Consider the following 144,179-nt stretch of genomic DNA (forward strand, 5'->3'; position numbering starts at 1 on the left):
ACTTTATATACAAATTTAAAATATTTATCAAATATTAAAAGATATAACATCTAATGACAAGATACAGTATGCAGTATCTAAAAGCATCTTGGTGCAATAGATCACACATTTTTATGAGACTTATGTGTATGGAATGATGTTTTACTTTATTTTTTTTTTAATTTTTAATTTGATGTTTTACTTTATTTATTTATTTACTTATTTGTCAGAGAGAAAGAGAGAGACAGCACACAAGCAGGAAGAGTGGCAGGCGGAGGCGGAGAGAGAAGCAGGCTTCCTGCTGAGCAAGGAGCCCAATGTGGGACTCAATCCCAAGACCCTGGGATCATGACCTGAGTCAAAGGCAGTGGCTTAACCAATTGAGCCACCCAGGTGTCCCTGGAACGATGTTTTAAACCAACAAAAAAACTTAACAAAGCTGTATATTAAAAAACCTATGACTATACATAAAGTTACATGCTTAATAGAATGCCTACCCCTTGCTTATAACAAATGAGAAAATTCCTTTTAAAACATATTTGATGAATGTAAAACTTTAATAAGAGATATGAATATACTTCCTCAATTTGAAAATAAATGAAAAAGAAAATTAAGAAGTAAAAAGTTTACAAATTACTGCAGAAGAGTATCAATTATTATGAAAAAAAAATGCACACCAAACAAAACCTATGGAGAGTATAAGGATCCTAATTTCCACACTTGAGGTACAGATATGAAAAATTAAATAAAGCATGTTCAGATTTAAAATTTTTAACTAGAAAACTGTTATTTCTCTATGATTGCATCTGATTTACAAAAATCAGCCACTGATTTGGCTGTTAAATATTATGACAACTTAAGTCCTATAGAAATTTCTTCTGAAATAGTTTTAAGCAATATATAATATCAATAACTTGAAATGTAAAATCGGTATTGAGTTTGGATTTTCTAAAACTGACTGACCAACTTTACTAAGAGAAATCTCCTCCAAACTTGGAAATGATCTTTTTTTTTTTTTTTTAAGATTTTATTTTCAAGTAATCTCTACATCCAGCATGGGACTCGAATTCACAACCCTGAGATCAAGAGTTGTATTCTCCACAGACTGAGCTAGCCAGGTGCCCCTGGAAGGTGATCTTGAGATTTTTTTTTTAACAAGGCTAATCTTAGTGCAATAATCTTCTGTGAAAGAAAATGAGATAAGCAAAGAAGTAGATTTTGAAAATACTAATGATGAGTTTGCTTCCGTTAAAGCCAGGAAAGTAAAATGACAATAAATTGTGCTTTGGTATAAATAAAACTTTTATACTTTTTTGTTTTTGTTTGTTTTCTTTAAAGATTTTATTTATTATTTATTTGTCAGAAAGAGCAAGAGCACAAGCAGGGAGAACTGCAGGCAGAGGGAGACGCAGGCTGCCCAGTGAATAAGGAGCCCGAGGCAAGACTCGATCCCACAACCCCAGGATCATGACCTGAGCAAAAGGCAGATGCTTAACCAACTGAGCCACCAAGGCGTCCCAAACTTTTATATGTACTGTGAATTTTAATATACCTATTTTTAAAATTTTCAATATTTTTCAGCTACTTAAAAGTTCTAGAAAGAAAATACCCATAAAATACATAAATACATGTATGTAGGGGGGCCTGGTTTTCCTTTTGCTGTAGGCTCCAATATAGCTCCTTGCGGCACTGCAATGGGAATTGTGCTCAGTAACAGAAAGGAACAAACTCCTGACACAGGCCACAGCACTGCGGAATCTCTAAAGTATCCTGCAAAGTTGGGAAGCCAACTCAGAAGGACCTAAATGACGTTTGGGAATAGAAAAAACTAGAGGCATGGAAGGCAGATCACTGGTTGCCAAGGGCTGGGATCATGGAAAAAAGACTGGCTGTATAGGGACAGGGAAGGATTTGGGGGATGAGAGAAGTGTTCAAGATCTTTTTTGGTTAAGATTTATTTATTTATTTATATGAGAGAGAAAGAGAGGAAGAGCGAGAGCATGAGCAGCAGGAGGGGCAGAGGGGGAGGGGCTCCCTGCTGCTCCCCTCAGCAGGGAGCCTGATAGGACGCAGGGACTCCATCCCAGAACTCTGGGATCATGACCTCAGCCAAAGGCAGACGCTTAACTGACTGAACCATCCAGGTGTCCTGGTAGTGTTCAATATCTTGACTGTGGTTGTGCTTACACAACTGCACGCTTTTGTGAAAACCTATAGAGTTGTGCGCATTTCTTTTTCTCTAAAAAAGAGTGAGCATTTGTTTTTCTGTGTGAACCTTCACAACAGAACAGCATGTAAAAAATTCTCCTCAGGGAGGATGGCTTTGGCTATGGTAAGCACATAAATTGTTGTTAACAGTAGAATAGATTATAGATCTAGAATAGATTAGTAGATAATAGAACAGATATAGAATAGAATAGATTAATAACCCTGTAGAAAGGGTTCACTCTGAATTCCTTTTTGTCCTTCTTGATTATTGTGGTTCTCCACTTTGCCCTACTTCTTTTGTGGCCTATTATCCAAGTAATGTCTTATGTGTTTATGGGGTCTACATGTTCCTTGCAAGTAATAGACTTAAGATGCGAGTGGAGTCCTCCAAAATTGCCTAACTCCACTTGAGGCTGAGAGAGTTCAAGAGGCTCTTGAGAGCACATGGTTTTTCAAGGTTGGGCTTAATTACCTTTTAGTAAAATCTTGGCATAGGGACAACCATATTCAGGGTGCATGTCAGAGCAAAGACTTTTAGTCTTTGGAGGTTTTCGCCCACATCTCAATTATGTTTTTCATTATACTCTTGGCAAGCTAGCTAGATTGCTAAATCACATGGAGTTCCCACAAGACTTTGTGTATTAGGAGCTGTAGGATGTCCTCCCAAGCGACTAAGAGTAGTAAACTCTTATAACTCTATATTTTGCAGCTTGTTTCATAGATTATTTAATAAAGGATTATAAATCCCTTTATAGAGCATGAAAACTTGGGGTTGGAAGAAGCTGTGGGAGGGCATTGCTATTCAAAATGTGGTCCTCTAGTTAGCATCGGCGTCACCTGGAACTTTGGGAAAAATGCAGAATCGAGAGCCCAGCTGCAGGCCTGCTACATCAGAATGCATATTTTAACAACTTCTGCCTCTCCACTTGCGTGCACATTAAAAACAGAGGAGTGCTGCTGTGGCTGTCCCCTACCCTCATCACTTCCGTGGGGCTCAGCTCTCCCATGGCAACCCTGCAGAGAGCTCACGCAGGGTGAACATGCTGCATTTTTGTACCTTACAATACTCTTTGTATTCTACTCGTGTGGTATCTTTCCTGTACAACTTAATACAGATATTGAACAAGATGACACATCAGATACCTTGGTTATTGTTTATCATGGGGATCAGTGTGTCACAGTAGGAGTTTGATGATCACTCAGAGCATTCACAGGGAGTTACTAGGTTTCATTTGTATGGCAACAGGGGTTTCTGCTTTGATATTTTCAGGCAGAGGATCATCTCAGAGTAGCAAACAAGAGCAAAGATTTCTTATGCAGTTACTTTAGCTTTTACACTAGACATCTTGTGGTGATACGGGGGGCCAGGGGGGTGCAAATATTAACATTAAGTTGTTCTACTCAGTGACATTTCTGGACTAGTCCTAGGACTGGTTTAGCATTCAAGTGCATGTAGTGTTTAAAATTGAGAAATAATTCTTTCTTTTTTTAAAAAAAGATCTTATTTAGTTATTTGAGAGAGAGGGAGAATAAAAGCACAGACAGGGGGCAGGGAGGGGCAGAGGTAGAGGGAGAACCAGACTCCCCACTGAGCAGGGACCTCCCCCCACAATGCAGGGCTGGATCCCAGGACCCTGGGACCATGACCTGAGCCAAAGGTGGATCCTTAACCAGCTGAGCCACCCAGGCACCCTTAAAATTTAGAAATAATTCTTGATGCCTTCATCATAAGTGACTACAGTAATGGTTTAAGTTCCTTAATTCTAAGCAGCATCCTAATTTGACCTTTTTCTAGGTTCTCAAAATTTCAGGATTTCTTTCTTTCTTTCCTTCTTTTAATTATAGTTACTTACGCCAGTCACAATCCCACGCTTTTTGCTAAACTATGTATTTACATTGAATTTATCTTTATTTTTTTTTTAAATATTTTATTTATTTGAGATAGAGAAAGAGAGAGAGAACATGAGAGGGGGAGAAGGTCAGAGGGAAAAGCAGACTCCCTACGGGGCCGGAACTCCATGCAGGACTCATTCCGGGACTCCAGGGTCATGACCTGAACCAAAGGCAGTCGCTTAAGCAACTGAACCACTCGGGGGCACAAAGTTATCTTTTTAAATGTGGTTCCACAATCCCCTATTCAAACCATTGAATAGAAGTATTTAGGAATTCAGAAGTTTTAAATTTAGATGATACTGTTTATTATGTCCTATTCCAACCAGAGTCTGGGGCAACACTCCTTAAACATTAATATTTCTTTAACATATGAAATAAATGTTCACACTAATTCATATGAATGAAGACTCTAAATATCTTTTTCTCGGGTCAGATTGAGTTTTTGCCACAAAATTGGTTGCAACATTTTTTTTTGTTTTCATAGTTTTTGTCTGCCTCACTTTTACATTTTGCAGTTGTGGATAAAGAAAGACGGACCGGTTTGTCACAATAAAATGAGATTTTCGGAGTGCTTTAGTTCACTTTTTGGCTACAAGTAGGATGGACTAAGCAAAAATGAATGGGAAAACGTGTTTATCAAAACTAAGATGTATTGGAATAGTCCCTAACTTTCCCAGTGTCTCATCATCAACAGAATCATAGTATCATGTGAGGCCAGGGGTAACCTCTGTATCAGCAGATACCAATATTCATCCCCTCTCTCTTTCTAAGAGACCCTAATTTTGTCCACAGTGCCGAATTAAAACTATTTGCTTCATCAGACTGTCTCACAGCCAGAGGGGTTACGTGACCCTGAGGTGTTGCTCAAGATCCCTGTGGAGCGTTTCTGTGGAAGCTTTGGTTTTCCTGACACAGATGGAGCCTTCCTCTCCCTGCCGGGTTACAGATGTAGTGCGTGGGTGTGCAGCAGCTCTCTTGTAGCTAAGAGGTGACAAAAAGCCTCATGCTCAGGATAGTGGAAGTGATAAAACAGGAAAAGCTTGGTGAGCCTGCGGAACAATGTTGGACTTCCCCAAATTTCTTGTTGCACCAGGAAAGCATAGAATTTAAGCTACTGTTATTGAGTTTCTGTTATTTATAGCTAAACACATTCCTAAATGCTACACAACAGCACTACTTTTTCCCCCCTTATTTATTTTTATAAGCAATAAATTGGCTGTACCCGCCCAGACTCCATGGGAGGATAATGATAACTCTGTACCGTGTCCATATCCTTTATTACTTACCTTACCTATTGGAAATGCCTTTAACTTGTGTTGGTTTTCAAGGTTACCTCCAATCCGTGAAGAATTACAACCCAAAGATTCTCTACTTAGTAGCTTTTGGCCACTCTTTACCTGCAACATGTGTTTACTCAGGTAAAATGATGCCCCTTTCCTCCCCATAAAAATTGCTATCAAACAAGGACTGCAGAAGTTGAGACAAAACATATAGAATGATTCTTTTAATTTTCTTAAATAACTTTAGAATAGTCAAATCATTTGAATTGTCAAATTCGTATTTGTTTCCTTCATTTTTTTCTCTATTCTGAGGCAAAATTTACAACAAAGTTTACTTAATAATTGGTCAGCTTAATGCTCAGTTAATGCTCAGAATAGTAGATCATAACTAGAGCCATACTATTTAACTCTCTTTCAAATCTGCATGCCCTTTTCTTAAAATGTTCTTTTCTTGCCTTACAGATTCTCTTCCTTCCTCTATCTCTTTGACATTTGAAAGGTTTATTTTAAAGTTCCTTTCAGATGGCTCTGTTGCATGTGGTTCATCGAGTGTGGTTCCTTGTACATGCCGTCTGCTGACTCTCTCCCTCCCTGGTGTGCAAGCATACCTTCAAAGGTAATCAAGACCTCTGTTTAGGTCCAATTTAATCACAGGGCTGTAGAGAATCTTCATGGGTTGGTTTCTTGTTACAGAAATGTGCCCCAACACAAAAATTTAGAATATCATAAAAATGGCATTTCAAATCATTAGGGAAAAGGCAGTCGTTTAATAAATGGTGTTTGTAAACTTGAGCGATCATCTGGAAAAAGATGGAAGTTATATCCGCAGCTAACATCTTATACCCAAGTAAATTCCACGTGATTCAGACATTTCAACAGACAAACAAACAAAAACTATTAAAACACCAAAAGAATTCATGGGAGAATCTCCTCTTATAATCTTTGAATGGAAAGGTCAGAAGCCACACAATAAAATCCAACTGCATAAAAAACAATCTATATGGCAAGTGCTAATATAGGAAAGACAAGAGAGAAACAAGAACTTGGGGGGAAATGTTTGCAAGACGTTTCATGATTAAAAGCTAGATTTCTGAGTATGTAAGAAGTATTTTCAAAAAAATAAACCAACAATCAAACAAGAGCATGAAGAAATGGTATGAAAAGAGAGTGCACAGAAAAGGACCTACAAATGGTCCTTATATCCATGAAAATATGCTCAGCCACACTCACAATAGGAGAAATGCAAATTAAATCTACAAAGAGGAAATTTTTTTTTCTTACCAGATTGACAAAGATCCAAAAGTTTAATAACAGGCTGCGTTGGTAAATGTGTGAGGAAACAGGCCTGTGGAGCTTAAACTGGAAAACTATGTCACTGGAGTAACTTTATAAATCTATAAAAATTGCAAATACATATGTCCTTTGACCTAACAGTTCTGCTCTTAAGAATGTTTTCCTACAGATTTCCTTTCCTATGGGTAGAATAACATTATCTAAAAGTCTATCATAGCAAAAAAATAGGCAATAAATAAATATGTATCAGTAGGGGATTGGTTCATGAAAGGAATACTCTGCAGCAGAATAAATATCAGGAAAAGTCTTGAATAGGAACAATATCTGTGATATCTGTGTGTGTGTGTGTGTGTGTGTATAAAATGCGAGGTAAAGGACACTGCGTAGTGCATTCTGTAGACTTGTGTGAGGAGGAAAACTATGTGTACGCATGTGCATTGGCATGTATATGAATAAATATTTCTGTAGAGATGCACATGAAACTGGTATCATTGATAGTCTTGGGTAGAGGTGTTGAGTGACTGAGGTCGGAGCTGAGAGAGAAATACCTTTCAAATGTATTGCATTTTTAAAAATTGGATAAAATTAAACTATGTATCTAATAGATTCAAATTGTATCGGGCTCAAGAACAGACAAAAGAGACTGTGGTGATAGAGGTCAGAACAGCTTCATGTTTGTTACCCTCGTCCTGGTAGATACTGGAGCAAGGAGGGAAGTTATGGGCCCATGTGTAGTGTTTTCTTATTTCTGATGAAAAGTCACCCTGTGTTGACCTTCCTTCCAGGTCCAGCTACTGTTCCATTTTTTTAGAGTCATGCTCTGTGTGGATGGGCAGCTGTGTACCTAGACTCATGAATAAATACATACCCAGCTATGAATAGACCAAGTCACATGCTTCTAAGAATTTGATATTGGACTTTGCTTCCATAGTGAATGGATTTCTAAACATTAGCTCAGTGAAGCTTTGAATATTGTACAATGCGTCAACAAAAGCTCCCATCTAAGAGTGTGAACCAACAACAAATTCCTTTTGAAAAAGAACTTTGATCTGCACTGAATCACTGCCCACTTCTGCCATGCAATCTCTCTTTTTTTCGTGTAACAAATACATTCTTCCGGCACCAAATATATATTTTCTAGCAATATTGGTGAGGTTTGATAGAGCAACATGTGGGTCATAATGTAATAGTAATAGGTACCGATGCCAAAGAAGTCCGATGGTGCTGAGTCACTGTGATTTGGTAATTCTCTAGTGAGAAGGATATACCGAGAGCTTGACTTTCATTTCCTTTCTTTGGCTGAAGTAAGCTGGAGGCACGGTTACACGATTACTTTTCACCCACTAAAGCTCACGTTGCAGGTGCATCTCCCTCACAGAATGAAACAGCGAAGCTCTCAGATAACCCTGTCCCCAGGGGAAATGGGTCTGCCTGCCCCAAAGACTCAATTAGATTTGCCTGGGAATTCTGGGTAGGGGGTAGGGGGTAGAGGAGTTGGGACTGATGTCCAAGCACCAGAACACTGAAATTTAGATTAATGAGCAAAGGAATGTGTGTGTGTGTGTGTGTGTGTGTGTGTGTTTCTTAACCTCACTACTAGGTGTTTAAAAACTTATTCACTGTTGAACAGAGTAGAGGTATTTCAAGTTGCTATACAGAGAAGATGACCAAAAAAAATTATCTTCAGGAGCCAGACAACTTTTTGGAATATAGTAGGAGAGCTCTAACTGAGGTGAGATGAAGCCCTTCTTGGTAATAACAGTAAGATCCACCTGGCAAGATTGGTTGTGACAAGTGTTGACAATGGGGATAGAATAATAACTGATATCATCCTTCCTTGGGTGTGTGTGTGTGTGTGTGCATGTGTGTGTGCGTGCGTGTGCTCGCACCATGGCATCGTAGTAGAGTCAAGTCTTAGAGCAAGACAATACTGTAAGACTTACAGTAAGTCTTAGAGTAAGAATGCCAAAAAGTATCATGGAGATCCAGGATCCTCTTGGGATAAAAGAGGAACTGGAGGTCTGGGGGCTTCTGGGAGTCTACTGAGTGGAACCCCATGTGTCACTAAAACAAATTTTCATTAGTTTGATGTTTTTTATCCTTATTCTTGGTAGCTACCAGAGCAATGGACTGTAATTATCTGCCAGTTCCATTGCATTAGGGGACTCCTTGACCAAAGGGGCCATATTGAATTTATCTCTATACCCCTAATGTTTAGCAAATGTTTTTACCAAATTGATCAATAAATCCATTGTCTACTTTTTTCCCCCAAAACCCTGAGATGTGATGAAAAAATTAGTGTCTCAGTAGGACTTTTGCTTTTACACAGAGTGAGCACTACACAAGTGTTAATTATGTCTGCCGTGATTACTATTATTTCTAAGTTTGCCTTGAACCTTCATATATAAAACTTTAACTGACTTTGGTATTTTTATATGATCACATTTCTCTGGTTTCTTCCTTTTACTTTTTATTTTTTTGGTGGGTTATTTTTAAATTTTTATTTTAAGTGGGCTCTGCACCCAATGTAGGGCTTGAACTCACAACCCTGAGATTAAGAGCTGCATGCTTTACCAGCCGAGCCAGACATCCCTCTGCTTCCTTCCTTTAAATTTAACGTATATGCAGTATGGTCATATGCACATAAGTTTGAAGTTTTATTTCTAGAATCCCCACAATTTTCTGCACAAATGTATATATTTCTCATATTTCCTGTTTCTTCTGAACATCTTCCCAATTACTGGAGTCATGAAAGCTCTCCTCAGGAGTAGATATTTTTTTAAAGATTTATTTATTTATTTGAGATTGAGAAAGAGAAATAGACCACACACACACACACACACACACACACACACACACGGAAACGTAGATTACCTGCTGAGTAGAGAGCCCGATGAGGAACTCGATCCCAGACCCTGGGAGCGTGTCCTGAGCCAAAGGCAGATGCCTAATTGACTGAGCCACCCAGGCACCCAGGAGTTGATTTTATATCTATGGCCCTGGTTAGACATGGAATTTGTAACCAGTGTATAATGTTCTCTCTTTACTTAAAAAGCATCCCTCCCTTGACCTCATTACAGTGTCCAATTACCATTGCATTTTTCACAAATATCTGCGACGAGATGCATAGTGTGGGGAAATCAACATTTCTATCCTACTCACCTTCACCTCAGCTAGGGGTTGCCTGACTTCAGCTTCACTGCCCATCCAAATACATCATTTTCTATAAAGCTTCAGTGCTTTTCTTCTGACCATGAGCCAGGAGGCTGTTTTCGTACTCCCTTTCAAGCTTAGTTGGTTTCCCATTATTAAAAAAACAAAATGAAACAAAAATCTGTCTTCAACCAAAAGTCCTTTCTCCTTTGAGATAGTCTCTTCTTCCTGACAATTATGACCCTGAGTTCATTTTTTTTTTTCCAACCCATCTGGTGAACAGGTGGGGTTAATGCTGATCACACTTGGTGTTCGCATCCTTTAGCTTCCTGAAGTGAGCCCTAGGCTGTCCTCCCTCTGGTGATTTTGGTCCCCTGTGTGTGGTTCCCTCAGAGATGTACATCTTTACTCTGTTTTGGATACTCTTAACCCCACTTAGCCCCTTGGTTTTCTTTCTTTCTTTCTTTTTGTTTTTTTTTTTTTAAGATTTTATTTATTTATTTGACAGACAAAGATCACAAATAGGCAGAGAGGCAGGCAGAGATGGGGGAAGCAGGCTCCCTGCTGAGCAGAGATTCCCAATGTGGGGCCCAGGACCCTGAGATCATGACCTGAACTGAAAGCAGAAGCTTAACCCACTGAGCCACCCAGGCACCCCAGCCCCTTGGTTTTCTAAACCTGTTTTAAAACTCATACATTCAAGGAAAATCTTATCTTCTTAAACTTTCCCTACTCTAACAACTCTCTTGGGTTTTGTGGGAACAGTGTTTTTTTAATGTAGTACTAATATATCAACACGCGTGCTTCTTAGTCAAGATTCTTAAGCTCTCATCTTTTCCTAAATGGGTATTGCTCCCTGAGACCCTTTTTTCTATTTGGGTTCTTGCCAAAATGCATATGATCTTCCAGATGCAGTGGGTATGACCTACCTTTTGGTGAAAGTGGGTAACAATTAAAAATGTGCTATTTACCCCTGACAGCTAAGTCAATATTTAACTTACTTAAAATGACTCAGTGATAATTTGTTCAGATACTGCTATTTCCTGCTTTCAGGGAACTGCTGTCTGTTGCTAACTTCATTGCCTCTCTTTTACCGCTTAGATCAGATGGAGAATATGGGGCTTATGAATTAGACCAGAACGTTGTTCTTATGCATTTTACTACCCGAATCACATGCCAACCTATCCTAAAGGCCAGATATTCCTTTCCCAGCCTGAATGTTTATAATAGTGGTGAGGAGATTTATTTGTGAGAGAAAGGACCCATAGAAGCTTCTCATGCCAGATTGCTGGGGTTGAAGTTCAGGTTTTGCCACACTCTAGCTGTGCAATTTTGTCCAGTTGCTTAGCTGCTTTGTGCCTCAGTTTCCTGTTATAAAAAGGTATAAAAGTAATTGTATTACTCTCCTGGAGTTATCATCAGGAGCCAATGAGTAAATACATGAAACAGAGAGAGCTACCACCGCCCCAACTACTATTTTTAGGTTTGCTTAGAGTCCTTGTATGTGTATGTGGATTCAGACGCTACAAATAAAAGCTCCTGAAAATCAATTGTTCGGTTTATTCACCCTCAAGGAATAGATTCTAGAAGGTTAGAAGAGCAGACACTGGGACACTTGGGTGGCTCAGTCAGTTAAGCATCTGCCTTCTGCTCAGGTCATGATCCCAGGGTCCTGGGATTGAGTCCTGCATCGGGCTCCTTGTTCTGTGGGGAGCCTGCTTCCCCCCCATCCCCCGCTCCCCCAGGTTGTGCTTTCTCTCTCTCTCTCCTGCATACACACACAGACACACACACACACGGATAAATAAAATATTTTTTTAAATATTTTTTTTAAATACCTTCCTCTGTGAAGGTAAAGCCAACACCAGAAGGGATTGAGAAATTATAAATTATAGTGCTCCTGTTCTAGGGACTGTCTGCACTCTTCACAACCATCACTGTCAGACAAAGAAAGGCTGAGGAACTTTTCCAGATGAAAGGAAATGAAAGAGGCACGGCAGCTAAATGCAACTCAGAATCCTGGGTTGGATCCTAGGTTGCCAGAGAGGACATGATTGGGGAAATTGGAAGAATTTGAATATAGACTGAATGATAGATAGTGATTATGGTATTAATGTTAAATTTATAATTGCAACGTGGTTATGTGAGAGGATGTTCTTGTTCTGGGTGTGCGTGTGTGTGTATACATTGAGAGAAAAGAGAGTGAGATGAAGAGAAAGTGTACTAAAACATTAATATTTGATGAATTTGGGTTATACAGGATTCTTTTTCCTGTTTTTGCAACTTTTCTATAACTTTGAAGTTATTTCATTTCCTTTTCTTAAAAGTGAAAAAAAAAATTCGTCCTGTGATTTGGAGACCCAGTTTTCCAACTCGAAAGATGGAGGAGTTTTAATTTATGGTCTTTAAGAGTGATGATAATATTTTCTGAGCTGCAGATTGGACTATTTTGTCTGAAGAGTCTGTTAAAATGTTTCAAATATAAAAATTCTCCAAAGATGATATATTAAGACACACATTGAAGATAGTTCTGTTGAAAAGAATAAAAATATATAAGAAAAAATAACTTAATAAGATTACGTTTATTGGTTAATAAAGAGTTGTCATATATCCATTTCAAAGTCAATAGTATATTCATCCTCTTGCTGCTATTGATACATACTCCGTGGGATGCTTTACTACCTGAAAAAGACACGATAAAAGAAAATAGATAATATTTCACTCTTTAGGCCCTGAAATGTCAGGGATATGAATGTGTATTTGCTTATACTTGAAGTCATAACAAAAGGGTATAAAAAAAAATTGGTTACCTACATTGGGAATAGGATGAAGGAAACACATTACAAACTACACTTTGGATTATACCTTGTTTGGGGAATTTGATTTTAGAAACATGTAAAGATTTTATGTAATGATAAAAATCAAATTAAATTTCAAAAATAATTCCTAAAAACAAAGTAAACTAAAAATTACTATGTTGAGTTAGTAGCTTAACTATACAGAGAAAAATTATTTCCAGTGGCTTAATAAACAGTAATTTAACATATAAACAAATCTATTGGGCTATATCTAGGAATGAAAAGAATTGCAAGTACACCTTTATATGATATATATTAAGTATAGTACATAGTTTATATACAATAAAATATATATTATACACACACCTACCTACATATATATATATATATATATATATATATATATATATATATATTTTTTTTTTTTTTTTTTGGTCAGAATGCTGGAATTTCTAGGATATTCTGATGATTCAGTAGGACAGAATATGGGACAGAGTCCTGGAAAGTAGGACTTAGAAAATCTAAGATCAGAAATTGTGAACCCATCTAAGGGTTATGTGTTACTGAAATTTGCAAGGTGACTGACTTCCTTTGCTGGCCCCAAACCTGATAAAACTAAAACTTTATTGGAAAAATCTTTTAAGTAAAAGACTGGTTTATTAAGTAGAGGTATAGGGTGTATGCAAAGTCTTCAAAGCTTGGAAATAGAAAGTTACAAGCAATTCCTACATAATTTTTTTTGTCTTAAATATATGTATAAATGTAAATGTATCTCTCTGTTTAGTTCCTGAAAACAATCTTTTCACCTCCCAGGAGTTCACGCTATTGCTGAGATTTGCTTTTTTTCTTTCTTTCTTTTTTTTTTTTTAACCATAAGAGACTTTTTTTTTAAAAGATATTTATTTATTTATTTATTTGACAGAGAGAGCACAAGTAGGCAGAGAGGCAAGCAGAGAGAGAGAGGAGGAAGCAGGCTCCCGGCAGAGCAGAAAGCCGGACGTGGGGCTCGATCCCAGGACCCTGAGATCATGACCTGAGCCGAAGGCAGCGGCTTAACCCACTGAGCCACCCAGGCGCCCTGAGATTTGCTTTCTTGCAAGATTTTCCAATGATATAATAGTCCTTATTTTTGAACTGTCAAGTAGAAAAAAATCATTTAATTTGACAATAAGATAAAATTTTGATTCTAAGATGACTTAGTAGAAGATTCTGAGATGTGCACTGGAATATTTTTGAAATGTTCTTCAAATAGGTAAAATTTAAACTAGAAAGAGTAAAAAGTTAAACATTTTCTATTTATAAAAAGTCAAACAATTTTTTCCTCACTTGGTTAAAAAGTTGGTACTGAAGTCACTAAATAGCTTCATATAGTAAACAATTAATCTTTTGTTGGATTCATTCCTAGTTCTATTTCAGGAAATTACCTTTGTTTTCCCCTTTGGTTTCCACCTCTGTAATTTATGTTATCAAGCTATCTTTTATAAAATCTTCTAAGTGGCCTTTTAGTCTTTATGGAATATGGTGAGGGAATAACTAACTCACTAGTTAAATTTAAAAACTACTACCAACTAGGGGCATCTGGGTGGCTCAGTTGGTTAAGCCTCTGCTTTGGACTCAGGTCATGATCCCCAAGTCTTGAGATGAGCTTCTGCAGTGGGGTCCTTGCTCCCCTGGGAGTCTGCTTCTCCCTCTCTCTCTGCCTTTGTCGTGCTCCACATCCCCCGACCCCGTCTCATGCCCACTTGCGCTCTCTCTTGCTCTCAAATAAATAACATCTTAAAACAAACAAATAAAAAAAACTGTAACCAACTAAAGATTGACACAATGATGTGACTTGCATTACTGTCTTCACATGAACAACCATAGACTTTATTTTCTAAGATACTTCAGAGAATGAAATGCCCAGCCACACTCTCAGCTACGTTCTCTCGAACTCATTATCTGGATTTGGTGTTTCACCTGCATGGTCAAAGCTTTGAATCTGAAAGGTAAAAATTTCTTGGAATCAAAAGTTACTGAATGAACAAAAATTATTTCAGGAAGAGATAGATTTAAAGTCTTTGCCAACAAAGAGTCAAAGAGATTTATTAAGGCTCTAAAATGAATAATTTAAATATTTTAACATGTTAAGGGACATTTTGTTTCCCCCAAAGGACTCTGAATTGGCTAAGCATTTAACAATGACTTTAATCGTTTTTTTTTTTTCCATCTCAGTATATAAACTCAGTTACTTTCATGTCATCACATTGTCATTCCCAAGTAACCTCTTTCACAATAAAATTTTATCTGCCCAATTCTGTTTTTGATCTTTATGCAGCATTGTACTGAGTTCTACTGCTCAGTGTCCTGAGGTTTTCATCTGAGACCATAGTAGGTATTTGGAAGCATATTCCCCCCATGAGGACCCAGAAGCCCCCTGGAACAGAAAGGCCTCCATCCTCTGCCCTTTGCCTCGTAAACTTGTCCTTCAACTCCACGCACTTTCGGACCTACACTTACAGTGGCTCTAAGGAGGCAAGTACTTTGTTATCTGAGAAGAGAAGGCCAGGACTCCCCCCTCACCCCCAGGAAAGTGTGGAGAGGCTTGCAGGAGGTGCCTGCCCTCAGCCTGGAGATGTGCATCCCATCTGGTCAGCAAGAGAGAGAGAACTCACCATCAAGAGAGAAGAAATCTCCATTTTTAAAAATGTTAAATTCCAGTAGATGTACCACACAGTGTTGCATTAGTTTCAGGTGTACGACATAGTGATCCAGCACTTCCGTGTATCACCCGGTGTTCCCCATGACAAGTACCCTCCTTCATCCCCATAGCCTGTTTCACCCATCCCCTGCCAACTCCTCTCTGGTAGCCATCAGCTTGCTCCCTGCAGTTGGGAGTCTGTGTTTTGGTTTGCATCTCTCTCTTTTCCCCTGCCTTTGCTTGCTTGCTTTTTTGTTTGTTTCTTAAATGCCACATATGAATGGATTCATATGGTATTTGTCTTTCTCAGATTCCACTGAGCATTAGAGTCTCTAACTCCGTCCATATCATTACAAATGAGAAGATTTCATCCTTTCTGATGACTGAGTAATATTCCATTGTGTGTGCGTGTGTGTGTGTGTATATGTGTATATATATATATACACACACACATATATATATACACCACATCTTCTTCATCCATTCGTCAATCAGTGGACACTTGGGCTGCTTCCATAATTTGGCTATTGTAAATAAGCTGCCATGAACATTGAGGTGCATGTATCCCTTTGAGTCACTGTTTTTGTGTTTTGGGGGTAAAAGCACTAGTAGTGTGATTATTGCATCATGGGGTTGTCCTATTTTTACCTTATTGAGGAATCTCCACACTGTTTTCCACAGTGGCTGCACCAGTTTGCATTTCCACCAACAGTGCACGTGGGTTCCCTTTGCTCCACATCCTCGCTAACATTATGGTCAAAGAAATCTCCATCTTACACACTAGGAAACTGAGCCCAGGGAAGGCATGGGACTACACAGTTGTGCCTGTCAACCTGGCTAATCCAAAGACTTTTGTCCGCACTACTACTTCCTATGTGAACTGGTACCACCCACGGTCACAAGGCAGAAGGCAGAGCCTTGAGGAAATGACCACTGACTGATATGTGTTGACCAGGCCATGGGCAAGAGGGAAATCAGGAGGTTGTGGGTAGATGGGGTGGAAGACAGGAAGTTAGCATAATAACGTGGGAGGTGGGGCTCTGCAAGAAGCTGGGGAAATAAAAATTTTCAAACTTTGCATTTCCCCATTAAGGCCAGACCAAGTTGGATCTTGTTTTATAGCAGGAATGAAGCAGTAGGGCAAAACCTCTTTGTAGAAAAGCCCAGTAAGTAACCTTCTCATGAAACAGTCTTTTTCTAAATCTAAGGTCTTTTCTTTTATGTGCTCTGTAGAATGGAGTGTGTGCATGTTTGGGTGGGAATATATTGGCCATAAGTCTCCATCTTTTATTTTTCTTGTCCATGTAGTTCAGCGTCCATTTTCCTCTTGGTCTGTCAAAAGATACTGGTCAAGGGAGGGCACCTGGGTGGCTCAGTGAGTTAAACCTCTGCCTTCGGCTCAGGTCATGACTGAGGTCTAGTCCCGCATTGGGTTCTCTCCTTGGTGGGGAGCCTGCTTCCCCCTCTCTCTCAGCCTGCTGCTCTGCCTACTTATGATCTCTCTCACTCTGTCCAATAAATAAATAAATCTTAAAAAAAAAAAAAGATACTGGCCAAGGGAGCCAAGCAAAATGCCTCCTTCTATCCAGAGTTAAACACTCATATATGGGTAGATCGATGGCTGTGTTATGTAGGAGAGCACAGATCTGGTCATAGCAAAACTGGGCAGCACATCTGTAGCTCCAGATGCTGAGGCAATCTTTCTGTTTCCCTTCTGCTCCCCACAAGGCACTGCGCTCTGATGGCTGAAGGGAGGTGGGGCATGGGTCTGTCAAAGATTTTTTATTGGTCTCCATGTGTCCTTTTTTTACGTGCCATTTCAGCATCACTTGTTTGTAAGGATTGAAAACACCTGAAAGCAGCTCAAGCAAAAGAGGGTTCACTGGAAGGATCTGAGCTTATGCCCTGGAGTCATTTGCAGAAAGGGTGTTGGGATCTCCTGGGAACTCTTTCTGGCTTGCACTATCTCCCTGATTGAGGTTCCAATGGCTCCGGCTGTTTCCTAGGACTGTTGCAGCAAGGCTCACCTCATGACGTGACTACAGGGTTGTAACAGCTACACAATTGGCTTAATTTTATTTTAAAAAGCAGTGTTCGTTCCACTTAGCCAACATGTTCCAAGTTGTTGTAAAGGATGCCGCAAAATGCTTGCAATTAAAGTCTTGTTCATTCACATTTAAAAACATTGAATGAATTGCGTTTCATTTTCATGCATGTGCAGGATGGGACCAACCTGCACATGGGACCAACCTGATGGGAGGCTATCATATCAAGACTGGACAGTCAAGTAGATAATGATAGAGTGCCAAGATTCCTAAAAGGTTGGGAATCATGTTGGGGGAGGGCAAAGAATTTGTTTCCCCCACAAGCATGTGGCTTCGAGCCAGTGTACCTCCTAGTTGGTTTCCCTCCATTCCCTTCTGTTTTCCACCCCCTTCTTGTAGTCAGTTTAATCAGGGGAATGAGGAGCGTGAGGTACCTCTGTTAGTCTTTTTTTTTTTTTTTAATTTATTTATTTGACAGATAGGGATCACAAGCAGGCAGAGAGGCAGGCAGAGAGAGAAGGGGGGAAGCAGGTTCTCTGCTCAGCACGTGGGGCTCGATCCCAAGACCCTGGGATCATGACCCGAGCCAAAGGCAGAGGCCCCAACCTACTGATTCACCCAGGCGCCCAGTCTTTTAACATCTGAATAGTTGTTACTTCTGAGAGACATGGAGACTTGTCGGGGTTGGGTGTGTTGTTCTGGTTCTTATCCCTTGGAAGTTTGAAAGTCTTTATTTTTTGTATCAGATATTTGACCAGAGGTCCAAGTCCAGAAGGTCAGACTCAGATGGTGAACCAGTGGGTTGTTAAGAGCTACGTAGAGGTCATTGAATCTACGCTGATCTAGAGTGAGGGACTAAGATTAAGGAATGTACAAGAAACTTAGATTCATTTAAAGAAATAACATAAAATGGAGTAATCAGGAGGATAAAGAAGGGAAAGAACTTCTGTGGTCTTTGTTCTTGGGAAAGGGGCAGGTTGGTCACCTCGCTATGGCTGTGAGCCTATTGTAACCTCCAGAATATGGGATTTGATGAGTCATGCACACTTGCAGAGGGCTTGGTCAGGACAACACTGAACTACTGGAATGGTCAATGCTGTCAGCAGTAGAAGATCAAGAGATGCTCTTTGGTCAGATTTGATAAAGAAATGACTTTCAGAGACACAGAGATATGGCACCAATTTTCTGCCGTCCTAGGAGAGGATATGCACTAGATTACAGCAAGCATTTGGGTGAATCCCTCCATCTAGGCTTGGGTAGAGTTCAGGCCCCCTGGCAGATGGGTGGGAGAAATTTCATTATCCTCTGTATTCTTCCAGTATCGCACATCCCGAGCTTTTTAGTTTTAAGGCAAGGGTGGGACAATATATTCCCAGTCCATTTGTGAATGACCTCAGAGAATGAGGTAGGGGAGAGGAAGATACCACTTTTAATCCACCCTGGAGGAGTCTCTAAATCCTCATGAGTATCTCAACTGTTTGGTTGAATTGAAGGGTGTAAATATAGTGTTCTTTTTTAATCTAAACGTGATTGATTGATTGATTGATTGATGAATTAATTGATTGATCAGTATGCATTGGGGACATAAACATGAAAATCATATGATCAAAACCCTTAAGGAGCTCAAATTTTAAATGGGGGATATAAACATTTATGATATTTGTGATAAGGACAACAATAAAGCAGATAAAGATATAAGGAATCTTCTGGTCTTTGCATGGAACATAATGTCCCTGGGAGGTCCTTTGCCCCCAAGCCAGTATGGGTCCCACTCCAGCTCCAGCTGTTCTAAATGAGTCTAAAGATAATGTATGATCTCACACCTGGAGCCATGCCCGCAGTCTGAAATTTCCCAGTGGCTACCCAGTTATTGGTCTGGTCCCTACAGGCCCATTAATTATTATCCATCCCACAGTGTTACTTCTGGAACAGACACCAGACGGGTAGTATCAGGAATAGTACTGCATGGGTTTGGCCCCCACAATCTTTGAAATAGGCCTGTTTCCATTCTGGCTCTTGCTGGGGAACCAGCATCTTCACTTCCTGATTTCTATCCTAGAGCCCTGTCCCAAGGCCAGAGGGTAGAAGAGTTCAAAGGGCAAGAAACCAGACATGGAGGGACCTGAAGCTCAAGAAGTGAGCAGCAAACCCTCAGCACATCATTATCATGGATAATTTAGCAAGGCATGAAAATAGATGCCCCTAGTGGAGTCACACTGGGCTAACAAAAGGCCTCTTGTTCTTAGTGGTTCCTTCCGGGCTAGTATTTTCTTGCTGCACATGAAAGCATAAAAGACATTCTGTTAGGAAGATGAAAAAAAAATGCTTGTTTTAGACAAAGCTGGTGAGGGTTTAAGGATCACCTATTTATTGGCCATACTGAGTTTCAGTGGATTAAAAATAAAATAAGAAAAATAAACTCAGGCAGTCTTTCCTTCTTCAAAGGCAAATTTTCCAAGCCTTTCTTTTCCACCTGAAAACAGGAATTGAGAAACAGTAAAATGAGATACTGGAGAAGGCTAGAGTTCCAGCATCCAATACTGTTCTTAGAAATAAATGCTTGATTCCAAAAGTTCTCTGAATACCACGTAGCCCTGAAGAAACTACAATTGCTGGCTCAGACCTTGATAAAATAACATATATTAGATGCTTTTCATTGCCAGGCACACTTCTAAGTGATATACATCCCCCCACACACACTGTTTATATATATACTATATACACTAATATACTGTATATATAGCCTATAGTATATAATGTAAATATATATTATAATACACACACACACACATTAATTTCTTTATTTTCTTAGAGCATAAAGGATAAGCAGAACTTTCAAGTTCTGGTATGTTCTAAGACAAGTTAACCCAGAAACTGTTATGGAAAAACAGATTCAGCAAAAAGGGACCAGCCAATATGTTACGTGGAAGTCCCCATGGCTTAGTGGCAGGGATTGGATGTGGTGCCCTTAGGGGAAAAACGATGAGGTCAGAGCAGACAGGGAGAGATCAGGTCTGGCACTTCTGCAGCAGGCCTGGATTCAAAGATGAGCTGATGGGAAGCCAGGCAGACAGTTCGACCGAGGCATTCATCCATAGGGGCTGGCCAGAGAGGCACAGTTTGGACTGAGAATGTGGGTGCCCTAGATCAAAGCGAGAGGCCTGTGGACGGGGTACAGGGCCCTGGAGGGCAGTCTCAGCCATGGGATAAAGCAGCAGTGACTTTTTATAGAGCGCTGGTGTGTGGGGTACTCTTTGGGAACCCTGAGAGGGGCATGGGGTGTCTAGCACCATATGGGTATACCCTCCCACAGTCTGGATCCAGGCAAAGGAAGGGACAAAGTATAAGAATCACGAGAGCAGGGAGAAGCTGTGCCAGATTTCATCCCAACACCAAAAAATAGTTGCAAAAATAGAAGAAGAGGATTTTTATTCCCTACTGGACTGGGATTCAGTCTTCTTTTCCATCAGGTCTGGGATTCTAATTGTTCATGATACTGACTTTGGCATGGGGATGATTATGATTACTCAGGGTTTTCGTAGTTTAAATCCTACTTGGCTCATTCCAGTAGGCACTAATGCCAAACTTCTACCACTGAATCCAAAGGCTTGTTAAAGACATGGCAATGCCATGCCGAGAGATTTGCCGCAAGTCATTACTTGTAACCCGTTCTTGCTTGCTGTCTTGTGGTATTCTTCAGCTCCTAATCCCCTAAATCTAAGTAAAGGGTTGGCAAAGTGTTTCTGGTAAGGGCCAGATGGTAAATGCTTTAGGCTTTGCTGGCAACATTCCGGTCCGCCATTGTGGTGGGAATCTGTGATAGACTGTAAGATCGACAGATACGCTGTGTCCCAGGACAACTCTATCCACAAAACAGGCAGCAGTCAGGTTTGGCACGTGGGCCACCGTGGCTGAACCAGGATAGAAATACATAGACAGATAAACACCCTTTCTACCTCCCCATGAGCAACTGTCGTATTCTAATTGTCTTTTCCTAAAGGACAAGGGGAAGGAGGAATCATTTTGTCTGCATGGAACTAGAAGACACTGTCATTTACCTTCTCTCTTACATTTGTAACCTCGGAAGCTAATAGCCTTAAACCAAACTTCTTGCCTGCTTTTAAAAGATACAGAAGGGGCTGGAATATATTCTGGTGGGTTTTTTAATTTTAAAGAAGGGGACCCCATTTGCTATTTTTTCCTCCTATCTAGTTAATAGTCTTCCCACACAGACAGCCTCTGGTAAGAGTTGAGTAGCGTCCCTTAGGCAGCCTCTACTCTTTCTTTTTCTGAGTTTCACTGACAACAGTGACCATGTAAATAGCCTTTGTAATTTTACTCTCTTTGGAGTGGCTTATCCAAGTAAAGAGTTAACAGATTTAAAGATGAAGCAAATGTGATTCCTCCTAAAATGCAGAAAATTACCAGAGAGCTTGAGTGAGAAACTACTAGACAAGAGATATCCTGGCCAAAATCAAGTCCAAAGGTTAAACACGTTTGCCCTCCTTATCTAAGGAATGAAAATGCTCAGATGACAAGATAGCACTAGGTTGACTCTAGATTCTCTTCAGTGAATAGCAGATTTACCACCTGTTATTGGTTGGACTCTGTCTTCCCAAAAGATCCAGTGAAATGCTGACCTCTGGGACCTGTGAACGTCACCTTATTTGAAAATAAGGTCTTTGCAGATGTAATCGAGTTAAGTTCAAGTCATTAGGGTAGATCCTTATCCAGTATGACCAGTGTTCTTGTGAGGAGGGGGAGATCCGGACACAGACCCACACACAGAGGAGAGTGAGCAGGGAGAAGATGGCCACTTGACAACAGAAGCAGAGATTGAAAGGAGGTAGCCACGAGCCAGGAAATATCCGGGAGGACTGGTAACTTCCGGAAGCGAGGGAAGAGCGTGGAACAGGCTCACTGTCAGAGGCCTCCAGAAGGAGCCAACCTTTTTGGCACCTCAGTTGTGGACTTCCAGCCTTCAGAACTGTGAAAGCACACGCTTCTATTGTTTGAAGCTGCTGTTTGTGGTAATTTGTTATGGCCGTCCTAGAAAACGAATTTGCCAACTGTAGGTTGATGTCAGATAGCTCACATCGATTTTGTAGTGTGCTCCCCACTGCTCATGTTCATTAAATGTCCTCCTCCTCCTCAAGATCTGGATACCTCGGTAGTGGGGTAAGCTTAGTGTTCTATCATCATAGGCAAAGGCTACATTCTGATTTTATTTTAAGGTATCTTGCAGATAACCTGGGACTTTCAAAGTCTAGTGGAAGTGATAATTTTAATACTTTCCCTCTTTTTGTGATGTGAATTCAGAGCCAGGCCAAAGGCAGTTTGGCAAATGGTCAGCAACTGATAGTATGACTGAAAAACCTGATAAGTCAGCTATTGTTCTACTGTACGAGCTTCTTTGGGTCCTCTGAACTCATGAAATATAACAAAGCACTGTATTGTCCAAACTTTTCTGAATATATGGCCAGTGGTCACGTACTCCTTTTGCTTTGGCTGTGCCGGTCTAACAGAAATTCTCTGGTGTCTTTGTTTCCCTTTAGCACTTTCCCTCTAATGTGACCTGTCCTTGATGACATGGTTATAGAGAAGGCCAGGTACCTAGTAGAGCAGAATGGCATGGAAGCATGGCAGAAGTCAGGCTGTGATGCAGGAAGGAACATTCCCACACCGAAGAAGTCTGAGAGCTGACATTTCTTGAGTGAGTCCCATGTGCCAAACACTCCCCTAGATGCTTGACAGCAGATAATGGTTTTATTCTTTAAGGACCCTAAGGGGCAGGTGCTATTGTTTTCCCCCTCTTTATAGCTAAGGAACCAATTTATGGCAACGATAAGTAAAACTTACCCAAGGTCACAGGGCTGGGTGGGTCAGGACTAAGATGATGAACCCAGGTGTTCCAGTGGCAAAGTCTTTTCTTTGACCATTACTCTGTTTCTTTTCTACCTGGGAAATACTCCCATCCTGGATGTGGACATTGTCATGTGTTCCTCACTGAAAATCAGTGTTTTTATGTCCTTTTCAGCTAACCAAACTTTGGATCTGTGTACTTGCCTGAGGAGGCAGGGTTGTCTTTGCAGGAAGGGGACTGAATGGGAGCCTCTGGATTTCAGCTCTAGAGCCTTGGTGATTGGACAATGTTTCAGAGGTCTCTTGACTTTGAATGACCTAGGCCACATGGGCACCATTTTTAAGCAGTCATATCTTCTTGAACTAGACCCACTAACTGGAAATATCACAACGTTTGCAAAATTAAATGCTTTATTTTTGTATCATGTTATTATACACTAAAATTAATGGTAGTGATTATGCGTGATTGACTGCAAGTCTACTTACCTCTGTACATAACACATTATCTGGGACGAGGTATCAGAAACCCACGAAAGAGAGGGCCAGAGTCCAATGCCTCCCCTGAGGGACCTCCTGCAGGCCTGTGGCTCCTAATGTTGAAGCGGTCAAGAGGAGAAAGGATTAGGGAATGGAGGAGTCATAGTTGCTTCTAGGACCTGGATTTAATCCCATTGGTCCCAATACAGCCTATTCATAACAATTTTTTAATTAAAATCCTTTTATCCTAAAATGACTTTCATAGATAACATAAGCTACTTCTATAATAATTAAAAGTCAGTGTAATGCCCCAGCTTAATCATAAAGAAAAAAACCAAAGGAAAAGAAGTAGAAATTACATAGTGTGATATTTATTGCTCAGGACCAACTGTAGGAAAATCATAATGATGTAGGCAGATGCTTGCAGCCGAATGTGCAAATGCAAGTATGCAGGATACAAGGTGTGGTGTGACTTACACCCCGAGAGTGGCCTTACCTCTGAGGTGAGTCTCCTAGTGGTGAGTAATCTACGTAAAATTATTAGTAAAACAGCATGTAATCTTCCCCTGATTAAAACAACGACAACAGGGGCGCTTGGGTGGCTCAGTGGGTTAAAGCCTCTGCCTTCGGCGCAGGTCATGATCTCAGGGTCCTGGAATCGAGCCCCATATCAGGCACTCAGCTCAGCAGGGAGCTTGCTTCCTCTTCTCTCTCTCTGCCTACTTGTGGTCTTTCTCTGTCAAATAAATAAATAAAATCTTAAAAAAAAAAACCATAAAATAAAACAGCAACAACAGGGACACCTAGATGCGTCAGTGGGTTAAGCCTTTGCCTTGGCTCAGGTCATGGTCTCAGGGTCTTGGGATCAAGTCCCGCTTCGGGCTCTCTGCTCAGCAGGGAGCCTGCTTCCTCTTTCTCTGCCTACTTGTGATCTCTCTCTGTCAAATAAATAAATAAAATATTTAAAAAAAACAACAGCAAAAAAGTTGTCAATAAAACAACATACAATTTTCCCTCAAATTTTTTTCCCAAGAATTTGCATTTTTTTGAGAGATTTTATTTATTTGTCAAAGAGAGAAATCTCAGGCAGGGGGAGTGGCAGGCAGAGAGAGAAGCAGGCTTGCAGCTGACCAAAGAGCCTGATGTGGGACTCGATCCCAGGATTCCGGGATCATGACCTGAGCTGAAGGCAGACACTTAACTGACAGTGTGGCCCAGGCGTCCCTCCCCTCAAATTTAGTGGCATTGCTGAGATATTCAGCCTATATCAAAACCAAGAAAAAACACTGCATTATTGTGGGAAATAGACCTGGGAGTCCTGAATTTGTCACCTACTTGAATTAATATGACAGTTAAGTAGGATGTGGGACTACTTAGTTGTGGGGCCATCTCACGCATTCTATGGTATCTACCACACCAGAACTTCTGTTGTTAGAACAAACAACCATCCCCGGAAATGTCCGCACCTCTAGGGGTTGTTTAACTCCAACTCATGGCCATGAGGTTCGGCCTTTTTTATTTATAAATCTCGTCTCCTTGTCCTCTCCTGTCTCTGTCTCTTCTCCCTTCTCCTCTTTCCCTCTGCCGCCACTCCTGTTCACCTTACTTGTTCCCTGACTTTCTCCCCTCCTTGCTCTGCTCTCCCCCATCTCCTCCTCCTTCTCCCCTTCATCAGGGAGGAGGTGGTAGCCCTCTTCCAATTGCAGAGTTGGGGGCTTCTTGTCTCTCGAGGAGAGTACATCTCATACGACTGCCTTCCAGCTCTGAGCATTCTCACATTGCATTTTCTCTCTTTCTCTCTCTCCCCCTCCTAATTTTGATCTGTGATTTCAGCTGTACAGGTCAGAAAATACGGTCTGAGAAACATGGTGACATCAGAGCCTTAACTCTTTAATATAATTTAGACTCTTAAACACCAAATAATGGCTAAGATATAGATATGCATTATTGCCTTTAATTTTCATCTTCTCCCCATTTTGCAGAGGAGGGGCTGAGACACAGAAATTAAATGACAGGCTAAGCCCACAGAGCTCATAAATGGCAGAGCTGGGATGTTCTCTTCTGACCTAGGCAAGGGGTGCTCTGAATCGGTTCCTATCTCCACAGAACTGGCTACCTGGGTGCAGATGAAAAACCTGTAAAGGAACAGATGAGAATTGGACAGCGAATATTTATTGGATATTGCCATGTGTCATTAATGCTCTACATGCCTTACCATTATTATTATGTTTTTTTGAGAGAGGGAGTGTGTGTGTGCACATGCAGTGGAGCAGGGGTGAGGGCAGGGAGGGACAGTGGGAGAGGGGGAGAAAATCTTAAGCGAGTTCCACCCCCAGTGCAGAGCCCAACAGCTCAACATGGGGCTCATTCTCACAAACCCGAGATCATGACCCAAACTGAAGTCAAGAGTCAAGATGCTTAACCAATTGCGCCATGCAGATGCTCCTTAACGTTTTCAATAACCCTGTAATGACCATGCTTTTTGTTGTTCTTTTTTAGTGTTGCCACCAATGTCTCACTGACAGATAAGGGACCAGAGGAAGACAGCTGCTGGGATTCGGATGCAGATAGACGGCCTTGGGAGCCTGGGTTCTCACCCACTAGTCTAAGCCCAGGGATTTCGAGAGAGGGGGATGTTTTTGGCAGCTGGAATCGGGGAATGAACAGCACTGCAGCTGAGCTTAGGGCTGGGGAGTTTCCCCCTGGAGATGGAGGAAGTGTCTTCTGTGCCTTGAATGGGTGAAGCCTGGTGGACAAGGAGGAGAGGGAGTCAGGTAGGGATTTCTCCTTTTAAAATTTAAAGGCATTATTATTTATTTATTAAATATTCCAGTTGAATTTTGAAGAGAACTTTACAGCTGAGCATCTGTAATTGGAATAGATATATCTTTATCTGTTCTGGGCGACTTGAAATAATTTTTTAAAAATATTATTTGTTGAAATTTATTTTTTTTAAGATTTTATTTATTTGACAGGGAGAGCGAGCAAGAGACAGAATACAAGCAGGGGGAGGGGGAGAGGGAGAAACAGGCTCTCCACTGAGCAGGGAGCTCTGTGTGAGCTGTGATCCCAGGACCCTGAGATATGACCCCAGCCCAAAGCAGATGCTTAACGACTGAGCCACCCAGGCTCCCTCTATTGAAATAATTTGTGAGAAGACACCACGGTCATGCCTGTCTCTTCCTCTGCGTGCTGCATGTACCAGGAAATGGTCCGAAGGCGAGACCTAGGGCTCAAATCTTGATTCTGCCTGTGGATCTGGGGCCTCCTACTTCATCTTCCCCATTCTTCTGCAGTGGAGTAATGACGCAGGCCGCAGCTCATCCTGGCAAGATAGTAGAAGGCCTAAGGAGGGAACAGAGCTGCCAAGCTTCAGAGGAGAGGTGCTATGAAACTCTAAGGCATCAAACATTTTTGTTACTTTGGTTACTGTCTCTTTTAATACATAGTAGTAATTAACATTGGTCACCAGCAACTCAGAATAGAAATGGTGTGACCTTGATAAATTTTAGAGTGACTTGATGTTTTCATATACATGGTCTAATTCAATCTTTATAATTGCCCTATGATGTAAGCAGGATGGTTATGATCAATTGCAATTTTTACAAAAACTGAGACCCAAACCATTTGTTTAGTACATGCTGGGTCTAGGGATAAAAATCCTGTCTTCCAACTCTCAGTTTAGACTACTTTCCAGAGACAATAGAAGAGGCATTTTGGGGTCAACCCTTGCTAAATTTCTTGGCAAAATTCAAGACAGACTAGCGCACACATAGACTTGATAAGGTCTTTGAACAGAGTATGTAATCCACAGTGACACTGAATTCCAAAATCTTCTTAAAATTCAGCTCCAAGCTTGCCTTTTTTACTTTGACCCTTCTGGATAAGAATCTGTTACCCTTGTAGCAATCCCATAAGGCTGCATTCTTACCCCTGTAATTACACATATCTTGTCACACAGCAATAGTTCATGTGCATGTCTGCCTCTCCAGACTCCTCCTCCTGGTCCCCCGACCCCCACCCCAGGGGAAAGTAAGACAAGGGCAAGCCATCTTGGGTCTCCAGCACCTAGCAGGTTTCTAGACATAGGAGATGTTCGAGAAGGATCTTTATTTTTTTCCTAAAAGGAAAATTTATTTTGACTGCTAAAATTCAGAAACATTTAAAAATAGTAAGGAGGTCATGATCCCAGGGTCCTGGTATGGAGCCCCTCGTCTGGCTCTCTGCTCAGCAGGGAGCCTACTTCCCTTCCTCTCTCTCTGCCTGCCTCTCTGCCTACTTGTGATCTCTCTGTGTCAAATAAGTAAATAAAACCTTAAAAAAAATAAACAGTAAGGAAGATTAAAAATGAAATAAAATTCAAAAGAAATAGAAAAATAAGAAACAAATGGTTGCAAAATGACAAATCCCCTAACCTATGAATTAATAATAAAAACATTACTAAGTTTAGCTGGGGATGGTACTGCCATTTGGGGTTGTGTGTATGTGTTATTTTAAAACCAGTCAAACCAATTTGAGGTAATATTAAGTTACTTTTATTTTAAAAAAAAAAATACACTATTTATTTGTCAGAGAGACAGAGAGAGCACAAACAGAGGGGAGAGGCAGGCAGAGGGAGAGTCAGGCTCCCAGCTCAGCAAGGAGCCTGATGCAGGACTCAATCCCAGGACCCTGGGATCATGACCTGAGCTGAAGGCAGATGCTTCACTGACTGAGCCACCCAGGTTGCCCAACGTCTACTGATTTCTAATAGCAGCTCAGAGGGTAAAGAAATGGTTGTTATTCTTCTGAATGTCTCCATTTGGTCGTGTCAAAGTTCAATGATCATTTAAGTAATAATGGACATTTTTCTTTGAGCAAAATACAATTCATTGTATATAGTCTACAGGGCCCGCAGAAGAATGATAGAACAACATCTGTATCTGAAAAACACTACCTTATGGGTCATTATTCTGTCAGCCCTCACTAACAGTAAATGTAGCATCAATCAAATAATAGTAGTTAAATGAAAAAGAGGTCCATCAAAATGACTTTTTTTTTTTTTTAAGATTTTATTTAACTGACAGTGAAAGAGAGAGCAAGAGGGAACACAAGCACAGGGAATAGGAGAGGGAGAAGCAGGCTTCCTGCAGAGTAGGGAGCCCGATGTGGGGGCTCGATCCCAGGACCCAGCGATCACGACCTGATCATGATAAAGCAGACACTTAACAACTGAGCCACCCAGGCGCCCCCTCAAAATGACTTTTAAAGAGGGGGAACACAGGCATATCACCATTGGCTGTGGACACTCAGGGGTCAGGTGCTTTGAAAGTTGAATCAAACCTGCATGTGACCCAGTTTTCCGGAGTCCTCCCAGCTTAACTCTGCTCTTCCCCTAGGGACCTGCTGATCCGGGGATGTCCCGATTCTCTTGGGCCTGTGCCAGGGCTGCTCATTGAACAGCAGAGACTTTAGTTTTCTTCTGTTGCTGAACACATCACCCTTCCAACTGAGTGCCTTAAAGCAACACACATTTATTGCCTTTTGAGTTCTGCAGGTTGGAGAGGGGTTAACTTGGCCGGTTTCTCTGCTCCAGATTTCACCAGCCTCTGATGCAGAGCTCCAGCTCAGGATCCTGAGATCATGACTGAGATGAAATCAAGAGCCTTTAAGACATTTCTGATGTGAGTTTTGAAGGACTGGGGGGATTTTGATTCATTTGCAAGTGGCCACACGTCTGTCCTTGAAGGCAGGCACGATGATTGCAACACTGAGGAATCACCCTGGCTAGAGGTGACTCGGGTCCTTCCAGGTCTTGTAAGGAGTCCAGGTGTCACCGACTTCACCATATTCTTCCACCCGGCACAGAAAAGCTTTTGCCTAGCTCTTTTCCTCCTCTTTAAAGTACACGGGCTCTTTATTATAGAAAGCAGATACCAGAATCACCAGGAGACCCAGAGAGAACTGTGCATTGTTTCCAGCTTCCCGACAGCCCTGGCTGATCCCAGCACAGCTGCTCCGGACTGCTGGAAGGTCATAGTTGTGCCAGCCGGCAGGCCCTCCATCCCTCCAAAGGGTACCGCAGCGCCACCTCTTGTTGGCTGGTGCCCTTAGCCACTACTGGCACAGAACCCTGCAGACTGTTCCACATCTGACTCTTAAACCCTCACCTCCATCCAGGACAGACCACTAGTGGGACAGGGAGAGGGGGAAGCCAGGTTTTGTACAACAGGGCTAACTTTGCCCTGCCCAGGGAAAGAGAAAGTGTATAAGGAAACCGTTTGTATGGCGCAAGGAGTGGGGGTGGGGCAGCAAAGGGACTGGGTGCAGAACGGAAAGGGCTGATGCAGCCAGAGAAGACCAGCCTGTGAGCACTGGCCTCTCTCAGCTCTCCCTGCAAACCTGCAGCAAAACCCCAGCAGCAAACCTGGGAGGCATCAAAGCAGTGCTGCTCCAGACCCCAGTCCCTGCATGTCAGGGCTTAATGGTGGCACACCCTGCAGTAAAGGGCTCCCTGCCACCGCCCCCCCCACCCCAGGGGAGCCTCACTCTTCTGGTTTCAAGTTTCCTTCTGCAGCCCAGGACTCTGGTCTGCCCACAGTGATCCCAGGGCCCTCCCAGCCCTGCAGTCTCCCTCTCTCTTTTCGGTTTGGTCAGTGGAGGCAAGGGCAGAGGTCTTCACCAAAGGTACTCACTTGCTGAGCTGGATTTCAACTGGGAAAATTCAGGAGAAATCAAGGGGGAGCTGATGTGTCTTCATATTTCATGGTTTTTTATGGAGCCGGTCTGTCTCCATTCAATGCAAGCATTCCTGGGAGACTCTCTTCCAGTGGCCCTGTCACCCTCAGAGCGCAGCTCCCAAGTGTGCGTGGGGCTGGTCTGTGGTCCACCACATCGCCTTCAGAAGTGTGCCTCCGTGTTGTGTCTCTGAAGAACAACAAGCAGATCCCCCTTACAGCTGCATTTACCACCTTTTTTTTTTTTAAAAAGATTTATTTATTTATTTATTTATTTGTCAGAGAGAGAGAGCACACAAGCAGGCAGAGTGGCAGGCAGAGGCGGAGAGAGAAGCAGGCTCCCTACTGAGGAAGGATCCCGATGCGGGAGTCAATCCCAGGACCCTGGGATCCTGACCTGAGCCGAAGGCAGTGGCTTAACCGACTGAGCCACCCAGCATCCCTGCATTTGCCACTTTTTGTCTTTGTAATACAACATCTCATTCTCCTACTATCTCTGGTCGCCTCAGGCCCAGAGCCTTACTGTCTATCACCCAGGACTCTCCCTTGTCCTCAGTATCGTTAACTTTGAAAGAAATGAGAGAACCACAGATGGAGGCAGGTGTGGAGGTTCTGAAGGGGGCCAGGGTTTGGGCTGCGAGTGCCCTGCGCAGTCCCTCCTTCTAACTCTTATTCCTGAATTGGAAGAAGTCCTCTGGGTGTTAATGGGTAGGCTCTTGACTTTTCAGGTTTCTCCATGTGGCCAGGAATGTGGCCGCCCTCAAGAAATATTTAAAGAAATGGGGAACCCTGGGGTGCTCAGTTGATTAAGCATCTGTCTGGGCTCATTTCATGATCCCAGGGCCCTGGGACAGGGAGACCCAAGGAGGGAGGAGGGGGTGATTCTGATATTGGACAGATTTCCTTGATGGTTTGTGGGAACCAGATTTATACCAACAGTCAAGGCTTACTGAATACAGTAATGCATGATCCCAGGGTTCTGGGATCGAGCCCCTCATTGGGCTCTCTGCTCGGCAGGGGGCCTGCTTCCCCCTCTCTCTGCCTGCTGCTCTGCCTACTTGTGATTTCTGTCTGTCAAATAAATACAGTCTTTAAAAAAAAAAAAAAGCAATAACGCAAGGCACCTGGCTGACTCAGTCAGAAGAATGTGTGACTTAATCTCTGGGTTCTGGGTTCGAGCCCCACATCAAGGATAGAGATTACTTAAACAAACTTAGAAAAGCATTAAGTAAACTGAAGTTTGTGTAGACCTGTGGGGGCCCTGAATTGAAAAAAGGCCGCAAGAGTTGTTCGGGCTTGGCCTTCAGAAGGGAAAAGGCAAGACACACTAGAGGACTTCAGAACAAGTCTTATGAGCCAGGAAAAGGAAAGAGGAGAACGTGGATCCAGAGATTAAGGGGAGGCAGTTGGCCTGGGAAGCTCTTTGCTCCGTGGGCAAATGAGGAAGGAAGCTGGGAGCAGTGGTTTCCAAAATGTAATCATTCAATGTGCAGAGATGATGCTATATGAAATCCTTTCTTCTTCCTCTTGGGCTCCCCTGAAGTCTTCTCCAGCTCCCTTGCTTCTAGGTATGGCCAGATGCCTACTTCTGTGATGTAGTGATGGAGGCAGAATTGACCTAAGTCACTTCATACCTGGCTCACCAAAAATAGATCCCGCTCAGTTTCCCCCTCTAATTGATGGTAGTGATGTCTCCAAGACGGAAAAAGAATTTCTGAATGGAGAGCCTACAGGGATAACCTAAATGTGAGCACAAAGCAAAACCAGCCAGTCCTCCATGATATGAATGGAGGACACAAGTGGGGCACTTCCCTCTTGTGGGTACGGATTGAGATGGTGGCGGCGGGGTACAGAGACATGTTTGTTATGAAATTACGGCCTTTTTTCTTCCATTTTGACATATCACCCCATCTGAATGAGAGAAATAGTCATTTTCAAAGCCTTTTTTGGTGACGCCTGAGTGGTTCAGTTGGTTACATGTCTGCCTTTAGTTCAGGTCATGATCCCAAGGTCCTCGGAGTGAGCCCCGATCAGGCTCTCTGCTCAGCAGGGAACCTGCTTCTCCCTCTGCCTACAGCTCCCCCTGCTTGTGCTCTCTCTCTCTCTCTAACAAATAAATGAATACAGTCTTAAAAAAATAAAAGGTCTTTCTTGAACATTGCTTCTATAGTTACAACTGAATATTGAGGCAAAACCTGAATGGTCATTTCTCCAAGATGAGTCAGGCTGACTTTTAAAGGTGCTTCCCTGAAAGGGATAAGAAAAGAAGCAATATAGGATCTTGGGCTGGCTAACCAGAAGCTACTGCATTTGTCCAAAGGTTAGGGAAAAGTGCCTCCCTTCCTCACCACTCTTTAAGGAGCAAGTCTGGCCTGAAACAGGGTGGAAGACTGGCATTGGCTAAGGAATAATTTATCACACACCTATGTTCATAGCCCAACTTGTGAATGTGGCTGGAAAGGAAAACAAGAGGGGCTGAGGGGCGCCTGGGTGGCTCAGTGGATTAAGCCGCTGCCTTCGGCTCGGGTCGTGATCTCAGGGTCCTGGGATCAAGCCACGTATCGGGCTCTCTGCTCAGCGGGGAGCCTGCTTCCCCCTCTGTCTCTGTCTGCCTCTCTGCCTACTTGTGATCTCTCTCTCTGTCAAATAAAATAGATAAAATCTTAACAAAAAAAAAAGAGGGGCTGAGCAGAGTATTTCTAGGGAGCATGGGTTGGGTTTCCTCTCTCCATCCAGGCCTGTCCCCTTTCCTGAACTGGACTTCCTAATGCAATTTTTTATCACCCAGATGAGGAAAAAGCATAGAGGTGGGTTTGGATATCTTTTTGTCTCTGGTCTTTCTATCAAATTTGCCAAACACAGTAGGTGCAAAATGGTTATTCCTTTGCTACATCCTAGAGTACCTTAGATGTCCTTCGTGTCATTAAATAATTTCACACGTGCTGTGAACTGGACAGACAGACTAGTATGTGAACGTGGGAGGGAGTGCAGACCCGTGGGGAAGCTTGGAGTTCTAGATGTGGGAGTTCAAAGAGAACTCAAGGAAACTCTGGGGCTCCTGCAGGTATGCTCAAAACTGGGAATGTGGCACCAGCTTGTTTCTGTGTGGGGGCTTTCTAGTCTCTTTTCATGATAACAGAGCTTGGAGAAGTTTAAGAAAAAGTAATTGCTGCCATTTTGAATTTTCTGGAAAGGACCACCTCAACTGAGTGTTACTCTTTAACTGCTAGATCAGATCGAAGATTGAGCATCTTATGAGCTTCCTTTGCTCATCTGGAAGGCAAGGTGGAAGAGTAAGGCGGTGAGAGTTTGCCGGGACACCAGCACGATTTCATTTCCGAAAATGTAGCTTCATCGCAATGATGACGAACCGAGTCCGTGACCGGGCAGCTGTGGTCAGGGCGGGAATAAGGCTAGAAACCACCACACTTTATCTGTGATTTCTAAATGGTCAGGGCTGAGAGAGACCAAACGTAGGCTTTTGTCTGAGCCACAAGCAAGTCATTACTGACGTTTTATACATTTTTCTTTTACTAGTCTGCAAGCTGTTGGAACAACCCTTCAATTATTTGTCATCTCTTTTGTTGTTGTTGTGTTTTGCTGAGGTGAATCATCATGAAAACTAACTGGAGGAGAAAACCAAACACCCCAACCATCACACAAAGGACACTTCAAAACCACCCACATCTGATATTGACTAAGTTCTCACTGAATACAGCTTTATTGATAGTGGTAAGGATACAGATACACATACATTTTAGTTTGTTGTTCCTTATATAATACCAGAATGTTTTAAAGAAAGAATTTGTTTTGTTTCGCCAGGATTTGCTGAATAAATACAAAGGTTTTTTGTTTGTTTGTTTTTTAAAGGAGTGTCCAAGACAAGTATTTTTATCCCAAATTCTCTGGGAGGGAAATTTAGGTGGTCTTTACCCTCTGAATGTGCTGGAGGGTAAATCTTTAATATTTTAGAATCTTTAGTTCTTATAATTACCACAGAGGAGTGTTGAGGTAATTATGCTGTAGTTTTTACTGGTATGAAGAGACATACTGAAAAATAATTCCTTGTAATGCTATCTTGTGCTAGAAATCGTATTCATCAGTGGCTCGGATGAGGACGGAGCTCATTCAGAGAACATTCGTTCAAAAGAGAATGCAGAAGAGTCCTTTAAAGAAGATTACATAAACATGTTTCTTTGTAACTCGGGGGAAAAAATGAAGTGATTCCAGTTTGTCTAGTATCTTGGATCAATTTCTGAAGATATTTGGCCAAGATAACCAGCAAAAAATTGGCCTTTTAACACTCACGTATTTCCAGGGAAGCCTCTAGTTACATGCATGTTTGTAAAATATATTTACTATAATTACTGCTCTGGCTTAAATAGGAACCATTTAGTACATTTTCACTTCCTTCTTTCCCCAGTTACACCTCTTCGTTCCTAAAACCCCACTATCGTCGAATCACTGATTTGAATTATATTAATCTGCACCATCACCGACTTTCTATACTTAACCAGTCTTACACCAGAAGAAGTAAACATGAAACTCATTCAAAGTCACTTAAAGCAACTAGTGCACCAGGGACAAGAGCGAAGCACCAAGAGTCTAACTCAAAGCGGACAGACTACATTAAAGTCTTGCTTCCTCGACACTAGCACGTCAGGAATCTGGCCCATTCAGAAAAAGACAGCTTATCCCTTCAGCAGCTGGGGAACTTGCTCCTGCTCTGATGGATTGAGTTGATGCTTTTATTTAATCGCAGGACTTGGCGATTACAAAATACACATTACAAAAATTAGATGTCCTTTTCTTTCAGAAAAATAAAAGGAGGTCCGGAGTTGGATCCTGAGGCTGGAAGTGTAACTAAATGTAAGCTCAAAACACATTAGAAATGACATCGTTTTCCAGCTGGGAAACATGGACAAACCTGTCACATTTCTAGGAACAATGGCTCCAGCACACGAACCAGGACACACGTTATTTTGATTCTCTAGACCTCCATGTCTTTCAGTTGTCCGTGAGAGATGTTCCAGGATAGGACCCCACCCATTTCTCCCACCCTAATGTTCCACCCTCCTTATCAATTTGCCATGCCAGAAATCCCAGGATTCTAAATTCATACCGTCTTTATTTATTGACCTAACTGTTGAGGCATAAGATAGAACAGCGACGCATCCGGGTACCTGGTAAGCCTCGACGGGTGTGTTTTCAGAATCTTCAGATAAACAATATGGAAAATATGTTACATGGTCATTTTAAATGATTTATCCGGCGCTAACATGTCTTCACTCTCATGTCTAGAAAGCCACTGCCAAGTCTGTGGACAACCTCTTACCAAGCTCTGAAGGCTGAAGAACCCTCTCGTTTCAATCTCTCCTCATTCTTCCAAGATAAAATGTTACAACTGATTGATTCCTATTTCATTCCAAGCCTTAGGTCCTCCACTTCACAAAACCTCTAGAATCTCAATGGGAGACACATCTACTATTGTACATCAGGAATTATGCCTATTTGCCCCACTTGTGACCTGTGATCCACAATAAATCACCTTTCTTCCTTTCAAAATTTATAAGATACTATAGGCTGCTCAAGTGTACAAGAATATATTATATTTATACCAAACTAAAAGATGTCATAGCCACCCTCACATAGGTTTTGTTAGTTGTGGCCAAACTAATTTATTAAAAATGAAGTTTATTTTATCAAAGATCCTGCAAGGACAAAAATTATCTATAGTTAGTATGCTGATAGCTTAAGGGGCTCAGTGGTTTAACTTGTTCCATAAACTTATTTCTTGTACAGCTTTATTCTCCAGTGTGGCTGGAGAATGAGTCAAGGGAGCAGGTGCCTTTAGACCTACTCCCTACTTGGAGAAGCTCCGAATGTTCTGTGTGGGGTGAGGAGACAGCCCAGTGTTTTTACATTAATAATGCCTTGTTCTTAGTTTACAGTGTTGTACGCTTTACCAAGTGTTACTGTTAAATACACATAGACTGAACTTTTCATAAGGGGAGATGATATAAAATTGTTCCACAAAGTGTACTATATGAACCACTTTTCACAGTTCAAATAAAATATTTTAAATATAAATATTGTAACTCTAGCAACAACCTAGCTACATAGGGTAGGAGAAATGGGACTAATGAAAACCCAGTTCGATTTCCATACATCTCATGGTTAACCATTTAAATAGTTTTATTTTTCAAAAACCAATTGCACATAACCCATAATTGATAGGCCACATCTCCAAAACAAATAAGCCACCAGAGTAGAGTGATTAATTGTAAGAAAGGAAAATATATATCATTTACTACAATCATTCCCTTGCTCTAAAACTTGGCAAATATGTAAGAGAAATGATATCCAGTGGATACATTTTAATTTGCAAAGCTAATTTGGAGCAGATGAAGTTAAAATATATAGAACAGAAGGGCATTATTATGTCCATGTGAAATGAATGTATTAGAGTTTTAATTAGGAAATCAGGAGAATTACTATGAAATGGGAAATGGTGACATTTACCAACAGGAGAAGCCATTCATCCTGTTACTGCCAAACCCAAGAATTCCAAATGTTCCCTTCATTCTCATCCATATAAAAAATGAGGGAAATCAAATTATTGCTATCAGTCGTATAATCTACGGGCTATATAAGCTTTAAGTTAATAGTCCTTACGGCCATAGTTTTATCTGGTGTTCTTCTTGGGGCTTATATTAGGGTCAAGGTTGCATCTTTTTAGGGTCAAAGTAAGACTGCCATGATACTGGCAATTCCTTTAATAGGGGACAAAGGTTAAAGTGCCAATACTTCCAGGAGAAACAACAAAATGACTGAAATTTACAAAATTTACACCATAAACTAAATGACTAGTAGCTTCTTTGAAAGCAAGTATTTTTCAATAGCAAATACCCTGGGGACTAAGGCACAGAATTAGAGGAGAATTAAGGGATAAACCAAAGGGATCAGTGTGACAGTCCAGGGAGGAGTCCCTGTTACTCTCCGGTCAAACCTTGTTTTAAGTTTTAGAACGTTATCATGGGACGCCTTTCAATATTCTTTACTCAGTCGCGTATGGAAAAAGAAACTGTATTTAAACGTAGAATTTAACCTTTATGGATATAGATGGCCTTCCATTTTAAAATAAAAGCGGTAACTGAACACTTTTAATTTCCTAAAGAAAAAGACGAGAGAAGATCAACTTTCGTACCCGAAATTGCTTACTCACATAAGCTTCATGTGTACTAAAGGGTAGAGGAAAAATCTCAAATGTGGGTGTAACCGCTATCCACGAAGGGGCCATGCCCCGGCGGGAAGAGTGCCTACGACAAATTCCGTCTGCCACCCAGTGGCCGCTGAAATAACTGGTTTCTTTTCTTTGTTGGCCAGGGCCCTGTATTTTGCCTTTTTTTTTTTTTTTTTTTTTTTAAAGAGGTAGATTACGCCCGCCCTACCAGGAATTCAAAACTACCAAGACAGACGCCTCGATACGGCGTAAGATACAATCATTGTAGTAAATGTTACGTATTTTCCTGTTTGCCCTTCCTGCGTCCCCGCAGCTACCTGGGTTCAGATACTGACTGGCACCGAGGACACCGAGCTGGCTCGGGACTCCCGGGTCACGCTGTTGGGCATCGAGAGGGTGCAGCAGGACACGCCCACGGTGGCCTCGGGCAGCTCGTCGTCCTCCGTCCACTCGTTGAGCTCCGGGCTGAAGCACTGGATGCACTTCTTGTACTTCTTCTCGCCCTCGTTCCAGCCCCCCAGCAGGTAGGCGCGGCCGTGCAGCGCCGAGGCGCCCGCCGTGCTCACGCCCACCAGCAGCGGCGCCGCGTAGCTCCACTGGCCGCTGGCCGGGCTGTAGCACTCCACGGTCAGCACGTCCACGCGCTCCCCGCGCGGCCCCAGCTGGCTGCCCCCCATCACGTACACCCGGTCGGCCAGCGTGACCGCGCAGTGCCAGCCTCGCGGCGTGCTGAGGCCCGGCAGCTCCTGCCACGAGTCGCCGGTGGGGTCGTACGCGCACACGGAGCGCGAGTACGCGCTGCCGATGTAGCCGCCGGTCACCAGCACGCGGCCGTCGGCGACCGCGCTGGCGTGGCAGCAGCGCGCCACCTCCAGGGGCGTCTTGGGCTGCCACTGATTGGTGGCGGGCACGTAGCACTCGAGCGAGGCCAGGCTGCCTTCGGGATTGCGGCCGCCCACGGCGTACAGGAGCCCGTTGAACACGCTCAGGCTGAAGTGCGTGCGCTTCTGGGTCATGTTGGCCAGGTGGATCCAGGTGTTGAAGCGGGGATCGTATCTGAAAATGGCAGAACAAGTGTGACAGCCAGGTTGGCGGCGGCCAGGGACCCGCGTGACGCCACAACCCACGGCGTGGCCACTGTGACACTCTTCAGGCAGGGAGGCTAAGCTAGGCACAGAACGCACTTCCTTGCCCGCAGGCTGGGGTTTGTTTCTCAGCCAGTGAAGTGCGACGAGTTTGCGACTCCCCCTCCTCCCGTTTATAAAACCGCTGCCTTTATCGGGCCTCTGGGAGAAGTCCCCACAGACGCCACTGGTCAGGCCCTCTTCTCCCGTACTCCCACATCATGGGGGGGGGGTGTTTATGAGACGGGGGCTTGTGGGGGAGGCAGGTGGAAGCTGGGTATCTGCGGCAATCACAAAGGGAACCCTGCCACATTTAAGTCAGTTCCACACATCTTCAGACACCAGCCATCCCTGGCTCATTCTTACTGCTTAATTAGATAGCAGTTGGCTAACTGGACTTCTCCAGGTCTGGCAGACACCTGGCCACTGGAACAGTAAAGCTACGTCACTCAACCAAGTCTTCGATCTGCTTAGAATGAGATCAATGGAACTCGTGTCCAAAAGCATCACCAGAGGGTTAACTTTCGATATTCCTCTATTTTCTAGCACTTACCCATAGGTAAGATTTTTCAGTTTAGAGATCTGTCTTTTCAGTGTTTGATATTACAGTTATTATATCACAAGTACTGAAACCAATACTGCAAAAATGGTTGAGTACCCAACAGAGTTATCAGCAGGAGGAAAATAAGCAGTCCTAGAAAACCTGTTTTAAACTGTTTACGTAGTTCCAAAGCATTGTAAACACAGACCTCCCTGCATTAGTTTGATGTTCCTTCATTTTTGTCCCATTTAACCTCCAAATCAAAACCTAACTATAGTTATAAATTAAAGGGCAAAAATCAGTTAATTGTTTGGATTCATTTAAATGACACACAGACATAAAATAATAAAATAATAAATGACATGCTTTATAAATTTTTAGATCTTCCTCATCAGTTATGATGAGGTATATCGTTATACCACGATATAAGCATGACTTCCTGACATTTCATATATATATGAAAGTGTTTTTATTATAAATATACACAGACAACATGGCATTCGAATTCCATTTTCTGAAGGATATATTATACCCTTACTATTTCTACGTGCATGAAAGAAATGGACAGTTTTTATAGAATTCAGTCTTCAAAAAATATTAAGAATTAATGACCTGCCACATTTTTAAATGATCTCATTGTATTTGCCAATTATGAATCTTGACAGTCATCAGTAATAGTCATTTAAAAGAAATTCTGTATTATTTTGACCTTTCTTATTACTCAGTGTTAAAAACTAAATTTGTACCCAGTTTGTTTTCAGAAAAACAGTGTACAGTGAAGGGAATGTTACTATAAACGAGAGAATATGAAATGAATTACCACTCACTTGTGGTATAACTTGTCTGGGTATCAGATGTCTCACATGTAAGATCCGAATAACCACATTTTCCCAGCTCATTTCATAGGCTTATTCAGAAATCTGGAGTGCATTTTATATATGCATATACTTGATGTGGACTTTTGTATACATGTAATGTGGCATTATTGATTTACTGAGCCAGTGAACTAAGCTAACAGGCAGGACTCATTTACTTCTATGTCAGAGCAATTTCCTCACAATACTGAACCATTTCAGTTCCTAATAAAGGATCAAATACCTGCAGAAATTGCTGACTGCATGCTTGGCTTGGTTTCTAGCATCATTCTGGTCTTCACCACCAGCCACATAAAGAAATCCGTCCATCACAGCCACACACTGATTAAAACTCTTGGCTGGCATTTCTGTAAGCTTGCTCCATCCGTTTTCAGGGTCTCTGTACAGGATGTCTCTACTAAGGGACTTCTCCGTAAGGCCTGGACGTCCCCCAACAGTGACGAGGACTCGACAGCCCCCGCGGATTCTTGTGCGCCTAGACTGCAATGTGTTTTGACGATATGGAAGTAAGTGGTAGTTCATAGCATCTACAAGAAGTTTGTGACAATCAGCGTCTTGCATCATTCTTGGTACAGACTGAACGTAATTGACCAGGTCTTGTGCAGAGATGGTACCAAAGCGGATATTGCTCAGAAGATCTGCAGCATATTTCACTCTCTTTTGGTCAAATTCTAACCATTTCATTGCAATCTGGAATGCTACTATTTCAGAAGGCAACTGTAAGTCATCATCTATGAGAAGTTCATTAATTTGCTCAAATGTAAGTTTCAAAAACTGATCTGATTCTGCAAATTCAAGGAAGTTATCCCGGATAAATTTTTGGGCTGCTGCTTTGGCATTTTTCAGGGAGTATGTTTCAGCAATGTTAGCAATGTACATGCAATTCTCAACACTCATCTCTCGTATCAGAAAATCACTGCACATCTTTACAAGGGTATGGATCTGAAGATAGACAGCAGCAGAGATAATGCTTCCTATAGTATACAAAGAGAGTGTCAGCTTTCCAGTATAGGCATATGCAATGACAGTAGCCAGGCCCAGCGGTGAGATATCGTTGAGATCTACCCTTTGGGTAGATGGGTCTTTTTTTAGGATGTTGTAGAAGTATTCACTGCACGAAGCCATCACTGACTTGTGAACATCAAAGGACTTTGTTTTGGTGCCAATGACTAGGTCGCAAAGGAAGTTCTCTTGCCTCATTTTACTTAAGCCTTCCAAGAGGTTGGGGCCATAAGAAGCATCTGTTAATTCAGAAGAAAGGCAGCTAAAGCCATTGCCTCCTTCTAGGAGCCCATTCAAAGTGTTTAGTTTGTTCAGAGGGCTATCTTCTACGATTATAGTCATCTCATTAATATCTCCTTTGCTCTTTTTCACAGTCTTCTTTTTGGGGGCCATGTTGGCAAACACACTGTCACAGGCAAGATATTGCTAAAAAAAAAAGAAAAGAAAAAAAAAGCATGGTTTTATTTTAACAGCTCTTTGGACTTTGAAATGCTACATTGAGAAACCGTTCTTTTCCATAATAGTTTTTAATTGATGTAGATTAAACTTCAAAGGGGATTTAAAGACTTACATTAAACTAAATGCACATTTTATTGAGTTTACTTCAGCATCAAGCACTGAAGACAATTCTAGAAAGATTTATACTATCAAATGTGACCTCCCAGTAGCTATACTGCCAAGTCATTTTACTAATTTTTAAAAATTTTTTATAAACATATAATGTATTATTAGCCCCAGGAGTACAGGTCTGTGAATCGCCAGGTTTACACACTTCACAGCACTCACCATAGCACATACTTTCCCCAGTGTCCATAACCCCACCACCCTCTCCTTATGCCAAGTCATTTTATTCAGCAGAAATGACCAGATAGTCTCTGATTTAGCTGTACAGCAATTACAGAATAGTAGTTAAACATCTCATGAAGGGCTTAAAGATTAAAATTCTAAAGTTTTCCTCAGAAAAATACTGAAGTTCAGGAATCCATATAAAATTGTGTGTGTGTGTGTGTGTGTGTGTATATACACACACATATCAGAATAAATATGGAACTTAAAAATCAATGGGTAAGGACTCGAAGCGATACATTAGTTCAACTGATTTCTACTCTCTGCAGTCACTAAAATAACGTCCAGATGGATGAAATTGTTAGATCACACTCACACACACAAAAACTAGAACAAAGTAGGTTTTTGTTTGTTTTAATTTTAGGGTAGGAAAGTCCCTCTTAAGCATAGCCCAAAATCCAGAAGTCATAGGGAAAAGACTGAAACATCTGAATACAAACAACAGCAGCAACAGCAACAAAACCCCACAACTTCTATAAAACATCAAATGTTTAAAAGACAAGCATTGATAGTGAAAGATGTTTGTAACATTCTTGACAAATGGTTAACTAACATGTTTAAAGAAACTCCAACAATTAGTTAATAAGGAAAAGGTAATTCAACTCAAAATTCTCAAAAGCTGTGACTAGGAAACTAGGTTGTTCACAGAAAATAAAATACAAATAGTTGATCAACATATTTTTTTAAAACTAAACTATAATCAGGGAACTGTCAACTGAAACACAGAGATCTTTTTACTTTTTGGTGGACACATTTTGCTTATCAGATAGTTAAAATATTTTTTAGTGTTCACAATAATCAGATTTTGCTGTGGCACTCCCCATGCATTGTTGATGGGAGTATGACTGATAGTCTTTGCTTTGACATTAAATCTAAGTGTAGGAATGTGCTCATAGAGATATATCCTCATAAGGACATATTTATATGGATTCTATATACATATGGTTCTATATATAATAGAACTATTTTCTATTATCAGTGTTATAAATATTTGAGCCAGTTTTGTTGGTGTGTTTGTTTTTAGAGAGAGAGAGAGTGAGTGCAAGTGATTAGGGGAGGGGCAGAGGGAGGAAGAGAGAGAATCTTAGGCAGACTCCATACCCAGTGCAGAACCCAACGCAAGCTCAATCTCAGGACCCTGAGATCATGACCTGAGCCAAAACTAAGAGCTGGATACTTACCCATCTGAGCCACCCAGGCGCCCCAATATTTGAACCAGTATTTAAACCTGTATGAAGTGGTCTGATCCTTTAAGGCAGCTCTAAGCAGCTTTAGTATTAAACAGACTTGAAATATATTAAGTTTAGCAAATACATGCAGAACCTTTAAAATACCATTGATTAAATTGTTTTAGAATTTTTCAAAATTCTGAGCATAGTTATCAGAAGATGTTACACTTGGACTTTTCAATTGATTATACTTACAGCGTGGTAGCATTCACATTTTTGTGAGACTATTCTTTTTTTTTTTTTTTCCATTTTTAAGATGATAAAATCAGGGGTGGCTGGGTGGCTCAGTTGTTAAGCATTTGCCTTCAGCTCAGGTCATGATCCCAGGGTCCTGGGGATGTGCGCCCCATCAGGCTCTCTGCTCCACGGGAAGCCTGCTTCTCCCTCTCCCACTCCCCCTGCTTGTGTTCCCTCACTCCCTGTCTCTCTCTGTGTGTCAAATAAATAAATAAAATCTTTAAAGAAAAGATTATAAAATCAGTATGCGTAAATTCAACAATTCACGGTTTGGTATATATTATTTCAGATAACTGGCTATGCTTACACAAACTTGTATCTGCACATTTTTGAGCAGTGGTGTGCTGATAAACCAGCTCTCTAAGGAGGCAAGGGATTGGGGGTGGTAGTGGGGCTGGGGGGAGAGCCCTTATTGGTAAGGTGTAGATTTCTTTGGTGCAAATACACTCATTGTAGCTGATTTTAAAGTGTCTACTGTTTAACAACCAGCCTGTCAAATTCATGAAAATGTAACAACTGCCTCCCATGAGCCAATATAAGTCACTTCCAGCCCCTCTAGGAGAACTTGCATCAAAGCATTTTTATGCTTTATTATTGGGCAGTTTGCTTTGTTCGCCTAGCAGTAACTAATGGGTCTCCTTCCAGATTGCTACACACATAAATTTACATCATTCTTTTTTAAAAATTTTATTTAATTTTTTTTTCAGTGATCCAAAATGTTTATGCACCACACCCAGTGCTCCATGCAATACGTGTCCTCCTTAATCCCACCAGGCTTACCCCACCCCCCACACCAGCCCCAAACTCTGTTTGTTTCTCAGAGTCCACAGTCTCTCATGGTTTGTCTTCCCCTCCGATTTCCCCCAACTCACTTCTCCTCTCCATCTCCCAATGTCCTCCCTTATGCTCCATAAGTGAAACCATATGATACTTGACTCTCTCATAGTCTCCCATACTAAAGATATACAAAACTTATGTCATGCTTCGACTGATGGACATTTAGGTATTTCGGTGTTTCATAGTTTTCTTGAGGGGTGTGTGTTTGTATGTGTATGCATTTCTCTTAAGTCACACTGCTGAGTTCACCCTGAAGGGTAAAGCCCGGCTTTGATCCCCCTTGAAAAGCCCTTCAGTTTAATTATGGGAAAGTATGTTTAAAAATTCTATAACCTTTCTATTGTGTTTGTCCTTATTCCTTTCCATGTGGAAGAAGTAAAGCAAGTGGGTGGGAAACAGAAATCTATCCCTTTGCCAGGGACTTTGTCTTCCTCACTAAGCTCAAATTGTCATATTCATATTCATATTTGTCTACAAACTACAGCCTATTTGTCCTTCCTCATTCTTTCTTGCAAGCAATGACAGATGCAGCCTTACCTTGTGAAACAGATTTCCAACCCACCATCAGTTTAGTCTTCAAATGCATTTGACTTAGGTGGCAAGTGTCCCTGTGATGGACTTTTCTGGAGCAAATTTTAAATTTTAAAACTTTTAAAAATTTTGTTCAGTTATCAGACACCTACTGCTGTGTGGGCAGCATCATTCTGGGAAGGATGGAGCCATACGATATGTAAGTTATGTGAGACAGACAAGACAGGACAAGTACAAATTGATAACAAGCAACTAGGGAAGCACAGCAGAATTTTTTTTTTTTTTTAAAGCATCAGTTTCTACCATATGAATAGAAGCACCAATGTGTCTTTGGGAAAAGCCTTGTCTGTTTTCCTGGAAGAACCCCTTTGGAGATGTTTCTATTCATGCAGATGTAGGGCTCGTGACCACTCCTTATTTGGAAGGCAATCCTGACCTTGAGGAGTAACGTGAATATTTTAGACTGAAATAGTAAATATTCTGTTTATCTATCGGTAAATGATTACAGTAGTCCCCTTTTAATCTGTGGTTTTGCTTTCCTTGGTTTCAGTTACCCGTGGTCAGCTGTGGTCAGGAAGCAATGATCCTCCTGACATATCATCAGAAGGTCAGTGTTATCCTAATGCGAAGTCACAATGCCTACACCATTCCTCTTATCTTCTTATCATACAGGCATTTTATCATCTCCCATCCCTGCAAGAAGAAGTTCTGTTCTGAGCACGGAACAATAGGATATTTTGAGAGAGAGAGAGACCACGTTCACATAACTTTGATATAGTATGTTGTTATAATTGTTCTATTTCATTATTAGTTACTGTTGTTAATATTTTACTGTGTCTAATTTATAAAATAAACTTTATCACAAGTCTATGTATAGGAAAAAACAGTGTATCGAAGCTTCAGAACTATTTGCAATTTTAGGCAGCACCAAGGGGCTTGGAAGGTGTCTCTGTGGAGAAGGGGGAACTCCTGTTTTCTTGCTAGAGTGCAGGGTGGTATTCAAATATTCAAAAACTGATAAAACATGGCACCTACTAAATAATATGGATTCACAGGCCACAGGTCTGGAGCAGGGTTCCAGAGGCTTCCCTGAAGGACTCTGTGTAAGTCTTCAGTTGCTGGATAATAGTGGGGCCCGGGGGCTTCTGGGGGAAGGATGGAGGGGTGGAAGGGCTTCAGGGGGAGCTCAGGGCAGCAACTATTTGGCTGTTTATTTGCCCATTTACCAACTCTGTACAGAAGGATCTCTTTATTTTAACAACTGTATACTGTACTCAATCATTCTTGTCCCAGGGACAGGGTGTAATTCTGAGGTGTCTGGAGAAAAGAGAGAATCTGGCCTTGACAACATAGCGATATGATGAGGCCAAGGAGGCAAAGGGTCAGCAGGGAATTCCAAAGGAATCCAAAGGTGAACTGCAGGGCCACTAATATATGATTTCCAGTTTCAAATCTTCCTTTGCTACATTGTTATTTCCCTATATCACACATAATTGGAGCATCCTCAAGTATCCTAAATTAAGTTTGATAGATTGCTGACTAGCTCACTCTCTGCCTTTAGGAATATCATAATATTGTTGGGAAAACCCCACCCTCCGAAGAAGAACCACTTGAGTTTAAGAAGGAGCTCTAGGGAGTGAGGGTGGGGGGGCATGGGTTGGAGGGGGTAGGGAGAGAAGTAGGGGAAACTATCCACGGTCTGTAGGGAGTATAAAAAACAGGATAATTTCAAAGAGGAATCAAGAGTTGGAAAAAAGAAATAGCATAGCATGAATCCCCCAACCCTTAACAGATTTTGGGGTGCTTTTGTGGATTTTGACTTTAGGGGGTTTTTTTTGGATGGCTTTTCACCTAAGAGCAGACTGCAATTGGTACTTTACAGGGCAGCAACAACTCCAACAGAAAGTATCACTGTATTGAAGAAGCAGAGGGTTTGTGGCAAACACATCCCCTGGAAAGTGAGCTGGGAATTCTGGGCAAGAGAGATCCCAAAAGGGGAATGAAGGAATGAAGAACATGAGAAATAATAAATATCTGGATGCATATAAAAGACTCTGAACTTCTTTAAAATTCATATAACTCTTCAAAGCAAAACTGGTAAAATCGTCTCATGGAGATTCTAACATTTCTGGATGTAGCACATATGATTATTACAGTATAAAGGATGGAGTGATGGTAAGTGAATCTTACAGTTGCAAGGTTTCTATATTTTATGTGAAGTAATAAGTATTAACTTCTATAGTTGTGAGAGTTTAACTGTATATCGTAATCCCTAGAGTAGTGCTTGCCAATAGAGATATAACATGAGTCACATATGCAATTAAAAAATTTCCAGTAGGAACATGAAAATGTTAAAAAGAACCAGGTGAAATTGATTTTGATGGTAGAGTTTATTCAACCTAGTATTTATAAAATATTATCATTTCAACATGTAATTGGAATGAAATTATTAATGTGATATTTTACATATTTTTAATCCTAAGTCTTCAAAACACAAGGTGTGTTTTATATTTACAGCACGGCTCATTTTGGACAAGCTGCGCTTCAAGTGCTTAATAGCTTCATGTGAACTGATGACTGGTAATGGATAGCAGAGCCCTAAGACAATCACTTAAGGAATGCAAAATATAGCTGAAAAAACCCAATAGGTAAATTTAATGGCATTCAAAAGAGGGCAAGAAACTTGTAACAGAGGGACAAAAATTAGAGGAGACCAAAAAAAAAAAAACAAACCTCCAAATAATTTAATGGTCAACCTAAATCCAATTATATTATTCATTATATTAAATGCTAAAGGGTGAAACATTGTAATTAAAAGGCACAGGATTTCAGAATGGATAAGAAAGGCAAGACCCAAATATATGCTGTGTACAAAAGACTCAATATAAATACAAAGACACAGATAGGTAAAAAAATAAATGGGCATAAAAAGATTTACCATAGAAATGGTAGACCTAAGAAGACTGGAGTGGATATGTTAATATCCAGGTGAAATACACCTCAAGAAAAAAAAATTATCAGTGATGAAGAGGGAATTTCATAATGATTAGAAGGTCAAATCATCACAGGTATAACACATATACATTTATATGTGCAAATAACAGACTTTCAAAATTATGTGAAGGAAAACAATGTGACTGAATTAAAGGGAGAAATAGCCAATTCCTCAATTATATTTGAAAATGTTCATAACTGTCTCTCAGACACTGACAGAACTACTAGACAAAAAAAAAATCAGTAAAGCTATAGATTATCTGAAGAACATTATTTATCACCCTGACTTAATTGATATTTCTTGAACATTACACTCAACAAATGCAGAATACAAATTGTTCTCAAGTGTACATGATACACTCACCAAGGCAGACCCTATTTTGGACCACAAAACACGTTTCCATAAATTTAAAAGCACTGAAGTCATACAGAGTACGTTCTCTGATCATTTTGATGAAGTGGTGTTGGGGTGGGAAGATTTGCAGTTAATAGGAGTCTTGCTGGTCCTGGTACCAAACCAAGAATTTTTAAGAGGAGTGGGTATAGGAAGGAGAAGGTCATTAGAAGTAGAGGAAATGCCTCATGCTGAAGCAGGGAGCCATGACTCAGCATGGTATGCATAGATTCAGATAGCTGAGTCATGAAGGAGACTACTTATATATTAGGCCAATATATAAAGGATGGAGACAGTGGGTGGGCATATTCGGTCAATATATTAAAGGATGTTGGATGCTGAGAAGAGTTTGGACTCAATAAATTCCTTTGTGATCAAGAAGGATTACAAAATCTCCAGGAATGGAGAAGACAATATGAGGCCCTAGGGGAATTGGTAGTTCTTCCAGTCCTTCCTTCTCTTATTTCCTGTTGCCACTTTTTATTTCCTTTATGTATGTGTGGGTATATATATCTATATATATGGACACACAGTTGACTCTTGAACAGCCCAAGTCTGAACTGCATGGGTCCACTTACACAGGTTTTTTTCAAGAAGTATATTTTTGGAGATTTGCAATAATTTGAAGAAAAAAAAAAAGGATGAACCATGTAGTCTAGAAATATTGAAAAAATTAAGGAAAAGTTTGGTCTTTCATGAATACATAAAACATACATAGATACTAGCCTGTTTTATTGTTTACCACCATGAGATATACACAAATCTGTTATAAAAAGTTAGAATTTGTCAAAACTTAGGCATACAAATGCTTGCAGACCACATGCATGGCACCATTTATGTTGGGAGAAATGTGAAGCTACAGTATGAAGTCATAGCTGCATAAAAGCAACGGTGGTCCATACTACACTACCTAAGAAAGTGGTAGAACTCACTGGTACTATTGCAGTGAGCTCAAGTGTTGCAAGTATTCTCTTAACATGCTGTGTGACCTTAATCTTCTCTGCATAAAGAGTTTGTTTCCCCGGTAACTTGTGTATGGCACTAGTTCAGTTTTGGGGGAGTCAAGTTATATTCCGATTTTTTATTATGGAGGAGGCTGGCACCCCAAACCTCTGTGCTATTCAAGGGGTAACTGTTTATTATGGATATGTCATTTTATTTTGTAAATGTTATTTTAAATAACATCAATTGATTCAATTAATTTGATTTTAATATTATTAACATTTTCAAAGATTTTATTTTCAAGTAATTTTTACACTCGATGTGGGGCTTGAACCCACAGCCCTGAGATCGAGTCACATGCTCTACTGACTGAGCCTGCCAGGTGCTCCTATTAAGTAATATTTAAAACAATATTTTAATATATACATTTTTAAAATACGAGAGAGCTTTTAGAGCCCTTAAAATCACTCTGTAGACTATGGTGAGTGCTGTGAAGTGTGTAAACCTAGCTATTCACATACCTGAATCCCGGGGGTTAAAAATATATTATATGTTTATAAAAAATAAAAAATTAAAAAAAATCACTCTGTAGAGGTAAGTGGCTTTTTTAGCTCTAGGGGAGGCAGAGGGAGAGAAACAGGAGACCATTTAACAGACCACGAAATCAGAGCCTACATTCCACTTCCTAGTGGCCATATTTTCTCAGATATGCTCGCAAATTCAATCTTTCTTTACGGGAGTGCTGCCACTACATCCTTTTCCTAGGTGTGCACCTTGGAGGTGAGGCTGTCTCTCCACCTGCCCAGGTGTTCTTAGTCTGTGTCCTCTTCCTCCAATCAGGACTCCACAGATGCCTCAGAGAAACCTGAGGACCACTCACCCCTGTGAAGCTGGGCAAATCTAGAGTATAACATAGACATTAAGTAATAAATTTTGAAAGCACCCCATTCTCATTGATTCCTTTATATATTAATTCAGAGTTGGATGAGGATTTTAGTTATTGTTATTTTTTTAAAGCTTTTTTCTTTTTCTTTTTTTAAAAACGGAGTGAGTGCCTTGTGGCCAGCTGCTCAGGGATTCTCTGGGCTTGGTACCTGGGCAGTTGCCATGGCTACCATTGGTGGGGGTGGGGGGGTAGGGGGGGTGGGGGTGTGTGGGGGTTGTAGGGCTTTGACTGGGGTCGTGGTCTGGGCTGCATGGTGAGGAGCACACAGCCTTGCTGAGGTGCCCATGGCTAGCAGAGTTTCAAGATTGTTTCTCTGTTTTTCTTACAGCACAACAGGCTTGATTCTCCCTCCGCACCCAGCTCCAGTGAGCTCAAGGGTGGGGGAGCCTTCCCAACGGGGGGAATGAAAGAAAGGAAGAACCATACACACTCTCTGAGACCGTTAGAACTTGCACTTTTCCCACAGCCCCTGCCACAGTAAGACTGTTGCTGGAAAGGGGACCAGCTACAGCAGGGGAGGTTGTGTAATGGGGTGAACAGCTCTTTAGAAGCACTGCAAATCCTTTCCTGTCCTTCCCTTTTTGGGTGAAAGAAAAGACTTTGGACAGGGTGCAGAGGGTTATAGAAGGCTCCCTATGCTTCCGAACTATGCCTTCATTCTGTGCAGAACACACAAGAGAATTTTTTTTCTCTGGTCACAGACCACAGCCTCCTTCCTCTCTCTGCTGGATCCAGGATTACCCAGAACAGTCTCTTGGGTTCCTGGAAGAGCTGCCCATTCAAAACTAGATAGAAGGGCAATAGAAAGGCACCTCCATACTCTCCTCCATTGTCCACCACAGACCTTGGCTCCCGTGCCATTTCTATTACGATAGTATCCTACATTCGACATCCAATAAACAGCTGGGCAGTGATGTGAGCCATTGTATTTTTCATCACCTTTTGTATTTGCCAAATTTAAGTACATTAATAATTATTCCTAAATATAAGTCACCGAGCATGAATCCATATTATGTATTAATTGTAAACTGTTACCTCCACTTCTAATTGAAATAATAATTATATTAATTTATTAATTGAGAACTGTGTGTGGAGCCCTGGGTTTAATACTTTACATGACTTTATTATGATTATTTTTTTAAATTTAAGCACCACTGAAATCTGAAGAGATGGTTATATTATGTTCATTTTACAAATGAAGAGATTAAGAGTCAGAGAGACTTTGAAAACATATCCAAGGCCACACAAGCGTGCAACCCATAGTGCAACAAAGACTCAAACCCAGAGTGAGTCCTGACCACCGTAATCGCCTCCCTCAAAGGCAGGGTAGGTTAAAACCTGTAGCAGGTTAAAAAGTTAACTCTTTCCAGCATGAGAAGAGAGAGACTGAGTGACGCAGACCTAAGGTTGTCAAATAAAATTTGGATATAGAGAACATGAAATGGTTCTTTGTAACGCCAAACACTGAAATAAAAAGGATTGCCTTTTTGAGTTTAAAATAAATCAGAGGATGAAGTAAACCTGTGGATTTCTTAATTCTGTTATAGGTAGTAAAGACAGAAAACTCCCATAGGTTGGGTAAGCCAAAAACAGAAAGAGGTTCAAGGAGATTCTGCATGAATTGGTTGCTCTGATCAGAGCACAAAGCACTTCCTTTTAAGTGTTGGGTTGAATATGAAATTATCAACCCAACCCAATTTGTTGTTTAAAAACAAATATTTATTCCATATGTTTTAATTTAGCTAAAGAATTATGCCTGGCTTTTATCTAAGTATATAGAAACTATGCACAAAGTTAACTACAATTCCATTCACCAAGGCTGCATACAGGACACAGGGATCCAGTGCTAAAACTTTTGGTTTGAGTTTTATTGGAATTTCAGGAAAACAGCTCTTTCTCTTCCTAGTCTTTTGTGTGTTTGTGTGTGGGAAGGGGTGGTTGGAAATGTAATTTTTCAGATTCATGTCTCTCTGGTTGTCACAGAACTGGAAATCGAGTTTTAGTGTTCTTTTTGCTCTAACCATCTAATAGACCTATAGCAAAACATCAATGAATTAGGAATTCGGTTTCAACATCTATTAGATGGGGATATGTGTAACTTTCTCTTCTAAAACTTTACACAGAGTTAAGAATAAACAGCTGGCTTTTGCTGCCAGAACTGTCAAAGTCTGGTCTGGTATCTCTTCTCCCCCCAATATGTTTTTTCAGAATCCTACGATCAACTGTATCAGATAGAGACACACCATCTGGGACAGGGGATTCTTCACCTAGGAGGTATGCAGTGGGGTCTAGGTTGCCAGATTTAGCCAATAAAAATACAAGATGTCCAGTTAAATTTGAATTTCAGATCAACCATGTATCATATTTTAGAATAAGTATATCTCTCACGCTATTTTGGGACATGCTTATACAAAAAGCTGGTTTGTGGTTTATCTGAAATTCAAATGGAGTCTTGGGTGTTCTGTATTTTATCTAGCAACCTTGCTCTGGTTTGCATTTCAAGTGAGTCCATGAATTCCATGGAAATTTCTAGAATATTAAGAAACATGTTACACATGTGTGTTTATGTGTCTTTTTCTGAGGAGCGGGCCAAGAGCTTCCTTGAGGTTCTGAAAAAGACCCATGACCCAAAATAGACCTAGAACCTTTGGGCTGAGGACAGTGAAGACAAGAAATGGTGATGTAATTCTACTCTCTTTGAGGAGCCGGCAAGTCCCTGTGGAGGCATTACCCTAGAGAGAAGCTCCTCCTGGCTTGACACAGCCCTCAGATGCAAACCTCTACAACTGATCATAGAAAAGAATTGCCACTTTATATTTAAGAACATTCTCTTTTCTGCCGCCTTCTCTCCTTGCCTCCTGGGAGAGACTCTACACAGGGCAAGCTGCAAAGCCATGTGTGTAGAAGTGTCACTGTCACTCTCATGCCAGAATGAACTGGGATCCCAGAATGTGTCTTTGCCAAAGGGGCGAATCAGCTGTGCCTTTGCCCTGTCCTGTCACATTCCAGTCGCTGCATCTGTTCTAGCTCATCAGCACGGACTCCGGGAATAGAAACATTCCAGCTTCTGCCACTTGCCATTTTAAGTGAAGTCCGACTTAAGGGGGGGTTTTCCATTTCACCGTTTCACTTCTAACGTAAAACTGAGGTCAGGATAGCCAAAGGTGCACATTAAGAACAAAAACTCATTTTATGGTTAAGTAAAACCTGTGTTCTTTTTATAGGGGGAGTTTCTATGTTGCCAATATGGATATTTCTGGGACTTCAAGGAGTTCTCTGACTTTTGTGTTACCGATTGAATTAAACTGATTGTATTTCATCTAAACCTATCAGGTACTGAATGTTTACATGGTTCCTGATAAAAATGAAGACGGAATTCAAAACTTTGTGAACAAAACCTACAAATTTTACTTTGTCCCCCCTTTCTCTATAAAGGAAGGTGAACATGTTTTAGGCTTTAGAGACTGAAAATTATTCATGGAAATGACAGGTCATTTTACTTTTTAAAAGCAGCCCTCTCACGCATTTCTCTTACTATAACATTCTTCTGATCTCTGGCATTCCTTACACTGGGAGAGAATGTGTTCTGGCTCCCAATTTCAGATCCAGAACATGAGCCGTGGGGTCCGGCTATAGACTGCCTGTCAGTGGCACAGCCCCCCTACCACGAGCACACAGATACCTCCACCCGCTCCCACCCACCCACCCATACGCACCCTAGAATCTAGAAGTCAGGAATTGGAGATCGTGGTCCCAGCTCCTTACCCTCTTGTGTGGTGTCGGGATGTGTAATGATGAGTTTTCAGCAGGAGGCTCCTCTTGGGAAGCAATCTGTGGGGAGAGAGAGGGACGGAGGGAAAGGAAACCGCACTGGGGAGCCACCAGCAGCCACCTGAGGAGTCCCAGCAGCAGCAATTTTTAGAGTGACCCTTGCGGTCCTACTGGATGAGGCAGCAGAGCCCACGCTCCCCCACCCAGAGTACAGTCCCCTCTCCCTCTTTGGCCTTCAACTCCAGGCCTCCTGGGGCAGAGGCGGGGCTCTGGTTGGTGGAGAGGGGTTGGGTTTCTTGGCCTGCTCAGCTGTTTAAACAAAAAAAATAAGTAAGTCAAGAGTCTGTCAGCCTGGGTGCGAGGAAAAAAATTAATTTGGTGGGAATTGAATGGTTGGAAGCAGGGATATCAGGGTACATACTTGGTAAGAAGAAGGGAAGTTGGTGAAGAAAAAATTAGCTTCTAGAAACGTCAATCCCCTGGTCACCTCAGGTCCTCTGAAAAGATCGAGTTTATAAATAGGCTGTTCTTTAGAAGTGGAGCGCATGTTCAGGAGGACAAAGTGCTTTCTTTGGTACCTCAGATATGGCATCAACACGATTAGGGTCATGGTATAGTTGCACAGAGTGAGGTCTGGGACCAGGGCTTGACTCTCCAGTGATCCCCAGGGATGTCTGAGACTAACACACACTCTAGCACACGGGCAGGTGTAGAAATACCTACTTCGGCAACACTCCATATGAAAACAAACAAACAAAATCAGAGGATTACAACTGACCACAAGTTTTTAATAGACACCAAGGATGTGAAATAGCTGATAAGAGTTAATGTGATATTAGACTGTAATAATGGAAAAATAGGTCCTGGAAAATTCATGTTATAATTATTTTTCATTTGTTGGATGATGTGTTAGGCATCGCTCTGCGTGTTGGCACACTAGGAAATTATTCTGCACCCTGAAGGAGTGGCGGGAACGAAGAGAACTTCGGAAGCTGTGACTGTTGGGACAATCTGAAGAAAATACCGAGAGAGGACTTACGATGGATGAAACACCTGTGCAAGTGTATGGGGGTTGTTGGGCAACAAGTGGATTTAGCGAACATTCTTATACCCTATTGTGGCCAAAATTGGGCCCGATGGGCGGATATTCCTGGGAAATATTAAAAGTAAGGAAAGAAAACTCTGATAGCAACTGACTCTTAATGATTAAAATGGGTCCTAATGATGAAAAGGAGCCAGTTCCTTATGAGTGGAAGTGGGGAGGTAAAAGGTGATGTAGGGACCCTCACTCCAGCTGGGCACTTGGCTTAGCTCATCCTTAATATAATTCCTTAACTCTAAGACTCTATGATGCCATATGTATTGGCTTCCAGACTTCCCAAACCTCTCAGCTCACTGGTTGGCATCTTAGTTACCACTTAGTCTTAAATTCCATTCAGCTTTTTAGCAGGGAAAACTCTTTTGATTTTTTAAAAAAAAAATTCTTTGTTTTCACACATAGCCATCCAGCTTCAAATGTGTCAGAAGTATATCAAAGAACTTTATTGTACGGTTTATAAAGCTAACAGAGGATCATTCCCAGGTGATCCTTCATGTTTCCCCCTCCTTGATTCTAGTCAAGGGCCAAGGCATTCAACTCTCTTCTTAGTAGTATGATAAAAATCAGCTTTAGATAAGTATTTATGATAATGATTACATGATTATGGAAAGGTCCTTTAAGAAGTAAGCAGAAAATTACTTGGGAACTTTATTAAAAATCAGTTTTGAGGGGCGCCTGGGTGGCTCAGTGGGTTAAAGCCTCTGCCTTTGGCTCAGGTCATGATCCCAGGGTCCTGGGATCGAGCCCCGCATCAGGCTCTCTGCTCAGTGGGGACCCTGCCTCCCCACCCTACCGCCTGCCTCTCTGCCTACTTGTGATCTCTGCCTGTCAAATAAATAAATGAAATCTTTTTTAAAAAATCAGTTTTGATAAGGTAGGTCTGGGCTGGAGCCTGAGATTCTGTTTTTCTAATAAGTTCACAGGTGTTGCTGATATTGCTGATCTAAAGACCACACTTGGAGTAGCAAGGATTTAGAATGCTTTGGCTCCCTAACACCTGAAGGAAGAGGGTTTGTTGAAAAGGCAGTAAAAGCCATTGTATCAGAACACATTCAGTGTACTAATACCAAATCTACAAATCCACCAGGAAGAAGACTACAAGCTCTCTTTCTTTGCCTTGTTACAATAGAGGAGTCCTCCTCCGAAAGCCAGCCCCCACACTGGTACTTTGGGTTATAGATAGAACCACCTTTTCAGGAACTTTGCTGTATCAGTTCATCCTACTCTTACCCAGCAACCTCCCTGCCCTGTCTCTGCTAGCCAGTTTCTACCTCTGTTTAATGGTACACAAACTCTTCTGTTTAAAACCAGTACAACAAAAGAAAGCTTTCAATTTAGTCCATTTCCCCCTCTAGATGAGGCCATATTTCTCTCCACTTCTTCAAAAGCAAACCTCTCAGATGTATTGTATGTATTTGTATTTGTAGCCTCTATCATGTTGCTGCCCATTTTCTCCTCAAATCAGTCCAACTAAGCTTCCCTGTTTGCCCTTCTACCAAAGGGCTTGTGCCGAAGTCATAAATAACCCTGGGTCGCCTCATTGCTTGGGACATTTTCCAGGGCTTGACCTTTCAGAATTACTTCACACAGTTGACCAATCACTTTGACTAAAAAATTCTCTTTTCCTGTTGGTTTTTTTTTTCCCCAGTTGCTCTGGTCATTTCTTCTCATTCTCTCTTTCTAGAAGATCTTCAATGCAACTCTTGCAGGTTAAAGGACTTCAGAGCCATCTTAGACTCTCTTCACTTCTCAAAGCTGCATTTGGCAGATCAGCTCACACGTCCTTAGATATCTCATAGGGTCCTTAAAAATCATTATTTCCAAGACTCAAGTCATATTTTCCCTCAAAATATGCTCTTTATACAGTATTCCCATTGGTAGTATACAAGCAATTACTCATCTATTTCCTTAAAGGGTGGACTTGGCATCATCATTTGCCTCATCTTTTCCACCCTGCACCTCTGTCTCCTCATCTCATTATTCACCATGTCCTGCTATTATATATCTGTAATATCTTTCCCACTGCTACCATTCTGGTCCCAGCTATTATTACTTCTCACCTAGACCATTGTGAAATCCCTAAAATGGCCTTCTTGTGTTCACTCTTGCTTCTCTCTAATCCATCCTTCCCACAATGTAGCCAAAGTGATATTTTCAAATTTCATCATGTAACTTCCATGCAGAAAATTCAGTAGCTTTCTGTTTCTTCAGAATAGAGGTCCAAATCCTTCTCTGGTTTATAGTGCCTTTCAGCACCTGATCCCTGATTTCCTCTATGATATCTTCATGTTCTAGCAAAATCCATCCTCTCCAAGTGTCTCAAATATACCATAATTCTCTCCTGCCTTAAGGTCATCATACTTGCTCCCAAGATGCTGTCTATTTCCCCTTCTAGGATGATCCCTAAATGATCTCTGCTCCCTGCGATTCAGAGCATTAGATAATGTCTTAACTTTTAGCAACTTACTTCTAAATAATAGAATACCTTAATGTTGAAGGGATGATTTCTATGAGTAGATTACGAAAGATTCCAATTTCCATCTTTAGAGCAGACTTTCTTCCTTGCTGGCTTTAATGAAGCTCAGTGTCCCACCTGAAATACCCAGGAAAGGAAAAGCCATCTAGGAATGAAGCCCTCAGTCCAACATCCCCCAAAGATGTGGGATCCCGCCAACCAACCCTGCATGAACTTGCAAGTGGGCCCTTCCTCAGTTGAGCCTTCAGATGAGACTTCAACTCTTGTGAACATCCTGGATAAGCACAGGCAGGTGGGTAACACAGTGCTGCTATCCCTGATCAAAGCCATTGGCTTGGAGATCATTTGCTCTATGTTGGCCAAAGCTCAAGAGAGTGCTTCAGTTAAAATCAAGGAGGGTGAAACTACTAAGGACTAGCTTTGCCCCCCATCACCCTTGTTTCCAGCACCAGTGATCCCCATTGTGCACTAATATTGTATTTTGAACATGTCAAAATCTGTCTGTTAAATTGTCATACATGGTGTTTGTGGCCTTGGCCGACATGAAGCTGTTCTCTGAGGTTTGCTTCTCAAACTGCACAGTGCTTTGTGTAGTACTTTGATTTCACAAAAGAAAGTCTCTAGTTAAGCTCTTCATGGATCCCTGATCTACTGAAACTGTGAGATAATAAATGTATATTTTTTAAGCTGCTATTTATGCAGCAATAGGTAACTGATAACAGTACCCTTGTATGAGCTTTTCCTTATAAACTAACATAGTCCTCATAATATTTTTATCAGACAGGATCCATGTTTTGTAGATAAGGAAACTGAAGAACTTTTAACTTATCACAGAGCTCATGCTGGTAAGGGATGGAGCCAAAATTTGGACCCACATTGTCAGGCTCCATGGTCTGTGCTTTTAACCACTTCATTCTGCATGAAGCAGTGACTGTAACTGATTTGTTGACAACTATAGTCCCAACCAACAACACAAGATTTGAAATGTACTAGTGATCAATAATTGGTTAATTCATTACTTAATTTAGAAAATTGCTAAATGAGTGATGAATAAATTTTGTTTTTGTTCATGCAAAGGAATTTTATAAGAGTATTTTCAGTATAATTGATCCTTTTTGGTCTCAAAGGATTTTTCCATTTTGTGGTATGTAGTAACAGAATGGGCTACATGCTGACTGACTGAAAATTACAGGTGCACACCAACAGCATTTTTCACAGAACTAGAACAAACAATCCAAAAACTTGTAGGGAACCACAAAAGACCCAAACAGCTGGAGCAATCTTGAAAAGGAAAAACAAAGCTAGAAGGATCAGAATCCCAGATTTCAAGTTATACTACAGAGCTGTAATAATCAAAACAGTATGGTTTCCATGCAAAAATAGGAACATAAATCAATGGAACAGAATATAGAGCCCAGAAAGAAACCCACAATTATATGCTCAATTAATCTTCAACAAAGTTGGCAAGCATATACAATGGGAAAAAGGCAGTCTCTTCAACAAATGGTGTTGGGAAAATGGGACAGCCACATGGCAAAAACAATGGAACTGGACCACTTTCTTATACCATACACACAAATAAACTCACAATGGATTAAAGATCTAAATGTGAGACCTGAAACCATAAACATCCTAGTAGGGAGCACAGGCAGCCATTTATCTGACATTGACCATAACAACATCTTTCTAGGTATGTCTGCTGAGACAAGGAAGATAAAAGTAAAAATAAACTGTTGGGAATACATCAAAATATAAAGCTTCTGCACAGCACAGGAAACATACTATACAACTAAAAGGCAAGTTATTGAATAAGAAAAGATATTTGCAAATGACATATCCAATAAAGGGTTAGTATCCAAAATATATAAAGAGCTGATACAACTCAACACCCAGAGAACAAATAATCTCATTAAAAATGGGCAGAAGACATGAACAGTCATTTCTTCAAAGAAGACATCTGGATGGCCAACAGACACATGAAAAGACACTCAACATCAGCCATCATCAGGGAAATGCAAATCAAAACCACACTGAGATGTCACCTCATCCCTGTCAGAATGGCTGAAATTTAAAAAAAAAACAAAAAAAAAACCAACAATACAAGGAACAACAGGTGTTGGAAAGGATATGGAGAAAAAGGAACCCTTATACACTGTTGGTAGGAATGCAAACTGGTGCAGCCACTGTGGAATCAATATGGAGATTCTTCCAAAAACTAAAAATAGAGTAATTATATGATCCAATAATCTCACTGCTGAGTATTTACCTAAAGAATACAAAACACTAATTCAGAGGGACACATGTACTCCTATGTTTACTGCAGCATTATCTATAATAGCCAAATTATGAAAACAGCCCAAGAATCCATTGATAGATAAATGGATAAAGAAGAGGTGGTATGTGTGTGTGTGTGTATATACATATTTAATATATATATGATATAAAAATAATATGTCATATTATATATGATATATAAATAATGTGTATATACATATACATATGCAAATAATAATTATCATATGTGTATATTTATATGTATATACATATACAGTGGGATATTATTTAGTCATAAGAAGAATGAAATCCTGCCCCTTGCAAACAACATGGATGATCTAGTAAGTATAATGCTAAGTGAAACAAGTCAAGAGAAAGACAAAATACCAAATCCTTTCATTCACTTGTGGAATTTAAGAAATAAAAAAATAAAAAAAGGGAGAAAAAAAAGGGACAAACCAAAAAATAGCCCCACAAAAACCAAAACCCAACAAAAAAACAAAAACCCAGTCTCTTAACTGGGTTAACAGTTTGGAGAACAGATGGTTACCAATTGGGTGGGAGAATGGGTGAAAAAGGTGAAGGGATCACTATACTATAACCTGAAACTAATACACTGTATAACATACCAAAATTAAAATAAAATTAAAAAATAGGTGTATTTCAGAGCACAAAGCAGTGTAATATAAGCATGATGTAAGCCACATATGTAACTTCAAATTTTCTAGGAGTTGCATCAGAAAATGAAAAAGGGAATGGGTGAAATGAATTTTAATAACATTTTACTGAAGTCAGTATATCTATAATATTGTTTTAACAGACAATCAATATAAAATTATGAGGTATTTTACATGCTACGTAAGTACTAAATCTTCAAAATCAGGTCTTTTATACTTTCGAGACATTTCAAGTGCTGAAATCTGGATGCGCCCTACTTCAAGGGTCCAGTAGTTTGTATTAGACACTGAGGATAAGGACAATATAGGTGCATGGTCAGTGCAGGTGTAAAGAAAACTTGGAAGGAAGACAAAAGAGTCTGGAAGTCAACAGAGTTATCTTTTGTCCTTATAGTTACTCTTTCTGTTACAATACCAGGACGTACTAGAAATAGTTCAAAATAAGAACTGAACTTCAGGGACAGACGTTGTCTAAAAGATTTTCTTTAAATGGAAACTGAAAATAAAATCATGATGTGTCACTCAAATGGTAGGGTTTGAGCACCTGCCTTGATGCTTCTAAAATTTAGGTTGCCTGAAATATGCAGTTTCATTTCAGGCAGAAGACAGGAAAGTCTTAGAGAACCAAACTGACAGTTTCTAGAAGGCAGGGGTGGAGAACGTCTCCCTTTGATTCGCAAAGGTTACTGTAAGTCTTTGGCTGGTCGGGACCAAAAGGCCAGGAGACAAATAAGCAATGGAAAGTGATGAAGACATCTTTACTTCAGGCTCTGAAGTAAACTCTGGGCCTCTGAACCCCTTTCCGATGGTTGTGTATTTACTTTCCCACTGTAAGAGGCTGGGTGGGAAGCAGAGTCTGTCTCCACCATATAAGCCAAAAAAGTCGGATGCTTTTGTCTGGCTTCTTGTCCACTATGGCAGGGTTGGGTCATGGGTTTGACTGATCGGCTGCCCGTACCCTGCATTGGAAACTGGGAGCCAGTGATGCAGAGAAGCAGGTCAGAGAGGAAGCTGTTCCGGGATTGGCAGGCCCTGGTGAGCAGCACCAGCAACATCGGTTTGCAGGACCGTGCGCAGCTGGCAGGGCTGGTGGCAACCTCTGCGTCTGGAGCCGGAAGCCTGGGGACTTCCAGCAGTGGCTTCTACTGTTCCATAGGGGTAGCTGTGGTGCCTGGGGCTCTTCTCTATGGCTGTGGGGTCTTTACTTGTTCCTGTCCTTTTCCTGGCCTCTTTGGCGGTCCAGGAGTCAGTGCAGGAGCTGCGTGGTATCCTTTCAGTAGATTCCCCTCCTCGGTTACTCTGCTGGCGGGCTGTGGAGCTCAGCATCTCTGTGTAATGAAATGAGGGGACCCAAGGGACAGAAACAGAGAGAAGGCAGCCTGGAAAACAGGGAAGCCCAGAGATGGTGGGAGTCTCGAGGGAGACGGGTGGAGTTACAAGACCCGAGCTGTGGTCGGCTGGTGGCGGGGAAGGTGGGGAAGCCACGGAGGATGGAGTCATTTCTGATGGCTTGGTGGCTGAGGGAGCTGTGCCAACAAAGGTGCCTAATTATCCATGTTGAGCATTCAGTTTGCATTTCTGCCCTGTAAATGATCTCCACGGCACAAAAGTTTCAGGAAAGACTGCTCTACATCTCTACGTAGATATTCTGGGTAGGTGTTTTCAGTGGATATCAGTAAGAAGTCACCCAGGTTGGCACAGAACAAAAAATGGCAGCAGAGTGCGGAGATGGGCTGTGAGGGACAGCTCAACAGAGCAGTAACTTGGATTCAGGGGTGACAGCACGTGAGCCTAGGGCCCTGGCTCATTCCCCCAAATCCTGGTGAAGGCATGGAACGGCTGTGACTTAGAAATGTTAAGGCAATCTTATTTAAATATTAGAAAGGCTTGGAGAAGTCAACTGACATCAGGGTCACACCTATATTAATCTATTTGTCGGTACTAGAAAGGACTAGCTCAGGGATGGGTCACCGGGGACAACCAAGAGTTTCTCATCTTGATCACGGGATTAGTAATCTTTGAAAGAGGGGCTGTTAGTGAATCTCTAAAACAAAAGGAAGAGACAAGCTAAGAGAGTCCATATGCCAAGAATTTTCAGATAGCAGACGTGAAGCATTGTCTTTTCGAGGTGACACAAAGGGTTCTAGTTCATTATTTTAAACACATAGGTGTTAAGCAGACAACATTGACTAGCAACATCCAACACAGAGGTGTTCATAGGTCCCATTAAGTTCTTAATTTTGGAAAATAAACATGAGAGCGGTCGATGACATAAAAACTTACATGGAAACTGCACCTAATGCATCAGTTTATACAGCCTACTCCAATAGTGTCCACGGATGCCAATTGTGCATGGACTGTACTTGTTTTAGTTAAGAGGTTCTTGACGTAGGAGGACACGCGCAAGCCACATGCTCTGTTATGACATTTTAAAGGCAGCAGTACTGTTTTGGTACAAAGACACACTTGTAAAGGAGAACATGTATTCACTGCAAGCCCTGTTAAGAGTCTGACCGTTTTCAAAACACAGAGCACGCTTCTCCAATGATTGTAAGTGCACAGTCACTGGGGGTTGCTTTTCGAAACCAAATAATAAAAATGATCCATATATGAAAGCTGAGGACTGACACTCATTTGCTGTGGCACTACTGCAGAGTCAACCCAGCTAAAATGTAGAAAACCTCTAATCAGGAACTTGCTTTAATGGCCACAGTCTTCCTGTGGCCATATTGAGTTAAAATGCGGTAACTTTCTCTATTAGCAAAGGGTGAATGGTGTTTCTCCATCAGTTACATTCTTCTTGCATATGCCTTCCCTGACCTGTCCACCTCCCCTTCTCCTACCCACTTCCAGGCCATGTTAGATGACTCCTTCCATGTCCCCGTGATGCCATGGGTATAGCTGTCTCTTGTGGCACTTACCACATTATAATAATGTGGTTTTCTCCTCCCTGACCTGGGACATCTTGGAGGACAAGGTCCTTGTAGTGTCCTTTTTTTTTTTATTTTTAAAAATCTCTATACCCAGTATGATGTCTGGTACCTGGTCAGCACTCAAGAAAGTCTCTCACTCTAGGAATGACCCATTTGCTTGCATTAATGACCCACTAACTCTGGAATTAAACAAGATTTAAACAAGATTAGACAAGATGCTGAAGATTGATTTCTCATTAGTTGCGTTGTCAAATTACCTTCAAAAGGTAATTAAAAGACTGAAAGTGCCTTTTACTCAATGCCCTAGATAAGTGATGGTCCCACTCTCTCCTTCCTGCCCGGCTCTCCTTTTTCACCCATCCAGCTCTTTCATTAAAATCCTTCTCCTCTGCCTCACCATGACCAAAAGCTCTATCATTATGCACGATTTAAAGAATTGAAAGAAGAGATGAGGTGTCGTTTTGGTAACGTTTCATCAATCAATTTCACCCCAGCCTCCACCCCTCTTTTAAAAAAGAACAGCAGGGGCGCCTGGGTGGCTCAGTGGGTTAAGCCGCTGCCTTCGGCTCAGGTCATGATCTCGGGGTCCTGGGATCGAGTCCCGCATCGGGCTCTCTGCTCAGCGGGAGCCTGCTTCCTCCTCTCTCTCTCTCTGCCTGCCTCTCTGCCTACTTGTGATCTCTCTCTGTAAAATAAATAAATAAAATCTTTAAAAAAAAAAATAAAAAAAAAATAAAAAAGAACAGCAATCGTAAAATCTTGAAACCATAGTGGCTTGTGTTTGTGCAAGCTGGAATCAATCCTAGGTTGTCTTAAAACAGATTTTAATTGTAAAATCTATTTCTGAACAGAAGAATTTATTAAAATTATCTTCTGAAAGCTGGATGGCTGTCCCTGAGTCCTTTCAGGCAACAAAGTGACTCCATGCTAGTGGAAAACAGCTGGAAAGAATAAAATGATCAAAACCCAGATATTATAGGTCCCTTATTCTTTCCCCATAGGAGGTCCCTTCACATCCTCGCTAAATGCATTCTAATTCTTTTGTCACATATTTCAGTCACGTTCCCAGGCAATCAAGAGGGCATGCATGGCAAGAGGTGGCCAGTGGATTGGGATGGAGGCCAACTGTTGAAAAGATGGCACAGGAATTTCCAAACCCTCAGTTTTAGATCTTTGAGGGTAGGGGTACTCTTTCTGAGCATCATTGTGAGGACTTAAGACAGCTGTCCTATGGACCAAATTTGGGTTGCCCAAGTGTTTTGTTTGGCCTTTACAGTGTTTTCATTTTTTTGTTTTATTGAGCTAATATTTTTGAATAAAGGGGTGTCCACAGAACAATATATTTTTTAATTTTAATTTTAATTTTTTTTAAGATTTATTTTTTATTTATTTGACACAGAGAGAGATCCCAAGTAGGCAGAGAGGCAGGCAGAGAGAGAGAGAGAGAGAGAGAGAGGCAGAAGCAGGCTCCCTGCCGAGCAGAAAGCCCGATTCAGGGCTCCATCCCAGGACCCTGAGATCATGACCCGAGCCAAAGGCAGAGGCTTAATCCACTGAGCCACCCAGGCGCCCCACAATATATATTTTTTAAAGGTACTTTTTAGACTTGTTCATTTTTAAAGATTTTACTTGTCAGAGAGAAAGAGAGAGGGAGAGAGAGTGAGCACACAAGCAGGGGGAGCAGCAGGGGGAGAAGCAGGCTCCCTGCAGACCAGGGAACCTGATGCAGGGCTCAATCCCAGGACCCAGAGATCATGACCTGAGCCAAAGCCAGCCACTTAACCAACTGAACTACCCAGGCGCCCCTCACAGAACAGTATATTGTTCCATAGAACAATGTCCTTAGAAAAGGCGGTTTCATGAGCAATCGTACCATCTGGCAGTACCGGGCCTGGGCAGGTACATGTGAAGAGTAGTTGACGCTCAGTGGTGACTGCACCTGAGAGAGAAGGCACATAACCCCTGTGGGTCAGTTCCACTGCTGACATGTGAGTTACCCGGCCCCCATCCCGGCTGTTTGCCACTGTAGGCAATTCAGTTTGGCACAAAGAGCTTCACATCATGGTCCATTTTCTAATTGTCATACCATTGATGTTTTCACGGTGACAGGGAATTCTCCACTGCAGCAAGATATTCTTGCCTCCTGCTCGCCTAGAATTGGTTACTTTTATTTGTGTAAAACTCCAAGTGTGTTCTATAGAACCTTCATTCCAAGGGATGTTAAAATTGGTGTAACAGGGCGCCTAGGTGTTCAGTTGGTTAAGTGTCTGCTGTTCAGCTCAGGTCATGATCTCAGGGTTCTGGGGTTGAGCCTGGCCTCAAGGGCTCCATATTCAATGGGGAGTCTCCCTCTCCCTCTGCTCCTCACCCCACTCTCACTCTCATATGTGCTCTCTCTCTCCCAAAGAAAAAATAAAATCTGGGGCTCCTGGGTGGCTCATTCGGTTAAGCATCTGCCTTCGGCTCAGGTCATGATCCCAGGGTCCTGGGATGGAGCCCCGTATCAGGCTCCTTGCTTGTTGGGGAGCCTGCTTCTCCCTCTCCCTCTGCCTGCTTGCTGCTTCCCTTGCTTATGCTCTTTTTTTGTGTCAAATAAATAAACAAATAAAAATCTTTTAAAAAAGAATAAATAAGATCTTTTAAAATTGGTGTTACATAAAAGAAAAATTTCAATAGTCAGGTATTTATTCATTTATCAGCAAAGGTAAATTATTACTTTTTTCCTTTCCTTTCCTTTCTTTCTTTCTTTCTTTCTTTTTTCTTACTGAAAGACTTCTTAGAGCCTTTAAAATATTATTGCTCATTGTTGGTCTCTAATAGGAGGATAAACATGTAGACTTTCTTCATATATATTTGACCATAAAACCTGTTTTCATGGGACTATCCTTGGATAATTCATATAGGGATTCTTAAGGTTTTCTAAATTTTATTATGTTGTCTCTACTGTTTCTGAAAAGTCAGCTGGAAACAAGATACAGCAACTTGCTCTAGAACACAGAAACTGTGGCTGTGATGAAACTGAGATGGAATCCCAGAATCCTGACATCAGTAGTAGTAGCAGGATGCATATGGAGTGTGTACACTGATCACTAAGTTTGGGGATAAATAGGCTTAGTTAAATCCATAATAGTGGAAGAGGAAAGTGTGACCACCTTGATAAACACCGATGTTAATGTAGAATCAGTGATAGCAAAATACATAATAACAATAAGAATGGGAGGTGGTTAGGAGGTTAAGAAGGTAATTAATGGGGGCTTAGCTTTATTTTTGTAAAAAGCTGAAGTACTCTTTCCTTTGATGTTCATATTTTACATAAGACTTTAGTATATGTAATATATGTTATAAGCATATCTATTACAAAAGCAAGTCATACAATGATTATGGTCTCATTTGTACCTCCTGTCAAAATTAAGTCCTCATGAAGGAAAAATTGAAGAGAACAAAACAAAATTTCCCACTATCATCATTAAATTATCATTGTTAGAGACAGGCAGTCTCATTAGTAAGTCTCTTTTTGTACTTGGGATTTAATGTTAGCTAAAATATAGAGATTTAGGGTGCCTGGATGGCTCTGTGGGTTAAGCTGCTGCCTTCGGCTCGGGTCATGATCCCAGGGTCCTGGGATCGAGTCCCGCATCAGGTTCTCTGCTCAGCAGGGAGCCTGCTTCCCTCTCTCTCTCTCTGCCTGCCTCTCTGTCTACTTGTGATCTCTCTTTGTCAAATAAATAAATAAAATCTTTAAAAAAATATATAGAGATTTATGTTTTGGGGCCATCTCAAAGGAATAATATAGCTTTATCATCACACTATTAGGTCAAGAGTGCAATAAAAGAATGGTAGAGAAAATTGGGAGCTAAAAATAACATATTCCAAAATCCCACTCTTATATCATAGCTATCAACATTTGTATTTATTTCTTACTAATATTTGTTTATGTTCTTTGTATTTTTTATCATTATAACCATATATGTATAGTTTTGGCATAATTCTTTATTATAGTAAAATATACTTAGCAAAATTTATCATTCTAGCCATCTTTAGGTGTACATTTCAGTGATTCTAAGAATCCTCAGCTTGTTGTCCCAACATCACCACCTGCCATCTCCAGAAATCTTTATCTTCATAAACTGGAATCCTGTACCTGTTGAAAATAACTCCTCACCCCTCTCCCTCCAGTCCCTAGCAAACATCCACCATTCTCTTCCTGCTTTTTAATGAGTGTGTTCTTTTAAAGATATTCTTTGGGATAACATCTTTTTACCAATCAGAGGTAATTCTGTTCTTAGGAGTTATAATGAAGGTAAATATTCAATCATGATATTTTTGGTGAACCAGTTACACTCTTGTTTCCAGGAGTTACGGCTTTATTCGTTCACTGGGTCGTTCATTCCTTCTTCCAACAACAAATTGTTGCATCATGTCTTAGCCTGAATCTTCCTGAAAGCAGAGCCTGAGATAAGAGGTGTATTTGGGAAGTGATCCCAGGGAGGAGTGAGAGGCCAGGAGACTGAAAAAGGACAGAAGGGAAGACAGCAGCACAAGGATGCATTAAAAAGTTGGCTAGCACTGTGGGCTGCTGTGGCCCAGCCCCCTGCACCTCTTGAGAAACTTTCTGAAGTGGATCTCAGAACTGTCCACACGGAACAAAAGTTGTCCCACAGGCATTAACACTCTGGCCTCTGGCTTGTGTATTCTTGTGAGTCAAGTGGGTTTTCCTGGGATTCCACACTAGAGGCCAGAGAAGCACCGGTACAGGAAGAGAGAGCTATGTGGAGTGGGCTCAGTGAGGTGCTGAACAATTATACCTGTACCATGTAGGGGAATGCTTGCAAAGAACTGGGAGCTGGGGCAGTGGCTGGAACAGGAGGTGGGGTGGGTGGTACTTCATACACACAGGCACTGAACTAGGCATTGGACTGGAACCACAACAGTAAGCAAAAGAAGGCATGGGCCCTTGCTCCTGGAACATACAGATGTGGATGGATGCTAGCAAACAGGGTCACTTGGGCAGCTGAAGAATGCTGGGTATATATGACTCAGGATGATTACCAACCAGCCATCCAACCACTTGAGAATGGGGCTGGACACTGGACAAGGCATATGGGTGAATACAGTGAGAAGCAAGAGGATATAGGTCTCACCTCATGTGGAGGAAGGCCACCACAAACAAATAATTCCCCCAAGAGGCACCTAGGGGGCTCAGTCGGGTAAGTGTCTCAGGTCATGATCTCAGGGTTCTGGGATCGAGCCCCGAGTCAGGCTCCCTGATCAAAGGAGAAGCTCCTTGTGCTCCCTCTTCTTCTCTCAATTAAATAAATAAGCAAGCAAACAAACAAACAAATACATAAATAAATACATAAATAAAGTCTTCAAAAAAAATAATAATTCCCACCAAACAATGAACTACCATTGTAACAGGTACTGTGAATGAGAGAAGTTCACCAGATTTCAAGAGGCATAACAGGGGTCCTGGTAAAGTCAATTGAGTCAGGAAAGGTTGAATGCCTTCTTCACAGAAATGATATTTAATCAGAGACCTGAAGGATGATAGGTGCTATTAAATAAGCATTCATCGGCTATTACAGCTTAGATGCTTGGAATACCCTGTAAATTACTACTTTTTTTCCCTCAAATTGCTCACAGTCCAATTGTGGACACACACAATGATTATGTAATCAGTAACAGGCTAACTAGATTTAGGTCTAATGGAAACCCAGGGACTCAAACCAAGGAAACTAGTGATGCTTCATCACAGGAGATAAAATCTGGTCCTGAAGGATTTGGCAGTGTCTTCCAGGTGAATCAGGTAAGGACTCCATCAGAGTGTGTTTCTCCAATGGGTGGAAGAGATTGCCATGCAGTCCATGAAATTCCTTAAAGAGAACTTCAAGTTTAGTTTTTATTTTTAAGAGAATCTTTTTGAAGTTAGTTAAGCAAACCTGCATTATCTGTGTGACCCATCTTACCATTGGGCACCACTGTACAATTTCAGGGCCTACATTTTCAAATGTGTTTGCTATCACAGGGTATCAAGAAAAGTATTTGAGTTATCCATTGCCATGCAGGAATTCAGGCCCGGTATGTTGAGAGAGATTCAAATTTTAAGGTAAGAAAAAAAATCACCACTTCACATGAGATATCCTAATATCTAAAGGTTGGAAATGAATTTTTTTCAACATTACCCATAGTAACAAAACAAAAACGACTCCCACCGGCAATGTCTTTGGGCATCAGGGTCATTAACAGGATATCACTATCCAACTAATGGCCCTGTAGTTTCACCGCAGTTGGAAGGTCTTCAAGGAAATTTGCTTCTTGCAAATTCCTATGGAGAAAGTTCATATGGAGAAAGTTCCAGGAATTTCCCCCTTTTCTTAGTCGAAGGTGGGGTCGGGGAGAGATGTGCTTCCTCATTTTGCCATCCAAGTGAGAAAGGCTTTGAGGGAGTCACTTTAGGAGCTTGATGTGTGTTCTCTGGAGTTCAGTGGACTTAGTGTCTGAACTCTGAGGATGATTGTTCAGGTTGCACACTGCACAACTGCAGGGGGTGCCAACCACTCAAATGACAATGTTTATAATCTGTATGACGGTACTTGGAGACACTGGGAGGAGGCAAGCTCTTGTGGCTGGAACAGCAGCTATGTAGTAGTAACATAGAAAGCAAGTTTTACTTTCACCAACATTGGGACAAGGAGGTGAGAGATTTTCTCGTTGGTTGTGTGGGTTCACGTGACAGAGCTGACCTGGAGTCTTCTCAAGGACCACCCAAAAAAAGCTTTCTGGAGATTTCCTCAAACTAGCAGCCTGAGGTTGAGTGTTAGCAGTCAGAGCAGGAAGGAGGAGGACTTAGGGCTTTCACCATGCAGTTTTCAGTGAGGATTCTCAATGGGGAAAGTATCTCATGAGCGAGTTGGACCTGCACACCCAAGACCAACGAGCAGCAATGCCGGGTCACAGAGGCACCATCCATGGAAGACTGTGTGCTTTGTCTAACCCTGCATGCCCTGGGCCCAAACCTGGAGGGGCTGGAAAGGCAGCTAGTAAGGGGAAGCATTGAAAGAGGTAGGACACCCACCAGCCCTAATGGCCCCTGTGCCCCTGATTCCCAAGACCCCAGGTTTCTTGGCCTAAATAGAGCCTTAAAGAGGGGAAGAGAAAAAATCTTTTATTTTAATTACTAAAATAAGGCTTTCCATGAGACCGAAGGTGACCTCAGGACAATTCACAGCCAGAGTGACTGGGAAAGCTGCTTGAGGACTTCAGATAAGGACAGGGGACAGTGGGTACAATCTGGACTCCCAGTGGGTACAAAGGAGAGGCGGCCACAGAGATAATTTCTCTTTGGGCCCTGCTGAGTGCCAAGCCTTCTGTGACCAGACTCCATGGGAAATCTTTCAGTGAGATGCCCATCCATGCTGGAAACACTTTATTTTAACTTGAAACATATAAATAAATACTCATCCCCAATCTTTTTACCTAGAGCAACGCTTCTGTGTGAGCACAGGTGAATGGATCTTTCTTAAACTCACCCACAAAACATCAACTGTGAAGTTGATTTTTGCCTCCTTATATTGGATGGAAAATTTTACAAACCTTGCCAAGCAACTTGAATATAGCTACATACATGTATAGGATTTCATTTCTTTTGTCTTCTATGGTCATCTCATCCATAACCATTTTTATAAATGTGCATTTATTGGGTCTTCTAAAAGCCTTCAATTTAGTGTTTCATAGAATCAATTTTCTTTTTTGGACTCCTATTTCATCTGTTTACATAGTATTTATTTTATTTTTTTTATTAACATATAATGTATTATTAGCCCCAGGGGTACAGGTCTTTGAATCACCAGATTTACACACTTCACAGCACTCACCATAGCACATACCCTCCCCAATGTCCATAACCCAACCACCATCTCCCTCCCCGCTCCCCTTGGCAACCCTCAGTTTGTTTTGTGAGATTAAGAGTCTCTTATGGTTTCTCTCCCTCTTGATCCCATCTTGTTTCATTTATTCTTTTCCTACCCCACAAACCCCCCATGTTGCTTCTTGACTTCCTCATATCAGGATGATCATATGATAGTTGTCTTTCTCTGACTGACTTATTTTGCTAAGCATAATACCCTCTAGTTCCGTCCATGTAGTCATAAATGGCTAGATTTCATTTCTTGTGATGGCTCCATAGTATTCCATTGTGTATATATATACCGCTTCTTCTTTATCCATTCATCTGTTGATGGACAGCTAGGTTCTTTCCATTTTTTGGCTCTTGTGGACATTGCTGCTATAAACATTCAGGTGCACGTGCCCCTTTGGATCGCTACGTTTGTATCCTTAGGGTAAATATCCAGTAGTGCAATTGCTGGGTCACAGGGTAGGAAGGCCCATGCTGTTTTCCAGAGTGGTTGCACCAGCTTGCATTCCCACCAACAGTGTAGGAGGGTTCCCCTTTCTCTGCATCCTTGCCAGCATCTGTCATTTCCTGACTTGTTAATTTTAGCCATTCTGACTGGTGTGAGGTGGTATCTCATTGTGGTTTTGATTTGTATTTCCCCGATGCCGAGTGATATGGAGCACTTTTTCATGTGTCTGTTGGCCATCTGGATGTCGTCTTTGCAGAAATGTCTGTTCATGTCCTCTGCCCATTTCTTGATTGGATTATTTGTTCTTTGGGTGTTGAGTTTGCTAAGTTCTTTATAGATTCTGGACACTAGTCCTTTATCTGATATGTCGTTTGCAAATATCTTCTCCCATTCTGTCAGTTGTCTTTTGGTTTTGTTAACTGTTTCCTTTACTGTGCAAAAGCTTTTGATCTTGATGAAATCCCAACAGTTCACTTTTGCCCTTGCTTCCCTTGCCTTTGGTGATGTTTCCAGGAAGAAGTTGCTGTGGCTGAGGTCGAAGAGGTTGCTGCCTGTGTTCTCCTCAAGGATTTTGATGGATTCCTTTCTCACATTGAGGTCCTTCATCCATTTTGAGTCTATTTTCATGTGTGGTATGAGGAAATGGTCCAGTTTCATTTTTCTGTATGTGGCTAATTTTCGCAACACCATTTGTTAAAGAAACTGTCTTTCGTCCATTGGACATTCTTTCCTGCTTTGTCACAGATTAGTTGACCATAGAGTTGAGGATCTATTTCTGGGATCTCTATTCTGTTCCATTGATCTATGTGTCTGTTTTTGTGCCAGTACCATACTGTCTTGATGATGACAGCTTTGTAATAGAGCTTGAAGTCTGGAATTCTGATGCCACCAACTTTGGCTTCCTTTTTCAATATTCCTCTGGCTATTCGAGGTCTTTTCTGGTCCTGTACAAATTCTAGGATTATTTGTTCCATTTCCTTGAAAAAATTGTTGGTATTTTGATAGGGATTGCATTAAATGTATAGATTGCTTTAGGTAGCATAGACATTTTCACAGTATTTGTTCTTCCAATCCATGAGCATGGAACACTTTTCCATTTCTTTGTGTCTTCCTCAATTTCTTTCATGAGTACTTTATAGTTTTCTGAGTACAGATTCTTTGCCTCCTTGGTTAGGTTTATTCCTACATATCTTATGATTTGGGGCACAATTGTCAATGGGATTGCGGTTTACATAGTATTTAATTAAAGTATGTGATTCCATAACAAGTACTACTGGCATAAACAGGGTTGGGAACACACCCAGCCGCTTCTAGGTAAACATAGAGTTGACCTTGTGGGAGCAGAAGCACTTTGGTGCTCTGGAGAGTACCCAACAGCTCGTGTATCCTCAACATTGGTCTGTATGTCTCAGAGACAGAACGGAGAGCACAGGATTTTCTGATGAGTCGGTAAGGGGAGGTCGGTTGGGTGAGCCATCTACTTTGGAGGTGCAAAGTTGGAAGTGATCAGCAAAAAAAGAGTTACCATTAACTGAGTCCCTACTACATGTCTGGTGGGACACAGGACCCTTTATACACACAAGCTCACCTAGCTCCCACAGGTATTATTTCCTCCTATGTTACAATCAAGGAAAGTAGAGTTTACAGAAATTAAGTAATGGACTCTGAGTCAGTAAATGAAATAGCATTTCTCAATCTATGTGCAAATGAATTGCCTGGGGGATGTGATTTAAGAGGCATGTTTTGATGGAGTATGTCTCGGGTAGGGCCCGAGAGTCTGCATTTCTAACAGGCTCTCAGACCATGCTTTGGGTGAAATTCTGACTTACTTGTCCTGAGATAATCACTATTTTCTAAAAGCTTTCTGGGAAACTTTTATACAGAGTAGAGGTGATGAGTAGCTTGGACCCCAGTGAGGTCAGGAAAGTTGGATTCTCGGACTGACAGAGAGATACTTAATTTTAAATACTTCAGCTAAATTGAGTGTTTTAAAGACAAGAGTAATGGAATTTGAAACAATATAAGCGTTTATAAAATGAAAATGAAAAATACCCCATTCTCCACATAATATAAATAATTTAAAAAAATGAATTAAAGGATGTCTGGGTGGCTCATTTGGTTAAAAGTCTGCCTTTGGCTCAGGTCATGAGATGGAGTCCGCATCTGGCTCCTTGCTCCACGGGGAGCCTGCTTCTCCCTCTGCCGCTCCCCCTGCTTGTGCTCTCTCTCTTGCTCTCTGACAAATAAAGAAAATCTTTAAAAAAAATTGAATTAAGCTATCCCTGCACACATTCATGCAACAATTTTCTAACTGAGTGCTATGTCATGAGTTTCTTTCATCATTCCTACGTGCAGACCTATTTCGCACTTATTGACCCTGCATTACATCCTCTAGCACAGTTACACCAGAATTCACCTCACTAATCTCTCACAAGCGTTCCGTTGATTCTTTCTTTTCAGGTTTTTAAAAGTGATTTTATTTATTTATTTGAGACAGAGAGAGTGCACGAGCTGGGAAGAGCTGGAGAGGGAGAGGGAGAAGCAGACTCCCGTCTGAGCAGGGAGCCCAATGTGGGGTCCATCCCAGGACACTCAGATCATGACCTGAGCCCAAGGCAGAGTCTTAACTCACTGAGCCACCCAGGCGTCCCTAGTTTTTCAATTTTATAGATAACACTTTGGGCACACATCCAGGGGTATGTGTACAGATTGTTTTGTGAAATGGACTTCCAAGTGTGGAATTGCTGGGTTATTTAAATATTTATTCTTAAGTTAACCCCCAAAGGCTCACCAAATTACATTCCCACCATCACATCTAGAAATGCCTTTTCCCCACCACCTTGCAACTACTGGGTATGATCATTCTTTTCAATATTAACCTATCTAATGTATGAAAAATGGCTCCTACTGATGCTTTAGTCTACATGTCATGATGAATGTGTGAGGATGAATGTCTTTTAATATATACATTAGACTTAATTGGCTTTTTTTTTTTACTGAAATTGCATTTTAATACACTAGTGTGGATTTTTATACTATTTTTATAGTATTTTCTGTTCCATGCAGAAACAAGATATGTCTCTCTCTATGTGTTTGTGTGTGTGTGTATCTTTTAATATTTCTTCACAAACACAGATCTTGCACATTTCTTGTTTATTCCTGAGCGAACTATATATATAGTGACATCTCTTTCTAAATCATCATTGTAATTGATTATGACAATACAGGACAACTGCTGATTTAAATACATTTATCTCCTAAAAACAAATTAAAGAAATAAATATTTATGTTTTAATTATCAATCTTACCAGATTCATAATGCCTGAAAAATTTAATCGATTGTCTTTGGAGCCAGCTTTGATTTTTACCAAATTCATTTGTTAGTTTATTTTTTCAAGTATTAAATTATTGAGTACGTGAGAGAAAAAATTAGAAATGTGGAAATAATTACCCCAATAACCAAGGAAAACTATTACCATTTTACTTGGATCAGTTTTCATTCTTTTAGTATTTGCAGAGCTTCTGTCACATAATTTTAATCACACAATTTAATTAGCTGACGTACTTCTTAAAAGAACAAGTGTGCCCAACCTGCCAAGACCGTTTTGCTGGAAGTTTGTTTTGTAAAGTGCCACGTGCTTCTCACTAATGGGCAGGAATGCGAATGTCACTTCTGCTCCCGCAATTACTGAGTTCAGGCTCTTCGTTGGCTGCCAGCCTGGCCTGCTGGCGTTTCTACTGGACAGTTATAGTCCAGCGTCATGGAGCCCTCTGGCCCTCGCACCACACATAGATGCTGACCTCACCACGCACTCAGCCGTTTCATTTCAGGCCTCTGCCGGATTCACTCTTGCTAGGGGGGTTGTAATTCCATTTGAAATGCTGACTAGGTCATAACATAATCAAAATTTCCCAAGAATTTGTTCAAAAACCGTTTCTCCCATGGCTTTCATTGACATGAACATATATGGGGTTTGGGTATGGATAGGCTGATTTGCTGCCCATCTGTATTCCTTTAAATGTGATTTCCTCACTTGCTCGTTTTGTGACCCATATGGATTGCTCCTTCTTCCCTCAGCTCTCTGCTCACTCACCGTTAACAGGGAGGGTGAGTTACATAAAATAGGAATCTCCACACTTATCCCCTGGCCAGATTTGTCCTTAACATATACAGGGCTGGAGCACGAGCATGAAGGGAGGCCCACACATCATAGGTCGAAGTAGTTTAAAGGCCCAGCAGGGCTTCATGTACACACATGTGACCTGTCCTAGCTCTCTCCATGCTCCTTCCCCAAAAGCCACCTTTGACATCCCTTGGGCCTGCAGGTGCAAACACTTGATTTTTTCTTCTTCTACAATGATTAATGTATTTCTTGGATATGTTACTTTTGTGGCTTAAAAAAAAAAAAAAAACCTAGCTATATCTTTTTCCAATTATTTTATCTAGTTCATTGTTGCTGCTTGCAGATCTTTCTAGCCACCTCCCACTGTCTCCTTGTCCTTTTGTTCCTTTGTCCTTTTCTTTTTCCTTTTCCCAGTAAAGATTACCTTTTTCAAATTCTTGTGGCCATGTGAGTAAGTTCTGGCTAATGAGGCAGCAGACGTTGGATGTGGGAGTTCTAAGAAGTCTCATTCCTAGGGGCACCTGGGTGTCCCAGTTGGTTAAGGAGCTGATCTTGGTGGTTGCTCCTGTCATGATCTCAGAGTCATGAGCTCAAGCCCTGCTTTGGGCTCTGCACTCAGCACAAAGTCTCCTTGGGGATTCTCTCTCCCTTTCCCTCTGCCTTTTCCCCTGCTTGCACCATCTCTTTCTTTCTTTCTAAAATAAATAAATGAAATCTTAAAAAACCAACAACACAAAAGAAGTCTCCTGCCTAGGAGGGAAAGAGGGAAAGAACACAATTATCTTCTTCTTTGTCTTCTCCTGTGGTTATTATTCTAGTCAGGTTTCCTAAGCCTTTTTCAACTAATCTTAATTTGTGTTTCTCTAGAAAATTCTCTGAAAAATTATATAGACTTTTAAGTTTATTGACTATAGTATCATCTTCACCTGTTTTATTCCCTACTTTATTTATAACTATAGACTCTGTTTTATTCCTAATGTTGCTTATACATGATCTCTTTTTGGTGTGATTGCTTGCCAGATTAGATTTAGTAATTTTACTTCTCTTTTCAACTTTTCTTTTTCTTTTTTTTAAAGACATTTATTTATTTATTTTAAGTAGGCTCTATGCCCAACATGGGGCTTGAACTCATGACCCTGAGATCAAGAGTTGCATATTCTACTGACTGAGCCAACCAGTCAAATTTTCAAATTTTCATTTTTAATCGCTATTCATTTTTTCTTCAGATTTTCTATTTGATTGATTTCTGCCTTTATCTTCATTGTTTCTTCCCTTCATTATCTTTTTACTTTCATTTTCTTTGTTATTTTTTGGTTTCTTGAGTTTTATGCTAGAATCATTTATTTTGTTTTCCTTATTTTCCAATATATACACTTACAAGCCATACATTTTCCTTAAAGTATGATTTTGGTTACATGAAATAGCAGATGTAAGACACTTAGAAAGTTCTGGCACATGTAGGTGTGACTTTTTAAAAGCGTACTTTTGTGTATCAAATAAAAAGTCTTTAAAATGAAAAGAACTGCTTACATTATGATCTTGACTAAATATTTTCCTAGACATATTTCCATATATTGACATTTCCTATAACCAAATCAAAAAAGAAATTCTTTTGGAAATATTTATTTTGTATGTTTATTAAAATTAAACCCTTCTTTTCTTTTAGAGCAGTTTTAGTTAGGTTCACAACAACACTGAGAGGAAGGGACAGAGATTTTCCTTATTGCCCTCCTCATATGCCTACATCTATTTATCACCAGCCCCCACCAGAGTTGCGCATTTGCTTCAACTACACATAGAGCTACACTGACACATGGTAAGCACCCAAAGTCCAAAGTTTACATTGAGATCCACTCCTAGTGTTGTATTTTCTATGGGATATCATTTTTTCTACAGAGCATTTTTTATTGTTGTTTCTTTTTTATTCCTTCTTTATCTTGGCTGCTTTTTAGAAATACCCAGGAAGCTGTAAACCTGATACCAAGGCTCCAACCCAAATTTTATCAGAATCTCTAAGCATTGGACCCAGACATTGTACATTTTAAAACTCCCCAGGTGTTGAGGTGCCTGGGTGGCTCAGTTGGTTAAGTGTCTGACTCTTGGTTTCAGCTCAGATTATAACCTCCAGGTCGTAAGACTAAGCCCTGCATCCAGCTCTTTGTTCAATGTGGAGTCGGCTTGAGAGTTTCTCCCTCTCCCTCCTCTCCTCTTTCCCCTTCCTCCCTCTCTCTAAAATAAATACATAAATCTAAAAACAAACAAACAAATAAATAAATAAACAAAAAGCTCCCTGGGTGATTTCTTGGTATTCCCAAGGCTGAGGTTTACATTGATCTTAACTTTCTCTCCCATCTTTCCTACTCATAAGTCACAGCCATTTGGAACTAACAAAAGTCTAATAAAAATGAACTGATATAAATGTAATGCAGAAATTTTTAATACTTTCTGTAACACTCTGGCAATATTTTGCTCATTGACATTGGAAATCCATAAGATGTAACTGAACATTATTCTAAGTGAGTATTAATAAGTGAGTTTTCTCAGCAATTTGGTGGACTTATCATAGGGAAAATAAATTTATGGGGTGGGTAGATTTTCAGACTAGTTCAGGAAAGCCTGTATGACCCACAATGTAGCTGAAAGTTATTTAAACAGAATTTATTAGGCACAATTGAATTAAAGACATTGTTTTTTGAAGGCTGATGATCAAGTAAAATCCGTTCTAATTAGAAAACAAAGTAACGGGAGGGTAGGATTTCCCAGGATAGTATGCTATTTAATTATTTTCCTTGTCTTTGAAAGGGGCATCTTTATTGTTGTACAAACAGAATGATAATTTATAGCTGAAAATTTGAGGATTTTAAGTCTCCCTTGATACCCACCATTTAGGTGAATTTAGGCAGAAGAATATAAACTCTCTGAGACTTTGTATTTTTAAATTTTTAAAATTTAATTTATTTTTTTCAGTGATCCATAATTCATTGTTTATGCACCACACCCTGTGCTCCATGCAATATGTGTGCCCCTTAATACCCACCACCGGGCTCACCCAACCTCCCCTCCAAAACCCTCAGTTTGTTTCTCAGAGTTCACAGACTCTCATGGATTGTCTCCCCCTCCGATTTCCCCCACCTCACTTCTCCTCTCCATCTCCCAGTGTCCTCTGTGTTATTCCTTATGCTCCACAAGTAAGTGAAACCATATGATAATAGTCTGCTTGACTTATTTCACTCAGCAGAATCTCCTCCAGTCCCATCCACATTGATATATTTTTCATTTTTTAAAAAGATTTTATTTATCTATTTGTCAAAGAGAGAACAAGCGAGGGGAGCAGCAGACAGAGGGAGAAGCAGATTCCTGCTGAGAAAGGAACCCAACCTGGTACCCGGTCCCATGAGCTGAGGGCAGACGCTTAACTGACTGAGCCACCAGGCATCCTGAACCTTCCTGTTTTTGAATGCAAAATGAGGACAATCTATCTTGAAGGGTCCTCTGAGGTTACAAGGCATCGAGTAGGTGCTTGGTACATCGTTTCTATGACACTGCCAGTCCTGCTTCTTATTTATCATTCTATTAAACCTAAGACATCATCTCTCTTCTTTGCTGCGGGACATCTCTAGTACTATTCACTAGCTGCGATGAACTGTATAAGCAGGAAGGAAGAAAAAAATGCTGTGGTAGTCGCTGTTGATCTCAGATCAGCTAGGGTTACTTTTTCTGCTGAGCCTGGAGGGAGGAGGCATTGCGCAACCAGACTTCCATCTGCGCAGGCTCTTTTAAGGTGAAAAGTCAAGTCACACTCTTCTGCGAGCTCTTGTGGTTTTTGTTGTTGTTTTGTAAAAGTCTGTACAAATCTTAAAAGGCATATAGATGTACTTTCCTTCCTTGGATTATTTTTCTGACCACTTTGGATTCATGGTTAAAATATGCCTAGATTAGATTTTTTTCCTCCTACCTTTGTGTTGCTACACAAAGGAGTCATTCTGTCAGTAGAAGAAAACTTACAGGGGCACCTGGTGGCTCAGTCAGTTAAGCATCTGCCTTTGGATCAGGTCATGATTTCGGGGTTCTGGGATTGAGTCCCACATTATGGGCTCCTTGCTCAGCTGGGAGCCTGCTTCTCCTTCTTCCTCTGCCCCTCCCCTCAGCCCGTGTGTGCTCTCTTTCTCTCTTTAATGAATAGATAAAATCTTAAAAAAATAAATAAATAAATAAATAAAACTTATATACCAGCAATTTACTCCTAAGATTGTAAAGCTGGATGGATTTCAGGAAAATTGATGCTGTCCCAGAGCCATCTGAATTAAAAGCAGGATGAGGGAGAAAGGATTGCTTAATTTGTATTTGTGCCTAAGACTTACAAGAGAATCAGAAAGAGTCAGAGACCTTCTTAGGAACTGAATTACAGTAATTCTAGTATTGGGTTGCAGTTTGATTGTGGAATGCAATGCTCATGTACAATCCTGATGGCAATTTACATAGCTAATGAGCTTGACTGGCTTGAGTGAGTAGTTATGAACAGGAAAGCCTGAAATATTCACTCTTTGGTCCTTTGCAGAAATAGTTGGCTGGTCTAGAAAATAATGCAGGCAGCTTGGAGAAAAAAGGCTAAAATTACCGAGAGCCTAAAATGTCTCAGCAGTGCCACAGACTTTCGCTTACTCAGCGTTTCATCTAGCCCCAACAAGTGAGCAGGATCAGAGGTAATTTCTCCACTTCACAGGGCAAAAAAAATTGGTTCTGGAGACGAGAAGTCCAAGTCGGCATAGCTAGTGAATGTACGGTTTGAATTACAGTACAAAGTCGGTCTGACCTCCAAGTTCCTTGATTTCTTTCAACAATATTTCTTCCTTCTGGGACAGCAATGTCCAAGTTCTGAATTTATGTACAGCGAGGTGTGGCCCGAAGTCAAGAACACTAACAGCAAGCATGTGAGCAAAGGGAGCCACAAAGAACTGAAGGCAGGGTCTTGGGCTTCTGTAAGAAATAAGGATACTGGAATGTTGGTGAAGCAGGAAACAATCAGTAGGATGCATGTTCGGAGGCCTGAGGGTGAAAGTAGGCTCGGGCTGCGAAGCAAGGAGAGGCAACGTTTGGAGTTCTCCTGGGATGCTCTAGATTCTAATCAGACTGGTCATCATTGTGACTTCTGCATGCCCAGAGGTCACAATGGAAGGATCCTTCCATTATGTTACCAAGGAGGAACTGACATACTAGGAATTAAATTCTAATCACTGCATTAATTTTTTTCTTTTGGATCAGAGCTATGTATTTTCCAACCATCCTTCTGATTTCTCTATCAGGTAACAGAAACCAACTTGAACATAGAGACTGTCTCATCGATGGCATTGATGCCACCGCTGAGCGAGAGTAGCCGTCCCATCTTGGCCACAGCAGGAAACTGCACTTTAGTAAAGTCATTATAAGTCCAAAGTCTGAAACTGAACTTTGGAGTCTGAGGAACAGTATTTTCTTTTCCTTCTTTTTTTCTTTTCCCATTTATTTGTCAGAGAGGAGCCTGACACGGGACTGGATCCCAGGATCCTGGAATCATGACCTGAGCTGAGGGCAGATGCTTAACCAACTGAACCACCCATCCCTCGAGGAGCAGTATTTTCATCAGTTCACCTAGTTGTGATCAGGATTTAAAGGGCAGGTTTATATGGATTAAAGCCAACTTTAATAATAATTAAATAAAATGAATAATCCTATCACAAATTGATAGAATGGAACAGAATGCTCATGCTTATTGACTGTGATCCATACCTCTGGATCCTCTGAATGTTCTTCCTATTTAGCATCCTTCTGGTTTTTTTTTTTTTTTTTTTAAATTACGTTATGTTAGTCACCACACAGTACATCATTAGTTTTTGATGCAGTGTTCATGATTCATTGTTTGCATATAACACCCAGTGCTCCATGCAGTCTATGCCCTCCTTAATACCCATCCCCCCTCCCCGTCTGAAACCCTCGGTTTGTTTCCAGGAGTCCATAGCCTCTCGTGGTTTGTTTTCCACTTCGATTCCCCCTCCTTCATTTTTCCCTTCTTTTGATGTCCTCCATGCTATTCCTTATGTTCCACAAATAAGTGAAACCATATGATAATTGACTCTCTCTGCTAGACTTATTTCACTCAGCATAATCTCTTCCAGTCCCGTCCATGTTGATACAAAAGTTGGGTATTCATCCTTTCTGATGGAGGCATCATACTCCATTGTATATATGGACCATATCTTTATCCATTCGTCCATTGAAGGGCATCTTGTTTCTTTCCCAGTTTGGCGACCGTGGCCATTGCTGCTATGAACACGGGGTACAGATGGCCCTTCTTTTCACTATGTCTGTATCTTTGGGGTAAATACCCAGTAGTGCATTTGCAAGGTCATAGGGAAGCTCTATTTTTAATTTTTTGAGGAATCTCCACGCTGTTTTTCCAAAGTGGCTGCACCAACTTGCATTCCCACCAGCAATGTAAGATGGTTCCCCTTTCTCTACAACTTTTCCAACATTTGTTCATTGTACATAGGCCCCCAAATGTCTGTAACACGTTCACACTGGATGGTGCTCTGAAATGCTCGATGAATGAGGAAATTCTGGTCAGATCTAGGGTGGACATTGTCATTTCCTCACTTACAAGCCCTATGACCTGGACAGGTTACTGCCTAAATCTCTTTCTATCTCCATTTCATCCTTAAAGTGGGAATAATAACAGTAACATGGTTATTATGAAGCTAAAATGCAAAGATACCTGAAAACAATAAACACAGAGCCTCGTACAGAGTACACATCTCAAAATACTTATTTAATTTATTTGCATATGTATTTAGCTATTTATTTATTTATTTAAAGATTTTATTGATTTATTTGAGAGAGAGAGAGAGAGAGAGACCATGAGAGGAGAGAGGTCAGCGGGAGAAGCAGGCTTCCCGCAAAGCAAGGAGCCCGATGTGGGATTCGATCCCAGGACTCCAGTATCATGACCTGAGCCGAAGGCAGTCGCTCAACCAACTGAGCCACCCAGGCACCCTGGATATTTAGCTTTTTAAAAAATATTTTATTTATTCTTAGAGAGAGTGCATAAGCAGGGGGAGAGGCAGGCAGAACAAGAAACAGGCTCCTCACTGAGCAAGGAGCCCAATGCGGGGCTCAATCCCAGGACTGTGGGGTCATGACCTAAGCTGAGGGCAGATGCTTATCCGACCGAGCCACCCAGATAAATAGGAATTTCTTCCTTTTTTTTTTTAACTTTGACTTTTTTTTCTAAAATTTAAAAAAAATTTTTTTTATGAACATATAATGTATTTTTATCCCCAAGGGTACAGGTCTGTGAATCACCAGGTTTACACACTTCATAGCACTCACCATAGCACATACCCTTCCCAATGTCCATAACCCACCCCCCCCAACTGCCCTCTCCACAGCAACCCTCTGTTTTGTGAGATTTAGAGTCACTTATGGTTTGTTTCCCTCCAAATCCCATCTTGTTTGATTTATTCTTTTCCTACCCTCCAAACCCCCCATGTTGCATCTCTACTTCCTCATATCAGGGTGATCATATGATAGTTGTCTTTCTCTGATTGACTTATTTCATTAAGCATGATACCCTCTAGTTCCATCCACATTGTCGCAAATGGCAAGATTTCATTTCTTCTGATGGCTGCATAGTATTCCATTGTGTATATATACCACAACTTCTTTATCCATTCATCTGTTGATGGACAGCTAGGTTCTTTCCATAGTTTGGCTCTTGTGGACATTGCTGCTATAAACATTCGAGTGCACATGCGGGTTTGGATCACTACGTTTGTATCCTTAGGGTAAATATCCAGTAGTGCAATTGCTGGGTCATAGTGTAGCTCTGTTTTCAACTTTTTGAGGAGCCTCCATGCTGTTTCCAGAGTGGTTGCACCAGCTTGCATTCCCATCAACAGTGTAGGAGGGGTCCCCTTTCTCCTCATTCTCGCCAGCATCTATCATTTCCTGACTTGTTAATTTTAGCCATTCTGACTGGTGTGAGGTGATATATCATTGTGGTTTTGATTTGTATTTCCCTGATGCCGAGTGATATGGAGCACTTTTTCATGTGTCTGTTGGCCATCTGGATGTCTTCTTTGCAGAAATGTCTGTTCATGCCCTCTGCCCATTTCTCGATTGGATTATTTGCTCTTTGGGTGTTGAGTTTGCTAAGTTCTTTATAGATTTTGGACACTAGCCCTTTATCTGATATGTCGTTTGCAAATTCCCTCTTCCCATTTGTCAGTTATCTTTTGGTTTTGTTAACTGTTTCCTTTACTGTGCAAAAGCTTTTGATCTTGATGAAATCCCAATAGTTCATTTTTGCCCTTGCTTCCCTTGCCTTTGGTGAGGTTCCTAGGAAAACGTTGCTGCGGCTGAGGTCGAAGAGGCTGCTGCCTGTGTTCTCCTCAAGGATTTTGATGGATTCCTTTCTCACATTGCAGTCCTACATCCATTTTGAGTCTATTCTCATGTATGGTGTAAGGAAATGGTCCAGTTTCATTTTTCTGGATGTCCAATTTTCCCAACACCATTTGTTGAAGAGGCTGTATTTTTTCCATTGAACATTCTTTCCTGCTTTGTCGAAGATTAGTTGACCATAGAGTTGAGGGTCTATTTCTGGGCTCTCTATTCTATTCCATGGATCTATGTGTCAGTACCATACTTTCTTGATGATGACAGCTTTGTAATAGAGCTTGAAGTCTGGAATTGTGATGCCACCAACTTTGGCTTTCTTTTTCAATATTCCTCTGGCTATTCGAGGTCTTTTCCGGTTCTATATAAATTTTAGGATTATTTGTTCCATTTCTTTGAAAAAAGTTGATGGTATTTTGATAGGGATTGCATTAAATGTATAGATTGCTTTAGGTAACATAGACATTTTCACAATATTTGTTCTTCCAATCTATGCACATGGAACATTTTTCCATTTCTTTGTGTCTTCCTAAATTCCTTTTATGAGTACTTTATAGTTTTCTGAGTACAGATTCTTTGCCTCTTTGGTTAGGTTGATTCCTAGGTATTTTATGGGTTTGGGTGCAATTGTAAATGGGATGGACTCCTTGATTTCTCTTTCCTCTGTCTTGCTGTTGGTGTATAGAAATGCAACTGATTTCTGTGCATTGATTTTATATCCTGACCCTTTACTGAATTCCTGTACAAGTTCTAGAAGTTTTGGAGTGGAGTCTTTTGGGTTTTCCACATATAGTACCATATCATCTGCAAAGAGTGATAGTTTGACTGCTTCTTTGCAGATTTGGATGCCGTTAATTTCTTTTTGTTGTTTGATTGCTGAGGCTAGGACTTCTAGTACCATGTTAAATAGCAGTGGTGATAATGGACATCCCTGCTGTGTTCCTGACCTTAGCGGAAAAGCTTTCAGTTTTTCTCCATTGAGAATGATATTTATGCTGGGTTTTTCATTGATGGATTTGATAATATTGAGGTATGTGCACTCGATCCCTACACTTTGAAGAGTTTTGATCAGGAAGGGATGCTGTACTTTGTCAAATGCTTTTTCAGCATCTATTGAGAGTATCATATGGTTCTTGTTCCTTCTTTTATTAATGTATTGTATTCCCTTGATTGATTTGCGGTTGTTGAACCAACCTTGCAGCCCTGGAATAAATCCCACTTGGTCATGGTGAATAATCCTTTTAATGTAATGTTGGATCCTATTGGCCAGTATTTTGGTGAGAATTTTTGCATCTGTGTTTATCAAGGATATTGGTCTGTAATTCTCTTTTTTGATGGGATCCTTGTCTGGTTTTGGGATCAAGGTGATGCTGGCCTCATAAAATGAGTTTGGAAGTTTTCCTTCCATTTCTATTTTTTGGAACAGTTTCAGGAGAATAGGAATTAATTCTTCTTTAAATGTTTGGTAGGATTCCCCTGGGAAGTCGTTTGTCCCTGGGCTTTTGTTTGTTTGGAGATTTTTGATGACCGTTTCAATCTCCTTACTGGTTATGGGTCTGTTCGGGTTTTCCATTTCTTCCTGGTTCAGTTGTGGTAGTTTATATGTGTCTAGGAATGCACCCATTTCTTCCAGATTGTCAATTTGTTGGTGTAGAGTTGCTCATAGTATGTTCTTATAATTGTATTTCTTTGGTGTTGGCTGTGATCTCTCCTCTTTCATTCATGATTTTATTTATTTGGGTCCTTTCTCTTTTCTTTTTGATAAGTCTGGCCAGGGGTTTATCAATCTTATTAATTCTTTCAAAGAACCAGCTCCTAGTTTTGTTGATTTGTTCTATTGTTTTTTGGTTTCTATTTCATTGACTTCTGCTCTGATCTTTATGATTTATCTTCTCCAGCTGGGTTTAGGCTTTCTTTGTTGTTCTTTCTCCAGCTCCTTTACGTGTAGGGTTAGGTTGTGTATTTGAGACCTTTCTTGTTTCTTGAGAAAGGCTTGTACTGCTATATATTTTCCTCTCAGGACTGCCTTTGCTGTGTCCCACAGATTTTGAACCGTTGTGTTTTCATTATCATTTGTTTCCATGAATGTTTTCAATTCTTCTTTAATTTCCTGGTTGAACCATTCATTCTTTAGAAGGATGCCTTTTATTCTCCATGTATTTGGGTTCTTTCCAAATTTCTTCTTGTGATTGAGTTCTAGCTTCAGAGCATTGTGGTCTGGAAATATGCAGGGAATGGTCCCAGTCTTTTGCTACTGGTTGAGACCTGATTTATGACCCAGGATTTGATCTATTCTGGAGAATGTTCCATGTGCACTAGAGAAGAATGTGTATTCTGCTGCTTTGGGATGGAATGTTCTGAATATATCTGTGATGTCCCTCTGGCCCAGTGTGTCATTTAAGGCCTTTATTTCCTTGTTGATCTTTTGCTTGGATTATCTGTCCATTACAGTGAGGGGAGTGTTAAAGTCCCCTACTATTATTATTTCATTGTTGATGTGTTTCTTTGATTTTGTTATTAATTGATTTATAAAATTGGCTGCTGCCACATTAGGGGCATATATATTTAAAATTGTTAGATCTTCTTGTTGGACATACCCTTTGAGTATGATATAGTGTCCTTCCTCATCTCTTATTATAGTCTTTGGCTTAAAATCTAATTGATCTGATATAAGGATTGCCACCCCAGCTTTCTTCTGATGTCCATTAGCATGGTAAATTGTTTTCCACCCTCTCACTTTAAATCTGGAGGTGTCTTTGGGTCTAAAATGAGTTTCTTGTAGGCAACATATTGATGGGTTTTGGTTTTTTATCCATTGTGATACCTTGTGTCTTTTGATTGGGGCATTTAGCCCATTAACATTCTGGGTAACTATTGAGAGATATGAATTTAGTGCCATTGTATATCCTGTAAGGTGACTGTTACTGTATATTGTCTCTGTTCCTTTCTGATCTACTACTTTTAGGCTCTCTCTTTGCTTAGAGGACCCCTTTCAATATTTCCTGTAGAGCTGGTTTGGTGTTTGCAAATTCTTTCAGTCTTTGTTTGTCCTGGAAGCTTTTTATCTCTACTTCAATTTTCAATGATAGCCTAGCTGGATGTAGTATTCTTGGCTGCATGTTTTTCTCATTTAGTGCGCTGAATATATCCTGCCAGTTATTTCTGGCCTGCCAGGTCTCTGTGGATAAGTCTGCTGCCAATCTAATATTTTTACCATTGTATGTTACAGACTTCTTTTTCTGGGCTGCTTTCAGGAGTTTCTCTTTGTCACTAAGACTTGTAAATATTACTATTAGGTGATGTGGTGTGGACCTATTCTTGTTGATTTTGAGGGAGGTTCTCTGCACCTCCTGGATTTTGATGCTTGTTTCCTTTGCCATATTAGGGAAATTCTCTACAATAATTCTCTCCAATATTGCTGCTGCCCTTTGGAACAATTTGTTACTTAAACTGTAACCCCTGGAGGATTTTACTAGTTACCAAGCACATTTAGATATGGCCTTAAGAAATACATATACTGGCAACAGGTCTTTGGGGATTTTGACGATATATGACCGTGAAGCTGGGCAGCTGGGGATGCCTGGCTTGCTCATGGTGGAAGGCCGCCCCTTCACAGAAGTTGGGCTGCTGGGAACGCCTGGCCCATCCAGGGCAGAACGCCGCCTGCTTCAGGGAAGCTGAGCACCCGGGGACGCCCAGTCAGCTCAGGGTGGAACAAAGACCAACTGCTTCCCTTATCCCAGAAGCGCCTGTTGTTAGTTAGATGAGTCCTTTGAATGTGCTTGTTTAACTATAAACTTTATCCTCCTTCTTGCTTGTCTGCAAGATGGGATTAACGTTTCACCTTCATCAATCCTTCTATTGGCTATTGTTTTCTATCCAATAAAAGTGAGACTGTGGAGTTGCTCGTGGCAGTAGATTTTTCTAGAAATCTATAGGTCAGAGTAATTAGTCCCTGGAGGAGATCTATCTCTTCTCCCTGCCCATCAAGGAGTCTGAGATCATCGACTTCTTCCTGGGAGCCTCCCTCAAGGACGAGGTCTTGAAGATCATGCCTGTGTAGAAGCAGACGCGCACCGGCCAGCGAACCAGGTTCAAGGCATTTGTCGCCATCGGAGATTACAATGGACACGTCGGTTTGGGTGTCAAGCGCTCCAAGGAGGTAGCCACTGCCATCCGCGGAGCCATCATTCTGGCGAAGCACATTGTCCCTGTGCAGCGAGGCTACTGGGGGAACAAGATAGGCAAGCCCCACACTGTCCCATGCAAGGTGACTGGCCGCTGTGGCTCTGTGCTGGTGCGTCTCATCCCAGCCCCCAGAGGCACTGGCATTGTCTCGGCCCCTGTGCCCAAGAAACTGCTGATGATGGCTGGTATTGACGACTGCTACACCTCGGCCAAGGGCTGCACTGCCACCCTGGGAAACTTTGCCAAGGCTACTTTCGATGCCATCTCCAAGACCTACAGCTATCTCACCCCTGATCTCTGGAAGGAGACTGTGTTCACCAAGTCTCCCTATCAGGAGTTCACGGACCATCTTGTGAAGACCCACACCAGAGTCTCTGTTCAGAGGACCCAGGCTCCAGCTGTGGCTACCACCTAGTTTTTTTTTTTTAATTTTTTATTTTTTATAATCATATATTTTTATCCCCAGGGGTACAGGTCTGTGAATCACCAGGTTTACACATTTCACAGCACTCACCAAAGCACATACCCTCCCCAATGTCCATAATCCCACCCCCTTCTCCCAAACCCCCTCCCCCCAGCAACCCTCAGTTTGTTTTGTGAGATTAAGAGTCACTTATGGTTTGTCTCCCTCCCAATCCCATCTTGTTTCATTGATTCTTCTCCTACCCACTTAAGCCCCCCGGTTGCATCACCACTTCCTCATATCAGGGAGATCATATGATAGTTGTCTTTCTCTGCTTGACTTATTTCACTAAGCATGATACGCTCTAGTTCCATCCATGTTGTCGCAAATGGCAAGATTTCATTTCTTTTGATGGCTGCATAGTATTCCATTGTGTATATATGCCATATCTTCTTGATCCATTCATCTGTTGATGGACATCTAGGTTCTTTCCATAGTTTGGCTATTGTGGACATTGCTGCTATAAACATTCGGGTGCACGTGCCCCTTTGGATCACTATGTTTGTATCTTTAGGGTAAATACCCAATAGTGCAATTGCTGGGTCATAGGGCAGTTCTATTTTCAACATTTTGAGGAACCTCCATGCTGTTTTCCAGAGTGGCTGCACCAGCTTGCATTCCCACCAACAGTGTAGGAGGGTTCCCCTTTCTCCGCATCCTTGCCAGCATCTGCCATTTCCTGACTTGTTAATTTTAGCCATTCTGACTGGTGTGAGGTGATATATCATTGTGGTTTTGATTTGTATTTCCCTGATGCCGAGTGATATGGAGCACTTTTTCATGTGTCTGTTGGCCATCTGGATGTCTTCTTTGCAGAAATGTCTGTTCATGTCCTCTGCTCATTTCTTGATTGGATTATTTGTTCTTTGGGTGTTGAGTTTGCTAAGTTTTTTATAGATTCTAGACACTAGTCCTTTATCTGATACATCCGCTAATCAGTCAATGTGATACAACACATCAATAAAAGAAAGAACAAGAACCATATGATACTCTCAATAGATGCTGAAAAAGCATTTGACAAAGTACAGCATCCCTTCCTGATCAAAACTCTTCAAAGTGTAGGGATAGAGGGCACATACCTCAATATCATCAAAGCCATCTATGAAAAACCCACCGCAAATATCATTCTCAATGGAGAAAAACTGAAAGCTTTTCTGCTAAGGTCAGGAACACGGCAGGGATGTCCATTATCACCACTGCTATTCAACATAGTACTAGAAGTCCTAGCCTCAGCAATCAGACAACAAAAGGAAATTAAAGGCATCCAAATCGGCAAAGAAGAAGTCAAATTATCACTCTTCGCAGATGATATGATACTATATGTGGAAAACCCAAAAGACTCCACTCCAAAACTGCTAGAACTTATACAGGAATTCAGTAAAGTGTCAGGATATAAAATCAATGCACAGAAATCAGTTGCATTTCTCTACACCAACAGCAAGACAGAAGAAAGAGAAATTAAGGAGTCAATCCCATTTACAATTGCCTCCAAAACCATAAGATACCTAGGAATAAACCTAACCAAAGAAACACAGAATCTACACTCAGAAAACTATAAAGTACTCATGAAAGAAATTGAGGAAGACACAAAGAAATGGAAAAATGTTCCATGCTCCTGGATTGGAAGAATAAATATTGTGAAAATGTCTATGCTACCTAAAGCAATCTACACATTTAATGCAATTCCTATCAAAGTACCATCCATCTTTTTCAAATAAATGGAACAAATAATCCTGAAATTTATTTGGAACCAGAAAAGACCTCGAATAGCCAGAGGAATATTGAAAAAGAAAGCCAAAGTTGGTGGCATCACAATTCCGGACTTCAAGCTCTATTACAAAGCTGTCATCATCAAGACAGCATGGTACTGGTACAAAAACAGACACATAGATCAATGGAACAGAATAGAGAGCCCAGAAATAGACCCTCAGCTCTATGGTCAACTAATCTTCGACAAAGCAGGAAAGAATGTCCAATGGAAAAAAGACAGTCTCTTCAATAAATGGTGTTGGGAAAATTGGACAGCCACATGCAGAAAAATGAAATTGGACCATTTCCTTACACCACACACAAAAATAGACTCAAAATGGATGAAGAACCTCAATGTGTGAAAGGAATCCATCAAAATCCTTGAGGAGAACACAGGTACCACATAGTTTTATACAAGAAAAATAAACTGAACTAAAGCTTGTTAAAAAAAAAAAAAAAAAAAAAAGCTGCTCCCAATCTCTTGCAGCTGACTTGTTTGTGCCTAATTCTTCTCTCGTTGCTGACTAAAAGTGGCAAATATACCTTCTGCTCCCCTCTCTCTTTCTTCTTCTTCTGGAATCCCAATTATTCTAATGTTGTTTCATCTTATGATGTCACTTAACTCTCGAATTCTCCCCTCATGTTCCAGTAGCTGTTGGTCCCTCTTTTGCTCAGCTTCTTTATTCTCTGTCATTTGGTCTTCTATATCACTAATTCTTTCTTCTGGCTCATTGATCCTAGCAGTAAGAGCCACCATTTTTTATTGCACCTCATTAATAGCTTTTTTGATTTCAACTTGGTTAGATTTTAGTTCTTTTATTTCTCCAGAAAGGGCTTTTATATCTCTCGAGAGGGTTTCTCTAATATCTTCCATGCCATTTTTGAGCCCAACTAGAACCTTGAGAATCATCATTCTGAACTCTAGATCTGACATATTACCAATGTCTGTATTGATTAGGTCCCTAGCCTTTGGTACTGCCTCTTGTTCTTTTTTTTTTGTGGTGAGTTTTTCCACCTTGTCATTTTGTCCAGATAAGAGTATATGAAGGAGCAAATAAAGTAGTAAAAGGGTGGCAAAGACCCCAGGAAAATGTGCTTTAACCAAATCAGAAGAGACCCTAAATTGTGGGGGGAAGAAAGGGGATAAAAAGAAGTTCAGAAAAAAAATATATTAAAAAAAGAAAACAAATAAAGAAAAAATATTAAAAGAAAATATATATATATATTAGACTGATGACTATATCAGGGTCACCCACTTAATTTTGGGAGTATTTTGGTCTCTTAGAAGAAACTACCTCTCAAAATTTTAAAGAATGAAAAACGTATATAAGGGTAAAGACAATGAAGGGATGGAATATGTCTATAAAGATGAAAAAAAATTTTTTTTAATTTCTAAAAAAGGAGTTGATAAAGTAAGTTGGTTAGTAGAATAAGGAAAAAGAAAGTGGAGAGAATTTGCTCAGGCTGGAGACTAGAACAAGCCCGGAGGTAGATTTAGGGTATATTTTGATCTATTAGAAGAAGTTGTACCCCAAATTTTTAAGAAGAAAAAACCCTATGTATATACAAAAAGTAAAGTTAAATACAATGAAGGATAAAATATGACTATAATAATGAAGGTTCAGAAAAGATTACTATTATTATTATTTTTGTGTGAAAGGTATTATTAAGATAAACTAGTTAAAAAACATTAAAAAAGAAAAGGGTAAAAGTTAAAATTTAGCAGAAGAAAAAAAATTAAAAAAAATTTAAATTAACTGCAAGACTAAAGAATCATGGGGAGAAAGCCATGAGTTCTGTGCTTTGCTTTCTCCTCCTCTGGAATTCTGCTGCTCTTCTTGGTAAGTGAACTTGGTCTTGGCTGGATTTCTTGTTGATCTTCTGGGGGGGGGGTGTTGCTGTTGTAGTGATTCTCAAGTGTCTTTGCGTGAGGCGGAATTGCACCGCCCTTACCAGGGGCCGGGCTGAGTAATCTGCTTGGGTTCACTTTCGGGAGCTTTTGTTCCCTGAACACTTTCTGTAGAGTTCGGGAGGACGGGAATGAAGATGGCAGCCTCCCAATCTCTGGCTGGGAGGAGCCAAGAGCTCAGGGCCCCACTCCTCAGTGCGCCCTCAGAGAAAAGAGCCCTTTCACTCCCATCTCCCTGGCCTCTGGCTGCGCTCCAAGCTCACCGAGCCTGCGACTGGTTCAAAGTAACCCTGAGCTGAGAGCTCACTCCTCGGCTCTGTCTCTGTAGCCGGCTTCCCCGGTCTAATACCTGTGAGCTCTGTGTCACTCAGACACCCCCGATCCTTCTGTGACCCTGCGGGACCTGAAGCCACACTGACCCCGCATGGGCTTCACACCGGTTTAGCCTCTGGAGCGATGTCCCTCAGTGGAGCAGACTTTTAAAAGTCCCGATTTTGTGCTCTGCCGCTCTGCTGCTTGCCAGGAGCCGGCCCCTCCCCCACCGCGGTCTATCTTCCCGTCACTTTGGATTCACTTCTCCACTGGTCCTACCTTTTAGAAAGTGGTTGATTTTCTGTTTCTAGAATTGCTGTTCTTCTTCTCTTCGATCTCCCGTTGGATTTGTAGGTGTTTGCAATGGTTCGATAGGCTATCTAGCTGATCTCCTGCTACCTGATGTCGTCTCAGCCTGCTACTTCTCCATCTTCTACATATTTATTTCATAAAGGAAGGCCTTCTTTCTCCCACCTTAGCATTACTAGCAGCATTAGATGTTCTCTCCTGGAATGGGATGTCTGATGATGACCATTTTCTGTAACATTGATTCTTTCCCCTCTGAAATCGAAGCTAAATTTTCTTGAACTTGTCTCAAAATTACAGAGTGTGTCCTATGTGTCTGGGGCATTATCATTCTTGCCTTCCATCCAGATAAAAAATAGCACTGAGAGATGGTCATTTTCTATACATTATCTCTAACAGTTCCACCAAATGTCTGCTATACTTGCGATTTCTTATAAATGGAAACCAAGGCCAGTGTTTAGAGGCTATATATGAAAAATGTTGACTTCTGGGGGTTGGGATTATTATTACTTTTTAAATTTTTTTATATTTCTGAATATTTCATAATGAGCAAATATACATTGTGTATGTGTGTGTGCATGCATATGTGTGATCAGAGAAATAAAAAGCTACTTAAAAATAAAAACTAAGAGTTTTCCCAAGTCACAATCAGTAAGTAGGGTAAATAAGTGTTAAACCTATACCTGGTGATGAAGCCCATGTTCAGTCTTTGTCTCATAAATTCAACAACTATTTGTTGGTTGTCTCCAATGCTATGTGCTATGCACTGTTCTAGGAGTAGTGGAAGCAATGAACAAAACAGGCAAGTCTCTGCCCTGCTGGAGAGCATGCAGGGGAGAGAAAGACAGTAAGTAATAAACAAAGGCAAATCATATACCAGATGCTGGTCAATGCTGTGTAGAAAAAGAAAACAGAGGAAAAAGGGATAAGGAAGTACAGGGTAGGGTAGGAGTTAACCAGGCATATGACTGAGAGTGATCGTACCAAGTAATCTAATTTGTTTAACCTGGAATGGCAGCCAAATCAGTAGTTTGCATTGTACCAAAATGCTTGCATGCCTCTTCTGCAAGGAGCAAAAAGAATGATACTCAACCTTTCCCCCACTCATCTGCAATGAGTGTAGGAAGGCTTTTCGCAGAATCTGGTAGATTGTGAACACATTTCAAATAAATTAGTCATGTGGATATTGTTCAAATCTTCTTTTGGCCTCCCTCAGATTAGAAATGAAATCAAAGTGCCAATGTTGAAAGAACAGTCCACCCAGTCAGTAGGAATTGAATTTCACACTCACTATAGAACCTAAATTCTGAATTAATGTGTGTTAGGAAGGGCCAAACCAAGAAATCAGTTATGGAAAAATTTAGGCACATTCAAAAGTCTAAGCATTTTTTTAAGTCTTTCATGCAACTGATTTGCTCCTGTTCTTTACCCTGTTCGTTATCATTGATGATTACTCTTTAGTCTACACAAAATAATACTTGGGGGGGGGGAGTTAATGGATGAAAGAGAGGACTAAAATGTGCCTTATTTGCAGAGCAGGCATCATATAACGTGAACATCATCTTGACCCACCCCACAAAATACAGGTGGAAGGTCACACTTGACCATGCTGGTATGCGTTCTTTCCAAATCTGCATTTGCCTATACATGCTGAATCGGCTTCTGTAACTATGTACTCTACAAAACCCTTCCCCACACTCACACTCTTGTGACTTTTACCTACTGACCATTGCTTGCTTCTTGCCACCGACATAGAACCATCTAAGCCATATCTAAATGGTTTTAAATTGTCCATAGGAGCCATGCATGAACGGGATTAGCATTTGTGGGATGCAAGGACGTGATGCAGGGATGTGACACGATCAAATACTAACATGTATGTGCTTGAGAGATGATAGAGTATATGGAAATGGTCTTCTTCGGTGGGACCTGTCTCATCTTTGACACCAAACTCTAAAGTTACAGTAGCACAAAGCCAGTGTCACCTGGAACGGTGGGCCTGATAATCTTACCTTCAAAGGACAAATTTTAGCCTGAAGAGTGGCTTTAAAGAGTCAGACAAAAGAAACCACCAGATATTTCACTTGTCTACACAAAATAACAAGTGTTAAGTATTTCATCCTGGTGAAGGTGATTTCAGATTCTCCCTAAGAAAAAAATTTTTTGGCAGCACATATCACTTGTCTCTCTCCCCTCCATGCGAAACCGCCAGTGGTGGGTCGGAATGGAGATGGCCTGACCTATGCATTGTTTAATAATAATCTCTACTTTCTGGAGTATTCCAATTACTTGAATCTTTGAACTCTTAAGTACTTTCCTTTATCTGATTTCCTTTCTGGGAGGAAGCCTGATCTTTTTTTTTTTTTTCAAGATTTTATTTATTTATTTGACAGAAAGAGACAGACAGAGAGGGAACACAAGCAGGGAGAGTGGGAGAGGGAGAAGTATGCTTCCCATGGAGCTAGGAGCCCAACATGGGGCTCGATCCCAGGACACTGGGATCATGACCTAAGCCAAAGGCAAAAGGCAGACAATTAATGACTGAGCCACACAGGTGGCCGGAAGCCAGATATTCTAAGAGCTTTGTTTCCTAGGCCTCCCACTGAGGTTGTTGAGGACTATCTCTATGGTAATAAAATGAACACCCTAGATGCAAGATGCTCCCCACTGAATGAATACTCGTGTTCTGGAGCATAAGATCCAGAGGGCTCCCTGAAGAGTGATGTCTGAACTGAGCAATGAATGGCCAGAAGGAGACATGTATAAAGAAGGATTCCAGGCAGAGAGGTAGCCAGTCCTAGTGACCCTCCTTCTACGTTCCCCTCCCTCCAAGGGAGACTTGTGCCAAATGGTGGGTGCCTAGGGTGCCTCTCTTCTGACCCCCGCAGCTCTGCCAGGCTGGGGTGGATTGATTTAAACAGAGGAAAAGAGAGGCAAGGCACCCTTCCTGTCCAGAGTTTGGGGAGAGGAGACCATCTTCCCTTCTCCCACTTGGCTATCCTATAAAGAATGGGGGTAGAGGTGGGTAGGTTAGGGAGCAGTTCTCGAATGGGGGCTTCTCTATCAACCCTGTGGGAAGGCGGCTGCCTCTGGCTGCTGGATGTGGTAGCGACTTTTCCCTTTTCCTCCTGGCTTTAGCAAAATTCCCTACAATGGGAAAAAACATATACCTAATACCCTATTCCCCTCATCTAATGGCCATCATTTGGGGAGTATTGGAAGGTCGGATCTGGAGTGTGAGGAAGCCTTTGTGAGCCACTCAAGCCAAGAAAAATAAAAGATTTTCTGGACAACTGCAGCCTTTCAAGGGACGAGTGCTGGGAGTGAACTTGGGACATGAGCTTGGGATTCCACCCTTGCTTGTGTGGAAATGAGCAGAAATATCTGCAAATGCCAGCTGAAAATATTCAAAGTCTAGATGAGGCTTTTGCCATTTGGAAGCAAACCAAGCTCAATAATGACTTTGTACCTGTTTATCTGAAGCCTCTTAAAATGATCATCCTAAGAGAGCAGAAATATTAATACACTTGAACAAGTCAGGGTTCGTGAGTTGAATAAAATAACCAAATTTATGAGTTTTAGGACCCAAATGGGTCAGAATTTGGTCAAGATTTCACTTCTTTTCCTTTCAAGACAGCTAAACAGGCTTCACTTTTCTTTTGCCCCAGTTAGGAAGGGTCTCAGATAATTCAGTAGCATAACTATATATGACTGGAGGTTGTACTAAGTGATGATCTCAGCTGCAGGTTTGAATATTTAAAAACACTGTGCGTGGGATACCTGGGTTAAGTGGGGTAAGCAGACGACTGTTGATTTCAGCTCAAGTCATGATCTCAGAGTCCTAGGATCAAGCCCGCCCTGCGCACACCGCCCCCAGCCCAGGGCTCCATCCTCAGCAGGGAGTCGGCTTGAGAATTCTCTCTCCCTCTGTCTCTCTCCCTGCTCATGTACTCTCTCCCTAAAATAAGTAAATACATGTTTTAAAAAAATTAAAAACAAAAACACACAAAACCACTGTGTGGAGCATACTCAGACCTGTGCCCACAATCAGTTCTAAGGAGCTGATCAGACTGAGTACAGCCCTTAACTAACAGACACCACGACAGACACCAGAGGCATCCCCTGAATGTGTGCCTTTCCTCTCTAGCAAATGAAATTTTCCGTGGAGAGCTGAGCTGTGCCGCTGGACAGAATTTGACAAGGGCAAGGCATTCCCGAGCCTTATCTTGGCTCTCTCCTGTGAATTACTAGAATATTACAGATTGAGAACCAAAACTATTTTCTCCCAGCTGGTAAGAAGCTGAGACATCTTCCTTCGTTGCAAATAGCCTGCCAAAGCTCAGAAAAGAATTCATTTCATCGGTAGATTTGACTACTGGTTAAGTGGGCTCCCACTGAAGTGGTCTAAACCAACCATACTCAAAGTAACCAAACAGCCATGTTACTTCAAAAGTGGCCTGTAGTAGGCGGTTAGTAACTATGTGTGGAATGGAAGAACAAAGCTGTCTTAACTGGTGTTTATAAGGTGAGCAGGGAGATGTCAGGAAAAGACTGGAAAGGTCATTGGACTTCACGTTTGTGATTGGGGATCTCCTGACACCAGCTCTGTGCCACAATGTCCATTTGGCCCCTCAGTCCAAAACCCCCAAGGGTGATTCTGAATTCCTGCTGCCTGCCTGGATCTCCACAGCCTGTCAGCAAGTCCTGCCAGGCCCGCCTCCAAAATAGAACCAGGTTTGCTTTCCTCACACAGCTCTGCTGGCGCTGACCAGCCCCCACTCATACCCCCTCAGGAGCCTCAGAGTCTGCCCTGTGACACCACGCTGCTTATGACCCTTCAGACCATCCCGTTCCTCCCAGCCTACAAGGCCCTGCGTGACCCGACCTTTCCTCTGTCCCTCCCCTCTCCTTGTACCTTCTATCCCTTTGCTTGGCACTCTTCAGACACATCGGCCGGCTTTTCGTTCCTTAAATGTGCCTCGTGGCCTTTGCACTTGCTGTTCCCTCTGCCTTGAAGTTTCCTCATGGGGCTCACCCCTTCCTTTCTCTCAGGTCACAGCTCAGGTGTGTTCTTCTCAGAGATGCCCTCCCTGGCCTCATCAGTCACCACTCGGTAGCTCTCTATGAAGCAACTGTGCTTCATTTCCTTTAAAGCAGGTACCACAATCTGACAACCTGTGTATTTGCTTACTCTCTCCCTCTAGTGGAGGCGGTGACTTCACCTGTCTTACTCACGGCTCTATCCCCAGCACTTACTCATTGTTCAACTAATAATTGTTGAGTAAATGAAGTGAATGTTACCCTTCTCCTGACATTTTCTTTTACTTGGATTGTGACCAAAAGAAAAAAGAAATCACAGAGGTGTAACGTGACAGTCGGTAGGAAAAGTGAGGTCATCTATGCCTATTTCTTCACTTTGGGATGGGCAGGTGGGGGCTGGGGCTCCAAGGTGACTTGCCCGGCACCACATGGCTTATCAAGGGCAGAGTCCAGAATAAAGCCTCGTCTCATGATTCAAGCTGGAGCCCATGCTCAGGGCTAGGCTCCAAAACAATTGGATTTTGTGGCCAAGTGAACAGTAGAAAGGGATGTATGATGAAAGGGGACGAAAGACTGGAAAGAAAATATTAGAAGAATTCTTAAAATAACAGGGAGAGGTAAAAAGATCTCACAATAACAAATAAAGGAAAACATATGTGTGGGAAGAGTAGTCATTGTTATCGGCAGTGGGAAAATCAGTATAATCTGCTGCGTTCTATCCCAGGGACTCCCTGATAGCCAGTGTGTGTGAGAAGCGGGTGTGGGCTGCTCTGTGGGGACAGCATTGATGTGGAGATGCCACGATGGGCTGGGGAAAGCACGCCCTGCCTGCAGACATTCTCAGTCACTTACATGCTGTTCTGGATAAACATAAGCTTTTTGGGGAGCTGGATTCAGCCTAGGGGTAGTCCGTTTGAGTCTCCTGACATAAACCCTCAAATCTGCTTGGTTCTGTGAAACGGGATCAGAGTGGTAGACGGGGCTAGAATGTGTGCATTGCAGACCCTCCGAGGAAATTAAAATAGACCAAGCAGAATCTGAACACATTCCAGGGGTAATATTCAAAAACGTCTGGATAATACCAGCATGGGTAAGCGTGGGAAAGCAGAGGTCTTCTGGAATGCTGGATGACACCTTTCTGGAGGACGGTTTTGGTGAAGCGTATTACAGCTGACCCTTGTGCACCGCGGGCAAGGGGGGTGAAGAGCACCGACCACCCTCACAGTGGAAAATCCAGTATAACTTTTCACTCCCCAACAGCTTAACTACTGATAGCTTTCTGTTGATCAAGAGCTTTACTGATCATGAAGATAGTCAATTAACACATATTTTGTATGCTTTCTGTATACACAGTATTCTTACAATAAAGTAAGCTAGAGAAAAAAAAATGTTAATAAAACCAAAATGTTAATAAAACCATAAAGAAGAGAGAATACATTTTCAGTGCTGTGAAAATCTGCATATAAGTGGGCCAGCACATTTCAAATCTGTTGTCCAAAGGTCAACTGCAGAAGCCTTCCCATCATATCCTTTGACACAACAACTCTACTTCCAGGAACTTACACTAAAGAAATACTCAGACTAGGGCACTAAGATAGTATTACAAAACTTCGCACAAAGGGGAATTTCACTGATGGGAAGTTGTTATTTCTTTTCTCTTTCTCTTAATTTTTCTTTCTGAGTATACAGATCAGTTTATCTGAATAGAGTTTTTTTTTTTTTTTCTGCCTCTGTCCATAACAAAATAAAAATAAAAACCAAAGGGGGTATAGCCCAGTGGTAGAGCATTTGACTACAAAAATAAAAACTAAGCATTGTTCATTTGGTCAATTTGATCAATATCGGTCAATATTTGGTCAATATCAGAGTTGATTCCACAGAGAATACAGCCATTTGCTAAGAAGGTGGAGATTTAAGGAGAGATAAAGCTCAACCACAGGGTGTCTTGTGGAGCTTGCTATTGAAGCTACCGTTCAGGAGCCACAAATCCCCGCCCCTCTGGGGCTCCCTTCTTAGGTAGGGTGGTTCTACAACATGACAACGGGGACATGTGCTGCCAATGTCTCCAAGTGATTTGGGTCAGTTTTCCTGCCTCCTGTAACATGGTGCTGTGGGTAGATGCATTATAAGCCTTCAGGTCTATGACTGTGACTTTGAAATGTGATTTAACTGTGGTTCCACGCTTTTTGGCATGTCATCAAGAATGAAGGCTACCAACCATCCCCCAAGCAGAGATATGATCATGTTAATATTCAGCATCATGGGACTTCCCAGGGCTCCAGTAAGCCGTAAATGAGCCCTAACTTTATGTGCAGAGTGGAGAACACAGATTTTTGCCTGCTTCCAACATTTATCTGACCAGGGAACAAGAGATAAAATAACCTGTTTTCTTTCCCTGAACCTATTTTCTTACCCGCAAATTGGAGATAACTATAGTAACATCTCATCAGGTTATTTCTGAGGATACATGAGCTAATACGAATAAAGAACTTAGAGCCAGGTATACCCCAGTGTTGACTGGCCCTACCAACATTAGAGAGATGCTGTGAGAGATTAAATTTTCCAAATTCAAAGTTTTGAAGCCCCTGGGAGGAAAATGCTATTACTGAAGACAAGGGGTGGGGAAATGTCTAAGTGGACCCTTGAAATTCCTGCTTCCAGAAATTGAGTCTTTTTGCTGCTAGCCCTAAAGGGCCAGGAACATGACTGCTTAGTGCCAGGAACAAGAGGTAGGTGGGTCTGAGCAGTGGCCAGAGCTAACAACAGTGTCTGGGTGGGGAGGCCCTGGAGGTATGTTTGTGGAGGCAAATTAAAGGAAGCAAACTTTGACCTGACATAAAGAATGAATGGTTACCTTGGAAAAAGCCATCTCAAGATAGCCACAGGCTATGTGATTTTGTAGTAAGCACAAACCTCCAAAATCCTAATGAGTCTTATTCCATATTTAGAGAGTATGTCTTCATGCTTACTTGACATCTTTCAGAGATAGTTTGTGAAGATTCTGTACACAGACTCTAAAGTTGGAAATTCCTGGCTTTATATCCTGCCTCTGCCACTCTCTTGGCTGTGTGAACTCACGCAAGTTAATGAACCTCTCTGTGCCAGAGACAATATTAATTATTCCCATTTCATTGAGCTGCTGTGAAAATTCAGATAACATAAGTAAAGTATTTCAACATTGAGTAGCACTTACCAAGATGCTATTATTATAATCGGCTTTTCTTTTTTCCTCTTCGGGTCCCTAGACCCCTCATTAATTTTAAAGATGCCTGGTGCCTTTCTGGATTCTCTTTTTCCCTTACCAAGCCCGGGGGACCTACCCTGTCCCTTCACAGTAACATCTTCCAACCCTTTGGATCACCTGCCACCATGACCCAAAGGTTGGTTGCTGAAACGGAGAGGGTGCCATGGGAATTAAATTGCGTGTCTGTGTTATCTAATGGATGCAACGCTTCTGCAAGGAAGTCAAGGCTAAGACAATTCAAGAATACCTGCTCTGAAGTCAGATGCACCTGAGTTCAGATCCTGCCTCGGATGACAGTATACTCAGCACCAGACAACATGGTCTCTCATGCCTCCATTTGCTGCCCTGTGACATGGGGTACAGGGTCAGCCAGGCTGGACATCTTTGTGCCCCACCAGATGTTGATCTACCATTCCCCGCTGGGCACTGTGCCTTGAAGCTCCCTTGCCCTCTGGCTCCGCCTGGGAAGCACCCAGAGGTAGTTTCATGCAGCTGCCTCCCGGGAGGGCCCCAGGTTCAAATTCCTTCATATGCACCTTGAATGCCACTGCTAAGCACCAAACACTGACCCTGGAGTAAGGCTAACTGTGTAAGCTGTATTTTGACATGGTTCCTGATCTGACAGGAGTCTGACTTTAATTTCCTCTTATTGCCCTTGATGGACCCTCATGCTGATGACATCAAATTCTCATGTCCACATGATGCCCGACCTTGTGCCTCAACTTCTGCAGCTCCCTGCTAGGTCCTGACTGCACAGGACTAAATCCTACCTTTTGCTTTGGCCTGGCTCAGGTGCCTTTAAGGCCTTCTTCCCCTCGACTCCCGAACGTGGGGACTGTTCTCTTGCAAGCCCTCCTAGGTCCTGTGTGTCTCTTTCTCTCAGCATTTTATCCCTTCCTGCTTTGCATTACAATTGTGCGTATCATTTCCCCTGCTGTTCTCTAAGTCCCCCGGGGAAATGTCTGTATTGTACTCATCCTGTGCCTCCCACAGCTGCTGGCCCACACAGACTGCTCAACAGATCCTTCGTGAATGGCGGGCACGGCCACGCCTGTGGGTGATGTCCAGGAGCTGGGTGAACGTCTCAGAAAAGCACTCCTTTGGGGTGTTCCTCAGCGATAGGAGCCAGCACCGCGTTCTTGTTCTTGTACGGACAGAAGGGGTGCATTGAGGGAAGGGATGAGGAGTAAATGCATCTCTAACCTCTCTTTTGGATCACTGCTACTTATAGTTCATGACAAAACACTGTCTAAAAAGGCTCGCTGGGGGTAATCCCACATGCATGATGATATTCCAGAACAGGTGGCAGGCTCCGGCGGGGAGGGGAAAGTGTGAGGGGAGAGTGTAAAGGGAGATTGTCACTCTCTGCCCGCCAACCAGGAAAAAATGGGATACCTCCTCCATGCTGGCATCTTTTCGATTTCCCTTAGAACATGAAGACACACCATAATGAATTAACACTTCCGTCTCAGTGATAAATTCAGTCAAGATGTTTTGAACTTGCGCTTTGTGTCCTAGTGCTGCCACGGGCCTTGGGGGATACCGGAGACCCGAGGCAGGGTCTCTGTCCCAAATTTATTGCTCAGCTTTACCTGGGAAGCAAAATCTAAAAACAATACATCCACAGAGAGGAGGCCTGTGGAGGGGCTCATTATTTTGACAACTCTGCCCTAAAGCCACTCATGAGTTGAAAGCATTTTAATACAATTTGAGGTCATATTACATGAGCCAGATTGTGCCTGAGTTACTCTCTGGGCAGAATAAGGTTCCTTTGAGGTAGCCAGGGGTAAAAATAGCTTACCGTGGACTTTAACTTAGAGCTAAACACATTACCTCTAATGAAGCAACCGTCACTGGCTACCTGCCTCTCTGGCTCCGGACTGACCCTCTCCTTCTGTCCCTCATCTCAGAAACGTCAACCGAGGCACTGCTCATGGCCATCTGAGGGAAGCGCTGGGAGCTTGGATCTTGGACCCTGTGGGCAGAGCACAGGGGCACCGGCGGCCTGCTGGGGCTGCTGCTGGCAGGAGGAAGCAGGTTGGGTTATGGGATACCCAGCAAGTGGACACATGTCCTCCTTTCCCTGAGCTTCCATCTAGCTGGTATTTGGGATTAGTTTACGTAGCCCACGCCTGGGAATGGAGAAATGAAATGTCACATCTTTTTAATGTCACTTAATCTCCTGGTGATTGCCTGATTCTCGCAGTTCTTGTCTGTTTTCCCAGCAGCCTCCCTCACCGAGGGCTTGGGAAGACGAGTGAAACAGGTTCAAGTGCTGAGGAGAGCACCGGCACGCAGTTGGCATGCAAAAATATTAGTTGTTAAATATAAAATTCATCACTTGCTTCCCTGTGTCTCAGCCTTGAGAGCAGAACATACATTTGAGTCCTTCTTGATTCAACCTAGCAAAGGCATATGTAAATCCTTCCTTTCTATTCTTTAATGCTTTCTGGTAATATATCCTTAAAAAGTAATTTTTAATGTTAACTGCTATAAGTTAGTCCACTTCCTTTTTTATGCCCACATTTTTATTACAAATATCCCCCAATCCAGCACCAACTGGTTCGAAGAAAAGGGCCCTACCTCTCTTGACCAGCAGGGCTCACCCGCTTAGAGTTGCATTTGTAGTAGTTCAGGGAGGGTATTTGTGTCCCCTCGCTTCTGAAGGTCTTTTCTTTCCTCTTCTTCTTCTTCTTTTTTTTTTTCTTGCTACAGATGAACAGAAATCAGTCTTGCAGCTGCTCTAATGACCCTGTCCCAAGGAAAGCCATTCTAAAAATAGAATCAAAGGGAACAAATGGTCTGCCTGACAACCCATTTTGAGGGGCAGGAGGCTGGAGGAGTCAAGAAATGAAAGTATGTTATCAAAGAGGATGAGAAGTACACAGATCCGGAAAGTTTTAAGGCATGATTTTTGCCAAAAAGCTTACTTGGTCAAGTTCATAGCTACGTGCCATCTATAGAGATTAAGTTAAACATGTAACATTGCCAGTAGTAGTTACAGCCTAAGGTTCTGAAGTTTTATATGATGCTTCCTATATATAACAACGCCCCCAGTATCTTAGGAACCCAATTTAAAATATTTTCTTTTCTTTTTTTTTTTTTTTTAAGATTTTATTTATTTATTTGACAGAGAGAGATCCCAAGTAGGCAGAGAGGCAGGCAGAGACAGAGAGGAGGAAGCAGGCTCCCCACTGAGCAGAGAGCCCGATGAGGGACTCGATCCCAGGACCCTGAGATCATGACCTGAGCCGAAGGCAGCGGCTTAACCCACTGAGCCACCCAGGCGCCCCTAAAATATTTTCATAGTAAATGGAAATTACTTTGTTTTGGTGTTAAGGAGAAACCCTTGAAATGGTGTTAAGGAGAAATGGTGTTTGAAATGGTGTTAAGGAGAAAACCCTAAAGACTCCACCAAAAAAAAAAAAAAAAAAAAAAAAAAAAAAAAAAAAAAAAAAAGACTCCACCAAAAAATCTTGGAAGTTATAAATGATTTCAGTAAAGTTGCAAGATATAGAATAGTATAGAGATCTGCTGCATCTCTATACACTAATAATGAAGCAGCAGAAAGTGAAATTAAATAACCATACTGTTTACAATTGCACCAAAATAGCAAAATATCAGGAATAAACAACCAAAGAGGTGAAAGACCTGTATTCTGAAAACTAGAAAACATTGATGAAAGAAATTCAAGATAGCAGAAAAAAAATAGAAAGACATTCTATGCTTGGAAGAACAAATATTGTTAAAATGTCTATACTACCCAAAGCAATCTATACATTGAATGCAGTCCTTATCAAAATTTTTCATAGAGCTAGAGTGAACAATCCTAAAACTTCTGTGGGTCCAGAGAAGACCCCAAATAGCCAACAAAATCTTGAAAAACAAAACAAAACTGGAGCTATCATAATTCCAGACTTCAATATTCAATACTTTATATTACAGAGCTATAGTAATCAAAACTGTGTGGTACTGGAAAAAATAGACATATGGATCAATAGAACAGAAAAGACAGTCCAGAAATAAACCCACAATTAAATGACCAATTAATCTTCAACAAAGTAGGAAAGAAAACACAATGAGAAGAAGTTTCTTCAACAAAAAGTGTTGGAAAAATGGGACAGCTACATGCAAAGTAATAAAACTGGGCCAGTTTCTTATACCACATAAAAAAATAAATTCAAAATGGATGAAAGATCTAAATGTGAGACCTGAAATAATAAAAATCCTAGAAGAGTACACAGGCAGTAATTTTTATGACATTGGCCATAACAAAATCTTTCTAGATATGTCTCCTGAGGCAAGGGAAACAAAGGCAAAAATAAACTATTGGGATTATATAAAAATAAAATCTTCTGTACAGCAAAGGAAATAATCATCAAAGCTAAAAGGCAATTTCCTGAATGGGAGAAGATATTTGCAAATGACATGTCCAATATATAGCCAATATATATTTTGGTGAATATCCAAAATATGAAAAGAACTGATAACAACTCAACATCCAAAAAACTAATAAGTCCATTAAAAAATGGGCAGAAGCCATGAGCAGACAGACATTTCTTCAAAGAAGAAATCCAGATGGCCAATAGATATATGAAAAGATGATCAGCATCACTCATCATCAAGGAAATGTGAATCAAACCCCCAATGAGATATCACCTCATCCATGTCAGAATGGCTAAAATAAAAAATACAAGAAACAATTAAGTGTCAGTAAGAATGCAGAGAAAAAGGAATCCTTTTGCACTGTTGATGGGAGTGCAAACTGGAGCAGCCACTGTGGAAAACAGTATGGAGGTTCCTCAAAAATTTAAAAATAGAGCTACCCTACAATTCAGTAATCACATTATTGGGTATTTACCTCCATAATGCAAAAACACGAATTTAAGGGGATACATGCACCCCTATGTTTATTACAATATTATATATAATAGCCAAACTATGGAAGCAGCCTGAGTGTCCACTGATAGATGAATAGATAAAGAAGTGACCAATTTATACACACACACACACACACACACACACACACACAATGGAATACTACTCAGCCATAAAAAAGAATGAAATCTTGCCATTTGCAACAGCACAGATGGAGCTAGAGAGTATAATGGTAAGAGAAATGAGTCAGTCAGAGAAAAACAAATACCATATGATTGCACTGATGTGTAGAATTTAAGAAAAAAAACAAATGAGCAAAGGGGGAAAAAAGAGAGAGACAAACCAAGAGGCTCTTTTTTTTTTTTTTTTTTTTTTTTTTTAAAGGTTTTTTTATTTATTTGACAGATCACAAGTAGGCAGAGAGGCAGGCAGAGAGAGAGAGAGAGAGGAGGAGGCAGGCTCCCTGCTGAGCAGAGAGCCCGATGCGGGGCTCGATCCCAGGACCCTGGGATCATGACCTGAGCTGAAGGCAGAGGCTTTAACCACTGAGCCACCCAGGCGCCCCATGAGGCTCTTAACTATGGAGAACAAAAAGATGGTTACCAGAGGGGAAGTGGGTTGGGGGATGGGTGAAATAAAAGTATGCTTATCATGGCGAGCACTGAGAAAAGGGTAGAATTGTTGAATCACTGTATTGTATACTTAAAACTAATATAACACTGCACATTAATAATTCTGGAATTAAAATAGAAAACTTACTGAAAAAATAAAATGGTGTCAAGGGCCTTCCAAGTTTTTCACTCTTCAGAGAACATCTTTGGTGATGCCATGGTACTAAATGAGCACTTACTAAACATGTACGTAATGTCACCCTGGACTTGCTCGATGAACTCACAGCTTGAAGCCTTGCCAGGAGACCCTCTCGTTTTTGTGGATGTCCAATTTTCCCGTCTCCCTGGGTAAACTGGAGGTGATCTAAAGGAGGGAGAAGCAAATCAAACAGCAGAGTCACACACCTACCATTTGAGTGGACTGATGTTATACATGGAAGCCCCTAGCACTGTGTATAGAACCATCAACTTTTTTTAGTCTATGTTCTTGCATAGGGTTTTTAATCATTACAGATGTAATTATACTGTATATACAGTTATACATTTTGCTTGTTCATTTATTTCATCAGTATTTTCACCCACATTACATTCATTACATCTTTTTTTAAAAATTTATTTATTTAAGTGATCTCCACACCCAACATGGGCCTCGAACTCATGACCTCGGCACCAAGAGTCACATGCTCCCCTGACTGAGCCAGCCAGGCTCCCATCATTATATCTTTTAAATTACTTTGCTTAAAAATGTAAGCTCATGGGTGCCTGGGTGGCTCAGTGGGTTAAAGCCTCTGCCTTCGGCTCAGGTTATGATCCCAGGGTCCTGGGATCGAGTCCCGCATCGAGCTCTCTGTTCAGCAGGGAGCCTGCTTCCTCCTCTCTTTCTCTGCCTGCCTCTCTGCCTACTTGTGATCTCTGTCTGTCAACTAAATAAATAAAATCTTCAAAAAAAAAAAGTAAACTCATGCTTAAAAATGTAAACAAATAACATAGAAGTGAGTCAAGTGAAAAGTAAAAGCTCCCCTCCCTTCTGTTTCTTAACCCAAGAAGCACTAGTTCTGGTAAAGTCTTCCAGAGTTTTTTATCTATGAGTGTCTGTCTGTGTCTAGGCAAGCATGTTTATGTATAAATTAATTTTTCTTTACATTTATGGGCTCAATCTAAACATCAGGTTTGGCAACTTGCTTTTTTCACTTAGTAATGGGTTGTCAGATTTAGCAAGTAACACTACAGGATGCCCTGTTAAACATGAGTTTCAGATCCATAAGAATTTTGTAAATATGTTTCAGACTCTGCATGAAATAAACTTATACTAAAAAATGATTTACTGTTGACATGACATTCAAATTTCACTGGGCATCCTGTCTTATTACTACAAACACATTTCTGTATCTGCATGTTTAGGTTTATCTGTTTAAGCTGGCATATGGTTTCACGAGTCTCAATGTGGCCACGCAATCTTGGTTGGTAACAGAAGTAGAATCAGGGGTAATTTTTCTCTTCTTATTTCTCTTATTTGTCACTACCAAAGGTTTATCACTATACGTGCTTTGTAGGGAGATTAGGTCCTGTGAGCTGGAAGTCCTCTTCGTCCACAGAGCACCTCGATTGGTGAGGCCATGGAAACCTGGGACTATGGAATGTTCTATTACTCTGCCTTATAGAGGAAGAAGACGCCCTGGAACATCCAGGAGGAAGGAACTGAGGAGAAGACCAAGCCAGCACCTCAGGAGGCCTCAATCTCTGCCGACTTCCTCAAAATCATCAAAGTCATCCTCTAGTGCCTGGGACTGATGGGGTTGACAGAATCTTCTTGGTGGGGTGCCCTGAGCCCAGATTAGGATTTGTATAAAGCCCTAGGTTCTCCATGGGCTCTGGTTCCTTTTCCTCCATTTTGGGGGCAATCTCTGATCCTCTACCCTCCACCCCCCATATGTGATTGACTAGATGCCCTGAGGAGCAGGGCGACTTTGTGCCGAGGGGGTCTTCTGGGGTTCCTGGGGCTGGGTCCTGGTTCCAGGAGGGAGGTTGGCAAGTAGATCATCTCCAGTATCTGTATTTCTCACATGGAACTGCATAAAATTGGGCAGCCAGCATGGGGCTGACAGGCTGATTTTCAGTGACTCAAGTTGTTTATACAGACAAAGTCCTGGCAAAAAAGTTGTCCCTTTTACCCCCACCAACCCTTGGGGTAGTCCTGGAGAAAACAAGTGAAAGGAAGAAGAGAATGGGAAGTTGGGGAAAGGAGGGTTCCAAGTTGATAAAAACCCAGAGAGAAACAAAGAAACCCAGCTGAGAAGGCATCTGGGGAATGTCTATGGCCAGGTGTCTAAGAATTTTATATATACTAACTTACTCACAACTACCCTGGGAGGTAGGAGTTATGACCACCCCAATTTACAAAAGAGAGGGAAGGGATGCAGGAAGGAAAGAGGGATGGATAGAAGGATGGAAGGAAGGAAGGAAGGAACAAAGGGAAGACGAAGGAGGGAAGGAAGGAAGGAAGGGAGGGAGGGACAGACGGGGAAGGGAGAAATTGATTGCAGTCCAGAGGAATTAGGTATTTAAAAAATTTATTTATTTATTTATTTGACAGAGAGAGGTCACAAGTAGGCAGAGGGGCAGGCAGAGAGAGAGAGAGAGAGGAGGAAGCAGACTCCCTGCTGAGCAGGGAGCCTGACGCGGGGCTTGATTCCACGACCCTGGGACCATGACCCAAGCCGAAGGCAGAGTCTTTAATCCACTGAGCCACGCAGGCGCCCTGAAATTAGGTATTTTACCCAAGATCACACAGCAGCTAGAAAGTGGAAGAGATGGCTTTTGGTCAATAGAGTTGACTCCAGAGTCTATGGTCCAAAACACTTGGTTACATGTGACTAATGTGGATTTTTAACTTGACTGTAAAGCATGTGATAGGACTACTTGCCATTGCCCCCAACTTTCTAGTAAACTTTATTATACTCATGAATGCCTTGTTACATTTTAAATTTTGCTTTGTTTACAAACCACTAAAGAAGCTATTTCTTGTTTAGATCTACAACGTAGAGAAGCAGAAATGCCTGGGCAGCAGTGAACATGTGACCATAAGACTTTCTGGAGCCCACACAAATCTTTGGGAAGGCATATATATCATCAGTCAGGATACCAACAGGAAAGCCAACACCCTCCCAGGGTTTAACTAAGAAGTGGTGGCACGGGGAGCAGAATTAAGGGAACCATTGAAGGAAGGAAGCACCAAGGGGCTGGCAAGAGAGAGAAGCCTTTATACTCCTTGTCCTTAAGGGGCAAAGGGAGATAACTGTTACAGAGTCTAGAGAGAGCTGGGACCCTCAGAAGGCAAACTGCCTACCCAGATCTGTGACCATGGAATGAAGAGCTACAGCAACACAGGAAAGAAGCAGAGAGAATAAAAAGATCTTCCTCTTTCTCTTTCTGATTTCTGATAGTCTGCAAATGTTCCCAGTAGCCACACCAACCAAAAAGCTAAAGGGCAAGGGACCCTGACGAGGCAATCTAAAGGTCAGCTTCCAGAGACACAGAGGAGGCAGAGAAAGATGGTGGAGAGGCAGATGTAAGACAACAGCAAGAGAACTGGAACTTTAACACACTCTGGGAGTGTGTGTGTGTGTGTGTGTGTGTGTATGTGTGTGTGTAGAAAGACCCTAGTTTCGATTTGAGTTCAGACCCCAAGTTGGGCTTCAGTTGTTCCTAGACTTCACCAAAAGCCCAGATATATCCTAAGCAGACTGAACTCTGTGAAAGCATTTGCTTGGCCTCCCCAGGAGCCTGTGCACACCCTGAGGTCTCTCTGTAACTGAGAACACCTTTTGTGCTTGACTGAGTCAGTGTGCCAATCCCAGGGCTTGGCTGGAACCATCTGCCTTCCCAAGGCCAATGGCTAGGCATTGGTCACTTCTCTGGTGTCCTGCTGACTCTGGACTAGGCCTGCTGCCAAAGGGGCTCATTCTCTTCCGAAGCCAGTGATCCTGATGCATGAGGCATCATAGACTATTTCTGAGTGTTCCGCATTAGTCTTAACACTGCATAGCTCATGTAAGAGACAGTACTTTATGAATCATTATTTAAAAAAAATTATATAATGTCATTTGTAATCTTCACGTGCTATGGAAATGACACATGATTCTTATTTGACTGGTTATTTTTGGTGAAAGGATACAGCAGTTGCTTTTACATTTCATTAATCTTAAGACAGAGGACTTCTAGGCAAGGGTAATTATCTTTCAGAATAAATTCCTCCTATGTAGGCTTTCATTTATTATCCTGGAAGTCCAATAGGGTCTACTTGTTTGGACTTGGAGTCATGCCATTCGACACCAGAATTGCTACCTCTTAGAAGAAGGTCAGTACTGCACTGATCACAGTAAAATGTGACTGCCATATTATGATGGTCTCTCTACTTTGTAAACCTGAAAATTAGGATAGGAACAAGAGTTAAAGTCTTTAGGAAGCGAACTGTTGTTAAAGCCATTAACAACTCATTTGCAACAAGTCATTTTAGCAGAAGTTGTCAGGTGCGTGTTGGCTATCCTGTCATCGGAGGTGGCGATGATTCATGTGTTCCTTGAGGATGGAGAGACGAAGGCTTTAGAAGGAAGGAATGATGTGTTGATGGGAATTTTGCAGGGCAGGCTTACTCCGGATTCCAGTGGCAGGACCGGGGTCCCGTGGCTATGCTGAAGCTTTCTAGCACTCTCTGCTGTTACTTCAACGAACCCACATGAGTTGGTTATGGCTAATGCGATGTTCATGATGATGTGGTACAAGGTGGTGATAGGACCTATGAGATTATCTTGGAAATATTTTTAAGTGTCATTTCATTCTTATCTTTCTCAGTGGAGTGCTTGCTCTTTAGGCTAAGGATTTCTTGCCTTTTTTTTTTTTCCCCCTCTCTGTTTTTCAGTGTTCCTTACCATCTTGGCTTTGGCTCTGTGGTTATTTCAATGTCACTGTCACCCAAATGGTTCTCAGCGAACTGATGCAGCTTCTCAGTGCTTCCAGGCCCAAAGTCCTCCCAGGTGACAGGAATGTGCAGAGCAGCCTGGAGAAGCTAGGAGAGAGAGGAGAGGGCCATGTTCTGAAATGCCATCCCACTGAAACCATCTACATGAAGGATAAATTCTAGCAAGTACACCTTTTCGTGGCTTGCTTAACTTCTAAGACCTGAAGGTAAGCCCAAAGGGCAATGATCTTAAAAATAAAAAACCAGAGGGGCACCTGCATGGTGCAGTGCGTGAAGCGTCTGACTCTTGGTTTCAGGTCAGGTCACGATCTCAGGGTGGTGGGATCAAGCCCCATGTTGGGCTCCGTGCTCAGTGCGGAGTCGGCTTGAGATTCTCTCTCCCTTGGCCCCTCCCTCACCTCTAATGTAAATAAATAAGTCTTAAAAAATAAGTAAGTAAACATAAAGAACCAGAAAACATAGAAGCAGGGCTAAACCTGAGATGCCCCCTGTTCTCCATACAGCCAAGACACCTGAAGATGTCACATTCTCAGTGGAATGAACTGGTGGGCTGGGCAAAAATCTGCCTCACAGCAAAAGGCACTGCCAAAAGCCGTCAGTCAAATAATCAAAAAAATACTGCTTTTTGGGGAAAAAAATGACAGTAACAACTTCTTCTCTAAGGATCTGTAATCAGAGGCCTGCCCTTTTGAGGATCTGGGATTCCAAGCCATACTCCCTGCTTAGCCGGGGGACACCCTGAACCTAGAAATGAAGTGATTCCCAGGTGAGTGTCAGTCTTGGTACATTTGTACATCCTCTCCAGACAGAAAAACCCTCATCAAGCTCCCGCAGGTTACTAAAATCTGAGCTCATAGTAAAAAATAACCAGATGCCCCAGGAAACATTATACCATGAGTGAGACTCACCAGAACCACAAAAACAAAACAAACAAACTGTTCTAGACCCCAGTACGATTTCAGATCTTGGAATTATCAGACATAGAACACAGAATAATTATCCATGAAATATATACTTAAAGCGATATTACATATTTTTAGTATCCCATTTTAAAATAACAATTTTCCAATGGAGAAGACAGAGCCAAAATATTGGACAACAATAGTAGGTCAACCAAGAGGGAATGATTAGAGGTGTAAAATTTTTAAGATTCCTATATTTTTGGAAAGCAGAATCTGCATCTTATTCTACTTGGAGCTTTGTTAAATTATACATATAATTTTAAAGGTGACCACTAAAAGAATACAACTAGAGTGTATAATGTATAAGTAGAGAGAAAAAAAAATCTGAAACACATCAGGAGGGAAAAAAAAAAAGAAACAAGCAAAAAATATATGGAAGACATCACCAAGAAGATGGCAGAAATAAATACAATTTGTCAGTAATTGTAAGAAATGTATACAGTAGTTTCCCTTTACCCATTGCTTTGCTTTCTGCGATTTCGGTCACCCACAGTCAACTGTGGTCCAGGAGCAGGTGACTCTCCTTCTGATGCATTGTTGGGAGGTCAGTAGTAGCCTAACGCTACGTTCCCCTGCCCACGCCATTCACCTCACTTCAGCTCATTGCACAGGCATGGTAGCCTCTCACATCATCATGAGAAATAGGGTGGGGCAGGCACCTGGCTAGCTCAGTCAGTGGAGTGTGCAACTTTCCATCTCAGGGTTTTAAGTTCAAGCCCCACATTGGGTGTACCAATTACTTAAAAATAAAATCTTAAAAAGAAAAAGAAGAAGGAGGAGGAGGAGGTGGCGGCAGCGGCGGCTAAGAAGAAGAGTGAGTACAGGACAATAGGATATTTTGAGAGAAAGGGAGAGAGAGACCACATTCACCTGACTTTTATTACAGTATGTTGTTATATTTATTCTGTTTTGCTATTAATTATTATTAATCTCTCACTGTGCCTAATTTATAAATTAGGCTTTATCATTTGTATGTATATATAGGAAAAAACAGTCTCTATAGGGTTCAGTACTTTTGCAGTTTCAGTCACCTGGGGGTCTTGGTTAAGGGAGGACTATTGTACCAATTTTTTTAGGCTCGAATATAATGTTTCTGATTGTAAAAGTTCATTCCCCCTCCCTGTGTGTGGCCTTGGGGCAGGTCCCATAGAGGGTGGTATGTGAGCCATGGAGGCTTTCTCCTGCCACCCTGGACCAAGCATGACCTCAAGGTATCTGGCCTGAGGCCGCCATTAGCCAGCATCTGAGATAATCATCCTGGTGGTAGATTACAATGGCCAATGTTTCTCTATTACAGCATCTTTTAGGATGCTTGTTTCTCACACTGAGTTTATATTCAACACTAAAAGGAAACCAGCCTCTGAAGGAAACAAGGAAGGTGGAGCCATGGAACTTTTGTTTCCAAGGAGGAGATTATCTTGAGGGGTGCAAAGCAACCACCAGAACACTCAAAGGATGAGAGGGACCCTTCAAAATCTGGGAGATCTCATTCGGAGCAGATAATAGAAAGGAAAGGAAAGCAAATCTTGAAAAAAATGGAAGGACTTATGTTGGCTATCCAGAAAGTCAGGAAAAAGGAGAACTTTTAAAATGAATTTTTGTCCCAAGTCTGTTAAAGAAAAAAGAAGAAAGAATGAATTCTGGTGGAACAAGACTCCGAGCATTTAGAAAAATATATTCAGAGCACTTACATGGATTCTTAAGACAAAAAAAACAAAGGCAATGCTTTGCTGAGGCTTTTTCCTTCAACTTTTACTTAAGATGATGCTCCTATTAAATTGGATCAACATAGTGTATCCAAATTTAAAGCAGAAGTGAGAAGTACAGCCCATCCCATCTTAATGAACTCTTACTGGTTCCAGGAGATCTCGGCCACCACTAGGGGTAGCCCACGAAGAGCCTGAAATATCTAATGTAGACTTAGGCTGCCACCAACTGGTAGACCATGTTTGTTCCGGCTCTGCTTTCCAGGAAGTACCACTGACAGGTATTTCCATTGCTTGACATTTGGACATTTCCTCTCTCCTGAAATGAAAGCTAAATCTAAAATCACACTTCAAGTGTCCCAAACCGGCTTTGCCTGTTGCTATTTTCCACCAAATAAATAGGCATTGGAACTCGCTGGGACTCCACTCTTAACTTCTTGAGAAAGGGGTTCAGAGCTCTCCAACATCTGGTTAACCATTGCATTAGTTGAGAGTCTTTCATCTGGAAGGTAAGAATCCAAATTCTTACATCCCCAAACCAGAATTTATTTTCCCCTCTAACTAGGAAGTCCAGCTGTGGAGCTGGTCTCAGAGACAGCCAGAACCTAAGCCACGGTGTGTGCAGGACACGATCGGGAGCCATAGAGCAAGGTTTGCTTTGTTGTTCCCTTGTGTTCAACCTCAGCACCCCCGTGAACTCAGAGGTGGCCTTTCCCTAAGGAAGGATCAGGACTGTTACAGTAGGAAAGCAAAAAGGAAAAAAAAAATCAGTATTTGTTTTTCAAAGTTCTAAATATATTTAAAATTTTTACAACACAGATTTTTTTTTTTTAAGATTTTATTTATTTGACAGAGAAAGACACAGTGAGAGAGGGAACACAAGCAGGGGAAGTAGGAGACAGAAAAGCAGGCTCCCCGCCGAGCAGGGAGCCTGATGAGGGGGCTCGACCCCAGGACCCAGGGATCATGACCTGAGCCAAAGGCAGACGCTTAAGGACTGAACCACCCAGGCACCCACAACACAGATTTTTGAAAGAGCTTTGGATTTGCGAAACCAGAGACTTTTGATAGAAGAAAGGCTTATTGAGAATCAAAAGAGTAAACCCCAAAGGAATCAGGGGATGGGGTCTGTGCCTTAACCAACATATAGGAGAGGAAATAGTTGGTGCTGGCCCTGCAGACCAAATTAGGATTGCACAGATGTGGAGCTGGAAGCAGGAGGGGATGAAGCATGATCTGGAAGGAGGCTGGTGATCCTTTGAGTGGAAGAGTGCACCTTAGGGGGGAGTTTTCAAGGGAAATGGGGTCAGCACTGGGGCACTGGCCAGGCTTCTGGTCCCAGCAGCATTTGAGTCTAAGCACCTGGTTTGACTCTCTCACTGAAGTGAAAAAAATATATATTTTAAATAATCATCTCAAAAGCATTGATGACCTGGAAAAACAGTGAAGTATATTCAGGACAAAAGCTAAAATAGGAACATGGAGTGAGAAGAACACGGAAGGTGCTTTTCCCAAACTACTCAAATATAAATTTTGAAGTTTAAAGGACTTATCAGTTACAGAGTACAAGAAAGAAAAAAAAAAAAAGTCCCACAAAATTGGAGATATCAGCCTATAAAGCTGGGTTCGGTAAAGAGCCATACCCCTTCCATGACCAGCTTCATAATTTATGGGGCTCAGTGCAAAATGAAAATGCAGGACACCTCATTCAAAATTATCAAGAATTTTAAGGTAGTAACAGCAGAGCATTAAATCCAGTAAAGGGCTCTTCTGAGTTCACTGTCCCTGTCCCTGCGGCATGAACTACATGGGGGCCCGACTGCCACCATCTCCAGCACACCTCACCTACCTTTCTTTCTTTCTTCTTTCTTTCTTTTTTTCTTTCTTTCTTTCTTTTGACTTTATTTATTTGAGAGAGAGAGAGAGAAACAGAGAGATCCCAGCAAGGGGAGAGGTGGAGAGAGAGGGAAAAGCAGACTCCCCACCGAGCAGGGAGCTCCATGTGGGGCCCAGTTCAGGACCCGGAGATCATGACCCGAGCTGAAGGCAGGTGCCCAACCACCTGAACCACCCAGGAGGCCCAGACCTCACCTTTCTAAACAGCCACCGCACAGCCTGCATGGGGGTTTGCAACTGAAATTCAAACTGTCTGGGTCATTCCAAAATACCTCCAGAATGTTCTAAGGAAATCTTGCAGAATGCAGTACAGAGAGAAAAAGAGCTAGGAAAACCTGACCAAGAGGTTAAGAAACAAATAGCACAGGGTATGTAGATCTAACAGGTTGAATTGGAATTCTCAATGAAGAAGTGGGAAATGGGAAATGAGAAAGAGGAAACACTTAAGGAGCTGACAGCTGAGAATTTTCCACAGTTGGTGAGGGACACTAATCCACACTACATATGTCGTAACAAAAATGGCCAAACAGCCATGATGAAAAGAGGATTACTTCCAAAGGAACAAGATCAGGCCACCAACTTTTTGACGATTCGTTTAGAATCTTCCCCCATTTTTCAATCCAAGGCAGTATAAAAACAAACCAAACTATGTACCACAACCTCTCCATCCACTTAACTCACTTGTAATCTGTATAGAACTGTATATACATAATGTCTGAAACTACTATAATGCTATGTGCCAATGACCCCTCAAAAAAGCATATATCCTAAAACAGGTATCTATCTGCAGACATACACATTTCTGTTCAAAAGCCATAATGTTGTTCTGCGCCTTGTTTTTTTCTTTTAATAGTATATAAGAAATGGTTTGCTACTGGAAAGTTCTCACTGTATGAAACATGGCTTTACAATAAAAGAGAATAAAAATTTTAGGACTCTTACACAGAATGGTATTTTGGCCTAGCCTGAAAACCTCAGAGGGAAATAGCATTTTCAGATACGTTTTAGGACTACTTTTGTGGGGGGCGGGGAGAAAGGACTTGGTCTCTGTCATAGTTCATATATAGGTTTTGGAGGAAAACCTTTCCATATTTGAATTCAAACTATAGAATTTAGCAGTTATGTGTTCTTGGAAAAGTAGCTTAACCTCTCTGAACCAAAATGGAACAAATAGCACCTAGATTACAGGATTGTTGTGAGCATCGAGAGATCATGTATATAATGTAATTAGTGCTGTGATCACAAAGCAATCCTTCAGAAATTATAATTTTTTAAAAATGTAGGTGGCAGGAAACCTCCATTTTCCACATTAGCCTTAATTTCCCCTCCTAGGAGAGCCATGTAGGTCTTTAGCAATAAGTCCTTCAGGCTTGGCATCCTGATTTAGGATCCAAGATCATTTCCCGGATGACCATAAAGCAGTTTCTTAACCCGTGTGCTTCAGTCATGACTAAATCTTCTTCATTTGTATCTGAATCTCCTTTTTTTGTCTGTCTTTCTTTCTTTCTCTCTTTCTTTTACAGGAAGTGTTTCCTCTTGTTCAGCAGTGTGTACCCACTGGGGTGTCTTCAGTGTCACAGAGAAGCCCAACCCCTGGGCCCAGCTCTACTTCCTGCTGGGCCACAGTACTGAGGAAAAACTTATTTGGAACAGTGAGGGTGAAACTGAAACATCACCAGAGCACCACCGGATGTTGGCTGTATCCTGTGTCAGCCTCCTTCCAGGGGGGCCTCTCCGTGACCTCTCCATCAGCGGCCTCGGCCTAATGTCCCCTCCCTCCCTGCACCCTGCAGCCAAGGCTCTGTGTTCCTTTCTGGGCTCTCTCCTGGGCTCTCACCTTTCCCACATATCAGTAAATGAACTCTCCTGGTACTGGGGCATGCCACCTGAACTGTGTTGGGGCCCTGCCCGAAACACTTCCCAGCTTCTCCAGGACACTGGGAAACTCTCTGGGCGCTGGGATCCACTTTTCCTTGCGTGTGATTCTCTCTTATAAAGCTCCATCTGGAGGGTGGCGGAAGGTTCAGGAAAGACTGGGAGAAGCACTGGCATTACAAAACAGGAATAGAAAATATGTGATGGCGGAGAGCCTTCCCTGAAAGGATTTTCTTTCCATCTGAGATGAAACGGTGAGGGTTGAGCACTGTTCCTCCTCTTCTGGCGCCACTGTCTCTGTAGACACGTGCCATGTCTCTCCTCAGGTAAACTTTTTTTTTTTTAAAGATTTTATTTATTTATTTGACAGACAGAGATCACAAAAGCAGGCAGAGTTAGGCAGAGAGAAAGGAAGAAGCAGGCTCCCTGCTGAGCAGAGAGCCCCATGTGGGGCTCCATCCCAGGACACTGAGATCATGACCTGAGCCTGAGCGGAAGGCAGCGGCTTAATCCACTGAACCACCCAGGCACTCCCCAGGTAAACCACTTTTTCAAAGAACCTCCAAATTCCCTTCTCTTGGTCTCTCTAAAAGACCTGCTGTTGTGGTTACTGCAAGAAAATCTCATTACTCAGGGTGCCTGGGTGGCTCAGTGGGTTAAAGCCTCTGCCTTCAGCTCAGGTCATGATCTCAGGGTCCTAGGATCAAGCCCCACGTCTGGCTTTCTGCTCGGCTGGGAGCCTGCTTCCCTCTCTCTCTCTGTCTGCCTCTTTGCCTACTTGTGATCTCTATCTGTCAGATAAATATATTTAAAAAAAAAAGAAGAAAGAAAATCTCATTACTCAGTTGCTTGAAGCAAATCTTACCCTTTACTTTTCGTTTCTGCTCTTCTAGTAAAATTCCAAAGGAGCCTTCCTCGCCAGACACTTTATTCCGTGCTTTTTCCATTAAGAGCTACCCTCCTTAGCCAAGGGGGCTGAAATGCGAGCTACCCGCCTCCCAGCTCGCGCTGCTGCTCTGCCCTGCCCTCTAGTGGCACAAGGAGGTCAGAGCAGAGGCTCCCCATCCTTCTGGCTGCTGGAGATGGCCAAAGATCAGCCTTCAGCCCTGGCAATTTCTCAGTAATAGAGCTCTCGCTTGATGCAGCTTTCTTGCAAGAAGAGAATCAACTTTAGGAGCAGCTGTCTTGGACCCTAGTTGAAGTCAAAGTGCGCAAGAAAGGCAGGTCATCCTGATGCATTCAATATACTACTTCAGAGTAACTACTCTGGGATCCTTTGATATGAAACTGCAATTCGGCACACTGGAGAAGACTGGCAAAGTGTGAGACAAGTGGCAGGGCTAGAGTCCCTTTTTCACCACCACCTTTATCTTCCTCTGTCCTCTCATACTCCCTCCTGATGGGGAATCGAGTAGTCAGTCCCGGTTCTCCAGAGAAACAACCAGTAAGCATGCATCCATCCATCCATCCATCCATCCATCCATCCATCCATCCATTATCTAGAGATTTATTATAAAGAAGCTGGCTTACACAACTACAGAAGCTGAGAAGTCCCATAATCTACAGTCCAGGAGCTAGAACCCCAGGAAGGCTGGTAGTAGAATTCCAGTCGGAGTCTGGAGGCCTGCCAGGGCAGAAGACTCACCTCTTAGCTCAAGCAGTCAGGCAGAGAGAGAGAAATTCAACCTCCCTCTGCTTGTCGGTGTTATTCATGTTCCCAGCAGGTTGATGATGCCCATGTTGGGGAGGGCAATCTCACTCAGTTCACCAATTCAAATGCTTCATTCTCCCCTAGAAACACCCTTGCAGATACACAGGAATAAAGTTTACTCTGTTTCTCTGGATGTCCCATGGCCCAGGCAAATTCACCGTCCTGGGGAAAAAGTGATTTGAAAGATGATGTAGCCTGACAAAGTTAAGTGAAGCACTAGCATAAAAATGAGAGGAGGTACATGGGTGCAATGTCAGCTTCATAGATGCTGTGGGATAAAGAATTCAAAAGAGCTAACCATCACCACACAAACTTCATAAGGAAGCAGAGGAAGGGCTGCCTGCCACCCAACGTCCAGAATGAAGCCAAGAAGGAGTTTTGGAGGTTGGGGCATCTCACTCTGCTATTCCAAGATGAGGCTGGAAGCCCCAGGGAAGGGCGGAGTGGTTGGTATCCAGAGCATCCTGAAGGCAGGACAGAAGAAAGACCAAAGGGAGGAATTTCCAGATGTCCTTTCAGAGTTAAGGGACTCTTTAGAAATTAAAAAAAAAAAAAAAAAAAAAGACTCATGAGAAGAGAAATAGTTTGCAATGTTCTCTACCCTCTGTGTATGCATTTTTGTTTTAATGTTATCTTCTTTGGGATACCATATTTTCCCTTCAAAGCATTCCAGGCACGGAAGGTACAAAAAGTTAACATAGAAGATGCAGTTCATTTCTGGTGCTCAAGAGAAGGAGGTGAAGATGCCCATATCCTAGATGGAATTTTGTGTTTTCCCTTTGGAATGTCATATAACTCAGTAGATTTCCACCCTGACTTCACAATAGAATAACCTATAGAGATTATCTGAAATTAAATCACAGCTGGCAGAAGGGCTGGAGCTGCACATTTGTTTGAGAAGCTCCCTGAGTGACCTTGGTGAAGCCAGGACTAGCCCATTCCATTAGCACTTGGCTAATGTACTCGACACATTTGGCGGATTAGGTAGACATTTTGGAGAAATGGTGACATGTTCTACCATGACTCTTAGAGTGGCCTGTAGAGTTCCCAGGGGTACCCCTGCACACACAACAGGAATGATATTCAAATGGCTTTATTTCATAGCACTGTAGTCTGGTCATGTTATTATTTTCTTCCTACACTGCTTTTATCCCGAAGCTTCTGAAATCTAGAAAAGTTTATAGTGGGGGAAAAAAAGGTTTCTTCGTACTAGCTACTTAGACTTTTCTCTTTTATTTTGCATTTGGGTATTTTTTTCCTGTCATATATTCTGTATATACTGAAAGCGTTTTCTCAAAAAAACCCTTTCTTTCTGCCTTATCTTTCTCCTTTACTTAGTGACTTCTGATTTGGTTTTTGAGCTCCCAGCACATTCGCTTCCTAAGTCTGTGGGGAGATGCTGCCTGATCACGAGCCACACCCAAATCTGATTTAACCTCTCCTCCTCTCGGCTGTACTGCATTTAGAAAATTAGTGCTTGATGAATTCACCTATGTTGGCCTTGCTGCCTAAACTGTAAGCCTGTAGAAGGAAATAACAGCTACTTGGATTGACTTCCCCAGTCTTGGACCTATGGAAAGGGCTGAAAGATTTTAGTAGATGAAAATTATCAAAGGCAAGATTTCCTTCTTCGATGAAATACTTAATTTCCATGTGATTTTCATGCTTTGCTTCCCTGTCCTTCCCTTCCTTCTACCCCTAACCTTCAGAAGTGATGCCCAGACTGGGTGAAGTTAAGGGGCGGAGAGACTTCAGCATTCAGCTCCTTGGCTGAGAACGTCCTTTTGACTTTCTGTGGGAGGAAATGTGTGAAAGTGGTCTGCTTCGCCCTCTAGTGGTGGCCAAGTTGCAGAACACCTTCAAAGACGGGGGATTACTACCATGTAAAGCTCTCCAGAATGGTATTGAAACTCCAGTTTGTATAATAATGTGCGTATTACATACACAGTTGTTACCTCAGCCTTCATTTGCTGTTTTTTTTTTTTTAAAAAAAGAATCTTACAGTCCTTTGGTTAAAGGCGGTAGTCATACACAGGAGGATGAAGAGGAAACTCTCTGGAAGGGAGTTTCAGATCAGAGTCTATCATTCTGAAAGTTGGGGATCCCAGCAGCATCCCACAGGCCCCTTCGGATGTTTTCTCCCTTCCCTGCCCAGGTATTTTCCCGGACTACATAAGGGCACCTGTGCAATCAGGTCTGCTAAGGCTCCAGGCATTATAGTCCCTTAGGGTAAATACTCAAGCAAAATCCTAAAATAACAACCCAATGTGGTCCGAACAGTTGACCCATTATGTACCCCCAGGTGTTCAATCAAGTCTCACTGACTTAAAGAAAGTCACTTTGTTTCTGAATTTTATTGTGGATAGTGGTGGTGTGGTGATTTTGTGTTGGTTGGTTTTCTGATGCTCAACTAACCCTTCTCAGATAGGGGCTCTGTAGAAGAAAAGGAAAAACAGGAGGAAGAGCGTAGCTTCTGCAGAGAAAATACACCCTCGGCCTGCAAACAGTGCTGTCTTCTAAGATGGTATATTGTCAGCAAATTGCAAACACTTTCTCAAAATTGCAGGCACATTTTGAGTCCCGATGATATGGTTCATGAAGCAATTTGTAGTCAGTTTCTTTCACAAAATGATGATGTTTAAGAACATCTTGCAATTAGGTCAAAGGAAAACAGTGTTTATTCTATGAGCTGAGAACAGGCTGCAAGTCTGAGTTCTAATTAACCCAGTGGTGGATTCATTAACGCCTAGCATCTGTTGTCAAGGAAGGCATGGAAGCAGTTCCACAGGTAACATTTTGCAAGGAACTTCTTTATAACAGCTGTTCACTCAGACAGATGATGATGGCAGTGCATATACCCTGATGCTTGAAACGTTTACCTGATGAAAACTTCACCTCTAACTGGATTCTTTTCACCTCAAATCCACTTGTGAGAAAATGGAGATTCCCTCCCTCCCAACAAACATGTGCAAAGGAGTTACCGGGAAATAAGCAAGTGATCACAGATCAAAGTATTAATCCATTAGCCCATGCATTCTGAGCAAATACAAACAGCAAGGCCCAAGAGAGAAAGCTTGCTTTTGTTTTCAGTGCTAGATCACAATCGGCTCCTTCAGAGACCCAGAGAGCCAGAGGCAGAACAGTCCTTGTTCCACATTATGCTTTCCTTGTGCAGAGTTAGGGCTTTGACCGAAATGCTAATTATAGAATCTCCTTGGAAGCCTGTAGGGTTCCACTGTATCTACTTGATGATAGCGATGAAATCCCTCTCTGGTAAATCTCCACAAACCTGGGAAAAGTGTCAAAGAAATTAATTAATGAAAAAAGAGCGATTCATCTGGTACCTCAGAGTTGAAGGATGGATAGAAAATTAACCTTAGTCACTTCAGTATTCCTGCCACCCAAATTCCTCTGTCCATTCTTGATAACACATTAAATAAACAAACACACATACACACACACACACACACACACACCCTCTTTCAGTACTTTTGGTGAGTGTATTTGCTTTCTGGTGTTTCTTCCCATGGGAGGCAGGTGAAGGAGAGAAAGGATTGTCTACGTGGAGGAAGAGGCTGATTTTTTTTTTTTTAAAGATTTATTTATTTATTTGGGAGGGAGAGAGGAGGGAGGGAGAGAGAAAATCCCAAGCAGACTCCCCACTCAGCTTGAGCCTGATGCAGGGCTCAATCTCAGGACCCTGAGCTGAAATCAAGAGTTGGACCCTAACTGACAGGACCACCCAGGTGCCCCTCACATGCACTTAAAAAATTTTTTTTAATTTTTTATAAACATATAATGTATTATTAGCCCCAGGGGTACAGGTCTGTGAATCACCAGGTTTACACACTTCACAGCACTCACCATAGCACATACCCTCCCCAGTGTCCTTAATCCCACCACCCTCTCCCAACCACCCCGACCCCCAGCAACCCTCAGTTTGTTTTGTGAGATTAAGAATCTCTTATGGTTTGTCTTCCTCCTGATCCCATCTTGTTTCATTTATTCTTTTCCTACCTTCCAACCCCCCCACGTTGCTTCTCCACTTCCTCATATCAGAGAGATCATATGATAGTTGTCTTTCTCCGATTGACTTATTCCCTAAGCATGATACCCTTTAGTTCCATCCACATTGTCGAAAAATGGCAAGATTTCATTTCTTTTGATGGCTGCATAGTATTCCATTGTATATATATACCACCTCTTCTTTATCCATTCATCTGTTGATGGACATCTAGGTTCTTTCCATAGTTTGGTTCTTGTGGACTTTGCTGCTATGAACATTCAGGTGCATGTGCCCCTTCAGATCACTACGTTTGTATCCTTAGGGTAAATACCCAGTAGTGCAATTGCTGGGTCATAGGGTAGCTCTGTTTTCAACCTTTTGAGGAACCCCCATGCTGTTTTCCAGAGTGGTTGCACCAGCTTGCATTCCCACCAACAGTGTAGGAGGGGTCCCCTTTCTCCTCATTCTCGCCAGCATCTGTCATTTCCTGACTTGTTAATTTTAGCCATTCTGACTGGTGTGAGGTGATATATCATTGTGGTTTTGATTTGTATTTCCCTGATGCTGAGTGATGTGGAGCATTTTTTCATGTGTCTGTTGGCCATCTGGATGTCTTCTTTGCAGAAATGTCTGTTCATGCCCTCTGCCCATTTCTTGATTGGATTTTGTTCTTTGGATATTGAGTTTGCTAAGCTCTTTATAGATTTTGGATACTAGCCCTTTATCTGATACGTTGTTTGCAAATACCTTGTCCCATTCTGTCAGTTGTCTTTTAGTTTTGTTAACTGTTTCCTTTGCTGTGCAGAAGATTTTTATCTTGATGAAATCCCAATAGTTCATTCTTGCCCTTGCTTCCCTTGCCTTTGGCAATGTTCCTAGGAAGAAGATGCTGTGGCTGAGGTCAAAGAGGTTGCTGCCTGTGTTCTCCTCAAGGATTTTGATGGATTCCTTTATCAAATTGAGGTCCTTCATCCATTTTGAGTCTATTCTCATGTGTGGTGTAAGGAAATGGTCCAGTTTCATTTTTCTGCATGTGGCTGTCCAATTTTCCCAACACCATTTGTTGAAGAGGCTGTATTTTTTCCATTGGACATTCTTTCCTGCTTTGTCACAGATTAGTTGACCATAGAGTTGAGAGTCTATTTCTGGGATCTCTATTCTGTTCCATGGATCTATGTGTCTGTTTTTGTGCCAGTACCATACTGTCTTGATGATGACAGCTTTGTAATAGAGCTTGAAGTCTGGAATTGTGATGCCACCAACTTTGGCTTTCTTTTTCAATATTCCTCTGGCTATTCAAGGTCTTTTCTGGTTCCATAAAAATTTTAGGATTATTTGTTCCATTTCTTTGAAAAAAATGGGTGGGATTTTGATAGGGATTGCATTAAATGTGTAGATTGCTTTAGGCAGCATAGACATTTTCACAATATTTATTCTTCCAATCCAGGAGCATGGAACATTTTTCCATTTCTTTTGTCTTCCTCAATTTCTTTCATGAGTACTTTATAGTTTTCTGAGTATAGATTCTTTGCCTCTTTGGTTAGGTTTATTCCTAGGTATCTTATAGTTTTAGGTGCAATTGTAAATGGGATTGACTCCTCAATTTCTCTTTCTTCTGTCTTGTTGTTGGTGTAGAGAAATGCAACTGATTTCTGTGCACTGATTTTATATCCTGACACTTTACTGAATTCCTGTACAAGTTTTAGCAATTTTGGAGTGGAGTCTTTTGGATTTTCCACATATAGTATCATATCATCTGCAAAGAGTGATAGTTTGACTGCTTAATTGCCGATTTGGATGCCTTTAATTTCCTTTTGTTGTCTGATTGCTGAGGCTAGGACCTCTAGTACTATGTTGAATAGCAGTGGTGATAATGGACATCCCTGCTGTGTTCCTGACCTTAGCGGAAAAGTTTTCAGTTTTTCTCCATTGAGAATGATATTTGTGGTGGGTTTTTCATTGATGGATTTGATAATATTGAAGTATGTGCCCTCAATCCCTACACTTTGAAGAGTTTTGATCAGGAAGGGATGCTGTACTTTGTCAAATGCTTTTTCAGCATCTATTGAGAGTATCATATGGTTCTTGTTCTTTCTTTTATTAATGTATTGTATCACCTTGATTGATTTGCGGTTGTTGAACCAACCTTGCAGCCCTGGAATAAATCCCACTTGGTCATGGTGAATAATCCTTTTAATGTAATGTTGGATCTTATTGGCCAGTATTTTCGTGAGAATTTTTGCATCTGTGTTATCAAGGATATTGGTCTGTAATTCTCTTTTTTGATGGGATCCTTGTCTGGTTTTGGGATCAAGGTGATGCTGGCCTCATAAAATGAGTTTGGAAGTTTTCCTTCCATTGCTATTTTTTGGAACAGTTTCAGGAGAATTGGAATTAATTCTTCTTTAAATGTTTGGTAGGATTCCCCTGGGAAGCCGTTTGTCCCTGGGCTTTTGTTTGTTTGGAGATTTTTGATGACTGTTTCAATCTCCTTACTGGTTATGGGTCTGTTCAGGTTTTCTATTTCTTCCTGGTTCAGTTGTGGTAGTTTATATGTGTCTAGGAATGCACCCATTTCTTCCAGATTGTCAAATTTGTTGGTGTAGAGTTGCTCATAGTATGTTTTTATAATTATTTGTATTTCTTTGGTGTTGGCTGTGATCTCTCCTCTTTCATTCATGATTTTATTTATTTGGGTCCTTTCTCTTTTCTTTTTGATAAGTCTGGCCAGGGGTTTATCAATCTTATTAATTCTTTCAAAGAACCAGCTCCTAGTTTTGTTGATTTGTTCTATTGTTTTTTTGGTTTCTATTTCATTGATTTCTGCTCTGATCTTTATGATTTCTCTTCTCCAGCTGGGTTTAGGCTTTCTTTGTTGTTCTTTCTCCAGCTCCTTTACGTGTAGGGTTAGGTTGTGTATTTGAGACCTTTCTTGTTTCTTGAGAAAGGCTTGTACTGCTATATATTTTCCTCTCAGGACTGCCTTTGCTGTGTCCCACAGATTTTGAACCGTTGTGTTTTCATTATCATTTGTTTCCATGAATGTTTTCAATTCTTCTTTAATTTCCTGGTTGAACCATTCATTCTTTAGAAGGATGCCTTTTATTCTCCATGTATTTGGGTTCTTTCCAAATTTCTTCTTGTGATTGAGTTCTAGCTTCAGAGCATTGTGGTCTGGAAATATGCAGGGAATGATCCCAGTCTTTTGCTACTGGTTGAGACCTGATTTATGACCCAGGATTTGATCTATTCTGGAGAATGTTCCATGTGCACTAGAGAAAAATGTGTATTCTGCTGCTTTGGGATGAAATGTTCTGAATATTCTGTGATGTCCATCTGGTCCAATGTGTCATTTAAGGCCTTTATTTCCTTGTTGATCTTTTGCTTGGATGATCTGTCCATTTCAGTGAGGGAAGTGTTAAAGTCCCATACTATTATTGTATTATTGTTGATGTGTTTCTTTGATTTTGTTATTAATTGGTTTATATAGTTCTCTGCTCCCATGTTAGGGGCATAGATATTTAAAATTATTAGATCTTCTTGTTGGACAGATCCTTTGAGTATGATATAGTGTCCTTCCTCATCTCTTATTATAGCCTTTGGCTTAAAATCTAATTGATCTGATATAAGGATTGCCACCCCAGCTTTGGAAGAGGCTGATTTAAGAACATTCATCCTTTTGCCATAGGCATATACCTAGACATAGCAGGACTCTGACCTCTGTTAAGTTTAGACAGGAACTCAAACTCAAGCTCTCATCCTCAGGGCCTCCTTTTCCCTCTTGTGCAGGGTTGCCCACTCTCAGTCCTTACTTCCCCTTACTGCCATCTGTCACCATCCTCCTCTTGAAGGAAAGCTGCCTTGGGAATAACCTGCCCCTCTTGGCTCTTGACTGATAAGAAAGAGGAGGAGAAAAGGCTGCATAGAGACAGACCTTTGAGATTCTCTCTAATGCAGGTGCCCACTGCCCTCCAAAGAATCTCAAAATATCTTCCACTTCCTTCCCACGCTTTAATTTTGTGGTAAGATCAGGGAGATCAAATGTGGAACTTCCCATTTTAAAATGTGGGTTGTTGGGGCTGAAAATCTGAACAGAGTTGGCCCTGAGCAAAATTATGAAATAGGTATTTGGTATCTTCCTTCACCTTTAGCTTCTTTTTCCTCCCTGTCCGCCTCCTCCTCAATTCCTCTTCCTTCCCTGCTTATTCAGTGAAGAGCCTTCTAAGAGCAAATTCTCAGCTAGCTTTCAGCCCTTCCACTTTCCACCTCTTTAGCTGACCATCAGTAAGTTCTCAAGGCACACTGCATTTTAACAAGACATCTTACTTCTCAGCAGTGACAAGCTGGTGTGTAGGGATGCTCTCTATGCCCTGGGACCATGTTCCTGGAGAGGCTGCCTTGAGGACAGATGTGGTCAAGTTCTCCCTGGCAAAATCAGAGAGAGTTCTAGGACTCCTTTTCTCTAACCAGCATAATCTGCAATGTGTGGATTTTCTTTAAACAGAAGATTGGAAACAGTTACTGATGTGAATTTTTCTGTTTTCTTTGGTGTTTTGATCTCAAAGGGATTTCTTATCACTTTAATCAAGTGGCTACTATTTCCATAGGACACAATGATATTTTTTCAGATATAACTTTTTTTCCCCCCCAAAAGGAACATGCCTGGGTGAGCAAAGATCTGAGTTCTCATTCTTATCTGCCACTCAGTAGCTGTGTGACCTTGAGCAAGTTGCATCCGTTCATTCTAGAATCATGAGAACACCAGCTCTGTGCCAGGCATTGGGATATAATAGTGAGGAAGGCACTGGAAATTGACCTAAGAAACTGGACATTACAACAATGTGCTCTACAGATTTGTCCATGGCCCCCAAGAAGAGAGAGGAATGGACTTCTAAGTTGGGAGGACTTAGAAAAAAGCAGGTAGAAAGCCAGCTCTGGTGCTGAGAAACACTTTGTCAGCCGTACTAGACCACAAGCTTTTTGATATCACCTATTGATTTGAAAACTGTATCTTGAAAAATCTCTATTTCCATTGGTGGTGGTAGTTAGCATTGGATTGTGCATATGCGCCTTTCAACTGTTTCACAGTTAACTAATGTTTCAGCTCCCAACTAATTGAAAGACTTTAGGACACTTCCAGCCAAAATCTCCTCCATCTTGTTTCGATTCCATCCTATTTTTAAAGTCTCAAACCAATCACGATGATGTAGCTTTATACAATCAAAGACCTATATAAAATTATCTAAATATTTATCCATTTCTTTGCTGATTATGTCTTTTTGCATCTCAGTTCTTCCATTTGAGCTCAGTTTTGTTCTTCCTGAAGTAGAGTTTGTTACAGGTGCACCCCAGTTATTAGTGTTATTACTTGAATGATAATTTAGTCTGGCAAAGAATTTTAGCTTGATGACTATCTTCTCTCAGCACCTTGGAGATATGAGTGCACACATGGTCTTCTTACTTACAGTGTTGCTATTGAGAACTTGCATATCTAAGTCTACTTATTGTATATTTGGGGTACATTTCTCTGGCTTTCACTGCTAACATCTTTGGTCTTTGGTATTCTGCTGTTTCACTACAGTGTGTTAAGAGTGGATTTACTTTTATTTATCTTGTTCAGGATTTTGTGAACTTTCTGAATCAGATGACCTATATGTTTCATACATCCTGGAAAATAGTCATTGTACCTTCCAATATGGCCTCTTCCTTTTTTTTTTTTTTTCAAATTTTCCTTCTGGAACTCCTATTAGGTAACATTTCATCTCACCCTCAATGCCTTTTCATCTCTCTTCATATTTTTCATCTCTTAATCTCCCTGTGATTCATACTCACTCTGTCTTCCACTATGACAATGCTCTCTTAGCTCTTCCGAACCTGTTAAGAGTTTTTAATTTCAACAAATGCAGTTTTGTGTTTTTTCCCTTCATCTTTGCAGTTTTATTTTCCTCCTGATTCTTACTGTTTTATTTCTTAAACTCTAAGGCATCCAGTCAAGGTTATTTGTGGTCTTAATCACCGTGGCCTGTGTTTTAGGATTTTAGATTGTGGTTTCTATCCAGTGAGCCTTCATCTGTGAAGATCCTGTGAGGTCTGGATTAGAGGCATGGTTCTTCAGCGAGCTATATATTTGTTCTGAAAACATGGTACTTTGAGTTCCATGCTGTGCATGGATCCGGGGCCACATCTCCTGTCTCCATATGTATATTTATACGCCATGCTTTGGATTACTGGGTGAACATTCTCTTCTGTCTCCTGCTTGCTTCTCAGAACAACCATGTATTCATGTCCTCTGAAACATCCTCATTTTTAGTTTTAGGAGCTTTCCCATACTTTCCCACAGTTTCTTGAAACCTCAGCCAAGCATTTAAAAGAATGGTATAATTCATTCAGCATTTCTAAGTGTTTTATAATTGGAGGCTCTACAATTGTCTATATAGTTAGAAATGGACACCCCTACATACTCTAAGAACTAGATCACAAAGGAATTTTAACCAGGTGACATCATTTTGTTAGGTGAAAGTGTGGTCATATTTGCTGACTAACGTGCTAACGAGAATCAGCCATGGTTAACATCCTGTTACCTCAAAAATTGGGAATGGGGGACTGCAGTGAATGGACAACAAAACTAATGTTTTTTAAGGGAAGAGATAATCAAGGAGAAAATGGTCAAGGGGTAGAGGGCCTTGGAGATCAATGCATCCATTCATTCATCAGGGTTTATGTTTGTTTTGTTTTTCAAGCAGGCTCCATGCCCAGGGTGGATGGAACCCAATATGGGGCTTGAACTCAAGACCCCAAGATCAGGACCTGAGTGGAGATTAAGAGTCTGACACTTAATGGACTGAGCCACCTGGGGCCTCCATTCATCAGTTGTTTGATGGATGTTTTCTATGACTCAGAACCTGCTGGGGATGTAGTTCTTCCTCTTACAAAGCTCACCTTCTGTTGGGCAGCAGTGCACCACTGTGAACAGTAAACAAATGATTGAATAACAGAGTTGCAGAAGGTGATAAAGGCTAGAGAGAACTAGAGGGATGGGGAGGTGTTAGTTTCCTTGAGGAAGTAGCACAAGCTGAGCCCTAAACAATGAGAAGGAGCCAATCATGAGAGGAGCTGGGGAAGGGCTCCCCAGTACAAAGACAGTCTTCAGTCCACTGGTAGAGAACACATGGAATCCGAATGAGACAGCAGAGCAGACAGATGGTCGTGGGAACACAGAAACTAACTCGGTCAGATTTGGCCGCAGCTGGGGCTCTAACGGTACCTTTCTCTGTCCTTCAATCCCACATGCCACTAATCCTCTTGCCAGCTGTCCTGTTCAGCCTGGTCGTTAAGCAAGCTGCCATCCACCACATCAAATATTTCTAAGTGCTCATATGAGCTGTAGGAATACCTAGAACACCTGCTTCTGCGGTATTTTATAGCTCTGGCTCCAAATCCTCAGAGCCTCTGCCATTAATGACTCTCTACGAGTTCTTGCACCTGTTGTTTTTATACAGTTCTTTCTGTGTTCACGAGAATAATCACAATTATGCTCTGGTATAGTAAATATAAAATTTGCTGCCATGGTTTTAGAAAACAAAGAAGGTGCTTGATATGTTGATAGAAAAATCTCTAGCTTTAATTGTAAAATTCCCAGAGACCTTTGTTAGGTATAGATCTATAAAGCTGTGCTTCAAGTTAATAAGCACAAATACATAGCCATATATGCATGCAGGTATTTTTGTGATCATATTAGAAGACTGGAATTCATTGTGTTCCTTTCCTTATACTAGTATGCATTAATAACTCTGTGCTCTTAATAGTTTTAAAACTACTGTTTACTTAATTTTGCTCTATTTGCATAAGAATGATGTGAGGTCAGCAGTATTAGCCCCCTTCTTTTACAACGATTTAGACACTGGGTCCTCCAAAGGACGACTGATTTGTCATTATGGCTCATCAGAAAATATAACTGAGATGAGAGTAAAGGTAAAATGTGCAGTCCACCTCTGCACTGAGTGAACAATACCAACATTTACACCTTAATTTGCATTGATTCAATATTTATTTTTTAAAAGATTTATTTATTTATTTGAGAGAGAGAGACAGTGTGCTTGAGAATGAGGTGGAAAGGTGGAGAGGGAGACAGAATCCTCAGGAAGACTCCACGCGGAGCACAGAGCCTGACTCCAGGGGCTCTGTGTGGGACTCATCCTGGGGCTGGATCCCACAGCCCTGAGTTCATGACCTGAGCCAAAACCAAGAGTCGGTGCTCAGCCCACCACTCCAGCTAGATGCCCCACACTATTCAACACTTAGATAGCTGTGTAGTTTCCTGCCATTAGTAGAAAGGCTGCTGTGCATGTGTTTTCTTTTGAAATAAATATTCATTGGCCAAAATTCGTTATTAAAGATCAAAAGAAAAAAATTCCACTACTTATACTCAAACATCTATAATTTTATTGCCCTTATCTTATTTTTCTGAAGACTTTTCTCTAGGAAGTCAGGGGCCTTCTACAATGAATTCTACAATGGGACATATTTCAGAAACATTAATCAACACTAGAAGGCTTACTTTCACTAATCCTTCATACAGCAACTGAAAATAGACCTCCAGAGGAGTGTTGAGAACATTTAGCTCAGACATGAAGGACACTCGGTGGGAGGATCTTACTGGTAGAGGTCTGTTTTCCTGGGGCACGTCTGTAATTTAATCTTAGCATTGGAGCCACGACTGGCAAGACTCTTTGCAAGACACGGATTTGTCAAGTGACTTTTCTTGGTAACAGTGTTGTCTCAGTGCTGGTACTGTCCACCTGTCCCACCAAGCTCTTTTGGCACACACTTCAACAACAAGTTAGAACATAAACCAGGAACGGAAAAGTTTTTCTGTTGCATATGTTCTGCATTTTAGGTTTTGTTTCACCTGTTCTAGGTAAATCTCTTTACTTCTTGTTCTTGATGGCAAGGTATTCTGTTCTGCGCTAGTCACCTATAAAACACAACAGTCGGGAAAATCAACTGTTACGGCATTGCACACAGCTGGTTTCTAACCAACCCTTGAATAGCTAGGCTTTGGGAGGGGAGAAGCAAGGAGAAGTCACTCTTGGAAGCAAAGTGATGATCAGAGCACAAGGCCTCCCAATCACCCTTTCCTTATTTTTTAAGTTTTAGGTGTCATGGAGACATCAAAATCCCAGCAGTCATTGCTATGTTGTCACTTGACTGAACAAAATTTGGAAACAGAGACAATACTTGTCACAAGGAAACTAAAAAGAGCTGTGGGATAGGGTATAATTACTAGGTTGGGTGGGCTGGTGTGAGTTCTCTTCCTCCAACCCCACTTACCAATTTCTCCCTTAGGGCAAAATTTTGAGTCATTAGAGATTCATAATTACATAGAAATTCAAAATAAGGTAGAAATTAGGAATTTTCTGTATTAATAACAGCTAATGTTTACTATATGATAAGGGTATAGCAAGTGCTTTATATGTCATGGCTAACCCTTGCAACTACCCATTGAGCCTGGTACTTCAGCCCCTTTGTACAGACCAGGAGGTAGAGGTATAGAGCATTTAGGCACCTTGTCCAAAGCCATGCAGTAAGGAAGGGATAAAACAAGATTTGAACCCAAACAACCTCACCACATGGCCTAAGTACTTCATCACCAGCACATGGAGCTGCTTGCCTGTTAAGTACAGGGCATCTTTCTGGGTATGTCCTCAGGAATCTGATACTCTAGTGAGGAAGGAAATCAAGAGTCTGGGAGGAGGACTTATATCGCAAAGTCCAAAATCCTTTGCCTAGTCCTCATGGACTTTTATTTTGTGATTCAACTTATTTTTCTGTCTTTTTACCTATTAGCTACCGTTTCCCTACCTGAACCCTGGAGTCATTACGATGTTTCTAGAGAAGCACTCATCTACATAGCTCCATGTGTTGGTTTACTACTAAAATATGTTTTTTCTCCATCCCTGTTCAATTTTCTTCAGGCGAATCCTAATGACTGTCCATGAAGCTCTCCTTACACTTGAACTCATACATTCCTTCCCCCCCCTTACAGTAACTGCTGTGAACCACGCATCTCTCACCAAGCAAGCCTTAAGGACACCCAGAAAAGTGCTCCAGGGGCAGGGAATGGAAAATTCAAAGGCCCCAAGGCAGGAGTTTGTTAAGCATGTACCAAAACACAAGGAGGCCACTAACATCCAAGAGTGGCAGAGCAAAAATGAGCTGTGTGAGAGCTCAAGGCCAGGGGTCTTTTCATCTCTCCTGGATAACTCAGGCCTGCCTGTTGGAGTGGTTCTTTGGGCCATTATCACTGTGTGTGTGTGTGTGTGTACTTAATCACATAGCCTCAAAAAAGATGAAATAATATTCTCAGAACTAAAAAGGAGAAAGAGATAAATTCATAACCATTATGGAAGGTTTTAATATACCTCTTTTGCTAAACGTTATAAAAAGAATGAGCAGACCAAAAGAAAACAAACAAACAAACACAACCCAGGCTGACTACAGGGCGATTAGAAGGGAATGCCTGGTTCAGCATGCCCACCTCCACGTCTTTTCCCTGATTCTTTCACCCACGTCAAAGGTAGAGTGAGTGAGAGGTCAGATCGCAGCTCCAGAAAATAAAGAAGTTCACAGGTGAATTCAGCCTCACTTGGTGTCATCAGCCTCATTAGGACTGAAACTCACTGTCTATCAGAACTGGATGACAAGTACAGGATTCTCTGTGGAAGAAAAGGCTTTAGTGGCAACGACCGAATCATTGTCCCAAACCCCAAATAGCAGAAAAGACTTGGTATGCATTAATTTGCTACAATGGGATTTTCCTGTCCTTCATCAAGTCAAAACGAGCTATTCTAGGCTTTTCCTGGTCAAAACCAGTTATACCTGTTATAATACTTTACCTCCCGCAGCTAGCTTGTTACAGGCCTATTTTCCCCACAATGGCAAACTGAGAAAGTCTACCTTATTAGAGTCACACAAATGGAGACTGAACAAACATATAGATGTGCAACCTCACTATTAATCAGATAAATGTTATAATTAAGATGAAATATTTTCCCAAGGATATCATATTGGCAAAGATTTTAAAGTCTGACAACACAACTGGGAAAAAAGGGAAACTCATCTACAGCAGATGAAATTGGAAATTGGTTTGACCACTCTGGAGCACAATTTGTTAACACCTTATAGAACTATAGATGCACCGTTTGGTCAACTCAGACATTTTACTTCTAGGTAGAAACTGTATCAAGATTCTCAAACTCTCTGGAAAACCAAGTGTTAAAACTTCAACCTGCTGAGGATCAATATTTTTGTAGAATACAGTAAAAACATAAAACAAGTGAACCTTAAAAACAGACAAAATTCAAGCCTGAATAATTTTTTATTTTATTTTGTTAAGATTTTATTTATTTATTTGACAGACAGAGATCACAAGTAGGCAGAGAGGCAGGCAGAGAGAGAGAAGGAAACAGGCTCCCCGCAGAGCAGAGAGCCTGATGTGGGGCTGGATCCCAGGACCCTGGGATCATGACTTGAGCCGAAGGCAAGGCTTTAACCTACTGAGCCACTCAGGCACCCCTGAATAATTTTTAAAAAATTATTAGTTCAATAGATGTTAAAGTACTCAGGTCATTTACTACTACTACTTCTTCTTCTTCTTTTTTTTTTTTTAAGATTTTATTTATTTATTTGACAGAGAGAGAGATCACAAGTAGGCAGAGAGGCAAACAGAGGGAGAGGGGGGAAGCAGGCTCCCTGCTGAGCAAAGAGCCCCATGTGGGGCTCAAGCCCAGGACTCTGAGTTTCATGACCTGAGCCAAAGGCAGAGGCTTAACCCACTGAGCCACCCAGATGCCCCATACTTTAAAGTTTAAATACTTATTCTCAATTTCTGCTCTTTCTAGTCATTAACTGGTAACAGTCTTTGGTCCATGCTTTGAGGAGCCCTGCTAGTTAACTCTAGCCCACAGGAACAAAGAGATGCACTTAGAGGAGAAAGTTCAGTACAGCACTGGTTTTTTTTGTTTGTTTGTTTTTTTATTTCTTTTCAGTGTAACAGTATTCATTGTTTCTGCACCACACCCAGTGCTCCATGCAATCTGTGCCCTCCTTAATACCTACCACCTGGCTCCCCCAACCTCCCACTCCCTGCCCCTTCAAAACCCTCAGGCTGTTTTTCAGAGTCCATAGTCTCTCATGGTTCACCTCCCCTTCCAATTTTCCCTCAACTCCCTTCTCCTCTCTAACTCCCCATGTCCTCCATGCTATTTGTTATGCTCCACCAATAAGTGAAACCATATGATAATTGACTCTCTCTGCTTGACTTATTTCACTCAGCAGAATCTCTTCCAGTCCTGTCCATGTTGCTACAAAAGTTGGGTATTCATCCTTTCTGATAGAGGCATAATACTCCATAGTGTGACTAGATCTACACATATTAACATGGAGGGACTGTAAAACTAAGACACTGAGTGAAAACAATTGTTATCAGAATCTTTCTTGCATGATGTCATTTATAAGTTTCAAAAATACTCAAAATAATGTCATATAAAAGTGTTATGGATATGAATGTATTTATCAAAGTTAAGGAATGGGAGATTACACACTGGCTTTAGGGTAGTGACGTGTGAGGAGTATGAGATTAGGGCACTTGATTTTATCTGTAACATTGTATTTCCATCAAAAATTGAAACAGGTATTATATAATGTAAATATTTGTTAAATTTGGGTACTGGGTACATGGTGTCATGTTATTTCCCTTTAAAAAATGTTTGAATTATTTCATAAGTTTCGATTTAAAAAGGCAATGAAAACAGTTCAAAGAAATTCACTACATCTTTGAAAAATGGAGTTTTAATTAAAGTGTCATAGTTTATTTGGCCAGAATATAAGTAGCTTTAGAGAAACAGACTTTGTCATAGTAAAACTTAATCAGTTTTAGGTTCACAACAGAATTGAGGGGAAGGTACAGAGATTGTCCCTGATACCCCTGACCCCTCACGGCATACCTCCCCCATCATCAGCATCCCCCACATTTGTTAAAGCTGGTGAACCTACGTTAACACTGAGCCAAAGTCCACAGTTCACTCTTGGTGTTGTATATTTTATGGATTCGGACAAATGTATTAATTATGTACTTTTCATTCCAAAGTTCTCTCTTAAAACTAGAATAGTCCACAGACTCAGTAGGGATAATGAAAAAAGGTGTGTTGCTCTGGACACAAAATCTGTCCCAGTCCCATCGCTTCCTATACTAACCTGTCTGAATATTAAGAAGTCTCAAATCACAGAGGAAGACTTAGAAGTCACCTACTCCAACCTCCTCATTATAAAAGAAACTAGTTTGGTTGAAACCAAGACAAGGGTTGGACCTCTTCTCTATTAGAAAAGTCAAAGTCATTTAGAAACAAAAACACAGCATTGTAACTGCTCCTTGATTTCAGACATTTAAATCCAGGTAGTCCATACTGTCCCTTCTTTAAAACTCAGTTGAGGGGGGCACCTGGGTGGCTCAGTGGGTTAAGCCGCTGCCTTCGGCTCAGGTCATGATCTTAGGGTCCTGGGATCGAGTCCCGCATCGGGCTCTCTGCTCAGCAGGGAGTCTGCTTCCTCCTCTCTCTCTCTCTGCCTGCCTTTCTGCCTACTTGTGATCTCTCTCTGTCAAATAAATAAATAAAATCTTTAAAAAAAAAAAACAACTCAGTTGAGGGATCTCTGGCCATAAGAAACAAGGAAAGAATGCTGGCTTTGAAGTCAGGCAGATCTCAGTGTGAATTCTAGCCCTATTCTGTGCTGAGAGCTGTGTGACCTTGAGCCCATGTTTACTCCACTCCAAGGATGGGAAAGAATAAAATAGAAATCACATAGAGTCCTGGCACATGATGGACACAGTTTAAGTGTCTAATAAAGGCTCTTTTTTTAAATCATGCTTAACTGTTAAGGCACAGAACGTGGAATGACTCCATGTCTGCCTTGAGGTGGTAAGACAGACATGTAACAAATAATTGCAACAGAGGGAGACAGGGGCCGACCTAGATACACTGAGAGGACCCTGAGGTAATTGAACAATCGGCAAGTAACTATTATGCTATCCTGTGTTGCCACTTAATGTATCTGAGTTACAATTTATTCACTTACAAAATGGTTCTCCGCTGTGCTCGCTTTGGCAGCACAACACAAAATGGTTCTCGGCTTTCTATTCTGCTGATTCAAAAGTGAGAGCATAAAAAAAAATGAAAGTCTTGGTATGTCATAAGGCATAATACCAGTGTGAGGCAGAATAATGGCCTTTCAAACCCATCCACGTGCCTATGTTGCATGGCAAGAAGGAATTAAGTTTGTAGGTGGAATGAAGGTTGCTAACCAGCTAGTCCTAAAATAAGGAGATCATCCTGGATTAACTAGGTGGGCCCAACACAATCACAGGGGTCTTTTAAAGGTGGAAGAGGGAAGCAGAAGTTCAGAGTCAGAGAAGGTTTTGAAGATGCTACACTACTGGCTTTGAAGATGGAAGAAGGAACCACAAACCAAAGAAATGCTGTTGGCTTCTAGAATGGGGAAAAGGCAAGGAAACAGATTCTCTCCTAGAGTCTCCAGAAGGATTGCAGCCATGCCAACAGCCCGATGTTAGTCCATAAGACCTGTTTCAGAACTAATAAATAATAACTCATTTGTGTTGTTTTTAAGCCATTACATATTTGTGATAATTTGTTTATAGTGGCAAGAGGAAACCTGTACGAACAAACCACAACCTCAGTACTCTGAAAACAACAGCATGAAGAATGGGTTAGTACAGAAGGCAGTGAGAATGTGAATCTTGCTTTTCTTCTAGATTTCATGGTCATCAAACCAGAGACACTGGGTTAAAACCAGAGACACTGCCCTTTCATGGTCAATCTGGGTCCAGAATCAGCAGGATGAGGTATTTCATTAAATCTCCTCCAGATCATTCTAGCTCTGGCATGCCTACTTTGTGCTCATCTCCACTCAATAATGGCCCCAGGATATTCCATGACAGACACCGAGCAGGGCTCCCCCAGAAAAGCCCCAACTCCTATCTGTCAGAACATTCCTTTCACGCCAAATACTGTGCACTAAGTTTCCTCTATTTCTCCTGATTCATATTTCAGATGTTTTGGTCCACTTGATAAACTTGGAATCATCTCTCAGAATGCAGATCAAAGGTTTCTCTTCCTTTGGTTCCAGTTCTTTATTTCCTGTAGTAGCACCCATATTCATATTATGGAAAGGTTGAGTATACTTCCCTACTCCTTGACTTTTGGGCTTGGCCAGATTACTTGCTTTGACCAATGGAATTTTAGCGACTGCAGCAAGAGCAGGGACTGGAACAATGGTTGCACAGTCAGGCCCTCTTGCCTGTTAGTGACGCACTATGAGAACATCTGGTCCAAGGAAGATGAGGACCATAGAGGGCAGATCTGAATGTGACATGCAAGTTTGAGAATGGAGCTCAAAGCCTGGAGTCAAGCACAGTACAGGGAATGGGCCATCAGCTTGCAGACCACAGGCTAAAAGTGGAGTGCCTCGGTGGCTCAGTTGTTAGGCATCTGCCTTCGGCTCAGGTCGTGGTTCCAGGGTTCTGAGATTGAGCCCTGCATCGGGCTCTCTGCTCAGTAAGCTTACTTCTCCCTCTCTCTCTGCCTGCTGCTGCTCCTGCTTGTGTTCTGTCAAATAAATAAATAAAATCTTTTTTAAAATGGCTCAGAAGTATTAAGTTATCATGTCTTCAATTTGTTGCATGGCATTATTGTGGCAATAGCTGATGGATATACCTCTTACATGAGGGTTTTTCTAATAACTCCCCTGAGTAAAACTGACCATATCTTCTTCTATGCCCACTGTAATGTTAAAATTTAAACATCTGTCTCCCTAAATGGATTTAAATTCCTCAAGGCCAGGTTTCAGGTAGGATTTGACCTTGTATCTATGATCCCTAGTGTGATGGCCAAAATATAGCAAGCCACTATGCTTTTTTCTTTTTTATATGAAAAGATTCAATTAAACAAATGAACAAATGAATGAATGAAAGGAACACACTATTCCAAGTCTGTGACCTTGAAGTAGGGGCAGTGAGGGGGAGAAGGAAATCACAGACTTCTGGGCTGATGCAAATGTCATCAAATACATAATGGGCCAAACTTGCTTGGCAGACCGAATAAGTCCTTTTTTTCAAAAACGTATGTTCTGTTTTTCAGGTATCTATAAATGTGGGTGTGATTGATGAAATGCATTTATCTCAACATAATAACAAATGTGTAGTTGCTTGAATCATTATGTATTTTCTCAAATCATGTATAAAAAACATTTCATATGACAAATGACGCATTTTGACATTATTCCAAAATGGGAGGGGGGGGGGACCATTCTAGACTATTCCCTTGAAAGAAGTCGTACAGAGTTTCGCACTGTGCTGTGTCTTTCTGGCTTGCTGACTGGTAGACCATGTAGCAGGGACTTGGCTTGTCTGCCTGGCTTACTCTGTGCTGAGTCTCCAGGTCACTGCACATTTACATCATAAGGGCAGGGCTACTGTCAGACTTCAAGATATCTCAAAGAAAATTATAAGCTTTCATTCTTTCTCTACCCTTCCTATCACAAAAAGCTGTCACATCACTGCATTTTCCAGCTCAGCCCTGGGCTGTAATTATAGTCATTGCCATAAGCATTCTTCCAACAGAGAGGCTTATTTAATAGAGAGAAACTCCCATGCCACAAAGAAAAGACTGCCAGTACAAGAGCAATGATTGAACACTGGGAGTTTAGAACATGAAAACTACACACTGAATGTGGCAGGGTGTGGCCTTCCTATGCTAAATATTTATCGTAGCAAAGATGTTTCTGTGCAACTGTGGAAGCCCTTTCTCTTCAGTTGGGTTTATTTTCTCTCATTCTAATTCTTTTATAGGATGTCATCTCTAATCTGTGGCTGGCACAGTAGATGGAAATATTTAAGGGTTCAAAGGCATCTTATGGGGACTGAGAGTTGAGGTTGGGGAGAGGGAAGTGACAGACTGATGGTGATTTCACTTAGAATTCGTATCTCCTCGCAGGTGACCCTCAGGTTCTTGACTTAAGTCCGGACACAGGCATAGCTCTCTGGGGCTGACAGGGCTAATAGGAAACCCTGGAAAGGATGTTCAATAAATATTTGTGGTTGAACACATGAACAACAACAACAAAAAAAGTGAATACATGAACAAATGCTTCACAATAACCCTTTGCTCTCGTGCCCCTCAATGATCCTCCCCGGAGCACCTACCCTCCTGTGGCAATGAACTGCTTTCTATTTCTCCAACACCATCCTTCCTATTGCTGTAACTTCTGGTTCCCTTCTCTCCCCAGGCCCACCACCAGCTTCCTACCCCACCTTCAAGTCACAAGGCCAGCTCCATGCTCTGGTAGTACTTGTTACAGATTCAAAGGTGCAAAACTTACTATGTCGCAATTTTCCCAGCTCCAGTGCTAAGGAACCATGCATTTTAATCACTGCAGTTGAGAAACAGCTTGGTGCCCTAACACATCACAGGTATTCAGTAAGTGATCACTGAATAACCTGTACATTTTTGACTCTTCTGGTGTCTTCCAAATTGAACAATAAATGATTCTTCTATAATTCTTTTCTTCTAAGTCTTCCTTCCCCAGGACACACCAGTCCCTCAACCTGCCCCAGAACTGATCAAGCAGCAAAAAGAATAAGACACATTTGTGGGTGTTGGGGTTAAGAGGAAGGAGGACAAATCATCAGATGAATTTTAGCCGGGGATGACATCACCAGATCTACTGGCAGGAAAGACACATTATAGTTTAGACAGAATAACATTCTAAAGTAGACAAGAAGGTCGTAAAGTAGACAAGAAGGTCAGGAAAAAAATGATGACAGATTATTGCAGATCAGGGCAGTGGGAATAGAGAGCTGAAGATCTATATCATGTGTTTCAGACAACATTAATAGGATTTGGTGGCTGACTAAAAATGATGCAAGGACAGAAGGAGTCTAGGATGACTCTAAGGTTAGTTAGTTTGGACAAACTGTATGTCCTTCAGGATAGTGGGGGACATGGGAGAATAGGTCCACTGGAAGAAGGGAGAAGGGCCCAGAGTTAAGCACCATTTTTATTGCAAAAAAGGAATCCAGGGGTCATCCACAAGAGAGATAACCATCACTAGTCCATTGTTTGGGAGCTCAGCAGAGCAATCTGAGTCGCAGATACAGATTTCAGTCATTAGCAAGCAAGTGGAGGTTGAAGGCTAGGTGGTGACTTGTTTTGCCCGAGGATACGGTATACAGAAGAGGTTCTAGGGATCTGGGGTGGGAAAGGGTTATATGGAAAATGCCAGGGAGTTGACTTAAATTACATGCCTTCCATGGTTAAATAGGTGTCATAGCAGTTTTAAAGAAGTGAGAATTACTGACTGTTGCGCCGCCGTTCTCCTGGGAGTGGCTGTGTGTGTAATTTGAAAAGCTCCCTATGTGTGTCTGATATATTCTCCCATCTTGCAAACCACTGCAGAATAGAATTCTACAACACCGGATGTATGTGTTTACATGTGTGACTTTCCTACCAGATTCTGCACTAACTGACGGTGGGCATTTCATCATGTGCAAATCTTCATCCCCAGCACTTAGCCCGGTGTTCTGCACACAGGTGTTCATATGTTGTACAAGTCAAATCATCTCCTTTCTCGTTGATCTCATGGTTACATTTTATTGTCACTGACATTTTATTTTTATTTTTATTTACTTTTTTGGGTCACTGATATTTTAAATGTGAGGAAAAAGAGGCCCCACAAGATTGAGTAACTTGGCTGTGTCGTACATACAGCTACGAAGTGGTTCAGTAAATACCTTGTCCCAGTGTCAATCCAGGCCCTTCCACTGGCCCATCACCTCTGCTTCCTCCTAGATCTGCCACCACCATCACAAGGCAGGACAAGAGGATCATTTACCAATGGGGTCAAGCATTTCTGGAAGACCTCACTAAATTCAATTCAAAGTATCCTCTAAGGTTTGCACAGCTGGCCTTCTCACTCCCTATAGGCACACTTCTTGATACATCAGGTGAGAAGAATAAATATTAAGATAGGAGCCATTTCATATTGGGCTCACTGTAGAGAAAGACTCAGGCTAAGTGGGAGCACAGGAGAAATGACTACGTGAAGGTGGTGAAGTGTGTGTCATAGTTCCTGGTAAGCCTCACCCCTTTTATCTGATCAAATAAGGAGTTTGTTTTCGCATGTTTCTTATATGAATACTAGGATTTTTCAAACAGGCAATTAAAAGCACTGTTCCTCTTTAGGTTTCTCCTTAACCAAAAGATTGATATGTGGCTGCTGTCTTTAATACATGGACTATATGCTAAGGGGGAAAAAAGGAAAATGCTGAGAAAGGATTTTTATGAGAGGAAATTTTATGACTGAAAAATGCAAAGAAGCAGTAGGGAAACCTAGCTCCTCCATGGTCTGTGAACAAAAAGCTCCTGACTGGTAAATACCTGCTCCCTACAAGGTAGCATCAACGCTCAGTGGGCCGGAATTCTTCCAGGAAAGCTGCTGTGGAAAACCGGGCAGCTTCCACAGAGCCTGTGGATCTAAGGATGGTGAAAGTAAGATCCTGAAAAGCCAACAAAGCGTAGGGGAGCTATCTCAATGGGTAGACACTCATGGGGGTGATTTTTTTTTTTTTTTTTTTTTTTTAGATTTTATTTATTTATTCGACAGACAGAGATCACAAGTGGGCAGAGAGGCAGGCAGAGAGAGAGAGAGAGGAGGAAGCAGACTCCCTGCTAAGCAGAGGGCCCAATGTGGGGCTCAATCCCAGGACTCTGGGATTTTGACCTGAGCCGAAGGCAGAAGCCTTAACCCACTGAGCCACCCAGACGGTCCATGGGGGTGATTCTTGATTAGAACTGTCTTGGTGGAATGAGCTTCAGTGAGGAAGAAGTACAAAACATGAGGAAGGTAATGGCCACCACAGTCATGCAGCTTGACTGGGATTTGGTAATCCGTTTGCTTTTGAACAAACAGTAGTACCTCCAAAGGCAAGGGAGTTGGGTCGGG

At 41.5% G+C, this 144,179-nt stretch overlaps 1 protein-coding gene, 1 long non-coding RNA gene and 1 pseudogene across 7 annotated transcripts; 2 read left to right on the forward strand and 1 right to left on the reverse strand.

The window, feature by feature from the left end:
• Window positions 1–34,082: 34,082 nt before the first annotated feature.
• KLHL31 (kelch like family member 31) lies at window positions 34,083–54,311 on the reverse strand. Of its 2 annotated transcripts, none has more exons than XM_004771854.3 (3): window positions 53,891–54,311; window positions 40,391–41,595; window positions 34,083–38,683 (listed from the first exon to the last, which is right to left on the reverse strand). In XM_004771854.3, the coding sequence occupies exons 2-3, from the start codon at window positions 41,560–41,562 to the stop codon at window positions 37,951–37,953; spliced, it is 1,905 nt and encodes a 634-aa protein (XP_004771911.1). In that variant the 5' UTR covers window positions 41,563–41,595; window positions 53,891–54,311; the 3' UTR covers window positions 34,083–37,950. The 2 variants fall into 2 exon arrangements, with proteins under 2 accessions (XP_004771911.1, XP_004771910.1); XM_004771853.3 differs by having other exon boundaries at window positions 53,842–54,309.
• Window positions 38,017–55,678, forward strand: LOC106003705. Of its 5 annotated transcripts, none has more exons than XR_006604125.1 (8): window positions 38,017–38,151; window positions 40,542–40,673; window positions 45,400–45,456; window positions 45,905–45,952; window positions 46,143–46,260; window positions 46,732–47,024; window positions 53,350–53,458; window positions 54,810–55,678. It is a non-coding gene; the product is annotated as an uncharacterized LOC106003705 (long non-coding RNA). The 5 variants fall into 5 exon arrangements; XR_006604126.1 differs by lacking the exon at window positions 45,400–45,456 and adding an exon at window positions 45,522–45,626; XR_006604127.1 differs by lacking the exons at window positions 45,400–45,456; window positions 46,143–46,260 and adding an exon at window positions 45,522–45,626.
• Window positions 55,679–61,352: 5,674 nt separating this feature from the next.
• LOC123389506 lies at window positions 61,353–88,879 on the forward strand (annotated as a pseudogene).
• The last annotated feature ends 55,300 nt before the right edge of the window (window positions 88,880–144,179 follow it).

This window comes from Mustela putorius, unplaced genomic scaffold, assembly GCF_011764305.1.
Source record: "Mustela putorius furo isolate JIRA1106 unplaced genomic scaffold, ASM1176430v1.1 tig00003983_pilon_pilon_pilon, whole genome shotgun sequence".
Lineage (NCBI taxonomy): Eukaryota > Metazoa > Chordata > Mammalia > Carnivora > Mustelidae > Mustela > Mustela putorius.

Excerpts from the sequence above, each read along its gene's own strand:
- KLHL31 (XM_004771854.3), bottom strand. The coding sequence starts at position 41,562 with ATGGCCCCCAAAAAGAAGACTGTGAAAAAGAGCAAAGGAGATATTAAT. Across the intron at positions 38,684-40,390 it reads GCAGTCAGCAATTTCTGCAG|ATACGATCCCCGCTTCAACA; the intron begins GTATTTGATCCT and ends TGCCATTTTCAG.